The sequence below is a fragment of the Cinclus cinclus genome, chromosome 7 (genome assembly GCF_963662255.1).
Source record: "Cinclus cinclus chromosome 7, bCinCin1.1, whole genome shotgun sequence".
NCBI lineage: Eukaryota > Metazoa > Chordata > Aves > Passeriformes > Cinclidae > Cinclus > Cinclus cinclus.
The window spans coordinates 4099774-4239908 of NC_085052.1; the positions used below are offsets into that span (position 1 = coordinate 4099774).

The following is a 140135-nucleotide window of genomic DNA, read 5'->3' on the forward strand; positions in this document are numbered from 1 at the left end:
AAGAACCCTTCCCTAAAATCCAACTAAAGGAGACCTCAAAGTGCCTCTGCTGCCAGGAAAAGTGCTGGGCACAACATCACAACCATTCCATAGCAAGAACTGTCCTTAGCACGAAGTTACCCAACACCGCCCCCCACACACAAATTCACGGGCAGAAGGAGAAAATGACTTTCCCCCACCGCCCCCCACGTCTCGCAGAGCTGTCCTTGCACCCCGACAGCTCCCAGCCCCGGAGCCAGAGGCCCCCATCCAGCAGCAGCAGCAGCAGCAGCAGCACAGCCCAGCAGGACACGGTTGTAGCTTTCCCTTGTCCCCATTCCCCTCGCCCCTGTCCCGCCCTGAGGCGTCACCTTCGCACATCCCCTCAGCCAAGCGCCCGCCGCCGCCGCCGCCATTTTGGCGCCCGCCCCGTGACGTAGGACCACCGCCCCGTGACGTCAGAACCACGGCCCCGTGACGTCAGAGACAACACCCCCCTCTCCGCTCCCGCCGGCGCGCGCGGGTCTCGCGAGACTGCGGTGGGCGGGGCCGGGCCGGGCCGGGGGGAGGCACAACAAACATGGCGGCGGCGGCGGGAGGCGGGAGCGGCGCGGGGCGGCGGTGGTGAGTGCTGCCTGTCCTCCCCTTCCCTCTGTCTTTTTTTGCCCTTCCGTCTCTTTCCCTCTCCCTTTCCGTCCCTCCTTCTCCTTCCGGGGCCTCCGTGTGCCGTGACGGAGCCGGGCGGCGGCGGCGGGGGGCAGCGCTTGGGGAGGGCCGCGCTGCCCCGCAGGTTGCGTGGCCGGGTCAGCGGCGCAGCCCCGAGGCTGCTCCCTTGACGTGAGCCGGAGGACACAGAAGTCAGAGGAAGCACAGAAATCACAGAATTACTGAAATCGCAGGGTCACTGTAACCACAGAGTGAGTGAGGATGGAAGGCATCAATCCGGTCCCACCTCCCTGCTCAGGCAGGGCCATCCCAGAACACACGGCGCAGGTCCTGGGATATCTGCAGTGAGGGAGACTCCACACCCTCTCTGGGCACTCTGTTCCAGCGCTGTCACCCTCACAGTAACCAAGTTCAGGTGGAACTCTCCGGGCTCAGTCCCGCCCGTTGCTCTGATACCATTGCTGGGCCCCGGAGCAGAACCTGGGCCCTGCTCTGCCCCTCCCTATACACAGGGACAGACAGACAGGGACAGACAGACAGGGACAGACAGACAGGGACCCACAGGGCTGAGGGCCCCTCTCAGCTGGGGTTCCTCTCTAGGTGGAGCAGCCCCAGCTCCCTCAGCCTTTCCTGGGCACGGAGGTGCACCAGTCCCTTCAGCATCTTTGCTGCCCTTCGCTGCATCCTCCCCAGAACCTCCGTCTCTCTTGCCCCGGGGAGCCCAGAACGGGACCCGCGGGTTTCTGGGAGGTTTCCCGTGGCCGTGTCGCTTCCCACTCTCGCGTGGGGCGGAGGAGGAGGCGCGGGATCGACCGGGGGTGTTCGAGGTTGATGACAGGTCATGGGTGGCCACCAACGCTGTGCTTCACTCCCTCTTCCCACGTCAAAACTCCTTCAGGAGGACCGGGAAGGGCTTGCATGGAGTTTGGAATCCTTCCTGCTTTAATTTATTTGCTATGGAAAAGATGGAACAGAGGACACCCCCCTTTTTTTTCCCCTGGATTTCTTAGAAGAAGGTGGGATGCATACATATGCTCACAGTAATTTTATTCTCTTACTGCATACATGTCCTCATATGTATTTTCTTAACTTATAATTACTGCAGGGTTAGTACTGACTGTGTGTGTGAAACTGCTGGCTGTACTCTATGAACTACTTTCTTTAGCAGCGTTATTTAGGCAGAATATTTCATCCTGGCACGTTCTCTGACAGCAAACTTAGCTCACCTCGGTGCTGTGACCACTGTTCAGACAAGCAGTTGTGCCTGGGTAGAAAATGAGTAACCAGTGCTCTGCTCCTGGTTGTGTGAAGCTGGAGGAGGTGTGGTTGTGTCAGCAGAGCTCGGATAACACCCGGTGTGATCAGCCCATCCCTGGTGTGTGAAACGCGAGCTGGGCTGCTCAATTTCTGATAATTAGAATTGCATTTTCTGGTTTGCAGGAGTGACACAGCAGGGATCAGATGTGTGTCATTCTCCCCTGAGAAGGCGATCTGCTGGCTGTGTAGCTCTAAAAAATACCACATAAAATCACAGAAGTCTTTGAGCACACAAATGGGAGCTTCAGGTTGTGTTTAAATTGTGGTGACTTCCCTACACTGATGTGAAAAAAAAGGATGAGTGTTTTAATGATAAGTCAGTCAGGTAGAGAAAGGAAGTTTTATGCACTTGATCCCTAATCTGTTTTGAAATTTTATGTCATTTTCTTTCAAAATTAAATGCTTTTTAAAGGCAATCAGTGCAATCAAGTAAGGCTGAAAAAATTGGGATTGTTAAGCCTGGAGCAGAGAGGGCTTTGAGGTGACCTAATTGTAGCCTTTCAGTTCATGAAAGGACACGAAGGAAAGATGGAGAGAGACTATTTACAAGAGCCTGGGGTGGCAGGACAAGGAGAAATGGCTTTAAACTGCCAGAGAGCAGAATCAGATGGGATATTAAGAAGGAATTGTTCTCTGTGAGGGTGGGCAGGCCCTGGCACAGGGTGGAATTCCCAGATTTGCTGTGGCTGCCCCTGGATCCCTGGCAGTGCCCAAGGCCAGGTTGGACATTGGGCTTGGAGCACCTGGGACAGTGGGAGGTGTCCCTGCATTGGCAGGGGTGGGAATGGATGGGATTTGAGGTCCTTCCCAATCCAAACTATTCTGTGATTCTTAGAAGTAAGTTTTAGTGCCTTACCCAAAGGCACACAGAGGTTCTTCTCTGATAACACAAACCTTTGATGTTGTTTCAAATGGTTTAATTTTATATTGTTATTTCTTACTAAAATTCATGGGAGGTTGGCTTAGTCAGGACTCTGTGTTACATTGTCCTGTTTTTCTCTTCAAATCTTCAATGCTAGAGTTGTCTTTAATACTATAATTCATATCCTGATGTCTTTGTTTTATTGCAGGAGACACCACCAAATGGAACACAAATTCACTTAAGCCTGCAGGAAGCTGGTGACACCTGGAAGAGGGTAGGTAGATAGATACATAAAGATGTGTTCCAAACTAACTTGATGGTGATAATCAATGCTGGGAGTTGTGCACACTCAGGTAAGGTGTGAAAGAACATCCTCATCTGGATGCCAAAAATGAACAAACATCTGTAAGTAGCTTTGGATACACAGGAGAAGATATTTAAATGTGGTCTGGAGCTCAGAACTTGAGTTTCTATTGGTCACCTAAGTACCTGTTAAAAATAAAAATATTCTTATTGAAATGGTAGCACTGTAAATTATTTCTGATTATCATCTGCAGGAATAATGTGACAGACTTGTTTTTTTTCTTCCAATTGTATCCCAAGCTCTGTCTTCCCAAATTCATTGTGAATTGAGACTTTTATAGAAGTTTGTTATTTACACTCGCCAAAACTAGCCTGACCACTTATTTCTGGGGAATATTTTAATCATTCCAGTGCAAAATAATGGACTTTTATTAAGTCTTAAGGATTAAGACTTTTACTCAGGATGAGAAAGTCAGATTTTGGGAGAAGTGTGAAACAGTGCTTTGTCTAAGGCTTCTTTCCAGCTTTGCTAATCACCAACATTCAGTTGTTTCCCTACATTGCAGTTCCCATAACTGACTGACCCAAATCTGGGGATTTTTGGAGCCAGATGTTTATTGGGAAACAGTCAGTGAGTCAGAAGTGTCTTTCAGGTGACATCAGGAAGCAGAGGATGCAATCTTTGAAAAACTTTTACTGGAAGTGTGATTGTTGGAATAAAATTTAAAGCAGCAGAGACTTAGAGCCCTGTCTTTCAAACACAAATATTTTTCAGGTTTCTTTCTTATAACTCATGAGGGTTGGGAAGGGTAATGGACTAATTTCCTTTTTATTCCTTCTAGGGAAGGTGGAGAAGCTGTGCTTTTTGTCTGATGTGTTGGGGTACATTTTGGAGCATGTTTTCTACTTAGCAGGGAACTAAAATTCAGGTATTTTTTAAAAGTCAGGTTGCTTTTTATTATTATGTATTTTTTATTTTTAAATTTTATTTACTGTTTTATTATTATGTCATTTACCTGTTGCTCAGAGTGATTTCCCCACCGATTTTATTAGGGGATCTTTAATGAGTTACAAGTTAAAAATTCAAAAACCAATTTTCTTATGATGGTCAGTTTGTTCTTTGACTCACACTGTGTGATAAAAGCAATTCTTCACTTACAAAAATCCAACCCAAAACCTGAACTTGTTGCTATGAATGCAGCCAAATTCAATGACACTTGTTTTCTGAAAACTTTCCCTTCTAGGCACGAGAGGTTGTAAATGAAAGAGTCAATATGGGGGAAAAGAAGGCAGAACCATTGGATTTTGTGAAAGATTTTCAGGAATATCTGACCCAGCAGACTCACCATGTCAATATGATTTCTGGATCAGTTACTGGTGACAAGGAAGTAGAGACTCTCCAGGGAGGTGAGCTAATTCCAGTATCATAAATTTGATTTTTTTTTTTTTTTGAGAGTGGCTTCAGTGTTCACATTCCAGCTAATGCTGCAGCTGTATAGAAGCATTTCTGATAGTCATTTTCATGTCACAAAGGATGTGTATGCACCTTTGTTTCAGTCAGGGCATGTTTTTACAATTCTCTGTTTTCAAAGAGCAAGAACAGAGAGGAGCAAAAGCTATTTGGCAATTGCTCACAGTGTGACAGATGTTGTCCTGCAGCTTGTTCATTAAAATCTGTTGCATTGTTCACAGCTGGGACAGAAGGTGATCAGAATGGTCTGGATCATCCTTCTGTTGAAGTTTCACTGGATGAAAACTCAGGAATGTTGGTGGATGGGTTTGAAAGGACTTTTGATGGCAAGTTAAAGTGTCGATACTGCAACTACGCCAGCAAAGGAACAGCCCGGCTCATAGAGCACATCAGGATTCACACAGGTGTGGGATGTTCTGCTCTGCTGGGCTGGGAGGCATTGGGATCTGCATGTCAGGAATTTTGGCAAATTAAAGCATTGTGAGAGTTCTTAACAATAACTTGGGTATTGGTGGGTTTTTGTAGTCTCTTTTTGTAAAGGTGTGCTATGTACCTATTTAAACTGTGCAAATTCCTACTGACATTCATTATTACAAGTAACTATATGGGAGTAAAATTTAGCATGAAAGCTTCAATGTCAATTGAAGGGCCCTAGAAATGGCTTTTAGTTTTTCTGTGCTGTGGAGAAAAGTGACAAATGTACACGTTCCTATACACAGGGATTTATGGGGCCTTTTCTTCCTCTGTTGTTTAGCCATGAAAATATTCCCGTTCTGCACAACCTTCTAGATGTGGAAGTACAAAGCATAGTAATAAGAATAAAGTTATTGGTAGAATATTCAAATGTGAGGGCATACCATCAAGTAAGTGACTGATATCAGTAGTGAACTGGAAAGTTCTCAACTGTAGCTTGTTAAGGAGCATTTGCCACTGTTGGATGTATAAACCCAAAAAACAAAACTCTCATAAATGTTAGAGTACCCTAAACTGTTCTGAAAGCTCCAACTTCATGGCAAATGAGAGAAAACAAAAATACAGGTGCTTGTGAAGTCTGTCAAGTGTATCACACCATTACAGAAGACTTCAAGGTGTTAATCTGAGCAGAAAAAAAATATGTCCTGCAAAGAATGAAAGGTTTTCAGGTTTCCAGTCTGGTATGGACTCTCCCAAAACTTCTGATTCCCAAGTGTCTCCTTTCAGTGGTTTTGGGTAGGTGGCATTTTGGGACTCACCTGTTGGAACTGGGATGTAATTGTAGCTGTCCTCAGGTACAGTCAGTCAGATTTGCACTTTGCTGGAACCCATTCCTTCCACACAGTAGCTCCCTGGATGGATTTTGGGGCAGGTGGGGCTCCTTGCACCAGCCCTGCAGTGTTGTCTTGTTTCAACAGGGCACAATGGGGTAGGAAATGGCTACTAACCAGAAATCAGAGAGTTCTGAGGTTCAGATTCTGAAGACCTGGTAAATTCATCTCTTGTCTTCCAGAACAAGAAAAGAGTTATTTTGGTTTGGTTTTCCTGGTTTGGTTTGGTTTGTTTTTTCACTCATGGGAAGAAGATCCAAGGCCTGAGTGTCCTTTTGCTTGGAAGGCTGGCAGAGGGCCAGGAGATGGATTGCTTGTGCTATGAAGGCTCAGATGTGTCAGCATTAAAATAGAGAAGTAGCAGCTGACTCATAGCCTCAGAGCAGTGTAAATAAACAGGTACAGCATCCTGGACATCTGCCAAAGGAATTGTGACCCAGGCATGATCATGCTACCATTATTGTAATTATTATTAAGTGCAGCCTGCTGCAGGATTGGCTTCATGTTGAGTCTGACAGCAGATAATGAGTAGTTCACCAGCTGTGTTGTGCTGTGTGTGATGCAAAACTTTTATCTCTGTAACCAGTTTAGAATGAAATCAGATTGGTAAATTCTGTGTTAATGCAGGGAGTTTGTCAGTCTTCTCATACCATTTTACCAAGTCTCCAGACCTTTGCCCATCCTTGTGTATACATATATGAGTACAGAGAGATAGATGGTCATGGAGAAATCATGGTTTTACTTGGTGCAAAGAGGGTACTTAGAGGTAGCACAAAAACGGATTTCTTTCCTCTCAGAGAGCCAGTGATAAAGAGGAAATAAAAGGAATCTCTTTGGTATCCCAGACTAGGATTCCAAACCGTGGAATGTTCATCAGTCACATGACAGGGATTTAGAAATTGAGCTGGCACTCTAGATACAAAGAGTAATATGATGTTTCATTTCAGCACCTGAACACACATCAGATCCTTTAGGCAATTCTGACATTGCAGACCTAGATCTGTAACTCCTAGAAGATCAGTCTATCAAGGGAAAATTAAAAGTCCTAAGGTGCTGTGTTACAAATGTGCTGGCTTGTTATTATGTTACAGAGTTTTCTGAGTATTTTTTAAAAGTTTATGTGAGTATCTATAAATTTTGTTTAATAGAAGAGCACAGTTCTTCTGCGTGTGCAAAAGAGATGATGGTCTCCCTGATCATCATCCCATCTGCCATCTGGAAGAGCACACAGGTCTGCAGGGAATACCTGGCTTTTGTTTTCTGTTGTAACTCTTTAGCCGCAGGATGCTTTTTCAAAGCTCAGGCCTTGAGTGGCTGCCTGTGTGTGTGGGTTATTTAGGTGGTAGTTCTGGGATGTTTAGGAGTAGGGATGTTTGGAAGGTCCTAGGAGGATCCCCTCTCTGTGTTTAAACAGAGTTCCCATGAAGAACAGTAACATTTTGGTGGCAGGGACATTCCTGTGTTCCCCTGCACACTCCATGGATGAGGGAGAGGTCGGATCCAGTTAAGGGCACACACAAACATCACTGCATTCAGTCCTTGGCATTGTTGCTGCAATTCCCAGACAGGTTGTGTGTTACGCTAATTGCACTCAGGATTTTTCCGTGTGCTGGTGGTCCCTTGGGTGAGGCACAGCTGTCCCAGTGTTCCCCACTCCTCCAGGACACCCAGCTGAGCTCGAGGCTGGCGGTGACTGAAGTCTGAGGAGCAGCTCACAATGATCCACTCTGTGCTCCACACAAAACCTTTTCCAGGCGCTCCGAGGTGCTGTGGGCTAATCTGTTCTGATTTTCCAGGGGAGAAGCCACACAGGTGCCACCTGTGTCCCTTTGCCTCGGCCTACGAGCGTCACCTGGAGGCTCACATGAGGTCCCACACCGGGGAGAAGCCCTACAAGTGTGAGCTGTGCTCCTTCCGCTGCAGCGACCGCAGCAACCTGTCCCACCACCGCCGGCGCAAGCACAAGATGGTGCCCATCAAGGGGACGAGGACTTCCCTGAGCAGCAAGAAGATGTGGGGGGTTCTGCAGAAGAAGACCAGCAATTTGGGGTACAACAGAAGAGCGTTAATTAATTTGAGTCCGCCTTCCATGGTGGTGCAGAAACCAGATTACCTTAATGATTTCACCCACGAAATCCCCAATATCCAGACTGAGGCGTACGAGAGCATGACAAAAACGACTCAGAGCAGTAGCTTGCCGAGAGATCCACAGGACCTCATGGTGGATAATCCTTTAAACCAACTCTCCACGTTAGCAGGACAGTTGTCCAGCTTGCCACCTGAAAACCAAAATCCAGCCTCTCCTGATGTTGTTTCCTGTCAAGACGAAAAGCCTTTCATGATACAGCAGCCTGCTGCACCTGCAGTAGTTTCAGCTGTGTCAGCGAATATTCCTCAGAGTTCCTCTCCAACCAGCCCTGATTCCCGGCCCACACACAATCAAAGGAACTACAGTCCCGTGGCAGGGCCCAGCAGTGACCGCAGTGCCCACACCAGTACCCCCAGTATCAGCAACAGCCAGCCCAGTACTCCAGCTCCAACCCTGCCAGTGCAGGACCCTCAGCTCCTGCACCACTGCCCACACTGTGACATGTACTTTGCGGACAATATCCTTTACACCATCCACATGGGCTGCCATGGATTTGAAAATCCTTTCCAGTGTAACATTTGTGGGTGTAAGTGTAAAAACAAGTACGACTTTGCTTGCCACTTTGCAAGAGGCCAACATAATCAACATTGACTGAGAACATGCTTTTGTTTAGTTTTTTAACATATTACAGTCTATTTTTCATACTTGCTGATGGAAAGCTTGCACATTCCCTTAGGGAATCTTCACATTAATGAATTCGACAAAGGAGGCAAATTGATTTCTGTGTTCTTGTAAGACTTGCCAGGAAAATTTTGTATCTCTTTCAGTTGCTGTTTTATATGTAGCCTTTCAAAAAAAGCCAAGAGTGCTGTAAGGGTTGGAATGCATTTACATGCTGTGGTTGCTAAATTTACGTTGCTTGCACTGAATCCCAATAAACATTCTGCAAGGAGCAGAGCACGTGTCCTGAACCATAGGATGTAATTCCCAGATTGTTTAATAGGCAAGATAAGATATATTATCCATAAAATACGAAAGGTCAATGCAATGACACATGGTGTAGAGACTGGACAAGGAGGAATGACTTCATGGTGGCAGAGGGCAGGGTTAGATGGGATATTGAGATGGAATTGTTCCCTCCTTTAAGGTCCCTTCCAACCCCAACTATTCTATGATTTTGGAGAAGTCCTTAAAAACCTGGCTACTCAAACAGAAGCATTTTTCGCATACAAATTCAATTTGATGTAAAAGTTGCTTTCATCTGATGAAGGTTAATAATAAGTTTTTATTTAGTATAGTCTAAACTCTTCATGCTAGGACTTAAACACTAATTTAACTATTAGCACAAAACTAGAAAATAACAATTGTATTGTGAATGAAACTATGGTAGGGAAAAAAAAGCTAAAAGCCTGTCATTCATGAGTTACAGAAACAAAAAAGTAAGATACCTTATTTTACCTACAGTCTACAGAATTTTACATGCCATTGTTTTTCAGAGAAGGCAACTTCTAGAGACATAAGGAAGAGCCTGTAGAACTAGTATATATTCTGTAGGATTTCTGACTGCCTTAAACTGAGTTGTACAGATACTTAAGATTTGCACAATTAGACTTCTGTCCTGCTGATAGAAGTTCTGATAGAAACAAACAAGAAGTTTACAAATTAAAACTCCTGTGTTTAGTTTTATGTTGGGCCAGGCTTCAACTGAGAGGTTGCCTGTATTTTTGAGAGTTGTGTAACCCAGTTTTTTGTAAATTCCAGCTGGCTTGGAGGCCTGGTTTGTCCCCTCTCCCAGGTTTGATATCCTTTAGGTGTGCTGGGAATAAGGGGAAGGACCTCTGGCTTTTTCTGGGATCCATGTAGGATGCAAAGGAAAACTGGCTGACTACACTGAAGTTTTTTCTAGGAATTGTAGATGGTAAATGGTAACTGAAGTTGTTTATTTTGTTTCACAGTGTACACTCATCTTCAGAAGCCCTCAGGCTAAAGGACAGGCACTTTAACATAAACCTGAGTAAAACATCTAATTAAAATTAGTAATAACTTCATGTGCTAAATAAGAATTGGAGACATTAAAAATAAAGGAAGAACTGTTACTTTTCCAATATTTAGACATGCACTTTTACCTTGGTTTGTCCTACCCGAGACAAATTAAACCTTCCCTTATATATTCCCCTTTTCCTATCAGCAAACCATGTTTTGTTAAAAGCAAGATTTTATTAATGTTCCACAAGTCAGAAATTGGAATCTGAATAGCAAATGTTTGGCTTATTCAAACTTACATTGTTATGGGAGCTAAAACTTCCTGAAATCAATGGAAAAACTTACAGTGATCAGGATGAGATCAATGCAGGAAATCCATCTGTGAAAGAATTTTAGCTGTAGAAGTAATTTTGACTTTAATTCAATAGAAATTTGGATACCAGACATGTTTCTGTCTACCTGATTGACCTAATGTTGAATTTCTGTGCTTGAAGAACTGGGTTCTTGGCTGTTCAGTCTTGTAGTAACGAGGTCAGAAATCTGCCACTGAAGTGGTTCCAGTGTAGTGAAGATGAACAATAACACTGTCACTCCTAAAAATTGTTCTATTTTCAGGCCTGGTTCAGAATTCATTTTGCTGAGTTTGTAAGACAGAATGTAATTTCCATTTTTCATCAGCACACTCTGTAATTCCAAAATATTTCATTCTTGCTTTATAATTTTTATATGTATTTTATAAGTAAAACTGCAAGTTTGTGTGTGTAAACATCCTTTATTTTAAGAGCTGCATTCTTTATTTTATTCAAAAGCTGATTGAACTGGAATCCAGTTAGAAGTTACTGCTGCTGGACAGTTTTTGGAATCAAATTTTTTTTTCAGTCAAAGAGGGCAGAAAGGGTGGCTCTCTTTGGATCACACATTGAACAATTCTACAATTTCAGTTTGGCTCAAATACAGTGTTAGGATAAGAGACATTCCTCCAGAAGACTTCACAGTTAGTAATTTATGGAAGTGGCTTTCCTTGCCTTTTTGACAGATGGTGCAATCTCCTGTTCCTAAGCTCTGACATTTCCAAGGAAACTTGTGGAATGGTGCTGCTGCAGGGAGCACCTGACAGTACTGAGTGATCACAGCAGCCAAGTTCTGCTTGGTTTGTGGTTTTTCCCTTCCTGGTCTCTTAGGGAGAGTAATTTCCATGTGCACAGATGAGGTTTCTGACCCACTGGGGCTTCTACTGGGAGTGTTAACATTGTTAGAAGCTTTTCTTTGTCTCATGATTTGGTGATAGAGAGAAATGACTCCTGAACCACGATGCTTGAACAAAAGTGAGGATAGGTCACTAATGGAGGAGTTGGGAGCAAGAGGAAACGTGCAGGGTCTCATGGAAAAGGGGCCCTTATATAGGAGGGGATCCTAGTGTGGGGAATGTATGTTCTTAAAAACATAGCTCAGTATGGAAATATCTATCCCTAAGTCTTGCAAATCATTGGAAGGATTTTCTGCTGCTGCCTGGATACCATTGGTTCTGCTCTTGAGTAACTAAGGGAAAGATTAGTTGGGACATCCATGAATGGTTGAGGAATGAAAAAACATTTCCCTGTTTCCTTGGACAAACTCCTCGTTGCAGAGGAGTTCTTGGGCAGCAGCAGCTTTGGTGCTCATCCCAGATCCCTGGGGTGGATCCCCATGTCCTTCCCAGGACTAGGATTATCCATGTTCCATGATCACACTGTGTGTTCAGTTGTGCTAAACAATGCCCTGACATGATTGTCCCCTTCTGTCAGCTGAGGAGCTTTGGAAGGTGTATTTTCCTATTTTTCCTGATCTATACCTGCTATTGACTATAATTTAAAGACCAGAGTTGGTATTGGCAAATTCTTTCCAAGTGTGATCCCTTGCATAAGCAGGCCTTACCCAGAGTCAGTGAGGGAGACTTGTCCAGGATTTCTGGGATTGAATCCTTAGTGAAAAGAACTTTTCATATTGAGTCCTCCCTGTGCTACAGTGCACTTACTTTTTTTTTTTACTCCTAAACCCAAATCCTTCTATGACAGGGTAATGTGTGATTAGCATTTTAACAGTTATTAATGGAAGTGTGGGAAGGAGATGGAATTTTTCCATACCTCGGTTCTGTTAAGTTCAGTAGTTGTAAACATGAACTTTGTGGGGTTTTGTTTTTATTGTCATAGCTTGTTTTATAGCCTTGTGGACATTTCTAACATGCACTATTTATAGCACCCTTAATACACATTTACTGTTTTGAGACAATATTCCAATGAACATTTGAATATTTGAATATCTTAATTATCTCTGTTAATACTTCATCCGTGAAGGAGGCAATAGGAAAAATAGTTTTTTCACAGATACGTATTTAGAGGAAGAGGATTTAGACATAAAATGTTGATTAGCATTTTAATATAAAACTCAGTGCTGGGAGACACTTTCCAGCAGTGTTTTCCAGCCAAACAATCTGTTACTGTTTGGTTTGTTCCAGAACGTTTTGGGGGGCTTGCTTTTTGTTTCTTTTTGACAAAGGGAATGTAATTTAGAAGTCTTCACTGGCAAGTTTTCTACTAATTTTGAGCTTCTTTGAAAAGCTACAGCAAATGGATGTTGTGCTGCAGGAAATCTCGCTCCTGCTAAAGCATTTTTCATTGAGCAATCTTTGTGTATGTGCTTCTAAGTACCTTTGTTAATAATATGTACTTCAGTGTAAAAAGCAGATTTTATGCAAAAACGAAACCTGTTAGAGCTGTAAAATAAACTTTAATGTTAGTGAAGGTTTTTGAGATGACAAGGTTAATTCTGAAATAACTCTATCTCGTGTAGTTCATGTTGTGAAGCTTTGCTTTTGTAAGATATGAATAAAATAACACTTTCTAATTAGGTCTCATGTCAGTTCTTAATTGCATATCCTTCCATGGTGGAGCTGGTGATTTCCCAAGTGCTCCTCCTGTGTTAACTCTGTCTGATCCTGTGAAATTTAAATCTCAGGATGGTTTGCTGTTGGCTTGCTTTCCACAGCCAAGAACAGCTTGGTTAGACTTGATTGAACTGTTTCTCTTCCATAGCATGGGTAGAGGAGCCACAGGGACTCCAGAGAAGGGAGCTGCACCTCAAATCCCTCAGCAGAGTTCTCAGAGACTGCATTTAAAACTCCTGAACACCCAACATACTCTCTGTGTCATTATTTTAAAATATATTTATTTACTACATTGGTTGTCTCATGTTGGAATGAAGAAATAACACTTGTAGCAGGGTCAGAATATTGGGTTTTCAAAGTCTTTCCTTGCCTCAAGTCTTCCAAAAATTCTGCTTTCAGTTTGTTGAGTTCTTCTGCCAGGCTCTTCATGTCACTTGGAACAATGTTTTTACCTAAAAGAAAATTGAGACTGAACTTCATGCTTACAGGAAAAATCATGGAACCACAGAATATCCCGACTTGGAAGAGACCCCCAGGATGACCCAGTCCAGCTCCTGTCCCTGCACAGACACCCCAACAATCCCACCCTGGGCATCCCTGGGAATGTCCAGACTCCTGGAGCTCTGGGGCTGTGCCCATTCCCTGGGGAGCCTGGGCAGTGCCAGCACCCTCTGGGGGAAGAACCTTTCCCTAAAGTGCAACCTAAACCTTCCCGGGCACAGCTCCAGCCGTTCCTTGGGTCCTGTCCCTGGTTGCAGAGAGAAGCCTGAACACAGGCACAGAGCTGAGCTTTTCTGTTAAGGACACTGAGTTGCTCCTCATGTAAATCTTTGGAGCAAACCAGTGCAGACAACAAAACCCCTGTCCTTATTGACATGTGTCCCAAAACAGTAGTAAAATCCTCTAAAATGCTGCTCTGTAGTAAATGGGTTTATTAAAGCTGCATTTAATACACTTAATCAACATTATACTGGTTTTTAAATCTACAAACTTTGCACGTAACACTGACCAGAGTTGTGAAAGTGTTGCTCAGGCACAGCTACTGGGATAGGATTCCTGAAGACTTTACCCCAAGGGAAGATCAGGGAATGTTTTCCATTGCCAGTTAGTAGCTAAAGCAGGTAGAAGAGGTACCTTTGGCATCCTGCATTGCCTGAGAGATGATTTTCCTGCACGCCTGGTCAGCCTGATGGACAGCACTGGCTGCACAGATGGCTCGAGCTGCCTCCTGCCCAGGGCCACCAGGAAGGAAGGAAACAAGCAAACACTTTGAATTTACTTGGCCTTTGAAGTGCTATTTGAAAACAACACATTAGCAGCACCCAAACCTGTGCTCTGAAGCCCAGCACTGCTACCTTTTGCTCTGTGTCCTCCTCGTTTGGCCTCTCTGGATTTTCCAAAGCAGTGGTCAGCAAGTTCATGATCTGCTCACTAAGAAAACAAATAACAGAATAAACCATGGCAATCAAACAGATGTACATTTTTTTATTTTCTTATGATGCCAAAGAAAAAAAAAGAAAAAAAAAAGCAAGTTTTCAGTTAAATTTTTAAGGCAAACAGTGAAATAATCTGAAATGGGAAACAATTACAGCTCAAATTATTTCCAGCCTTAGTGTTTCAGACAATTTACACAGATTTTCAGTGATAGGGTATGCTGTGAGTTTTGAGATTAACTCTGCAGGGGATGGTGCTGTGGGCTCCAACAAGCCTGGATTCTGTGTAACTGCCTGGCTTCCAAAAGTCACCACTGGGAATATATTCACACATTGTGTAGATACAATAAGAAGCTTCTACCACTGAAAACAGCGCTTAGGAAAACTGTAGGATCAATCCAGCAACATACTCATCCTCTGAGATGCAATCAGAACTATTCAGAATGAGGCTGTGCTGCTCCCAAGCGTTTTTCCTGAGATCTGGCATTTCTATTTTCCTTGCCATTAACTGTATTGTCTGCTCGGGCACAGGATCACTTCTGAGGCGATTCCTCTGCAGGCAGCATTCCAGTGGACACTCTAAAAATAACTGGCAGAAGCCCAAGGAATCTAAAAATAATAGAACCAGAAAATTTTATCTTTAAACAGCTCAAGTAACAATTTCTCAGAGCAACATGCAGGAGAGAGGCTCTACATGAACGATGAGCTTCTGCACTGGTTCTAAGCCTGAAATGACCTTTGTTTGAAAACAAATCTAGACAGGGAACATAATTTTACCTTCAAGGCTACACAAGTAATATCTGAGATCAACACACAGAACTGTGGAGTGGTTTGTATTTGGAGGCACCTTCAAGCCCATCTCATTCCACCCCTGCCATGGCAGGGGCACCTTCCACTATCCCAGGGTGCTCCAAACCATGTCCAGCCTGCCCTTGGACAGTTCAGGGATGCAGGGGAAGCCACAGCTTCTCCGGGCACCCCTGTTCCAGGGTCTCCCCACCCCCCCAGGGAATAATTCTTTCCCAATATCCCGTCTAACTCTGCCCTCTGTCAGTGTGAAGCCATTCCCCCCCCATCCTATTTCTCCAAGGCCTTGTCCAAAGTCCCTCTCCATCTCTCTTGGAGTCTCCTAATGCACTGGAAGGTGCTTTAAGGCAGCTCTAGGAAGGGGTTTACACGATCTACCAATTTATAATAAGACAGTAACAAAGTTACATTGATTGCTACTCTATTACAGGTATCCAGCAATCAGAATAACCAACGCTCCAAGAGAGCACTTGAAGGAAAGCAGATGGAGCACACTGAATTTCCTACAAACATCCTCATGCCGAAGATCAAGGAATAATTACATTTGCGGGCCAGCTGGTACACCTCGTGGCGCATGCTCTGGTAATAGAAGTTGTCATCCAGCAGGAGGAGGAGCGGCCGGGAGGAGGCTCCGGCCTCCCCCTCCGCGGCGGGCAGCAGCCCCTCCCGGCGGCAGCAGCCCAGGAAGCGCTCGCAGCCCGGCTGCGCGGGGCCGGGCAGCGGCGCCCCGGTGAGCAGCGCCCGCAGGAATCCCTCCAGGCACTGCAGCAGCTCGCGGCGGCTCTGCTTCCAGCCGGGCAGCTGTGGAGGGAGAAAGGCGAGAGATCAGGGCCGCGCATCGCCGCTGCTGAGCGCTCCCGCCCTCCCGCGCCCCGCCGTGAGGGGACCCGACCCCGGCCCGGCCGCGTCCCGTTGCCCGGCAACCGCGTGACGTCACAAGCGCGCGCCCGAGCGGCCAATGAGCGCAGCCGCACTGACCAATGGGGACGGCTCTTGCGGGCCCGCCCCCGGCGCGCGCGGGCGGAAGGCCTCCGGCGGGATGAGCTCGTCGTAGGCGAGCAGGGCGCAGGCCCAGCCCGGGTGCTGCGGCAGCCGGCGGCTCAGGGCGCGGGCCAGGGTGGACTTGCCGGCCGCGGGCAGCCCGCACAGCAGGCACAGCCCCACCCGGGCGCCGCCGCCGCCGCCGCCCCGCCGCAGCTGCTCCGCCAGCGCTGCCGCTGCTGCCGCCGCTTCCGCCGGCGCTGTGCGCATGCGCCGGGCCCGAGCCGCGGCGCTCCCCCTGGCGGGCTCGGCGGAAACGACAGACCAGGGACGGCCGCTTTATCCGGTTCTGGATTTTCCCGTGTTTTACCCAGTTCTGGTATCGCAATGAGCTCGGGAATTCTTTTTAGTGACCCCCGGAGCGTCAGAGGCTGAGGCATCCCCGCGTACCCAGCGGCGCCTTTTGTGGTAATCACAAAACAAAGATACAACCAAGTGTTCTGCCACTGAGGATTTATTTTAAATTGTAATGTAATAAATAAAATTACTGTCGTATTATACCTGAGGTCTAAATGATAGGGATATTTAATAATAACAATCTGAGATTCTGAGGGATCAAGGAAGAGGACGCTTCTTTGGAAGACACAGACTTTTTGCCAGCAAACTCTTTTGGGTTCTTCTGTCCAACTCTCAGTGATGTGGCCATCTGAGGGGTTGGAAATATTCTCACGTTGAGGAAATCCTATAATTTATTCACTGTTTTTCCCAGTTTGTACTCCCAAATTTGCATGGACACGGCCAGGGTGTGCTTCAGCCCCCAAGTGCAGGTGGATCCATATCCACAGGTCTGTTCTTGGCAGTGAGCACTTGGGCTCTACACTGCAGCTGCTTCTCCCTTCTGGGGGATTTCCCTGGATTTCCTGGATCCATCTCCTACACCGAGACGTTTGATGGAGGTCTACTTGAATAAACTATGTCACTCCATATGTCCTCTTTTAAATCAGTGCTGGTTTCTAACTGTCCCATTTAGAATGATAAAAGTTAATCTGTTGCTTTTGTAGTGGATTCAATTTCTAGGGAAAATGCCAAGCTGAAAAACCACTGTGAAGCTGTAGAGATATTTCCCAGTATCCCATATTTTCTGTAACAACGGTGGTCAATGGGTTCTTTCAGACTGGGGATGTAACCTGCAGAGTTTTTGGTGTCCCCAAGTGAGATTACTTTATAAACTATCTGAAATGGAAGCTGACATGGCTGGTGGGGTGTGAGAGGTGGGCTCTGGTAGGGCTGATGGCAGGCAGGTGTCAGAGCAGGGCACAGGGACTGTCCCCAAACCTGGCTCCACAGGCCCCCAGAGTTCCTGGCAGCATCCTGAGGAGAGGACAGCCCAGGAGGTAAAGTGCAGATCTTCCATCTTTGAGTTATGTCTGTGAATAACTGAATTCATTTCTCTGTTGCCTGGGAGTGAGGCAGCAGTGTGGGTGAGTCCTGTTCTCTGACATTCTCACAGGTTCAATCCTGTGCAAGTTGAACTTCAGGTTCTGATTTATAAAACCAGGAGGTGAGGTAGAGGAGGCACAAACACAGCCAGCAGCAGGGAGCAAAACACTGGGGTATCACCAAATCTGTGTTCAGTGCCTCTTGGCACCCAGTCCTTCCAGGAGGGATGTGCTTTCCAAAGGCATTTTGGCTGCACAAGGGGACCACTGGAGCATTGAAATCCTTTAATTTGTTTTTCAGGCCAGTTAATTGTCAAAATTGGTTGAGGGTTCCCAAGAAACATTTCAGACAACTGGTCTAGATGGGACTGGGGGTCGCTGAGGTCCTGAGGAAGCTGCAGGATGCTGGGTTTGGACTGGCTGCCTGAAGTGGGGAAAACACATTGTCTTTAGTATTTCATGACTTGAGACACCCAACATTTCTAAACTGGTTCTTTAGCATTTTTAAACAGTTTCCAGCATTTACACCTAACTCTCTCTTCCCCCTCCTCTCCCTTGCAGCATTTACCTGTGTAAATGCCAACATTTTTCCTTCAAGCCTTTAATCTATTACAGCTCATGATGCTGCATGGAAAATCTCCCTAAGCAGGACACAGGACATCAATAACTTCACTTACAGCAACATAAACACAGGAAAGATGAAGTGAAGAAGGTTTTCAATACTACAAACCTTGCACCAGGAAAAGGCAATATGGTAAAAATATTGTGTCTTGATGCAGCAGGCTGCAAAAAACATGGCAGAAAATCAAGTGAGCAGAAAACACAAAGTATAGGTAAGTATTCAGTCTTAAGATAATGTCATTTTAGAACCAGTTCTCATTTGCTGGGGCATTCTTCACATTCTCTTGCAACATTTTGTTTTGATAATTTTTATTCAGTTTTATCAGAGCTAGACCCACAGCCTGGCTAAGCAGCATTTCCAGTGTTTGATCTAAGAAATAATACAGGTGGTTTCAATGTATCAAAAAGTCACAAAGTCATCATTAACTGTGTTGGAGAAAAGGCAATGTGCAGTTTGGGCTACCCAACATGAAATAATCCAAGTCTGCATCTATTTTACCTGATTATTTCCTGTTTCATGACTTGCTCTGTTGCCTTGCTTTGGCTCCTGCCCACTGTTATCCCTGAAAGAGAAACCACATCATCAGGGATGCAGCATTTTCCAAGGACAAAGCTACAGCTCAGAGGTCTGGATTCTGCTTTGAGTCCATCCTGTTTTGGACTTGACAAGCAATTTCAATATGCTCTGCCCCTGTGTCCATACAATATAATTATCAACAAAAATTAGGGAAATGCAATGGATTTGGGAAAAAAATACTTGAGAACAGACAACTGGAGTATCTGGATTGCACTTTCAAGGAGGAGGAAATGGACTGTTAAACTCCCTGCTACTGCTTTTAGCAAGGCAGTCTGTTTTTTCAGGAGATGTGGAATTTTTTGTGTAGATAAAGCATCCACCTGCCTTGCTGCACTGACCTGGAACACACCGTCATGTTGGAATAGCACCTGTAAGAAGGGAAATACCTGTGCTGTCCTCTGCTTTTCCTGCAAAGTTTTCTCCTTATTGCATCACGTTTAAATACAGCTACTGCAGTGAGGATGGCTACAGGCAGCACAAGGAAGAAGAAAATCAGCAGCCCATCCCGAAGTGATGTGTCTAGGGAAAAAGAATTGAAATAATGGAATTTAAAATATTAAAGCATTTTGTTGTTTGTTTTAAAAAATACAATCTTCAAATTGTACAATAAAAGTAATAGCTTCACTGAAATTTATAACATGTTACAATCAGAAAAATAGGATTTGGCCTTATGGTATTACAAGTTCTTTCTGCCTTACTCTATGTATATGCAATGTTTTTCCATAAAATTTTTTCAGTCATTCTGAAACAGACAAATTCATTTTGTATTTGCTTATCACAACTGCTCTGCATGTTTGCTTTTTCTTCCTAAACTTTTAACAAATACAAAACAACCTTTCCCTTTCCCAAAATACAAATTTAGTAACATTTAATAAAACATGAATTGTTTCTGCCCTCAGAAGGGTCACGGATTTTCCTCAGAAAACTACAGATTATCAACTTTGCTTTTAGACAAAGAGATGGAAAACATTTTGTGTGTAAAGGGCAGCAAAAGCTACTTCAATATCCAACACTAATGTTTGTTCTTCAAGTCAGTCCATGATTTGTGTCTCATGCAATACAGTTGAAAAGAAGCTGTTATTATAGATTATTTCCTCAGTCCCTGGGGCCAGTTTCAGTGTCCTACCTCTGTGAGCTGGACCACTGTCAACACTGCCACCATAGCCAGACTGGTTACAGAATGGAGGGGCCCATCCTGGATTGCAGTGGCAATTCCCATTGTTGTTACACACCTACAGCCCAAACAAGAGGGAGCCATGAGTCAGGCAGGGACAGTTCCCATTGCTGTCACACCCCTACAGCCCAAACACAGGGATTAGTCAAACAACACCTCCCTGAGAGTGGCCACTCAAACCTTTGGTATGGATTTGGAGTGCCATGCATGGAATTGCATGTGGAAACAAGAAATACTGCATAGTGTTGCATAGAAGTACATGAAATATTAACTGGGAATAAGCTCTGCCCCTCCATAATACCCCAAAGCTCTGAGGAATTCTGATACCCCATGGAAATTCTCTCTAAATTAACATTTGTGTAATTTGCCTTCAATAAATCACAATCCACAAACCTTAGTTTTACAACCTTTTACAACCTGACTCCATTTTGATTTTTCAGGAATTACCAGACTCTCATCCTCAAAGGAATATTTTCCTTTTACAATTCACCAGCTCAGTAATATTAAAAAAAATTCCCTTGGGAAATTCAGACTAAATGCCTCTCAGTGTTAGTGCTAAGGGGTTTGCAGTGTTCTGGAAACATGAATTACAGGTAAAATAAGTGGACTTAACCTTTAATACAGATCAGGAAAAAGCAAAGCCACCTGCTTGGTTATTGCTTAAATGCAAGAAATTTGCACAGTGTAGAACACAAAGCACCATTTACTCACCCCATTATTATAACACTTCTGCTTTACATCACAGCTGTAGCCCAGATATCTTGCATCAAGACATTCAAAACCTAAACAGGCCTGGAACAAGTAATTAGTGTCTTGCAAACACAAAACTTAAGAAAATCCCATCCTTGTATAAATATACTACATAAATGCATATGTTTACATGTCTGCAGCTTTCACTTACATGTTAAGAAAAAGGACTGATACAACATTCAGTATTTCAGAATTTTATAACTTTATTTGCCTCAGGTTTGCTTACTCTGTGGATACATTTTGATGGAGTAATTTGAATGACTGATAAGCTTTTGAAGAGCTAATTTATTGTTTATATATATATTGATCTCAAAAGATTTTTATTGTGTTATGGCATATGAACAAGAGAGCTAGGTAATGTTTTTGGAAGTTCAGAACTTTCCACCTGGAATATATTCTGTCATGCTTCTGTGATTCCACTTACCTTGTTCTCTCCACAGGCTGTCCCATCATGAACTTGAGCAGGATCAGGGATATCTGATCCTAAGTCAAAGTCAGAGGACCAGCATAAAACCCCAGATGCATTATTGACAACGCTCCAGGCTGGAAGGTTTTGAAGACTGACAGATGTGCACTGGAGCTTCCCACACAGACTGTGCCTGTATGGAATAAAGGACACTCAGAGACAAGGTGAACAGATAAAAATGAGTTTCAGTGCAAATCCGTGCCAACTTTCTAGCTTGCATTTTAAAAAAATATGTCCTTTTTAATCTCTTACTTTAAGGATTTGTAACAAATGTATTTTTTTTACACTGAAGATTTTTAGGGCTAGCTTTTATTTGGTGGTGACTTACTGGAGAGGGCATTTCTTGTACACTCCACCTTTCATTCCACAGTTTCCAAACCTATCTCCTTTAATATTTGCTTTTTCAAAGCATATATCAGGTGCTTTTCGTGCCCCTGTACAAAAAAATAATGATTGTCAGTAAGGTGTCTGAAAAATAGAAGGAAATAAAACTGGAAATGTCTATCAGGAGCCTACAAATGGGTTTACATTAATTAAATGCTAGCCATACCTTTCCCATAGATAGATTCACACTGTGAATCAAAGCTCTGGCACACTCCATAGTAGCAATAAGCCTTGCTGTTGCTGCATGGGTGACCATTCATGATGTAAACATCATCTGGGCAGTAGGCAGTGCTTCCATTGCAGTACTCAGGGAGATCACAGACATCTTGTTTTGCTCTGCACTCTGCTCCTGCCACCTTAAACTAGGACCAGAGAGGGAGAACACTTCTAGTATTGCAACAGAGGAAGTTCTAGAGTGAAGCAAAGACAACTGGGAACATTCAGTGATTTTAAGGAAGACAAATTCTCTTCTTACATGCTCTTACTGGTGAATGTCATTTGAAAATATGTCAGGAGGACTAGGGTAGCTCTTCTCAAACATTAAAAAAATCTCAGGAAACAGCAACAATTTAGTTTAATAAAGCACTGCCTACCTTGCAGTTTTTGCAGCACAGTCCTTGAGCACATTGTGAGCCAGGTGTGAGTTTGCAGGTTGCAGCATCACAGCAGGGGTTGGAGCATTCCTGAGAACATTGAAAGAGGATTTTGTTTTATTTATATAGCCAGGAAAGTATTCATCAGTCCACACGGATGGACAGGCCAAACTAAATAACTGTCTGTGTCAGATTCTCACATTCTCCTGCTTTAAAAAGAACCAGCAGACACTGTTGCTGTGTTTTATTTGTACAGCTCAGCAGAAAAACTCCTGTTTTGTTGTGGCACAGGGATGCCAATGGAGCCAGGCTTTGCTGGCAGCCTTTTGATTTATTGGTGCCTTTTTTGAGACACTTTTACCTTCTGAAGAGTGAGACAATACATCCCATTCTTGGGGGGACATTTTGACAATGCAAATGTGACTCTTAAAAGTAATTTGGTGTAGGCAAAGTTTAAGGGTTACAGTAAACAAACCTGTACATGTTCTGTAGATAAACAGTCTCTGTCATGGAACAGAAATATCCATTATGCTAAAACTAGGACAAAACCCAGTGGTGTTCCCACACACTCTGCTCTGAATTTCTCTTCTTTCTCAGCAGTGTCTCAATGTTCTGTGAAGCCAAATAGCCCTTAACTGAGTCCACATCAAAATCAGAGCATGATTTTAAACTTTTACTAAGATTTCTTTTGAAATTGCTTGCAAAAATGCAAAATTACAAGGAAAACTCCTCAGATAATAATGCAATTAGGTCAGTGTTATATAGAATAGAATAGAATAGAATAGAATAGAATAGAATAGAATAGAATAGAATAGAATAGAATAGAATAGAATAGAAGTATCCAGCTCAATTTCATGCATTACCTGTGGTTTGCCACAGTCACATTCTTCATTATTATCCACCACATTATTACCACAGACAGGTTCTTTGTACACATTACTTGTCTTGGGAGGATTTCTAAGGCAGTTTCCTCCTCCATTTAGAATAAAGGCCTCAAAATCATCAGCACTACAGGTGCTGAAATTCCTGGATCCACTGGAAAGGATAATGTTTTATTATTATAAATATTTTGCTTACAGGAGAACATACAACTCAAGCTCTTAAAATACTGTTGTTACATAATAAATATTGTATTTCATAATGCTAGGAGATCATTAATTTTTATTTTGCTTTGCACTAAAGTGCAGTACCAGAAGTTTAAAATACTATTACAATATGAATGCTTTTAGAAGCCAGAGACCCTCAGATTATCTATTCTGGGGTCCTGTATGAAACACGCCTTAAAAATTCTATACCGAGTCTAAAAATGTTTGATTAAAAAATATTCTCAGGAAAACATTCATCTTAACTTGGAGTCCCTATGAACTGAGGAATGCTCCTTCCTAGAGTAGTTTTGTCCAATGTTCAGTTACCCTGATTTATAAATACAACTGAGGATAAATAAAATATTATTATCTTTTTCTCTTAAGGAGAAGCCAAAGAACAAATAAACTGAAGGAAACATTAGCCAAGAAGATTTTTTTTTTAAATTAACTGTTAAATAATTTGTTGCATATTTGCACAAACCCAGTGAGTACATGTAAACCATTCTCAACTGGGTGAAAAAAACCCAGCAACACACTATTATTAGGAAAAAAATAAGTTCAAATATAGTTTTACAAATAAAGAATTATTGGGTCATAAAACGGGTAAAATTTCATATAAATTAAAATTATGTCAAGTGCTAAGTCAGTGAATCCACCTCTGTGATTAAATTTTTCAAACAACTCCCCATCCACTAAAGTTCTTCCAGATTCATAAGAGTTTCACAGCTTGTAAGGCATAGTCACTGCAAACAAAATTAATTATGAAAAGAAAATAACTGGAAATCTTACTTATCAGTGCTGTGCATGATATAGGATGCAGGACACCTCTTATCATCATGTTTCATTCCCAGATTGTGCCCCAGCTCGTGTGCAACTACTGTGGCGTGACGTAACATTTTGTTATGATTCAGCTAATAAAGAGAACCAAGTTAACAAAAGTGAAACTAAGGAAAATACTGTTTGTGTTTGTATGTACTGTTTGTACCCAGTGATATACTCTCACCAAAAGCTCTCAGGGACTAGGAAGGCAGAATACCAAACTGTATTGTAAGGTCAAAGCAGCAAGGACTGACAATTTGTCACTTTATTTTCAGGTAGGCAATAAATTGGCAGCTGGTCTGGATCACCATTGCAGGTTCTATTCTATTCTATTCTATTCTATTCTATTCTATTCTATTCTATTCTATTCTATTCTATTCTATTCTATTCTATTCTATTCTATTCTATTCTATTCTATTCTATTCTATTCCATTCCATTCCATTCCATTCCATTCCATTCCATTCCATTCCATTCCATTCCATTCCATCTCTGTTAGACTTCAAATGAGTTTTCAACAACAAATGTGCTGTTAAAGAACAGAATCTGCTTCTGAGATTGTCCACAGTGTTGTGGCATCCATACTTAAAGGAGAGGAACCTCTGGAATTACTAGTTCTGCCTCAAGGGTGGAGAAAAACAGTTATGTACTATTTTTAAAACACTGTTTGCCCGTTTACAGCCCTATTGTGAGGAATTCCAGACACTTGAGACTACAGTGCATTATGTGCACTTTCTATTTATTTAAAGAGTAAAAAACCCCACCATTACTTTGTAGCTGCATTCCCATCCCAAAACCTCTGTAGTTATGAACTTTAATGGTATAAGGATGAGATTATGCAATACTGAGTTTGATGAATCACAAAACATGACCAAAAGAATTCGTTGAAGATTAAATGAGCCAAGTGGGCTGGAATTTGACAAAGAAATTGGGAAGCACTTAAAAAAAAGGGTGTAAGATATGCACAAGACTTTACATAAGAAACCCCATGAAAGAAATCAGCTAACTCCAAGGCCAGGGTGATTTGACCAAGTAGGTCACGGACCAGCTTCTTCCAAACCCAAATTATGATTTAGTACTTACAGTGCTGATTGACCCTCCCTGGACATGTGAGCACACAGTACCCACAAAAGCCATTCCAATGGATCCACTGAAAGAGTTTCTGCCTCTGCAACAAAAGAAGTTTGGAGGTGGTGTTAAAGATGGGTTGAAAGTTCATGATTCCTGCCAAAAGACACTGATGAGTTAGAAAGAAATATTGCAAGGCAAAATTTGGTCTTCCTGAAGTCAAGAAGGAATTTATCACCACAGCAGGGCTTAATTCTAATTAATAATGAATATCTGAATAAGAGCTTGAAAACAAGGATCAATCACCTAAGTCTGCTGTGTCAGTGCACTCAATTACAGATGCCTAAGGTGGGAAGGGACCTCTGGAGGTCACCCTGTCCCTGGAGTTGATTAACTCTTAAGAATCCATTGTAGTTTTTTGTCATTTTGGAAGTGCAGAGGATTTAACTCCAGGTATATTTTAATTAATATACAAACCCCAGATCATATACATTAACACTGGCAGCATTGCTGGTTTTCCCACTGAATGCAAACTTACATTATGAGGTGACCAACATCATTTCTTGAGCGTTTCAGAAGATCTTTCTGTCTCCAAGAAACAAATCTACTCAGCACATCTCCAGCTGAACCATCCATTACAGATATGTGATTGGCATCTGTCCAAACTTCTAATCCAACCAAAACAATCTGAATGTTTAATGCTGTATACATCTGGGGAAAAAATGATAATTAATGTCCCTCAGCTGTTCTGATGAAATTCTGAAAAATTACTTCATTACTACTCAGTAAACAATAAGCTGAACATAGTGACCAAGACTTAACTTCAGTTTTTTTGAAACTCAATACATGATGTTTGTAATTATAAGAGAAATATAAAATATTTGTAAATTGTAAATGAAATAAAAGTATTTAGAATATAGAACAAAGTATAACTGAAAACAATCTACTTTATAAAAGTACCTAAACATATATTTCAGAAAGAAAGCTGCTCTTCTGAACACTATGATAAAATAGAAACTACTGAATCCAGGCAACTTATCTGACCTACCCCATCAACATAATTAATCAGCTCCACTGTTTCCTTTTGCACTGCAGCAGGATCAGAATTTTTCAGCAAAAACTGTAAAATACCATAACAGTGTCAGAGGCGAAAAATTAGCAAAATGATGAAATGTATTTAGTGTTGGATGATATAATTACCCTGTTGTGATCCACAACCACAAATAATTCTACATAGCTCTTCTGGGGCAGGACAGCTCGCTTCTCCTGCAAATGAGAAAGCACAGTAAGTTAACATAAGGAGTTTGCAATGTTACATTTTGTAACGTGGCCTCAGTTTGTGTTAGATTACCACAATAAACATCCCTGTGTCAGTAATTCACACCAGGTCAGACACTGGGATGCATGAGCTGAATGGCAACTTGTGCATTTCAGTCCTACCCACAGCTGTCCTGGCCAGACTCTGCTCTTCCACTACAGAGTTATGTGAGATCCCCATTGTGATAATCTTCTGTTTTCCAGGATTTCCTCAGCAGGGCTCCCACCAGTTTGGTGTGCATGAAAATGAAACTCACAAGGAAATGTCCAGCCAGGTCAATCCCACCTGCAGTGATGCTGTGCCAGAGCAAGAGCCCTGGAGATGCCTTGGACTGCAGCTCAAGGGAAAACAGAAATATATTTACCCTGAGGAGCCTGTCCCTGCTGGAGGTACTGTTTGATGAAAATGTGTGTTTCACAGACTGCTTCACAACCATCTTATGCTCCAGGCTACCATTCAGCACCCCACAGTGGAAGGGGATACCCTGCACATCTTCCAATTCATAAAGCACATGTTCAAATGTGCTGGATGTGTTGAGGGGCTCCATTCCGTACCACTTGCCTCCAATGTAGAGAATTCCCCTAACAATCATAATAGAATGAAACATTATTTCATCATTTTCCCCTTGTGGTTATGACTAGATGAATGAATAGCAGCTGGATACTTAGACACTATGTTGAAATAAATTATTATTTTAAATTATATTAATATGGGGGTAAGTTCAAATGCCCAGTAAATGACAAAACAGAACTTATTTAAAATACTCAACAAGTGTGGGCTTCTTGAATCAATTATAAAAGGAAGAAAAAAAAAGGAGAATGAAGCCAAATTGTTAGTAAACAAGTCTGGATTGTGGCTACAGAGCTGATGCAAAGGGTCCCTTTCAGACCCTATCTCTATTCATTTAAAGGACTGCCAGGATATGTCCTGATTTACTGTGAGTGACATCTCTCAGTGAAACTTCTCCTGAAAGATACATGGGTGAATTTTATCCTATTTGTGATTTTATTGTACTTGAAACACAAAAAATCAGTCCAAATTTGGACAAAATCTTTTCATGGAAATAGTTTATCATTTGAAATGTGCCCATTCATAAGACAAAGTTGTTTTAAGTCATCAAAAGCTTCATCAAGGTAAGTTGTTTTTTTTTTTTTTTTTTACAGAGGTGTCTCTGGTTATGACATTCACATCAAGTATTAGAAGTTACAGTTCATGCCCAGGTCCTGCCTGTATTCATTATGGTTTCTCTCATATTATCTTTTTTTTTTCTGTGAAGGAATTTTGCAAAAATGGGAAAAGAGTGGGAGTTGAGGGAAACTATAAAACCTGTAACGTGGTTCAGCTTCATCAAAAGGTGAAATATTAAAAAAAAAATAGGAAGAGGAAATACCTCAGGCCATCATCACATGTGCTAAGAGCAAGTGTGGAGTCAGCAATTCCTTCAACAGTGCCATGATAATAACAGTGTGACTGAAATGAACAAACCCACATAATTAGTGACACGACAAGGTGGTTGCCTTCAACTGCTAACTTATTTTCTAGCAAACCATATTATTTGCATGACATCAGGGCTAGCTGTTATAAATTTACAGAACACCCTACTTGGAAATAATCCTGACCTTCTTGGAGGAGAATATTCCTTGACATGAGCACCTAAAGTAGCCCTTGGTCCCTTGGTTCTAGAACACAGCCAGCTTGTTTGTTTAAGCCATCACCATCTTTTATAAAAATATTTTAAGCTACATTGCTCATCTTTTTCTTAGAGTCCTCTCAAAGGCCTCTCTGAGAAGATCTTTCATGCAAAACTACACAGTTAAGTCTCACTGAGCTCACATGCAGTTTGAAGTTGAAATTAAATTTAGAAGTATTTACAAGGTTTCTTTGATAGAGGACTTAAAAACTAAAAAGCTTTGATGCTGCCATTGTACCTTAAATTGCATATTATGTAAAGGTGGCTCAAATTCAGGCTTGGCATAATCTCCTGGCAAATCCTTTCACACCTTGGGGCATGGGGTGCTGCACCCCACAAAGAGCCCAGTCCCTCATGACCCCCGTGTTGAGATCACTGCTAACTGTTAAAGAGAAATGCTCCACTGTGAAAACTCACAGAAGTCTCATTCTTAGTAAACACATTTTTCTTGGCTTCCCTATTTTTCAGAGAAAATTCTGACACAAAGGGGAAGTTTCATCATGTACAATACCTCATTTTTGGATAGTGTTGCCTGCAGTTTCCCATTTTCCCCATACGTGTACAGCTTAAAGTCCTCACTAAGAAGTTTTCTGGAAACAAAAATAAACTACTAAAAACAAGAAACAAGTCAAGAGTCCTGGTAAGTGCTACATTCTCTTGGCAGCACGCTAAATTGTTATTAAAGCAAGCACATGAAACAAAACAAGCTGGAGTTTTTGGAAAATAAGTTATTTTGAAACTTATTATTCTTTATTTTAACTGAAATATCCATAGAGAGGAATCTAAGCAGACTCAGTTGCATAAAGACCTGGCTTATTACAGGCTCAGGAATGAGGAACAACAGAAACAGAAAAAATTATTCAAATACAACACAGCTAAAACCCCTCAGCCCTGCTGATAAAAAACTAATATTGAACTGAATTCTAATTTTCTCTAAAGATTTTCCGAAATGTTCTAATACTATTAGCAGAGCTAATAAGAAAATAATCAAATTAATTTTTTCACAACTAGAGAAGTTATTATTCCCCTCTATTTGCAAGGTATTACCATAACAGATACACTATATGAACACTGTTTAATAGAGTTGTTTTGTAGTTGCCTCATAGTGCCATTTAAATGGTTTCTTCTGATTTTTTTCAATATAAAACTGCTTGTATGCAGCTAACCCTGAAATAAGGTATTTCCTTAGAACAGTCTATCACATACTTATTTTTCTTCAGCTTTAGGAGGTATGTTCCATTTCTGGTTTTAACTGAGTAAGAAAGATTGTCATCTGAATGCTCCTGAAAACAGAACAAGAGATATCACTTAATTAGGTGATTTTTTTTTGTTGTTTTGTTAATTCCATGTTTTGCTTGACAAGAGAGGCCCAGCTGTGTATGTTTTAAGTAAAAAACCACAAATTGCTCACCCTCAGGCTTCCCTATTTCAAACTCTCTGCAGAAACTGAACATTCTTTCCTGTGTAAAGTTTAAATTCTATGAATCTATGTTTTCATTTAGACAGGAGGGCACAGTCCATGAATGCACTCTTTGCTAAGTACCTCATGCTTTGTGACACTCCTTATGTAAATCAGATAAAGGACTCCCAGTCTTTTATCCCCTAATTGGTTTGCACAAAGATGACTAATGCTGTTTCATTAACAGTTACTTCAGTAAATGAACTCGGTATCTGGCACAAAGGTAAATTACCTCAGAACTGAAGAACTAAGGCTCAGGTTTCTCTTTTAACTCATCTTTTAACCTGTGCCACTCTGTGGGACTATTTTTATCTTTGGGTGCTACATGGCTGAAATACTCTGGTTATTATCCAAAGACCAGAACACGGACAGTTTGGATGTTAGCTCAAGTTCAACACCTAATCTGACTCAGAAGAAATGAAAATATTCTTCATGACCCTTTTCACTTCTGTTTTACAAGGTCATTAACAGGATTAGAAGTTTGGAAGGCACTAAGAGTACAATCACAGGCCTTTGTGGGAACAAATTTACTTAAAACTAGTTGAAAACACTAAGAATCAGAAGAGACAGTGTGGGGCACATCCCATTACAAATTCTCCATATACCATCCATTGGGTGTGTGGAATGTAGGACAGTGTTTTGAAAAAACAGCAACAATCAGGAAAAAAAAATCAGATAGAATAACAAACCTCATGAGAAAATGGGGGATGTTTCTCTCTGCCTGTCAGACTTTGAGGAATGATTATTTCTAATGTAGGAAGTCTGGATGTGAGTTCAGAGGATACACCTGAAAATAAAGTATAAAACTGGTAAAGAATCAGAAAGGATAAGGCATTATGTTGGCACCTGCACAGTAGACAAAAGCCTACTCTGATCCAGCAGAAATGGAGAAACTGAAATAGTTCAGGAATGATCAAGCTGACTTTAAAAAATGTTACTTCAGATTAAAGATGGGGTCTTCTGGAGCACAGAAAGGAAAACTATCAAAGCATTTAAACAAAATCTTAATTCTCTCATATTCTGGATTATTAACTTTGTGACTTTGTTTTTTGTTTTTTTAAACCTGATGTACCACAGAAAATCGGTGCAGCTGGCCTTCTCCTTTCTCCATTGTCCTGAATAAGGAATACTTTTAGCTGTCCTCTGGAAACAATTTGTCCACCTCCTGTGTGGGAGAAAACGTGGCTCACCACGCTGCCTCCTGCCATTGCCTAATCTGGCATTTTGTTTGCTCTAGCAAGAGTCAGATCTTTGCAAAAGGTTTGTAGCCTTTTACATTGTATTAGAATTATCTCCACAACAACATGCTAATGCAGGAAGCTAAAGATAAGAAGCCTGCCAAGTATCTTGTTTCAGGTAAATGGTTTTATAAGGACAAAACCAATCTCCATTAACTTGTTAAAAAATTATGCGAAGCTGAACGAATCTTCCTTTTTCTTGTCTGCTCATCAATTGGTTTGATCAACAACCATTTCTTTTAAACAGAATCAACAATAACATGAGTTTTAACAACTGAAGTGGTTTCTTTATTAAATTGTTCTTTTATAAGGAAACAAAGAGATTTCTTCACACTTACAGTAGTACAAAGTCACCCTCAGCCTCCCACATTCCTGTGAAAGGAATTCATAATTGCAAAAAAGTCACACAACCAGCCATTCAAAGAGAGGAGGGCTCTCCAGTGTAATGATGATCTCTGCCTGTTAGATAGCATCAGGATTTTTAAAAGCTGGTTGCAGGTAGCATATGTTTAACAGTACAGGCTGCAATTGGAATCAAAATGTGGAAGCTGATATTAGCAAACCCGTCTGAAAAGAATATCAGCGCTTAATATTGTGATTTTGTTCCTAATCTTCAATAATTTTATTATCTAAATCACAGAATCCATTCTGTTTCATGAGTCAAGTGTATGTTGAGCTAACCATGGAGATGCTCTTTTAACAATTCAAATTTTGACACCTGAAAGCAGGAAACCATCTTTGATGCATGTCATAAAAATACCACTTTCTATGAAACACATCAGGTGTTACACTTAAATCTAAAATGTGAAGCCAAATCATAAATGGAGATGAGTTAAGGAAAAATTACAATTAAATTCTAGGAATTTCCCTCACATTAGCAAAGAAGAAATGTTTTTCTACACTCTCTACTATTGATGAGTGCGACAGCAACTACAGTTGTCACAATCAGTGTCCTGCACAGAAAATGATGTATTTACATACCTATGACTTCTAGGAGGTAAAAAACCCCACAAAGAGCTCAATTACAAAATTTTCAACCTGTAATATTTTCCAAAAAATTTCTCAATGAGCAGGGCTGCACAGGAGAGCCGTGGCTCAAAGTCAAAGGTGTGCATCATTCCAATCAGGGTCCAAGCAGACTTGGAGAAACTTCCTGAATATGTAAAAAAAAGAAATCTTACCTCTTATCCAAAAAGGGTTTCCAGTAGAAATTAGTCCAAAAGTGAACAAAAACAGGCTGTGCATGAACATGACTTCCTGGAGAAACTACTCCAGCATCCGAGCTGGCTCTGGCTGCTCTGCAGGGAACCAGAAGAACGAGAACCGTCTGCTCCAGAGGTAAACAACAGAAAAAGCTCTCTGATACTGCATCTCTGCTGAGGAAATGGGAAGTAAAATTTAATCCACTGGGCTTGTGAGGAAACTGGTCAGACAGCCTAATGCAAATAAAAAGCAGCACATTCTTAAATGCTGATTGGAGAAAGGGCATGTCCCGTGTCGGGATCAAACTGGTTTATTCTAAAGGACTTTTGTCCCACGGTGAGTTCATATGAGGCTAGAAATGCAAGCTATAGCTACTGACAAATACAGTGTTTAGGATGTTTATCCTGGCTACTGCCAGCTCAATAAAAAACTGCTGGTTTCAGAATCAATTTACTCTGAAATTTCAGCTTCTTGTCTTCTATTTTTTCATCTTTACTTTAAAATATAATGCATATGAACACATGAAAATTCCCAAAACAGAGGTTCTACCCAGTCCCTTCTGTGTTAGACACAATTCTCCTAACCAAAAGTCTGTAATTTTGTGCAGATCATTGCTTTTCCAGGATCAGAGTAATCTTCCATGCAACCACATTCTCACCAAAAGCAGAAAATAAACGCTTTTAAAACTGGATGAGTTTGCAATGCATTTCAGAAGTATCAAGTGCATTTAGAAATACAAAAATGAGACTGAGACAACACACTCAAACATTTACATTAATTAATTTTAATTAATTCATCAATTAAAGCAGAGAAAATCCAGTTTTCCATTGCTGGTAAATCCTAGACAACAACTCCTTAAATGACAAAAAGCAGAATGCTGCTGTATTTGCAGTGTTGGGTTGTCAAAGCCCCTTCAGTTCCATTTCGAGTGTCCCAGACTGAGAACACCCTGAACATTCATTCCTGCACTGGGCCCTGGAAGCAGAACTTGATACCCTCATTCTCTGGGTCTGTGTCTCAGCCCCAGGAGCAGCATTCCCCAACTCCAGAAGGTGAGATCCTACTGAAAATTAAATGAGCCCCATCTTTTATTTATGGCCTCTTTTATTCATAGCCTCTCTCCTGTGCGGTTGCACTATCAGGACACAACTCGGGAGAGTCCCACTGCTCCAAATTTTGACATATTAGCAAGTTTCACAGAATCCAAGAACCATTTCAGTCGGAAAAGACCTTTGAGAATTGAGTCCAACAGGGGATCACACTGAAGAACCTTTTCCTAATAGCCACCCTGGACCTCTCCTGGCGCAACTTCAGGGTCAGTCTCTTCTCCCAAGCGACCAGGACAAAAGGACGTTGTCTTAAGCTGCACCACAGGAGGTTCGGGGTGGACATTACGAGGAATTTCTTCTCAGAAGGAGCGATGAGCCATTGGAATGGCGGGAGGCGGGGGAGTCAGAGGTGTTAAAGGAAAGCCTGGACGCAGCACTCGATGCCAAGCTACGGTTGGCAGGACGCTGTTGGGTCCCGTACTGCACTCAGGACCCTCAGAGGCGACTCCCACACCAACTAACCCCGGCTCCGCCCGGCCTGAGGGCACCGCTCCCGCTCCCGCTCCCGCCGCCGCCTCGGGCGGTTCCCGCCCTGCCCAGCGCGCACGCGCGGAGCCCCCGCGCGGCGCAGGCGCGTCCGGGCCGCGCTGGGCGCTGAGGGTCGGTCGGTGCCGCTGCCCCGGCCGGCTGCTCCCGCCATGTCCAGCGGCTGCGCGGCGGCGGAGGAGGAAGAGGCGGAGGAGGGTGGCCGGGAGTCGCGCTGTGTTACGGCGCGGTGCTCCTGGTTCTGCGCGCCGCCCGGCGGCCTGGCCCGGGCGCTGTGCCTGCGGCGGGGTGCGGGGGACGGCGAGCCCGGGTGAGGGCGGCGGGCGGCGACAGGGGGAGGCGGGCCGGGCCGGGCCGGGCGGGGCGGCAGCGGGGCTGGTGGGACAACGCGTGTCGCTTCCCCCCCGCAGCAGCGAGGCCGTGCTGGCGGAGCGGCGGGCAGGTGGAGAGGAACCCTGCGAGCTGCGGCTGCAGTGCCGGCCCGGCGCCGAGATGGTGGCCGTGGGGATCGTGAGCCAGGCCCGCATCATGGAGGTGTACGCGGGTGAGGAGTACTGCGGCACCGGCCGGGGACAGAGCCGCGGCACCCGCCCGGCCCCGGGGTGAGTGGTGCGCACTGCTGGGCCTGGGTCCCGCATACGCTCCAGAGCCTTGTGCTCTGTGTGTGTCTGTGTGAGGTGCTCCTGCTCTTAGAGACTTGGTGTCTTCAGCGAGGCTGAGAGAATTGAGGTTGTTCAGCCTGGAGAAGAGGAGGTGCCCGGGGAGACCCTAGAGCCATTTCCACTGCCTGAAAGGGCCGCGAGAGAGCTGGAGAGGGACTTGGGACAGGGCTTGGAGAGATAGGTGGGGAATGGCTTCACACAGAGGGCAGGGTTAGGTGGGACATCGGCAAGAAAATCCTCCCTGTGTGGGTGGGCAGGCCCTGGCACAGGGTGCCCAGAGCAGCTGTGGCTGCCCCTGGATCCCTGGCAGTGCCCAAGGCCAGGTTGGAGCAGCCTGGGACAGGGGAAGGTGTCCCTGCCGTGGTAGGGGGTGGAACTGAGTGACTTTCGAGGTTCCTTCCAGCCCCTTCTTGGGTTCTGTGAAAGACTTCTTGTCTCTTTGATAAGTAGTCATCTCACATTTCAAAGGACAAAAGAGAAGAAAAAAAAAAGGTTTTGTTTTTTCCTTCAATACTTCCTTCCATGCTTTGCCGGGGGAAATAAAGCAATGTTTCTGCTTTGTTTTTAAGTCATTACATGGCACATCTGCTGCTTAATTGTCTAAATAGAAACCAGTCGACTCAGAGCCTCAGGGAGAATGTGTGAATAATTTGCTGAACCTCCGAAGCTTCTCTAGTGCACAGTGCATGCACATATACAAGTAGTTTTTTACATAAATGTTTGATAAGATTCATTACAAGTTGCATATAAGCATTACAGCTGCTATTAGAAAGTAAAAAATTGCTTAAAACTAAAGCTGCTGTTGGAAACCATAAATCTGCATTAGAAATGTGTTCCAGTCAGTCTTGTTTCTTGTCTAAGTATTTACCAATATAATGTATTTCTACATAAAAAGTACCTTGTATATTGATGTCACAGCTTGCTTATTTTATTTTTCTAGTGAAACTGAAGAGGTTACTTTATACCACAAATACCTTAAGTTTGAATGCCCTGCATCCTCCTGTAGAATTAAGGTAGGGAGTTGAACAGCTTTGTTTTATTTTATATTTTTAATCACTTAATCGACTAAATTGCATTGTTCTTAGTAAAATTATTGGTTTTGTACGCTTCATCTCTTCACATAATCACTTAAAAATCTGTTGGCTGATACTTTGTCTTGATGGCAGAGTGTTCCTTTTAAACTGGTATCTCAGTTTTCTTTTCATGAAGGCTTTATATGATACAGATAATTTAGTCTTGGAGAAAAAAATCATAAATTAGATAAACTGTAGATCTGTGATTAGAAATGTCAGCTTTGGGGTTAAGTAAGCTTGTGAAAATCATGTGGCCACTACTCTTAAATGCTTAGGAAAAAAAATCTTTATTTATCTTTGGGGCACTCAGGCACCTCTGTTCCAGTCAGAATTTTATGGGGATTAATAGCAAGGAGAAATTGGCTTAATTTCCCTGGAAAAGAGTTCAGCATAGTTTTTCCCAAGACTAAAGAACAATGCATTGTCCCCTATGTACAAAGAAAACATGAAACGTTTTTTTCCCTAACCAAAGTTGTTTTTTTTTTTTTTCCTTCTTGCACTAGCTGCTCTCCTTTGGTGAGAAACACAGAATACTCATCAGTAAAATAATTCTAGAAGTGAAAGCAGTGTCTGCAAAACTAGCAAGTGATTTTCCTTCACTAGGCTCAAGCATAGATCTAGACAGAGTGCAAACTATAGTGGAATCCATGGGGTCTAAGTTGTCTCCAGGTGCTCAGCAGCTCATGGACATGGTCAGGTGTCAGCAGAATGTAAGTCACTTCTCCACAAGCACAAACTGGCACTTTACCAGTTAGGAATGTTCTAAAAAGATTCAGTCTTTTTTAAATCTGCCCTTACTGCCATTTTCATCCTAATTTATCTGTTGCCACTCAAATGAGTGCAATGACTAAAGATAGGGTACTCCAGGGTTGTTATTACTATATGCATGGTTACAGTTTTAAGCTTTGCTGCCCCTCTGGTTTCCTTTTGCCTGTTTCTATTGTAACTGCTGGTCAAGGATGGGGGGCATTTTCCCTGGAGTGTTTGGGGTGTAGATAGATGGGCTGGTTTATCTCTAATGGTTATTTATAACCATGCCACCTTCAACTGGAAAGAACATTTACTTTAGATCCTAATCCTGCAAAGTGGGCTGTATCAACAGAATCCTAAATCCATCTGATGTTAATAATTCAGTTTTGGGGGCAGAGCATGGTAAAAATGAATCTTTTCTTAGTCACTGACAAGATAATTAGCACTTCGTATTTACAAGGAATGTAGTTCAAAATTAGTTTTAAAATCTTTACTAGTAGAATGCTGGGTTATAAAGTATCTCTTGTTGTTGCTGTATAATTTGCAGTATATTTGAATACTCAAATGGGCTTTTCTCCCCATCAGAACAGTTTTCCTCTTGGAGACAAACTCAGTTGGATCTTGGGGAAACATTCAGACTTTGGGGGTGACGGTGCAGTGGATGGATTGTGCAGTGCAGCTCTTCAGTCATCACTGATTCCATCAGCCAGTGAACCTTTGCCTGTTAAAAATCATTTAACAAGTGAAGCAGTGCACAGAGATTTAAAAATAGCTCATGATCTGAACTCAGATGTACCTGAAAGAGGGAATACTTTGGGTTCTGAAAGACTTCCTGCCCAGCAAAATGCAGTTGACCTCAGGAATGACTTGAAAGTCATGGGTTCTTTGCAAGTGCAGCAACAAGGAGGTGACACTCCAAACGTGGCCAAACCACAGGTGCTTCTTCCTTTTCTTCAAAACTTGTGCACTCAGGTGAATCACCTTCGGCTCAAGGATGGAGAGAGGCACCTCAGGAAGAGTGCAGTGGCTAAAGAGGAAGGTGTTCAGAGTGCTGGGTGAGTTAAGTTTGGTGAATCTCTCATAGTAGTGTTGACTATTTCTTGACAAGTTTAAGCAAAATGCGTAATGTAAGCATTTTCTTCTGATTAGCAGCAATAGTGAATCTTAGAACATGTAGTTTTGAAGGCTGTGTGGTGATGAGCATTACAGTTTTTCAGATGAGCTGCTTGAATGTAGGATTTTCCAGAAGAAATTACATAATTTGTTATTACTAAAGTGTTTAGTCTTCTACCTCTGTTTAATCTAATTTTAAAAGGCTGTTTCTTCATACACATTCAGCTTGTCTTTCTCATCTACTATATTTTCATTTTAAATATTTTTACCTGTGAATTCTTACATCTTCCCTTGTTCACACAATGTGCCACAATCTTTCTGCTGTACTTGGTGTGTATCATCCCACTGGTCTTCCTCTTCCTGCTCACTTGTTGGCATTTACAGTACAGGTGTCAGTTACCCAGTTTGATACCTCAGGAGCAATAGTGGAACCTGTGAGATGTGGGAATGTTGTGTAGGAATCAGGATTTAATGAAGACTGAATATCTCAGCTCCAGTATTTTTAAAGAATGCAGATGCCAAACCAGAGAGTTGCATAATTTAGATAACTCTTGAAGCACTTCTGCTGACAAGGACAGCCTGCTATGCTGACAGAATATAAACTCTGTGTATATTATTGACTTGTGTGGATTTTGTTTCATGTCATTAAGCTCTCTAATGCATAATTGAGCTTTTGGAAAAAGAAGGTTGAAAGTGGATGACTATACACAATAGCATGTTTATGAAAAAAAGAAGAGATTTAGTGTTGCAGGCAGGGTATTTTATTTGTGCTAAAAACCTAATGCCTTCCAAAGTTCATTGCCTAGTAAATTAAATTTTACATTTAAAAGATGTTCAGGTGCCCAGATCTCTATATTGCCCTTTGTCATTAAGAAATATGTTATACTTATTCTTATATTTCCTCTTCTTACAGAGTGGAACAACAGCCTATTTGCTCCTATTTGGAAAAGATGATTTCAAAAAACCTGGATCTGATGGAGAAGAAACTGATGGACTATATTGACGGCCAAATCCAGGCTCTTCAGACACACATAGACAATAAAATGTTTCTCTTGATGGATTTGGTTCAGAACTCAAAACCAAACAAAATTTCCCAAGCACACTATGATTCTAACGAGGGGTTTTCTAATGGAGAGAGATAGAGAGATTCAGAGGTAGGGTTTCAGTGTGAATACTTTGGGTAATTTCAATTTACAAAGCTTACTATTTATGCAGTTAAAACTGTAAAGAACCTCAGTGTTAACTTACATTTTGTGACTGTAGTTCTATCCACTGTTGTACACACTTGTTAGTTTTATGAAAGATCTTAAGAATATGTGTTCTTTTTCCTGAATTTGAGAGTTTTGTATGCCCTTTGTAGCTTATTTATTTAAAGACAATTGCTAGAAGCTGTATGAACAGTCCCCCAGTTCCAGTTTGAACAATGGAGTACTCTAAATTAACTGAGTTACTGCTTATCTTTTTACCTGCATGTAATCAGTTCACTTTCATTGGTTGTATTAATTTTTGATGTGAAATGTGTTATCAGTAGAACAGAATGTAGTTTTTTTTATACTTTTCCTTTTTTGGCACTCCTGTTGAAGCCGTTTATTGTTCCATCTCTAAAAGAAAGGTTGCATTTCATTGCCTGATTTGGGCAGTTTATGGAGCTGTCTTTAGAGAGCTGAGGAAATGTGAAACCAGCCTGGGTTCTTTGGAAGCATTGTTGCCTGTGCAGACACCCAGATTAGGAGTCCAGGCTCCTTACGAGATACCTACAACAAGACTGTGATACTTTTTCCCCTTCTAAGCTACCTGAGTGTGCAGGAACAAGTGAAATGAATGTGCTCTCAGCAGACTTTATCCAGGTTCCATTATCCTAAGAAGTGCAAGTACTTCATTCATGGTTCCTCTCCAGTGGATGTTGTTCCCAGACAGGATGTGCTGGAGAAGGAGTTTTTCTCACTGCATCACACTTCCTTTAACCTGTGGGGATTGGTTTTGCTGTCATTTGGGGAGGTAGGAATGTGACTCCAAATCCCTCTTCTGTGGAAGGCTGAGGTTTCAAACTTCATTTTGTTTGTTGCTCTTGGATTTTGGGGGTGCACCAATTTAAATTGGAGGTGTGGGGACTTGATGGTAAACCCCTCAGTTGGGTGCACAAACATTTTTTGGCAAAAACTATTGATGGGTAAGCAAGTGTTGGCACAAAAGCAGCATAAGAATGTACAAACCAGTATCTTTATTTACTCTGCCTGATACTTCCTTCTCCAGGAAAACTGATGTCTTTTGAAGACTGTCAGATCCTGATGGTATAAACTCAGAGAAGCAGATTTGGAAGAGAGGATAATCTGCTTTGAAAAGACATCTTGCAGTTGTCCCTGATCATAACTCCAGCCAGGTGCAGTTGCAAAGTGATTAAAAAATACACGATGTTTTTTTAAGACTAAGAGATCTTAGTTATCTTGTACTTCATGCCTGTAAAGGTATAAAGTCTGTCCTGAGGTAGACACACTCTTTTTCAGCTCAGTGACTTGAGATAGAGTACTAAGTTGAGAGGTTTTTGGGTTTGGATTTTTTATTTGATAACGAAGCTGAAATGGTTTTCTGAGTGTTGAGTTCCAATGCTGTTATTGTAATGATTTTTAATTTTTTCCCTCTTCCTTCTCTGGGTGACAAATCTGAATAGCAGTTGACACTAAACAGAAATCTCCAGAAGCAGTTAAAATGGGCTCTGGACATTCTGATAACTGCATCCTGCGTGGTACTTGTGATGTTTTAGTGTCACAACTATCACAATGAGAATGTTTGAAATTAAAACCACAAATGCCAGAGTGTAGAAGTTGTATTGTTGGAGGTTTGGTGTCTTTTCAGCTTCCACTTCAGTGGGGGATTCTGTGTAGAGAGAAAAATAAAGTGTTTAAAGTTTAAAATACTATATGATTTAACTGGGAATTAAATAAGCATTTTTTCAGGTATTTTCATTTGACACGACCCACACAGAGTGCAAATCCTGAATATGTAGTAGTGAAGAGTTGTAAAAATTGGTAATAAAACAATCCTGCAGACCATCATGATGTTCAATTCTTTGGTATTGCTGCAGCCACGTTTCTGCCAAGCAGTGCTGTCACCATGAGAGAGATTTGAGACATTTGCTGAAGCAGGGCTGTGCAAAAAAAGCAACTTGTGGTTCCAGTGGTTTCCTGTCTGCTCCTCAGTAAAACTCATTTTGCTTTGTAATACCTTGTGTGATCTATTTGCACTTGAATACTTTTCACATTACAGATGTGTCCACTTCCACACATATGGATGCAAAAATCTTTCACTAGTGGAATAAATGAGAATGTATCTAAAATGTTGCTAGAGTTCAGAAACGTTAATAATTTAAAAAAGTATTCTAACTACTATTAAGAGCAATATTAATTCTAAATATTTATTAGATCTGAGAGCTGAAGGCAAGTGGCCCAATGTGCTTTCCTCAGGTGGAGCTTTGGGCTCTTTTAAAGTGAGAACAATGAGCACAGTGGGGGTACCAATACAAGGTTTTAAAAATAGCTTTTCCATATTTTGTTGTTTGTATTTGCTCTCAGTACCTGACCACTGAGGTCAGAGTGCAAATGGCACCCAAGCTTAGTTGTCTGACAAACACCTCTGCAGCTCTAATTTAAAGGCATGGTGCTTTTGGTTTCTGCTCTCAAGACTGTCCTTTTTATTCCTGTTCTGGCCAGTGCATGGAGTGGAAGGATTTAACCTGGCCTGGAATCTTTATTATCTGGATTACCAACCATAAGCCTGAGTGAAGTGCACACTTACAAATATTTATTTTTTTCCCCTCTTAACTGAGTAAGAGATCTCAGCAGCCCTGCGATCTCTCTTCAGGCAGATGGGCCCTGCTGCAGTGTTAGTTTTCCATGTGTATGGAGAGATGGCTCTTTACTGCCTGGAGCTGCAGCCTCTGGCACAGCGAGAGTTGCTGTTGCTGCTGTCACAGATCACAATGTCACACTAAAGGTAAACTGATGGGAAGCTCTGCAGGAACCTGAAGGCCCTAAATTTGAATCTTCCATGGTTTTCAAATGCTGGGTAGGTTACCACAGTGTCATCTTTATTGCAGCTGCAAAAGAATGTACAGATGTGTTTAAAACAGTCCACTTAGAATAATCGTTCTTGCTAAGTCATGTGAACTGTAACTGCAGCATTTAAGCAGGGCACTGTTTTAACAAGTGGGCATAGAATGATTGCCTTTTTTCCTTTGTCCAGCATGATTGTGGTGCATGTTTTTCCTAGCTCTGTTAGTGGGACGTCAGTAAATCTTTCTGCAACTCACTTCCAATCACAGCCTACTAAAGGAGGCAAGTGGAAGAGACAAAAATAAAAGAAGTGCAGTTGGCGTTTAGATGCCATTTCCTCACAGCTTAGGAGACTGTAATAAAATAATCCTTACCCACTCCTGATCAAGTCGTATGTCAGCGAGCCAAAATCAGGCTGTGGAGATGCTGTGCAGGTATCAGTGAACCACCTGGAGGTTTGGGTCAGTGGAATGAAGAGTCACTTCAGCAAAGAGAGTTTGGTTCAAGTCTACGTAGTATGGGGAGTATTGTATGGGCTTGGAGAACAAATCTGACTCGTAGAAGGCCATGCTGACACTGTACCTCCCCCCAGCAGCCAGCTTCTGGATGGCATTGTTTGTTGTGGTGTAAATGACTTGTAGGGTTTCATTGTTCTTCATTCTGCATTGGGCAATGATCTCAGTGTTCCTCTGGCGGGTGATGGTGCTGCCAGCTGGAGCCATAGAGATGGTGTTGGTGTAAGTGATGCTGTGGCCTTCATCCTGGGAAAGGAACCACGAGGAGGGCTCAGCTGGGATTGCACAGCAGAGCACTTGAAAGGAATTGTAGCTAACGTTACAAACCTGCTTAGCTGTGCTTATCAGAGGCTCAGGACACCTTGGAAATGTGAAACAGGCTGCAACCAAAAAGTCTTACCAACCCTTTGCCTGTTTTTTTCAAAACACTGAACCAATCCAGGCAGCAAAAAGGTTAAGAAATAGTGCATGGAGTGTGGGAAGTACCAAAGATATGCTCCAGTCACCCTTATCAAAATAGTGCTATGAACTAGATCTTGGGAATTTTGGGGGGTAAATCTGTGTGGATTCTCCCGTACTTCTTTTGAAAGGTTCGTTGATCATCAGATTCTTAAAGAGGAAAAAATGTTCTTTGTACATCAAGACAGGAAACATGGAATGGGATGAGCTCAGTGAAAAAAAATCAATTTACTCACATGCTATTCATACACTGCTTTTACCAGCTCTTATCTTTCCTAAGCTCTTGTTAGCTTATTCATATTTTTATCCCCTGTACCTTTTTAATTGTTCCACAGCTAGCCAATGGAAAGGAGAAGATCACTGAATCTGTTACAACTGGTCTGCAGGATGGATCATTCAGCTGGAGGTGAGTTTCCCTAAAGCCAAGGGAGGCCAGGTAAGATTTGCTCAGAACAACTCTCATGCTGTCTGAAGAGCATGTAAGTGTTGCTGCCATTGAAAAATAAACAAAACCAAAAATGCATTAGGACAAGCTGCAGTGGTAATTTCTCACTTTGTCTAAATCCTTGAGCCTGTCACATGATTCTGGATTTGTCAGTGAAAAAGCTCATGCCCACTTATGTCATGCAGAAGTTGCACCAAAATTTCATGCTCAATTTCAGAAACCCATAGAATTTACGCTGAAAATTTAATTTATAACCCAGTAACACAGAATGGGTCTCTGCCTTTTTAAAAGGGAAAAGGAATCAAAGTACTGGCGTGGAATGGTGGGTAAGGAAATTGATTTTTCTCAGACACTGAGGCTTTAGAAACTCCTTTGCACCTCAGTTAATGGGAAGATGGGCATGCAAGGATATAGGAGCAATAAGGAAAATTAGGCCCAGCTCAGGGGGGAAGGAAGTTACAGCACACCTAAATTCTGACTAACCAGTGCAGAGCAGGAAAATTCCTGAGTCCCTAAGGCAGCACAACCATTTAACCAGACAATAAGAGTTTATCTTTGCATCTTAGCATGGTAACAATGCCTTTTTTGTACAAAAGAAGGAAAACCTCAGATTTTAAGTGCTGCCAGCCAGAAAAAAAAGGACCCAAAAGTGAAAGAACTGTTTTTCTTTTGCAGATTGGTCAGGAAGTAACTTATGCTCTATAAGTGAGATAATGTGGGATTTTTGAAAGACTACCAATTAAAAGGCTTAACTCCTCAGTATCAACCATCAGTTCTTTTGGAGGTTTGTAAGAGAAGAATCACATTATAGAAAGAATCAGCATCCTCTCCATGCAGCAAGGGCACTCACTGTTGGGCTCCGTGGGACCTGGCAGGGGAACACTGGAATACTGAGCTGAAAATCCTCTGTGGGAGTTGGTGTCATCTGTGGACAGCACAACTGTCATTGTGTTTGAAGAAGACTCAAATGTGGGCTGGCCAAGGCCACACACTTTCCCCAATAAATCCAGAGTCTGTGGTGGGGCCATCATAGACTGCTGTGAAGTCAAGTTGGCAGTTTCTGTCCAATTCCAGGCTGCAGACAGAGGAAAAATCATTACAGAGAAATGAGAAATCTGAGTGCAGACAGATTTGGTTGTACTGGTAGAGAATCCAGTGCAGATAAAGTGTCTGAGAGTTCAACTGAAGTAAAGGAATGGAGAACAGAACACCACAAATAGACATTATTAAAACCATTATTTAAAAAGTCATTATTAAAAAAACTATAAAAATAATTTTTCAAGTATAGGGTTGGCTTCTGTGGGGCCTCTGGAACCTCTTGTGTGTATCACAGAGGAAAATTCTTGCAATTTTTCAACAGTGGAGGGTGGATTCTCCCAGAAGACCATTAGCAGATGGACCCTGGCCAGAAATGCTCAGAGAATATTCCAGCCTGTGCAGGGTTTATCATCTCAGAGGGCAGTGGTTAAGGTAATGACTTCCTGTGAAATCCTGTACCTTTCATACTGAATTCATGCAGGGCATTCTGCAGTCTCAAGAAATATTCTTTCATATCTCAAGGAATGGACCTACACCTCATGGCTGTTCACCTGAGATGTTTTTTGCATTTCCCTGACTGGCACTGCAGCAGCTTTAGGGTAATGTACAGGGATGTCAAACACTTTCCAGTCATTTTATCGTAACAGTGAACAAAACCCTTTATTTTAAAAGTGTGCAGATGTTCTAAAAGTTAAAAAGCACTTCTTCCTGTGTTTAACAAAGTAATGCCTTTAAACAGAATGAATAAAGAGCATTAGGGAATTTACTCACAAAAAATCCTGGAACTGTAAGTTTATCTTCGAGTTTTTTGGTGCTTGTATCTGCCAGACACAGTACCTGAATTGAGGGTAAGGTGCTGGGTAGTTGGGGCTGCTGAATGTCCCATTGGGACCAGTTAATTGTCCCCCACAATTTTCAGTTTCTGAAAAGGAGATATATTAGTAACAGAATAAGTCATATAATGAGTCATATTAAAAACAAAACAAAACAAAAACTAAAACAAAACCAAACCAAACCAAAACGACCTCAAAAAAAACCCCAAAAACCAAACACAAAAAAAAAAAAACAAACAAAACAAAAACAACAACCACAAACCCTTATGTAACTACCAGGATTGATTCTTTAGGACTCCAGTCCTTTTGAAATTATTAAAGGTACTAAAGATGGAAATTCAGTAGGGAATTTGAGGTCAGGTGGCATTACAAAATGGAGCCAGTGGTCACTGTTTCTGTGAGGCTCAGTGTGATGACACCTGAGGTGGCTGTAGATGAGTTAACTTTGGTACTGAGAACAACTTAGTGAGAGCTACATTTTGGATAAATGTTGTGCCCTCTTGAAAAACTGATAATGAAGATGCTACACCAACCTTACATGGTCTGTATGGAAGTGCAAAATCTACATGTATGAGAGAGATTTGCTTGATAGACAAAGGCAAAAAAACAAACCCAAACAAACCAGTGGAATCTCAGACAAATGTAGACTAGAAATAGGACAGAATTTTTCAGCAGCAAAATTAGACTGGAGCAGCATGAACTACTGGTACATGGTAACTACTGGTAACTACTCTGTAAAGCTGAACTTTTTAAGAGTTTAATACCATGCCACCAGGTCAGCAGCAGCAAAGGGACAGGGCACAAGCTAAGATTGATTTTGTCTGGGCCGTTCTTGTCTTTTAAAAGAAAAAAAGTAAGGAGTTTCTTGAATTACAATCCTTACTGACTTCTGTGATCTGTACTTGGCAGGAGTTCTGACTAGCTGGTCAAACTCTCTTGGGTAAATGCTGTAATATTTGCAAGCTGACCACATTTCATAGAAGCCTAGAAGTAAAAGTAAAGTCCCAGAATGTCATCTTTGCCATCACTTTTCTAAGTAAAATTTAACTTTTTAGGATTTCTGCCAATGCATTTTTTGTGCCCCTTTCACTGATTTTTGCCCCACTCCATTCTCTGAAGCCTGAAGACCTGAGTGAGAGTAATTAAAGTTTCTTTTATTATATTTCATTACTGCAGTTCAAATGTTATTTAATGACTTACTTGACCCTGGTGAAAAGAAGTAGTAGTAGACAAAGAAGTTCCGTGTGAAAGCCTCAGGGTTGGTTGTTATGAGAAAAGTTAAACTGTCTGAGGATGATTCAAGCACTGGGACTGCATCTGTGTCATCACACACTTGTCCAAGAAGAGGTGAATCAGTGGAGGGACCATCAAACACTCTAATGCTTTCTGATTCACAGCTTGAAGAAGGAGCAAATCTATTGGAAAAACACAGTGAGAATCACCTGAGCTCATTGACAGGCTCGTAGATAAATGTGCACATGGGTTGGGGCAGTCCCACAAATGCAGGCTGGGTTGGGAGCAGCTCTGAAGAGATGGATTTGGGGATGTTGGTGGTTGAGATACTCAACATGACCCAAAAGTGTGTATGTGCAACCCTGAAAATGAATGGGTTTACCCTCAAAAGAAGGGGGTTTGAGGGAGATGATTCTTCCCCTCTGCTCTCATGGGACCCCACCTGGAATGCTGCAGCTCTGGGACCCCAACACAGGAAGGATGTGCTGGAGTGGGTCCAGAGGAGGCCAAGGAGATGCTTCCAGGGCTGGAGCTCCTCTGCTCTGGGACAGGCTGGGAAGGTGTTCACCTGGAGGAGGCTCCAGGGAGAGCTCAGAGCCCCTTCCATAGCCTGAAGGGGCTCGAGGAGAGCTGGAGAGGGACTGGGGACAAGGGATGGAGGACAGGACACAGGGAATGGTTTCCACTGCCAGAGGGCAGGGATGGATGAGATTTGGGGAAGGAATTCTCTGTGAGGGTGGTGAGACCCTGGCACAGGGTGCCCAGAGCAGCTGTGGATCCCCTGGATCCCTGGCAGTGCCCAAGGCCAGGTTGGACACTGGGGATGGAGCACCTGGGACAGTGGGAGGTGTCCCTGCCATGGCAGGGCTGGGAATGGATGGGATTTAAGTTACATCCAATCCAAACCATTCTGGGATTCACTGGAGTGCACCACACAGATTCAATAGAGAGAAATATTTAGAGGCAATGCATTTCCGTGCTATATTCTAGTGAAATGAAGCAGTACAAAAGGAACTGTTACAAAAGGAACAGTACAAAAGGAATTACTTACTTAAAATAGGAGAAAACGAGCCTAATTGTTTGATTTGCATTCCTCTGGATTTACCAGATGCAGCTTGCATTTCCATTTAGTTCAATCCTTAATGCTTTGTTGGGCTCTTGAAGTGAAGCCCCACAGCGAGGCACCCCTGTTGAGCAACAGCAACCTCAAAAATAGCTTTCAAGGATTTCTCTCAAGTTTTCTCTTGCAGTAAATGTTTCATCCTCCATTATGTAATGACTGGGAGAGTCCATCAAACAGCTATGAAAAATGTGCTAATTTTTAAAAAATTGTTTATATTACTTCATTTTATGAAATCTGATGAATCAGATGGTAAAATAACATGAAAAAACATGTTTTATCATGGTTTTCATAGTAGCAGACAAAAGGATCAACCCAATAGCAAAACTGGAAATGCCCAGTGGTGAAGGACACCTCAGCAACCCTCTTCAGCAAGGTTTGTTACCACAAGCAATTCAAGCCTTGGGACTTGTAAGTTCTCTTATGAAAAAAACCCACAACTCAACTCTCTCTGACGTCACTGATGCTACTTAATAAGTTGTGAAGTAGTTGCAGTCGTGGCCATTGCATAGGAAACTTTAGAGCAAGTTTGTAATCTGCTCTGAGCATAAGATCTCGTTTCTTTATTAATGTAAAAATAATGGTTTAAAGCAGTCAGAAGAGTTTTCTGTGGAATGCATGCAGTTCCAGAAAATAAGTTCAGGCTTTCTGATGGACTTCAGAGGGAATAGAAGGGTTTAGAAGGGTTTACCATCCCAAATGGTAAAAAAAATCTCATCAGTGTAAGAGCATTACAGGTCATTCCTACCCTCCTGCACTCTTGGGGGTTCTGTGGTCAGACACCACTGGAGCAGCTCTGCTGCAACACTTCATTATCCTACCATACCTACCCTCCTTTAATCAGCTGCATGGTTAATCTGAGCACAGAATGGTGATCCCAGACTGAGCAACAAATAGCTCTTTATTACTTCTGGTTAAGCAAAAAGCAAGCATTTCCCAATTAGTCTCCTGATTGCTGTTATTCCAATATAGTATTAATTTATAAAAACGAATTTACATTCCAGAGTAAAACTGCTTTAAAATCAAGTTCTTAAATTAAAGTAACTGCTGTGTGGTGGAATGTGTAGAATTATTTTTTATTATTTACAATTTGAAGTGCTTGCAGTCACATTTAAGTGTCACTATCATGACATCATCCCATTAAAATGAGATCCACTTTTAGAGGTGTTTAACATTTTGCCCTTCGGTTGCCTGTATAAGACTGGTTGTGCAAAAATCAATAAACTATCACAGATAAACAGATTTCCATACCTGTGAATTCTATTGAGCTGCCTTCAGCAAGAGCCAGAGCAGTAAAGAGAGGCAGAAGGAGGAACTGCCTGAGCAGCTGCATTGTGAGGGTAGCTGGGGAGGCAGGCTTTGGCTTTTCTGTCTTTTATACCTCCTGCTATTTCACAATCATCCTGTAGTACAAGGTATCCTGGAGGGAGGGCTTAATCTGTCACTCACTCTTTCTTTTTAACAGATACAAATGAGAAAGTAACAGGTGGGCCCATTTCTTAAGCAAGCACTGTGTGGAATAAGCTTAAAGTGCTTTTGTCAGCTCTCATGTTTCAGAGCACATTTTTCAGTAGATTTCATTGAGAGTCTGTTTGGGGGTGTTGACATGAGCAGGAATGTTGTGGAAGGGATTGACAGACTCCCTTGGGAGACACATCTGCAGTTTTCTCATGGCACTGCCCAGCAGGAGCTTGGTTTCTCCCACCTTCATTTTGACGTCTCTCTCTCTAGGTTACACTGGGCAAATCATTCCCTATCCTTGCTAAAGATTCCTCAAGTTGTTAAGTGCAACTGTTGTAAGAGAGTTCTCGTGAATATATTGCTGAAACACCCGGGGATGAGCAAGGGCAGGTTCATGTTTGTCACAGACCAGAAGAAGAAGATTGCACTGCCACCGCTTTGCAGGCAGAACTTTCTTAGCCCCACACCGGGAGCTACAGAAGAAAAAAGGAATCAGTCTTTCCTTCCTGAGGCAAGGAAATAAAGCCTGAATTCCTTTTAGCACAACTTTAACAAAGTGCCTGTTTCAGTATATTCACCCTATTTTGTCTCGTAAGGACCAAAGCTCTGACCTCCAGAGTGTTTCTCAGTGCAGCAGTGACTTCCCAATCTTTAAAGCTCCTGAGGCTGTGCCTGTGCCAGTGCTCCAGGTGTGCTGTTACCTGGCCTTGGGGCAGGGTTTCACCTGCAGGGTGTGGGAGCAGCCAGGGCTCCCTCAGGAGCTGCCTGTGCTTCGTTCCAACACAGGCAGCACAAACCCCACAGCTGTGCAAACAGGGCTTCTTCCAACTTCACTAGAAAAGACCTTCTTGAAACACAGCCAGGTGCTTATCTTTCACACTATTTTTTTTTTGACAAAACCATTTTCTTTTATAAGCTGATATATAATGCATTTGTAATGATGCTGCATCTCTAATTTCAGACCTATGCCTTCTTTAAAACAACTATTTTTGATTTTTAACTCACTGTAAGAATTTTGAATGCAACAGTCTCTTCACCCTGAAATGTACTTACACTGCCTTTGAGTGTGGAGACATTGAATACATGTTTAAAGAGGTTACAGAGCATTTGAATTCCCTTTGGCTTCTGGAAATACTAAATTTGCATTTACTCTGTGTAGTATTTTCTACACATGTACTTGCAAGGAATTTTGAAATGTTAACATGCCCTTTGTGACTGGATATGAATCTGCAGTGATTGTGTGAGTTGGCATGTGGATCCCTGTCCATTAGTGATGTGTCCATCAGAACCAAATGCCCTTTAAATCATTACCAGTGAGAAGCAAAGCACAGGGTTATGAGTGTGGTGAAGAGAGTTTTGTATGTATTGAACACAAGGAGAACTGAAGGAACACTGAGAGGGAAACAAAGTCTTGATGAGAAAAAACAAGCACTTGATCAAATTATTTTTTGTCACTGAGAGTATTTACTCAAGTTCAGGCTTTTACAGATCTGCTGTATAGATCTGAAAGATCTGAAATTAAGGAACCCAAGTTCAGTTAAGATTAAATACTTTAAGATTTACACCCACTACAGTATATTTTTAGAAATCAGCAGCAGATCTTGGAACACAATGAACAAGTTTAGAGGTGGTCAACATAATGCCATGGTCAGAAGGTTCATTGCTGGGGGACAATGACAACAAGGACGTCGTCATTTGTGCTTCTCTTGGCTCTTCTAGAGCCTGGGAAGGGTTGGAGAGGAGGAAAAGGGAGCCTGTTCCCTGGGAAGGGTCGGAGAGGGGGAAAAGGGAGCCTGTTCCCTGGGAAGGGTCGGAGAGGAGGAAAAGGGAGCCTGTTCCCTGGGAAGGGTCGGAGAGGAGGAAAAGGGAGCCTGTTCCCTGGGAAGGGCCGGGGAAGAGGAGGTGGAACATTGCACCCTGACACTTTGCACCGTAGGCAAACTCCAGGCTGTATGGGAGCTCTGTAATGGAACTGGACAAGCCTCTGGCCTGATGAAGGGTGATTCCCACAGGTTGGGTCCTTTACACACCTGAAAAAGAAAAAAAAACAACAACCCCCACGTATAAATTATCATGTAATGACTGTGACATGCTCATTGAGTCTGTTTATTTCCTCAGTTGTAAGAAACTTTCTCCCAAAAATGTCCCTCTGTGATGTTAATCTCAGCTTCCAGCACTGAACTCCTGATCATGGATGCCAGTGCATGGAATTTGATTGTCTGTTGGGGTAATGTGTATGACAACATATACAAATATCACACACGTAAAGCACCTAGTGGAATTTTGGTAATATATAGTAAATTATATTATAAGCTGTACAGTGATGAGGAAATGGAATCTTAGTGCACATTCTGCTATGGTTCATGCTTAATTAAAACAAACTAAAGGAGAGCCCAGCCCTGGAAAGAAGGATTTTGCATTTTGTAAGCTTAGAGCTGTCCATGAAGGATTCCCCTGGACAGCCAAGACAACATCAGCTTCCCAGCCCCTCTGACATGTCTTTGAAACCCTGCCAGCATCATCTGGTGCCATAAACCAGTGATTTCAGCAAGAATGGCTCCAGGGACATCTGGATCAACAAACATGCACCAAGAATGCTGCAGAAATAGTGGTGTTCTTCAAAATTTTAGTGTGATTAGTATTGGCAGTATGGGTACGACTGAGTAGTCAAATTAAGTCGTACCTGAGCATTTGATGGGTGTAAGAAAATGGTGAGAAGTCGTGTTTGGGGTATCCCAGCTTGTCTGGGGCATCTCGCATGCATGAATAAATATTTACCCTTCCACTGTTACTTTTGGCATCCCAGGTCTCCTTGGCTGGCACAGCTTATTTAGGTATATCAGCAAGAGCTGCTTCATGTAGTTAGGCAGAGGATTAAGGTCTGCTGCAGAGGGAGGAATTGAATGTTGATAAACCAGAGGTAAACACAGAGCAAAATGCAGCACGTATAAAACACTGGCCTGCTTTGCAAATTTAAATGTGGGCCTGGAATAGCAGCTGAGTGGAGAGGAAATTAATTTCTCTCTCTTTGATGATATTTCATTAAAAGCTCATTTCTCCCTCCTACAACTAGCAACTGACCCCGAGGTTACTCCTTGGTGTTGTTCTCTCCTGAAAGAGGGTGAATTTGCCAGGATCATGAGATGTCTCTGCCTGTGAGCCCTCCGGAGCACAGGGCACTGGGTGGGCAGCAGCTGGCAGACTATGGGAGGACATTCCAAATGACTTTTAACCATAAATGATGCAGACCTAGGCCAGCTCATCCCCTTGGCACTCACCATTGAGGATGGTTCTGCTGCCAGCCCTGTAAAACCAGGGTGTGATCCCTGGCTGAGCCATGGCATTCCCAATCTCTCTGCCTGCATCCAGCCTCTCCCACTTCCCCTGCACTCAGATCCCCTCTGCCAACGAACTCCCAGCCCTCCCCAGCTCACATCTCTTACCCAGAGCATCCTGCCCTTAGGAAGAGAAGTCATTGACAAGAAGGAAGAATCAAATACCTTACCTGAGCCTGTAGTTGTTGCATTTGTCTTTGGATGGGCTATAAATGGAAAAAAAAAAAGTTAAAAAGTGAGCTGATTGAGGAAAACATGTGCTTTTATGCCATCAGTTAATAAACATTGTAATGAGCAGAACATGTTAGGACTAGGAAATATTATTGGCAACAGTTCTGAGGGATAGGATTGTCGTGGACAAAGGTTTCTTACTAAGGAAACTGTGGGGGCTTGAGTACTACAAGTGACATATTACTGGCATTAATGGGAACAAGATTTAATTCTGTTTATGCCTCTGTGTGGGGACATAATCCCATGCTCAGATGTCTGCTTTGAACCTGAAGTTCAGTTTCTTGTATGTTTTACCAAAGCAGCCAAGTGCCTTTTACCAAAGCGTAGCTGTTATGGCCATACTCTAAAAGAAACCCTTAGTCTGCTCTGTGAGAAACTGAGGCAGGACATTATCAATTAGTGAGCAGAATTTGCAGTTCATTTTCTTCAAAAATAAAGCCCACTGTGGAAAACTAACGTTCAAACCAAATACCACTGAACATGTCAAAAGGATTCCCAGTGACTTAGCTTCCATGGGGATGTGACTTTGAAAGTGCAGGGGGGGCTGACTTTGTGGGAGTGAGGTGATCTAGAGGAAATCTGAATTTATACTGGTGTAGCGTGTCTGCTTCATTGAATTCCAATTCCTTAGAACTTTCAGCAGAACACGTATTCCTCCCATATTGAGACCAACAGGTCCCTTGATTTATATGGAGGCCAAAAAACTATCCCCAAAGTTCAGTCTTAATTTCATGAGATGATGCATGCAGTGAAGATAGGGAGCCTTGCCAGCACATCATCAGATCCCAGCTTTGGTAGAGAATTAAGGGTTTAAACAAGGATAAATCTGCATCGCTTACTGGTGGCAATGGTTGTTGCTTCAGGAGTTGGAGGGGTTGATGGAGCAGGTGAGCTTGTCACTGTGAGAAGAGAAAATATGAAGCTAAACATTGCCCATGTTCTAAATACATGGATGACTCACACGTTCACCACAGCTGAAGAAATGACCAGAAATAAATACCTGGGCTTTCAGCTCTTGTGGGCTCGGTTGTGACTGTCAAAGAGAAAACAAAACCACACTTCAGGATCTGTTCCATTATTGTGTGGGCAAAGCCAGGGCTGCCAAGGCACAGTGGAGCAGGATTTTACTCAAACTGATGCTTAATCCCAAAATTCTGACCATTATACTGAAGTCATACACACCTGCTCCTCCAGATGTTGTGTCTTCTGCAGGGGCTGATCAGAGACATGAGAGAAAACAAAACTGCAGGTTAGAAACTGTTTTCCCAGGTACCCAAACCACACTGAACCTGTCCAGATACATCCCAGCATGTGCAGTGATTGGGATGCAGCTCTGGGAAGTGCAGGAAGGATTTCCTGGGAATGGGACAATCGGTTGCAAGTCTGAGTTTTACACTGATGTAGGGTGTCTGCCCCTTCCCAAATGCTTTCATCAGGGCCAGTATTTCTCCTTTCCCTTTTGCTCCTTAATCTGGAAGCCAATGAAAAGGCAGTTTGTCTTATTTCCAATTCTAATGCCTGAGATTTTATTATTATGGAGACAGGGAGGCAGTCAATACATGATCAGAGCATGGTAGACAATTAAACATGTAAGCCAGAACAACACTGTATTACTTATGAGTGGTAGTGTCTGCTGGTGCAGCAGTGGGCGCTGCTGCTGTGAGAAAGAAAAGATTAATTTAAATATTGTCTGCATGTTAAATGAATATTTTTTCCCCCGACATCCATATCATGTAGGCCATGGTTACTCTTCATTACTTACCAGGGGTAATGTCTGCTGCTGCAGGACTAGGAGCGACTGTCGCTGTGAGAAAGAAAAGGTGAAATTAAATATTAAGTACATGTTTTTTGCTCTGAAACTTGTAGCGTGTAAGCCACAGTAACACTGTATTACTTACAAGTGGTTACAACTGCAGGTTCAGCAGGAGGAGAAACTGTTGCTGTGAGAGGGGAAAGATTAAATTAAATATTGTGTGCATGTCAAATGTATACTTTTTTTCCACCAAGACCCATAGCATATAAACCAGAGTTAACGCCGTATCTCTTAATACAGAATGAAACGGTGAAATTAAAGATTGTTCTGCATTTTAACTATATATTTTTCCTCTGAGACCTACAGCATTTCCTGTTTATAGGAAATCAGGACTGAGATATAACAGTGATAGAGCCTATTTTTTTCTGGGATATCTTGCTAATTTGAGGGGTACAGCTTGGGCTTGTTTTTCCCCATTCTTTAAATTCTTTAATGCCTGGTTCAGTCTCTCTCCCCAGCCTCGCTGCACTGCAGAGGGTTGGCACAACACCATCCCCCCAGAACAGTGACAGAGCTATTTCCTCAGCCCGGGCTCATTTCTGAGAGCTGGGTACCTACAGAACATCCCTCACATTTATCTGCCTTTCACAGGCAAAGCCTTTCAGAGATCTGAAGTCCCAAATTAGTTTTGTGGGCCTGAAGTGCATGTTTCTTTCAGAGAGAGAAGCCATAGACACCACCAACAACATCATTTGAGTCCCTCCTGGTTTGTGGCCATCACAAACTGCACCACATGCTCACACCTCTCTCACCCTCTGAGAGCTATGAGGTTTTTTTTGGGAACTTTTGCTGTCACCTGGCAGCTGTTTGTGACCAACTAACTCGCATCCATCCCTGATGAGGGCTGTGTTTCCTGGGGCTCTTTGTCCTTAATTCCTTTTTGCTGGCCACGGTCAAAGTTCCTTCCACCCCAGCACCATGCCAAGCATTTCCTTCTGCAGGAGCTGGGTGTGCAGAGCTCTCAGCAACAACGTGCTCGGCTCCTTCCCCAAGATCTAGCTCTAAACAAGACTGCCAAATATGAGATAGTTGAAAGAAATGCTAATTAACCTGTTGATCCAGGTGCTGAGTAGTCATCAGAGATGGTGAAAGGTGTTAAATAGAAAGTTTATGATTATTTTAAGTCTGCGTTAGCTGTCTAAATCCAGGTGGGGCTAGTGAGAAAGAGGCAGATTCAAAATTCTCTATTTGGATCCAGGCCTTGAATTGCATGCAGAGATGAATTTCTTATTATTCAGCTGATATTAAAAATGGCTTTATGGGAGGGAGGCACCTCTCCCATAAAAGTTTCTAAATAAATTCATGATTTCATTATTTAATGATCAGCAATCTGAAATTTTAGGGGGACTTTCTCAGCAAATAAAGGACTGATTAGGTAACAGTCTCAAGAATCTTTAATGTCTTCTTGTGGGGTGCCTACAGACAGCTGAAGAGTCACTTTTCACTTTCAGCAAATCAATAAAAGAAAATAACCAATATCTGTATCTCTTCTCAAATAAAATTCTTTGTTAAGTGTGGGATATAATCAAAGGAATCCGTGAGCACTGAATTTTCCTGAGACTTTTACAGTTTACCTCCATTAGGTACAAATTTAGGTACTAAAGTTGGTAGAGCTGGAAAGGAGAATTTTTTTTCCCTTTAACCATTGAACAGCATCCCAGATACACACAGTTTCTGTAAGTCAGATGAAATTGTCTGAACAAGGAAGGCAAAGAGTAAAATCTGATGAAAGCTCTGTTAAAGAATCTTCTAAGAAGAAAATTATTTTCTATCCTTTTGAAAGTGAAATGACTGTCAGAAAAAAAGGCAGAAAAAGAGCAACTGATATTTCTTCACTGTCTGGTGAAATTCTGACTTGGATGTTTTTTTAATACCTAAAAATTATTTCATAAATCCCTTAAATCATTAGTTAAATTACATCAATTAAATCATCAATTAAAAGGTTGCCAAGTGTGTTGCAAAAGAGATGCCAGAGGGAGAGCTTCCCCAGAAAAGAGGGTGGGAAAAGGTGGGATGTGGGCACACACATTGCAGCACCATCAGCTGTACCTGGCTCTTTCTCACCTTCCCTCACTGTAGACAGTGGTGCTGGACTTGTGGCTGGGGCAGATGTGCTCAAATTATCTTCTTCTGTGACAGAATAGTCTGTTGAAGCTTTGAGGGGAAAAAAGCAGGAGGGACAATGAACAATATTGCCCAACATGAACAGGAACAAGAATTAAATTTTGATTAAACTGTTTGGATTTGTCATGTTGCTAGAAAAACGTGAAGTCTTTATCACCACACAGCACCAGGATAAATAAATATTTATTAGTTGGATTTTTAAGCTACTTATCTACTGGAGAATGAAGCAGTATGTTCATAGCCCTCCTTATTAAATTTCTTTGCATAGTTGTGGGCATGCAGTCTGGCTGTCTCTTAGCTCACTTAGGTCCCAAATTGAATTTGCAGCTCAAACTTTGCTTATGTAAGCTGTGCTTAGAATTCCTGATGTATTTATTGCCTCGGGCTCTTCATTCACTGAAATGGATGCAAAGGAGGAATATCAGGTTTTGAAGGGACTGGGAAAGTGTTGAGAAAATACATTACTGGAGAAAAACTTCAATCAGAGATAGAAAATGGAGCTGGTGATTGCTGATATGCTTTTGATTATGATTTTGATTTGTCCTTGAAGGAAAAGAGACTTGGATTGTAGCCTCTAAAACCTGGTCATTTGAGTCAAAACACTCACGTGAGGCTGTATTTTGTTAATATTGAATATAAGCTGAACTTTTCTTCACTGAAACAATGAGCTAGCTAGGTTTATTCATTTACTTTAATCCTATCAATGTAACCGGTTTTGAACAAACTCAAGCACTATTAGTAGATTTTAAGGCATTGTGTTTGTGCCTTACCTTCAGCCAGTGTGGAAAGGATTTCTGCAGCTGAGGTTGTCACGTCTACAAACTCTGCAGGTGCCAAGTTTGATTCTGATGTATTTTCAGGGGCTGTGAGAAAAGGGAAGACACGTGGAAAAGAGAGGGAAAGAGCACTCAGGTAAGGCTGAAATCAGCTCTTGGTGAATTTAAAAGCCTTCAGATCCCATGGTGTGCATTCAAAATGTGCCGCATCCAGCTCCCCTCCCAGCAGGCTCTGCCCACAGCACTCACAGCTCCCACCTGGCTGCAGGCTGCCAGCGTGGCCAAATTCATAGACAAACATGAGCTGTACTGAGAGATGCTGATTGTGCAGCACATTTAACTTCTCCACTGAAGTCCCCTCCCAACCACGTTTTTCTGACATGCTGCAAGTTGTGCAAATGCCCTTTACCTGTCTGTGGTGTGACAGGGAGTCCTGATGTCCTGCTTTCCTCTCTGGTGGAAGGGAGGGAGGCAGTTGTGCCAGGGGGGGCTGAAAGGTGAGAAATTAAATGGCTGCAGGCAGCAATTATAAGCTTGAGAGTTATTTCAAGAGCTTGTGACTTGATTTAGGTCTCAGGTTTAATAAAAGAATGTGATCTAGTGGGTGGTGTCCCTGCCCATGGGAGAGGGTTGGATCCAGTTGATCTTTAGGGTTCCTTCCAACCCAAACCATTTAATCAGTCTGCTGAATAACTAAGAGACTCATCCCCCAGCTGAGGGAAATGTCTGTGATCTTTAATGTTTTCAGAGCTTTTATGTGTTTTGGACACACAGAATTACAATGATATGGACCGTTATTCTTTGCAAAATTTTAAGTGTATTCTTTATAGCTACAACTCAGAGGCATTAATCAGTAAGTGGATGTGTCCCTGTCATGTCCTGACAAGCTGATATTTTTCAAGTGAAAATATTGTAAGGGCATTGTTCCTTCACAAAAGGGGAACTAAAGACAACTATATTGTCTGCTATGAATATTTACAAATTTACACGGTCACATCTTAATTTAGCTGAAAACCCCAAATTAACAGAGTGTTTGTTTTAAAAAGCACATGTAAAATGGCTGTTCTTACCTCCATCAGCTGTGGTTGGGATTTCAGGAGCTGATGTGCTAATTTTTTCTGTGACACTAGCGGGTGCAGAAGGCACATCTGGGGCCAGTTGAGGAAATGCAAAGCAGAGAGAGAGAGATTGGCAGCAGTTAGGAGTGAACATGTGAGTGGAAGTTTTGATGGAAGTAAATAAATTCGGGCTTTGTGGGCCAACAAGTCATTGCATAGCCTTTTATTTTTGGCTACAAAAAAATCACCTCATTTAATATTTATTAGCAAAGGCAGTTGGTCTTTGTGTTGTTCCTGACTGCTTTGTTCCACTCCTAGAGGTGCAATGCTCATTTGGAAAGGTGCAAAGGAGCAGTTGTAAGGGAGAATAAAACATGACATTTGTCTTGTGGTTTTGGGAATGATTTCCAGCCCCCAAGTGTGCCTCACCTTCCTTGAGGGTTGCCACGGTCTCTGGAGCAGGAGATGTCTCAGTCTGTGCTGGCGTTGTGCTGGGAGCAGGGGAGGAACCTGCAGAGACATTGCAGGGATCCGTGACATCATTCACACTTTGGGTTTCATGGAAAAGAAATTCAGATCCCTGTACTTTAAATTTTGGTCGTGTGGCTCAGAACAACATCTTCCAGCAGTCACTGTGAGTGAACTTGGGAGATTTGTGTTCCTCCTGTCTGCTTTAAACAAATCGCATCTGTTGCTCAAAATTTCCACAGTTGACATTTGCAGCTTGTTTTTTAACCTTGCCTTTGCCAGCAGAAATCAGGGGTTCTGTGGTAGTGGTCACAGTTCTTACTATGTTAAAACCTTAAGAATAAATGGTTTTGGGAAGCAGCTTTTCATTTCTGTGTTACATATAACTAAAACATATACTCATGATTCTGTATGGTAGAAAACTGCATTTTGACACCTGCTCTTCTGTGACTGTGTGCTATGAAGAGCATAATTAACACCTAGAAATCCCAAGAAATATTAGTAGAGTCTGCACTGTAATGTTTCCAGGGAGTTATGATTATTTCAGCAAAAAAATGGAATCAGAAACTTAGAGCTGGGCTGTAAAGAATTGTCTAATATTTTCATTAATTATTAGTAGTATGGGGCAAATACAGTTCGTATTTGGAACAATAACTTGCAATTCAGAGCATGTGCCTTTGTAGAAAACTGTCTGCCAAGGAGCTGTAATCACATGATTTTTTTGAGTTAAAAAATTAGACTCTGTGCATTGGGAAGATTGTAAAGAACTAATTTTGGGATTCTTGTCTCAAAAGCTCAACCTTACCTTTTGGTGCAACTGTGGAGTGCATTGCATCTGTAAACAAAAAAAAAAAACAAGCAAAAGTTTACTTTATTGGGTAGCTATTTATATTATGCATTTTTGACAATAATTATTCTTGTTTCCACTCACACACGCCTGGTTCACAAATGGATGGGCCTCTACTTCTTCCTTACTCTTTGCCTTTCTTATCTCGGGCGTTGGCTATAATCAGATGTTGACTAAAGTGGTCCTGAACTACTTGCTTTTCACTGTTTTCATACCCAGGGCTTGCTGCCCAATCTTGTTATTTTGTGCAAGACATCCTTTTGCTCCTCAATCACTCAGACTTAAACATAAGAAGCTCCCCCCACCTCCAATTTTCAGCCCTGGTCTGATTTCCAAGATCTACCCTGATGCTTCTTGCATTTATGGTGAGCAGGATAGCACAAATTTTCTTACTACTTTTATTTTTACCTGAGCAGATGACACCAACATCCTCATTGAGTCCACAGTTGTGCTTGCCCCAGCCGGCGTGCCGGCAGTCCCAAAGGTGGGATTCAGTTCCTCTACACTGCACATCATCCAACTGGATAATTTTTCCACTGGGGCCAAAGTAAGACAGTCCCAGGACAGAGACAGCTTGGCCACAGTTAAGTTGTCTGCACACAACGTTGGCACTGTTCATATTGAAATAGTCATCACAGACTGTGCCCCATTTTTCATCATGAAAAACTTCAACCCTCCCGGCACATCGGTCCTCTCCAGATTCCAGTCTCAGCTGTGGTTGTGGTGGAACTAAAGCAAAAATTGACATGTAAATCCCAATTTGTTTATTCATAGCTAAACTTCCAGTGTCTAAATTTGAATCCTCATGGCTCTGCTGTGTGCAGGGCTTGATCTACCCTAGGGTATAGCTGGCTGTGCTGTGCTGCTGAGGCACAGCTCACCCAGAGCTGGCTCAGGGAACTCTGCACATCTGCCAGGTACGTTCACACTCAGGAGCATGTCTCTTACCTTTGTGCTGAAATGTGTCCTTAATCCAATTGGTAAATTTGTTCCATAGTGAGTTGAGGTCTTTTTCTGGCTTGTTCCACCAGGCTCCACTTGCTGTGGCAAAGGGAACATATTAGCCTTGAAGTAATACATCATGCTCTTGCTTTGTAAATAATTCAGTACAGCCAGCCCATAATCTACACTCTGTGAAATCACCTCTTTTTGTAAGGGATTGGCAAGATTTTTCTCATGGTGCTTATGGTGATAAATGAAGCTCCAGTTATCTCATTCAAACTAACAAGATTCTAAGTTTGAAGGAACATGTTATGCAGGGCATATTTACACCTGGGTCTGGCAGACTGCTCTGTGTTTCTTTCCCCCTGTTTATCTACATTTTAAAATATACAGTATAGGATAATTTTACTTAAAACTAGAATATTATAAGAAGAACATTTAGAAAACAACTTCCATAAGCTATTTCCATCTCAGAAAAGAAACAAAGGAATATTCTTCAGTCTTCTTCAGCCTGTAACCTTCATAGGTTATATTTTGAAATATAGTATCTTAATACTACATTATGTATGTTATATATATTGTATTATGCATTTTGAAATATTTTGACATACAGCCAGTGGATTTGGACTGAATATTTGAAGTAGAAGACAAATAGTCGATTCTATGGTACAAAATTCATCAGCAATATTCAAGAACAATCTTTGCCACCACTTCCCAGCAAGCCAGCCTGTATTAGTAAATAATTATACACTCTAACACTTCCCTGCAAGCATCAAAAAATTTCCAAGGCAGTACCTGGTTCAGACAGGAGAGTGGTGCTCAGCAGAAGCAGCCAGGTGAGACGCACGTGAAGGTCCATGGTTGTTTGGGGTGGTCTGTTCTAACCCAGCTGCAGAATTTATACCAAATGGGTTCTGGTCTGCGTCAAAGACAGGTGCTTTGCAATCTGATCCCTCTCCCTACACTTCCAGATCGATGCCAAGGAAGTGATTTAGTGAGGATTTTCCTTTCACAGGGTACATCCAGACATCCGGATGAGGAGATCCAGCTCAGGGAGCTGTTCCAGACTGGCTGCCGAGTTCTTCCCAAACACTCCCTGGGCACCTTTGTGGCCCTGTGTTCATGGTGTAGCTGTTCCAGGAAGCAGTGATTTATTTTTTGGAGATTAGGCTGTTTGGTAAGGCTTCTCATGGCACCCATGAAGACAGTTTCCAATTTACAACCAGATTAAATTGGTGCCAAAAGATTAGCATCCTAGAAGTGTTGGGCAAGCCTCAAACAAATTCTCTTTGTTTGCCAAAATTACTCCTGTTAGAAGCAGTTTTCCTTATTTTCCTGGCTTCTCTTTAACCTGGGAGAAGATCCCTCCAGCATGTTTCAGATCTGCAGTTCTCTCTGTCTGACTTGCAGCCCCCAGAGCAGTAAAAGAGCTTCCAGACTTCTCCTTGGAATGAGATGATGGTGTCAACACCACCACGGCCTCTGATATCCTAAAGGATGCCTCCATCTCTGCCTCATTTTGTCCTGTCAGGAAGAAGGGACTCAGCTACAGAGAATAAAAAAACAAAACAGAATTTTCATAGCTGAATTAAAAATGAACATAAAATCTTTATTTTCGTGAATGCTTTTCATATTTTCATGGCACAGTACAGCTCTATTTGGAGCCTTGATATAGGGATAGAAGGTGACATGGAAGGAACATGGCTGAATGCAAAAAATCTGTAGCTATTAAGAAGCATCAAGATTTGCTTTTTCAGCATCCCTGTCTCCTTTAGGAAACAGGTCCCAAGGAAGTCATGCAGACGGTAAATCCTGTGTGCCAGGAGCCAGCAGGAATGACAGCAGGGCTGAACTTTGTGGTCTTGGAAGAGCAAAGCTGTTCCCCAGAACATCTTCTTAAAGAAATCTATCAAAATCTGCTCCTGGGAAGCAAGCAGGGTTTGCAGTGAAATAGCCTTGGGCTGGAGGTTTGGTGCTAATCTTTCTTCACACTGTGAAGTTTTGCTGCACCGGCAGGTCTCCCCTTCCCTGGAAATAACTTTATTTAGTGTTATAATATTTCTATAAGTATCTGGACCTAAAGGGGCTAAAAGCAGAGGGGAAATGTGGAGCTCTTCTGGCGGCTGCTGCCACTGGAGGGCAGCGGGGCCCCATCCTTGGGAATTGAGCACGGGGCTGGGAAAAGATGCTCCAACACCACACAGCTGTTGCCGTGCCCATAAAGACACTCAACCTCAGCAGATCCCTTTAAATATGCATATTTGTGAAGAATTTCACTGAAGTGTTTTTGAAGTGATAAACTAGGGATGGTTGCCTTTCTCCTGTACATGCATTGATTTGTACTTCTCGTTCCCTGGAGGAAAGGAAAAGTCACTGGTGTGTGTGAATTCACAGCTTTTCCCCGTGCTATAGCAAAGTATTTGTTATTTCTTTCAACATCATACTGCACTCCTGAAAAATTTTCTTATGCAGTAAATCCTGTTTTTTTGCTGAACCCAGTGCAATCCCAACAATCTGGGGTGATGCATGTCCAGTGTCTTGCCACTGGAGGTGCTCCCAATGCCAAACTCAATTCTGTACCAGCCCCTTCCCAGTTCTGTTCCCCTCCCTGGACACACTCCGGTCCCTCAATGTCTTTGTTGTTTGTCCTGAGGGGCCCAAAGCTGATCCCAATATCTGAGATGCCTCAGCAGTGCTGGCCCAGGGGAGGGGATGGTCACTGCCCTGGTCCTGCTGGCCACACTACTGCTGGAACCAGCCATGTGTTCTCTCTGACAGCCTTTCCACTAAAGACCAGTAAGTTCTGAAGTGAAAGGTGTTTTTGAGGAATAAATAGAGAAAAGGCAAATCCCAGCTGAAGTAAATCACATCCTCAATAGCATAAATTGCAAAGTGGTTGCCTGTGTTTACGGTGAATTTTTCGTAAAGTGAAAACTTTATGTATGAAGCCACTGTCTTTGGACAAAACTGAGTACTGAGCTCTGGGCCTAGCTTCCCAGTCCCAGAGAAGAATTCCCTTGGGATAAGGAAGTCACATCCAGCCTCTGGAAGCCCCAGTGAGGGAAAATCTTTGTCAGAGGTGAAGGCTGTGCCAAAGTCGAGGGGTGTCGGTGCCCTTGGCCCCACACATGGCAGGAGAGGTCACTCCATCCTGTTACCCAGCTAAGGCTTCCTGTCAACACACCTTGCTTGTCTTGGCATCTGCTGCGTCCCTGCAGCTTTTCCTGCTCTCCACTTTCATGTGGACAATGGTCTTAATGGAGAGCTTTTCTCAGCTTCCAGCAAATCCCTTTGACCTCTGCAGTACCATGGGCAGGGTCACACAGAGTGCCACCAGCCTGGTGACATTCTCCAGCACCCTTGGAACCTTTGGCGTCACAAACATGGGAGTGGCCTTGGGGTGCTGGCACTACTGTTGCCTTTAAATTTAATTTAAATTTTGGAGGTAAGATCAGAGCAGTGAGACACATGAAGTGTGCAGGGTAACTCACTTCCAGTGCAGAGAAGCAGATAAGATTCTGTGGACTGCCAAAGTTTAAGTGATTTATTCCCAGCTGAAGAGTGGTTATGGAATTAGTCATAATGAAATAAATTATCTGTGTTAGAAAAATGATAGTGGGTATTTACTGATATATGTACAATGAAGTGTTTAAATTAACAGAGCAAAATTAAGGTTCAACTCATTGAGACAAGGATGACAAAGACGACAAAGACATGAGGCTCATCAAGCTGAAGAAACACAATGTCACCGTGATTTCCTTATAACTGCATTATCTTTTCTCCTTGCATTGTAATACCACTTAAGGGCCTTTGAGTATCATTAGAGAGCGCAAAAATTCTCTTAGGGCTTTTTTTTCTTAATGTGAGGTAAATCCAGATAACAGATAATATGAAAAATGCTGTTTTATGCAACACCTTTCCTTTTTTAAGACTTGAAACTTTTAACAATCTGAAGACTTTTTTCACACAGAAGAGATCACACCCTTCCAGTCCTGTGGCAAATCAGATTTAAGTTTCATATATTAAATCTCTTTCAATATTAAAAATCTATGGCTAGCCTCATGAAAACTTGTGTCAATCAGAATTACTGCTTTCATTGTGGTCAAAATACACTGTATTTTAAGTTTTTCTTCATGCATAAGCTACTGAAGAAACTAAATAAGGTGAAAACGAGTAATAATTTAAAGAGAAAGTTTTTTATGGTAGGGAATATTTTTTTCAAGAAAAAAATGGTTGAATAAACATGAAATTGAAAATGCCAGGTATTTCAGTTCCCATATAACCTGTCAGAGGAGGAAATAGACAAAATACGCATTTTAACAATTGCAGCTTCTTTAAAATTACCTGTACTTTTAGAAGAAATTTTTCACCCAGAGGGTGATTGGACACTGGAACAGCTGCTCTGGTTGCAGCACCAAACTTACCAGAGGTCAAGAAGTGCCTGGACAACATTATAAATTAGCTGGTTTAATTGTAGGTAGTTCTGTGAGGAGCAGGGAGCTAGACTCAAACATCAGGGATTGTTTCCAAATCAAGATATTCTATGATTCTGTGATAACACTTCACCTTTTTTGTAAAACATAATTTGTTTCACAAAGGATCCAAAACTAGATAATTACTTATGAGCTGACTGTCCTTGCTAACAACTTGTAAAATCAGTGGAGAACAAGATTTTGAACTTGTTTTATCATCAGGCAGACATTAAAAAAAGTTGTTAAGGTTAAATTTGGGTAAGGACCTAGAAGGGCCAGAAGGTCATGGCACATCCTTCAGAGGGATCTGACACAGCTCTGGCTCCTTTCTCTTGTTTTCTGTCCCTAAGCTGCAAAGGAGTCATGACTCTCAATCTTTACATTTGGTTTATACTGGTTATCTCACTCAAATAAATGATCCTCAGCTGTTCAATAAAAGCTTTGTCAAGGCAAGATATGTGGGATTAAGACCATAAGTTCAGGAAAAATCTCCTGTGTGAAAGTTTGTTGGTACTGTGAGGGCAGAATGTACCTGGGGGTTGATTTTGCTGCTCCTCCCAAGCCTTGGTAGTGAGCAAATAGAGTTGGTTAAAAGAGGTTACAGGTGCCTAAAAAAGTGTGATAGTAATAGAACAGGATGGACTCTGAGTGACACTGCTTAAAATGCTCTGAAAGATTTTAAATCTTACTTGGATGGAAGTTTGCCATGTCAAATATGGATTAAAAATAAAGAAAAAGGAGGGAAACACTGCATAGGACAGAGATTTGGTTACAATGTGGATATTAAGAGAGGCATAATGCTGTTGAGAAATATATTTTATAGTTCAGGGGAGCACTTTCCAATTGATAAGATTAAAAATTCACCGTGGCTCCTCTTGAGCAAGCGAAGGTGTTGCCCTTTACACAAGCAAATGGCACTGGCATCACAGTGACTGTCACACTTCTCTCCATACCAGCCCTTGTGAGAACACTCCCACAGGTATTTCTCATTCCCTGCACTGCACAACATCCATGATAGTTTTTCTCGGGCTGTGAGCAAAAAGTCACATCTCCCGATGGTGATGCATCATGTCCACAAACCTGCTGGTTGCAGACAGATGCTGTATCACTTCTGTCCCAGAAATCATCACAAATGATCCCCCCAGGCTCTTTTCCAAAGTATTTCGGCTTGCCCTTATCACTGATCCCACCCATTCACCACCCTCACTGACATTTATTTGAAAGACAAAAGAGAATTTCCCTGAACCTGGGCATTTCATGGAAAGACAGAATCAGAGATTTATTCAAGTTTCTTTGTGCTGCTTGAAGCAGGTTGTTCTGAGTTGTGTCTGTAAGAACACTGAATACCTCCAATGTTTTGCTCTGTACAAATTCAGTTCTGAAACAACAGAGCACGATATTAAATGCAATTACACAAATATAAGAAGTTTGCCTCTTCCTTCAGATCCTGTGCCAGCTGTGAATGAAAAATCAGTCACTTCAAGGCGGAGTTGGAGTCACTGCAGCAGCAACTACGTCTAGCAAGGAAATGGGGTATTGCACATGGTGCTGAAGATATTATTGAAACAATAAGAAGCAGATTAATGCACCTTGTTTCAGGACTATTACACAGGTCTACAACAGAAATCAGACCAATCTTGAAATGCATTTATTTATGGCTATAGGGGAAAAATATGATTTTTTAAGTGTTAGTAATAAAAAGGTTGTATAAATGAAACAATGTGGTCACTAAAATGAAAATCCAAGGCAAATCAAAGTAAAGCCAAATGATTTGATTTAATTTGATTTGATTTGATTCGATTTGATTTGCTACTACAGAGGGAATGTTGCTGGAAGGCAAGAAACTGAACGAGCAGCAAATAGCCAATGAAATTCCATGGAGGGGAGATACTTTTAACTTCTAAAATGCTCTAGTAAATTTTTCTACGGGAATTTCTAATAGCTTAATTTTTTAAGTACCTTAATAATTGTTTGAAGCCCTTCTTTTCCGTGGGATGGATGGTTAACCTCTCCCCTTGGGTCTCCCATGGTGGCCACTGGCACCAGAGGAACCAGGGAGAAAACATTACCAGGGCAATGGACTGCCCTCCCTGCAGTAAACAAAATGCGATTTTTCTCCAAAATGCAATGCCCAGGAACCCCTCAAGACTGCCCACATTCTAGCCTGTGTTTCAAACAGTTAATTTCCAGCTCGACTTTTGTCACCCCTGCTGTCACACTGCTGCCTTTGGGCAGCACCTCATGTGACGTCCGTATGAATCCTTGCGGTGCTGGCAGGGAGCAGCCCTCTTGTATTCCCCAACAATGCATTCCTTAGCAAAATCCAGTGAACTTCTGAAACAAAGAGGGCTTGTCTCAGGCTGGCAAGGCTCAGATAAAGTGTTTGCTCTACGTGCTTTGAGTGCTGCTCCCAAACCAACCAATGTCCAGGACCTCGAAGGGAAATTGAAGCAGCAGGTTCTGGCCATCCTTCTGCAGCTGGGGCTGCCCTTTGGATTTCTGAGCCTGAACTGGGGATATCAGGATCCAGCATTGGGGACAGAAGGCCTGGATTTGCCATACAGAATCATGGAATTGGTGAGGTTGGAAAGGGCACACCTTTGCATGGAGGCACAGAGCCCTCACTTGAGCACAACTCAGTTTTCATCATGTCTCATGGAACAAAGCCCTGCTTGAATCCAGGCTTAGCAGTAGAAGATGGTAACTAATGCCAAATGCTTCTGAAGCAGCTCAACATCTCTAGACAGTCACTAGGAGGAAACAGAGAACCCACCTCTCTGAAATGATGGTTCCTGAAAACAGAAAAATACAGGAAAAAAAAAAGAGACAGTCATTCAGACTTGGCAGGCTCTTTGGAACAGTAGCAGCACAATTAATGTGTACATTACACCTGGTGACTAATCCACTTATTTCAGGAAAAAAAGCGAATATTTGGTTGGATGAGCACCAGATGATGAGGTGATTCAGGGCAAGAGGTGCTCCAAGTGTTATTCTAGGAAATGGAAACAACTCTCACTCCTCTGGGAGCAGCTGGGTCACTGGCAAGCTTCCTCAGCCAGGAGAGATTTCATTAAAATAGACTTCTTGTGTCGTGAGTCTGAGAGAGAACAACTCCTGATATTCACAAGCTGCTGTGTGAATTTTAGTGTCTCCTTAGTTTTCGCCATCTAAATAAAAACAGCTAAAAACATTAAAAGCGCAATAGGGAGATTCTAGTGCAATCCTGTTAAAAAAGCTTGGTTGTGACTTGGTGAGTCTGGTGGAGTTAACTGAGAAAATAGGATTATCAGTTGAGTGTAATGATCTCCAGAGTATATTCCTTTAGTTATATAATTGGAATTTGGTTCAAGCAGTGATTGGCCATTAAAGGACCCCTAAGGCAGAACTGGGAGCAGAAGGTTGTGCTCAGCTGCTGGATTCACATTGATGTCAATGAGTATCTGTGGCATTCCATGGGAAAGCATGGGGAGAAAGCACGGAAAATAAGAAAAATGGTGTTTCTTACCCCATACCCTGCAAACTCTAATTAGCTTTTTGAAATCCCAATCTACATGAGGATTTGTTATTAACAACTGGAAAATGAATCTACTTGCTGGCTATGAGATGCAGAAACTAAACAATGTTTATTTATACCCAGTTATAAATATTTTTGTGGCAGGTTCCTGGGAAGGAGGACTACAGAGTTGAACTATCTGCTTCATATTCCAAAATTAGAATAGAAGGATAAACAGGACAGAAAATTCGGCATACAAACAACCAAACATGAACTTTGTTTCTGAGCTTTGCTTCAACACCAGCTCTGGCCAAAGAGGTGGCTTGTTAGCACTGGGAACAGCATGAAGTCAGGAACCCATAGACCCCATGCAATTATTTACTAAAATATATACATGTAATTAAAATCAAATTGATTTTGATCCCTTCTTTTCCCATTAAAGAATCCTTCAGGAGAGTTTCTCAGGAATGTGGAATTTTGACAGAGTTCTAAGTACTTTCAGCTGTTTGTTTGTGGGATGGGGGAGAGAATTGGGGGAAAATAAAATAAAATAAAATAAAATAAAATAAAATAAAATAAAAAAAAATAAAATGTCTTGAGCCCCCCCTGCCTCCTCACTGGCACAGAAGCACAAGGAGCTGACAAATCCTTGACTGAGTGTGAGAGTTGCTGAAAACCATCATTGTGTTCTCAACATCATTCTCATCCTAAATCCAAACAAGAATCCTACCAGTGCTAGGAAGAAAATTACTTACCCCAGCCAGCACCAGTGCAGGGTGTAATTCAGTCACTGGATTGTCATTTCTAAGGGATTTTCTCATGGTGCTGCAAACAAAGTATTTATTATTGGTGCTGAGATGATCAACTGAGTGAACAAGAACATCTACGTGGTTGAGCTGTGACAGACACACCAGGAGGAAATGAAATAATCTGATAGCAAAGGCAGACAGTTATTCAAAGGAAAAAGCTGCCAAGTGAGGGTTGCTGTGTCTTGTCTGAGGGCAGAGGAGGTGACAAAAAGAAGCAGCCCCCATAAATCTCATTTAAGAAGAGCAAAGGAGTGTCCTTCACGTGCTCCTGGTTCTTGAGACCCTTGTGTTTGCAGGCACCAGCCTTCACTGTGAGATAGGCATAGCACTGATCCCCTACAAAACAAACAAAAAAACCAAAACAAAAGGCCAAATAAACAATTTTAGCTTACATTTTGGCTTTAATTCTTTGTATTTTTTAAACTAAGACATGAAAGGCAAAAAAACACAGGTCTTGCTTTTCATGTTTTCATGCACCAGTGATAAATGTTTATGTGGCATTTGGCTGTTTGCATTTCCAGCATATTTCAGTCTGGTTTATGAATGTGCACAAGACATTCTGAAAGTCTGGGTAAGTCCTGAGAAGCCAAACTCCTCACAATCACAAACCATGGAGGGAAAAAAAAATAAATAGTTTTGTGAACAGCATGCAAAAGTAATAAAAATTGAACAAAACTCTTCCTTCTGGAAAGCAGATATGAAATGACTTCCACCTCCTGACTGACATTTGAGTGAGAGCCAAAAAGTCTCCTGGTTGAGGTTTAATCTCTTGGATGATATTTGTGTTTTTGCCTGGTTTAGGATGTATGATAATGGGAAAGCTACAAGCTGATATAACAAGCCTTTAGAATGGATTGTGTTTTACAGACTTAAAGATTGCAAACAAAACATCTTTAACAGCTCAGCGTATTTTGAATTTGGATTTATTCAATCTAGAGAAGTTAAAACTTAATGGAAAAGATATTAATCAATGCTCAAAATGATTAGAATATGGTTGTGGTAAGATCAATTTTCACACTTCCTTTCCAGAGATGATCCATTCTCATAAAATTAAATGTTCCTTCTTTTCAATAAACCTTGAAATATTTCTTGATTCCTCATTCACATTTTCACTCCAGCTCACAAAATTTTGAGGCATCAGATAAATGGTTTTAGAATGATGAGAGAGGAGAATTAAAGAGGAGAAAAACAATAAAATAATTGTGCCAGACAACTTGTGGCATGAAAGTTGAAATTATTTCTTAATCTTTTAAGAGGTGTTAGGATTACAAAACTGTTTTAAGGCATTGTAGCAGAATTTTTTGTAGATAAAGATACCACAGCTTCCCACAAATGGCACATGTGAGACTGTCATCAGTGAAGCATTTTGGTGGCTCATAATATGTAAGGTTTGCCCTGCATTCATCCTGTGAGCGATGCTGACCTTTGCTCTGACATTACCTCATGTGAAAGCAGCTTCTTCAGTGCCAGTTTTGCAGGAAAACCATCAAGAACAGAAACAACAACTGCCAGGAGGGTGACAGCACCAGCCACTGGTGTAAGGGAATTTTCAGCAGCGGGGGGGAAAATATTTAAATATTTATATTAAGATAAATTCTGTATTAACATATTTAGAAGTTCCCTGTGTAGTGTTTCAGAAGCAGAGGCTCAGACCATCACTAGTAATTTTTAACCAAACAGACCACACTCTTCAACACAGTAAAATATTTGTATTTTAAGCACAGAGACATAAATTTGAAAGACAAAATAGATTTACTGGTTTGTAAACATTCCTTCCTTCGATTGTAAATTGCACTGCTCACAGAACAGATTAATTTTAGTCTTGGAAATCTCTGCATTTTATAAATAAGCACAGACCCATCATTGTTTCAGTGAGAAATATAGCATTAAAAACAATACTCAAAATTATTAGAATATTTTACAGCCACAATTCTGGTTGCTAGAAGAGCCATGAGTGAAAGTTATTGGGGTTTGATCTCAGCATTTTAAAGACCAAGGCACAAAGAGCTCCAGTGTTAAAGGGATGGCTCCCAGATCAAAGTCAGAAATAAGCAAACTCGCAGATTCATTGCTTTCAACTATTTGGACAGCTTCATATTAGCAGGGATGACAACTCAACAAAGTAAACTTCACAAGCAGAAGACAACTGAGGGAATGAAATATTTCTCAAGAAAGCTGGGGATTTGCTCCCAGCTGGCTATCATGGAATCATGGGATCATTTAGGTTAGAAAAGACCTTTAAGGTTATCGAGTCCCACTATTAAACTAGCACAGATAAGTCCACCAATAAACCACATCCCTGGGTGCCACCAAATTCACAATCAGACTGGAGCTAATTAGCACAATTCAAGGAGTTAAAGCATTAAAATGGATCCCAGGCAAGTCTCCTTTGGCACAGCCAGAGCAGTTACACTTTTTAAAAATGAGGGTTGAAAGCAGAAGCTTGCAAGCTGTTGATCCCTTCCTTTTTATGGCAAAGTTGGCAAAAGCAGATTTCAGTGACAGGCCACAGAACTGTGGCTTTTCTTGAAGCCCGTTGGTCATCCTAGAGCAAATGTGAGAGAAATTTATTGTGCTTTCCCAGTGTTTACACTCGGAGCATGCCCTTCTCGGAGCTGAAGGGGCCCAACCACCACATCCACTTCTTCCTCAGCAGAGCTGGTGTCTCTCTTGGCCCTGGAGCTGCAGCCCCGGTAGCAGTGGGAGGAGTAGTCCCTGAGCCTGCAGACCAGCATCTGGCACTTCAGGTACACGGACGGGTGCCGGCTCATGAACTCAAAGGCATTAAATTTGAACCGAGCAAAGTGGCCGGAAGGGGAGTAGTAGGTGGCATAGGAAGAATCTCTAGGACACCTAGAAAGGAGCAAAAAAGGGAATTAGTCTTCATGGATGCACACATCCTGCAAAATTATAATTCAAATTATTCCATTTGTTATTATATATTCCTGCAAAATTTAGATTAAAGCTGAATTATATCATAGTTGGGTACTAGGAAAGCAGTGGGATAAAAATGTAACTTTCATAGCATAGTATGGACTATACTATGCTATGTATATGTAATCTATAAATTACAGATTTTTTAAAGTACTATGAAGCAGCTGGAGTATTGGCAACTCTTCTGCTCCAAGAGAAGGACACTTTAAGTGGTGAAGAGGGAGCAACAAACTGTTAATAATGTCAGTGTTATACAAGGCATAAAAAAATTAGTCAAATGCTTGACCTGGTTTTACTAAAATATTTAACTGCTAGGATAGCAATTCCTACTGCCAGTTTCCACTGTCTCATCTACTTTTCTCCTGCTACTTTGAGTTTTGTTCACAGGACAATGATGGAGTAAGTGAAATGAAATGATAGTAAGGTCTAAATATAATTCCTTATTTCCGGGCTCGTACTGTAAAAATTAAAAAAAACGAAGACCATTTTTCACAGTCTGTTGATAGTGAGTTCTAACCCCATCCAGATTGACTGTATTATTTAAAATAAACGGGGATGACAGGCGCACTTCTGACAACTTGAAGAAAGCTCTTACCCGTTCCTGACTAAGTAATAGGCCAGCGTGTTAAAATCATGACGGTCAGGTGATGCCACACACGTGTCCACAACCACCTTCAGGTTTGGGTCTGAGCTGTGAAGACAAGCTTGGAGGTACAGGTTTTGGTTGAGGTCGATGTAGTAGGGAGAGCTGCGCACTTGCCGCCGGAACGCTGGGGAATCGTAGAAGGTGATGTTCATGTCATATCTGCCAAACTGGTACTCGTTCACGTCCACGGTGTCCTCAGCAGCATACATCACCTGCTGCCAGCTCTTCCTCAGCATTTTGCAGCTGACGTGCAAATTGATGTTCTTCTTCCTCTTGATTACATACCCGGAAGATGCAACCCTGATCGTGTTGGAGTAGTTGATTGTATCGTTGTTCTCCTGTTTAAAAATGCAATTTAAAATTGGGAATTGTGCTTTTTGGCACATCCCGTCTCTGTTCTAAGTTTTGTTAAGCTAAGGTATGCAATTGAGTGCCCAAAACAGGGAGTGTACCTCCTGTATTGTCCCACAGCTGTTGTAGGGGATGTTGAACACAACCTCCTGTGACGTGACAGTCGGTCTGCAGCGATTGTCGGTCAGGGTGACCCTCTGTGCTGAGTAGCCCTGAGACTGCAGGTAGTGTCTGCTGACCACTACGTGCATGTAGTCTGGCAGGCACTGGATGGCTGGCAGAAGAGGAAGGTACAATATATTTCTGAATTTAGGAATTTGTTAATGATTACAGGCATTTTTTTCTTTAATTTAGAAGTCAGGAAGTTCCCACCCCAACCCACTGTATTTCACACACATAACTCAATTTCCACAAATATCTTTAAATTTACACACATTTATCTTGCAAACAAAAGCAATACATAGGCTTGTCTGTTGAGAAACACTGGCCAGGAACTTACTAGTGTTGTGACCAGCTGGAATGGAGGAGTAGTGAGCCTGAAACCCTCTGAAGGAGTTTCTGGAATCACTGTGGAAGCGAACACTCATCATGTTTGAAGAGGACACATATGTGGGAAAGGAACCAGAACAGAATCTCCCAAGAAGAGGGGAAGAGTGGAGAGGTCCATCATAGACTTCAACATAGTCATGCTGACATGTCCCGCTTTGCATCCTTGGTAGAAAAATATCAGCACCTTGTCAAATCCATTTCATAAATTCTGATTTCACTGCCTTACATCTGATAAAATCTTTCAGCATTTAAACTTTTCTCAGCACAAATTTAATCTGGCTTTTATGCAGCTTTAGCATAAAATGGTGAGTAAAAAATGCAACAGGAATACAGACAGATTTTGATCTGGTCTTCCAAGTGTGGATGTTATTGGAAGTATCTTTAAAATTGGGATGGTTGCCTGTTTCAGATAAGATTTCAATCTTCTCAAGAAGTTTGACTTTGATATTTGCTCACGGAATAAATGTTTTACTTACTCAATATCTCTAAATGTGAGTGTTACACGGAAATTGTTCTCTACTTGTATTTCCCACACGCAGTCAGCATTGTTTGGATAACTTCCAGGATAGTTGGGACTCTGGAGCATCCCAGAGGAATCTGAGGCTGAGCCACCACAAAAATAAAGTGCTGCAGAAAGAAATGGGAAAGAATTTACTTACAGTAACCTCTGCAAAAGTGCACTTGAGCTGTATGTGCCTCATTCACAGCAATCGAAAAGCAGGTTCCCTGCTGACTGCAGGTGATAGTCTTTAGCAGCTGAATCAAAACTAATATTTGTTTTAACTTTAGGATTGCTTTCTTGTTGGATTTGGAATTCCCTCAGCAGTGAAGTTCCATCCGTGGTGTCAGACTACCCTCTTCAGGCTGGGCAGGTAACACCTGGATGCTTTCTGCCTCTTTTTAGAGTTGAGGTCAGTTCTGGTAGGTGTCATAACTGTTGAAATGGAAGTACCTTCCTGAACAGACAGTTTCTCATCAGTTACTCTGATGCTTCTCTTTATTCCCATAAGGTCTTTGGAGGGCAAGTAAGTTGCAGGTTTCGAGAAAACTTTAATTTTCTGGTCTCAGACTGAAATAAGTAATGCAGGCTGTTGGGAAAAGTATTAAGAATAAACATAGCTGCAAAAAGCTTTAGTGTTTCTACCAGCATGAATGACATAATTCCTGCTAAACACACAGGTAATCCTAAAAGTGTCTTTGTAGGAAGGTGAGCACAAGCTCTGAACATAAATCCTACAAGATGTGACAGTTAAAGATGAAAATCCATTTTATGTTCTGCTTGAAAAAGATCACTTACACTTGCAGAGATATTGTCGTAGAGACAAAAGACAAATTTACAGAGATGTGCAACAGGGAGAGAGCCAGATCACAAATGAACAAGGTAAGAAGTAGCACAGAAGAGCATTACCTGGTGGAGGTGTTGAGGTGGCCACTGGAGCTGTGGGTGTGGAGGAAGAAGAGACACAGGTGAGAAGGGCAGGTCATGAGAAAGGTACTGGAGCCTAGACACGGACTTGCCTTGAGTCACAGAGTGTTAAAATGGGGATCACAGGGAGGCAGGGAAGTGGAAACAGGAGGCCAGGCACTGAGGGCCAAGAGCTCCATAGTAGACACAGTTGCCTCCACTGCAAATGATCATATTCTCATTTCTTCTGATCATACTCCAAAACCCAGCATTTGTCTGGAAACAGCTCAGGTACTACCCATGCAGGAATTGAAAAGGTGAAGGCAGATTGAAACTTGGGCCTATTTCTCCTGGCTGCAGTGAGAGGCAATGCCTCTGCAAAGAGTTTCATTACCCTGGGTATAGAGATAGCATTATGTGCCCTGTCCAGGGACCTGCTGGGGGCTGCTGGATCTCCCTGGGGACAGAAGTGCTCAAGACGCTGGGTCATATGCAGAAAAACCCTTTGTCACCCATGCATAGGGCCCATTCACTGAGGGGGACACCCATGCACCCTGAACATGTCAGGGACAGAGGGAACAGCAGCTTTGCACCAGCCAGGATTAGCCCTATTGGACTCCCCTCTATTCTTATCGTGCCAGACTCAGGATGGCTTTAAAAGCAAGCCTAAAATGGGTGAGTTGGACTTACCTGTTTGGACCGGCCATTGAGCAGGAAGTGTTGGCTGGGTGGCTGCAACAAAGAACATGGAATCAACAAATGGCCAGCAAATCCAGCAGGATTGGAACAACAGATTGACATGGATGTGGACATGGACATGGACATGAAAATCCAGGCTGTAGGACTAAAAGGGGAAGAGAGCATGGATTTCTGTCCAGCCTTTCCCCCATCCAGATTCCAGTCTGATGTGCTCCCAGGCTTGCTCCATCTTTCACACTCTACAATCTCTCAATCTGCTCTTTGTCACCTCGTTGCTCAGCCCCTGTTCTGCTAAGAGAAGTCAGTATGCCTGATTTCACTGGAGGAACCCAAACCCTTTCAGATGGACTCTGCTGGCCACCCACCTGCACAGATGACACTGGCATCCTCCCTGTGCCTGCAGTTGTGCATGCCCCAGCCATTGTGCCGGCACATCTGCAGGGAGGGCTCATCCCCGCGGCACTGCACGTCGTCCAGGAAGATGCGGCCGGAGCCCATGCCAAAGCGAGCATTTTGTGGGGCGTCCACGGGCTGGCCACAGCCCAGCTGCTGGCACACCACCTGGGCATCCCGCAGGTCCCACTGGTCGTCACACACCGTCCCCCACGTGCTGCCATCGTACAGCTCCACGCGGCCCTCGCAGTCGTTCCTGCCGCCCCGCAGCCGCACGCTGGCCCCTGGCACACGGCACAAGGCACAAGGCACAAGCTCACACCAGCCCAGCATTCTGCTCTGCCCATGTGGGCCACTGCAACAGGGAGACTGCAAGGCTGCTGCGAGGCTGAGCATGAGGCTGGGGAGCTGGAATTACCTGTGGAATATGGCCTGGATCCAGTGGGTGCTGGAGCTGTGGATGCAAGGAAGAATTTGGTGTCAGTGACGACAGTTCCAAACAAAGTCAGTACAATGCCATGTAGATGAGAGTAGCCCATTCTCTAGGAGCCCCTGTCCTATGATTCTTACAGCATCCTGCAGAGCTCTTTCACTCATCTGAAATGACCATCATGAGTTCACACAGGACCCCTGAGCATACAGTAATCTCTCCAAAATTTCAAAATATTTAAGGCAGCAGCTTTCTTTTCCTCCAGCCACATTCCCAGTGTCAGAACATGGGAAATAAACATGGAAAGTAATGTCTGATTCCGCCCATGCAGGACTTGAGGCAGTTCCTTAACTGCAGAATGAACTTTTTTCTCCTGGTTGCAATGAGACGCAATGCCTCTGCAAAGAGTTTCATTAAACCAGCAATGGCTGCAGAGTTCCTTGACTCAAAGCACAGCTGCCCCACTTGCCAGCTCTTCCCCATGCTGTGTTTGCATCCTCACTTTAGTTTGTGGTGGCCGAACTGGAGAGGCCCAGTAGGGCTGGGAGACTCCCTGCAGTGCAGTAAGCTCTGGCAAGGGAGGTCAGGGAGAACAGTGAGTGAGAGTGGACAGGGTTACCTGGTGTGCTGCTCTCTGCTGTGGTAGCCGCTGTTGTTGTGGTGGTAAGCAGTGCTGAGGTGGACACCATGGTTGTGGCAGGGGCTGGTGTTGTAGTGTTCATCTCTGGTGGGCTGGATGTCTCTGTTAGGGAGGTGATGAGTTCAATGGCCATGGCCATGAAAACCAGAGCTGGAGGCCAAATGCCAGGAGAGAGGGTGGATGGAGCTCTTTCCTTCCTTTCCCCCATGCCGGCACCAGCCTGACCTCTCCCTACTGCTGCCCCATCCTCCATAAAGAACAATGCCTCAATCCAGAACTTTGTCCCTCTTTCAATGCCAAGAGCAGGAATTGTGGAGAGCCTGCTGTTCCCTCTCTGTGCAAGAATGAGGATTGTGCATGACATTGGCTTCATTCTCAAGCAGCAGCAGAAGAACCCCAGCCTCACCTCTATCTTGGCCAGACCCAGAACCCTCTTAGAATGATATGTAAAGGGCTGGTGTTCTCTGCTGGCCACCCACCTGCACAGATGACACTGGCATCCTCCACATGCCCACAGTTGTGCATGCCCCAGCCATTGTGCCGGCACATCTGCAGGGAGGGCTCATCCCCACGGCACTGCACGTCGTCCAGGAAGATGCGGCCGGAGCCCATGCCAAAGCGAGCATTTTGTGGGGCGTCCACGGGCTGGCCACAGCCCAGCTGCTGGCACACCACCTGGGCATCCCGCAGGTCCCACTGGTCGTCACACACCGTCCCCCACGTGCTGCCATCGTACAGCTCCACGCGGCCCTCGCAGCCGTTCCTGCTGCCCCGCAGCCGCACGCTGGCCCCTGGCACACGGCACAAGGCACAACATCAGGTTTCCACCAACTCTGCAGCCATAGCCTCGAGCTTCCCCATTGCTTTGAAGATTTTGCTCCAGTGACCATGAGCTGCAGCAGTGCAGACCCAAAAGCAATTTGGGGAGGATTGTTTTTAACAATAGGCTCCAGGAATGCAGACAGCAGTCTAGCCCTGTCCAGGGATCTGTTGGTGTCCTTTTGGTGTCCTGTTGGAGCTGCCTGGGTGCAGGAATCATTGATTCACTGAGGCATTTCCAGAAAAACCCTTTGCAACCCTTGGGAGCAAACCAACCCAAATGGGGACCCTTCTGCCACCCTGGACTTGTCATGGGCCAAGGGGATCAGCAGCTTTGCACTGATCAGGATCAGCAGTATTGGACTCCTCTCTTCTCCTATTGTGCCAGACTGAAGCTGGCTTTAAAATTTAGCATTAGTTGGGTGAGCAGGACCTACCGGTTGTGCGTGGCCATTGAGTAGGAGTAGTTGGATGGGCGGCTGCAAAGGAAAAGAGGGCGTGAACAAAAGCATAGTGAGGTTTGTGACTGTATATGGAATTGGATATGAACATCTTCATGACCATGGACATGAAAATTCAGGCTGTTGGACTAAAGGGGCAAGAGAACTTGGGTCCTGCCTTTCCCACCAATCTGGTACTAACTGGACCTGTCCCAAGTCCTGCCTCATCCTCCCCAAAGAACAATCCCATCCTCCTGCTCTTTGCCCCCTCATTTAGCCTCTAAAGCAGGTAGTGTAGAAAACCCAGTGTGCCCTCTCTGTGTAAAAATGTGTCTTATGCAGCCCATAGACTTCAGCCCCAGGTGGCGGAAGACCCCAGCCTTGCTTCTGCCCTGGCCCCAGTTGGAGAGCTGAGCTTGTCTGTTCCCAAAGGACAGACCTGGAATGCTCTCAGAGTGATATGTAAAGGGCTGGTGTTCTCTGCTGGCCACCCACCTGCACAGATGACACTGGCATCCTCCACATGCCCACAGTTGTGCACGCCCCAGCCATTGTGCCGGCACATCTGCAGGGAGGGCTCATCCCCACGGCACTGCACGTCGTCCAGGAAGATGCGGCCGGAGCCCATGCCAAAGCGAGCATTTTGTGGGGCGTCCACGGGCTGGCCACAGCCCAGCTGCTGGCACACCACCTGGGCATCCCGCAGGTCCCACTGGTCGTCACACACCGTCCCCCACGTGCTGCCATCGTACAGCTCCACGCGGCCCTCGCAGCCGTTCCTGCCGCCCCGCAGCCGCACGCTGGCCCCTGGCACACGGCACAAGGCACAACATCGGGTTTCCCACACCTCAGCATCCACATCCCCCACCTCCCTAAATGTTTTGCAGATTTTGCCCCAGTGACTTTGATTTGAAGTGGTGTAAACCTAAGGAAAACAAGGAAAGGGAGTGAGAGAGCAAAGACTCCAGGTGCATGGAAGACTGATGCTCTCCACCATGAGAACAGCCTGGGGGTCTGGGGAGCTGCTAAGGGCATGGGAAGCATTTGCCAAAAAGCCAGTTTTGCACACTATATTCTTGGGACACCTCCTGAGGGGTACCGTGCATATCCCTTGCAGATGTTTGAGGCTATGGGCCCTGACAGGGTATCCACAAGGGACTGGCCACCTTTGCCTGATGGTTGCAAAGCTACAACCATGACCAGGCATCAGGACAGATAGCTGTGTCTTGAGCAGGCCTGGCAAGCACACGGGCTTGAGGGAAGAGATTGGCCTCATCCACTTGGTACTTGCTGCCTCACAGCCAGGAGCCATGAAGTGTCTGGCAGACCAGGACTTGGACTCAACACCACTGCAGCTGCCATTGTACTGAGTCTCAGATCCTCCCTGGCAGAAGCCCTCGAATGACAAGACCCCTTGCCAAGGGCAGAAGGCACCAGCGACATTGCAGTGCACAGGCTCATCCCAGCAGGCCCCGTCTCTTCTCTTGGGCTAGGGTGGGGTTCACTATAGAACTAGAAATAGTATGGGTGGGAAGGAATTACCTGTTGTGTACGGCCATTGAGCAGGAGTTGGATTGGCAGCTGCAAGGAAAAGAGATAGTGACTAAAAGGATAATAAAGGCAGCACACTTGTTGCAGTAGATGGTCACAGACATGGACGTGGATGTGCACATGGATGTAGACATGGGCATGAAAATGCTAGGCTCAAGGAATAAAGGGAGCAAAGGGCATGGAAGTCCTGCCATTGACCTATCCAGTCTGATATATCTTCAGTACAGCCCATGCCGTGATCCCACAAACCTACTCTTTGCAAATACATGGAGCACCAACACCTATGGGACTGGAGAACCTGTTATGCCCTCTTGGTGTAAAAATGGGGATTTTGCATAACATGTTTTTCAGCATCGGCAGCAGAACACCCCAGGGTCTCCTCTCTGCCCTGGCTCTGCATGGCTGCTTCCCATGTAGGACACCTGAACCTGTCTGGTTTGAGCTGCTGGACTATGCTGGCCACCCACCTGCACAGATGACACTGGCATCCTCCACGTGCCCACAGTTGTGCATGCCCCAGCCATTGTGCCGGCACATCTGCAGGGAGGGCTCATCCCCGCGGCACTGCACGTCGTCCAGGAAGATGCGGCCGGAGCCCATGCCAAAGTGGGAAGTGTCCAGTGCAGCCAGAGGCTGGCCACAGCCCAGCTGCTGGCACACCACCTGGGCATCCCGCAGGTCCCACTGGTCGTCACACACCGTCCCCCACGTGCTGCCATCGTACAGCTCCACGCGGCCCTCGCAGTCGTTCCTGCCGCCCCGCAGCCGCACGCTGGCCCCTGGCACACGGCACAAGGCACAAGGCACAAGCTCACACCAGCCCAGCATTCTGCTCTGCCCATGTGGGCCACTGCAACAGGGAGACTGCAAGGCTGCTGCGAGGCTGAGCATGAGGCTGGGGAGCTGGAATTACCTGTGGAATATGGCCTGGATCCAGTGGGTGCTGGAGCTGTGGATGCAAGGAAGAATTTGGTGTCAGTGACGACAGTTCCAAACAAAGTCAGCACAATACCATGTAGATGAGAGTAGCCCATTCTCTAGGAGCCCCTGTCCTATGATTCTTACAGCATCCTGCAGAGCTCTTTCACTCATCTGAAATGACCATCATGACTTTGCTGTTTCACACACTGAACAGTGCGTGAGAGAATACAGGGTTACCTGGTGTGCTTCTCTCTGCTCTCATAGCTGTTTCCTTTGAGGTGGTCAGCAATGGTGATGTTACCATTTTTGTGGATGTGGTCATCTCTGCTGAGGTGGACATCTCTGCTGAGGTGGACACCTCTGTTGTGGCACTGGATAGTGCTGCGGTGGTCATCTCTGCTGAGGTAGACACCTCTGACATTCTAGTGGGTAGCACTGTGCTGGTCGGATGAGGCAGGCTGGATGTTCCTGATAAGGAAATCATTAGTGCCATGGCAATGGACATGGGAATGGACATGAAAAACAGAACTGGACAATTAATGGGGGAAGACCACATGTCCTGTCATTCTGGGAGTCTCCCTGCACTGCAATCAGGTCTGGGAAGGAAGTCCAGAGGCATTAAATAGAACAGTGAGTGGTATTGGACAGGGTTACCTGCTTTGATCTCCTCTGTTGTGGTGATCATATCAGACAGTCTCTCTGTGGTGATTGTATCAGACAAAGCGTACAACAGTGGTAGGGCAGCAGATGACACTTCCATCTCTGGTGAAGTGGACATGTCTCCTGGGAAGGTCATTAGTGATGTGCTGTCTGGGGTTGTCATTGGCACTGTGGTGGTCATCTCCACTAGGAAGGATGTCTCTGTTGTGGGGGATGATGGCACCATGGTGTCTGTCTGCAATGAGAATGTTGTCTCCTCTGTGAGGCCTGTTGGTGTCTCTCTTAGAGACATCGTTGATGTCTGGGATTCTGGGAGTGTTGTCTGTTCTATGGGGGTCGTCTCCATTGTTGAAGCTGTTGTATCTGTTGATGCTGGCATTGATGTCTCTCTTAGAGACATTGTTGATCCTGGGAGTGTTGTCTGTTCTATGGAGGTCGTCTCCAGTGCTGTTGTATCTGTTGATATTGGCTCTGTTGGTATTGGGTCAGGCTCTTCTGTGAAAAAAAGAAGAAAAACACCCTTCACATGAGCACTGTGCAGTGGATACATCTGTGTAGTAGCTACAAACCAGTTCCTCTGGGATGAAGTGAAATCAAGAACAATTATTCTGATGGCATAGTCCATCTTGTCAGGGGTCAGTGGAGAGAGTGGAGGTGGGTAACATCCCATTTAAAATTTTTCTTGGAAGTGGTATTTCCAAATGGTAAGAGGGTGAGATTTTGTTGTGGCATCTACTCCCAGCCCCAGGACAGCCTAGGCACAGCCTGGTATTCTACAGGCTCCTGACGTGAAGGGGGGGAGCTGTGGGGCTGCTGGCAGCAGCAGGGCTTGGAGCTGTCCCCATTGTGAATGACCTTCTGCAGAGGATCAGGACATCCCCAGGAACAGGTTGGGCAGTGGTCTTGGGATGGGGCTTTGGTGCAAAGGCAGGAGTGGACTAGGCTGAACCATCTGTTGGATACATCCAGCCTGTAGAAGGCACTGGAGTTATGAATGCAAGCAAGAAATAAATGACTTTTTAAAAGGCTCTGAACACATCACCCATAGATTAATAGAGGTATTGTAGCAATTTTTATTCTTTTCTTCTAAGTGAAAAACACTGGTGTAGTTAACACTTCCTTCTAGCATGGATTCAGCTCTCCAGGCTCTTGCTCTCTAAGGAAACGTGGAAAACTGCAACATAGGTATAAAATATCTGAACAATCTGTTGTCATCAGCCATGTCTCAGTTCATGGTGATCTGTTGTTATTGCATGAGAAAATAAGATACAAATAGCCCACATTCTCCTAAAAATAATGAGAAAGTGAAAGGAACACAGCAAGGTGTAAGAGTACTCAAAATGGATGGATATTTGCAAAGGAAAAAGGCATTAATGGACTTAAACTGAGGAAGACTTGAAAAACATGGAAACAATCCAAAGCAAATTGTGAGTTATGACAATCTGAGTTGTGATTGTGAAATTATTGTTGCCCATAACAAATCCATTAAGAGTTGACCTAACCCCATTCCTCCCTGATAAACTGCGTATGAGACATAGCTTTACCTCTATTTTTGAATTGTTTCCTTATTGCCACTGCCAGGTGATTAGCTGGAATAATTGTTGCACGTATCTGCAATGTATAGCTGATCCTTGGGGTTTTTAGTTGCTTTCCATGGATGAGCAAGAGCAATTTTTACATGACCATAGTAAGAAAAACATGATCCCATGCTGGTTCTGCAGGGTCAGTGGAATGAAAGGACAGGATTGGGTGTGGGGGGGAAATGTGGGAGTACCTGAACAGACAACAGAAGCATCTTCATAGTGGGCACAGTTGTGGATCCTCCATCCGGCGTGATTGCAGCGCAACAAGGACACCTCGTTCCCTCTGCACTCCACGTTGTCCAGCACAATGTCACCTGAGCCTTGCCCAAAGTAGGCACTTCCCAGAGCTGCAATGGCCTTGCCACATCCCAGCTGCCTGCATACAACCTGGGCATCTGCGAGGTCCCAGAAGTCATCACAAACTGTCCCCGACCGCCCTCTGTAATAGATCTCAACACGACCTTCACATCGGTGCCTTCCGTTCACCAGCTGGATGTATGGAGCTTTGGGAGAGAGGGCATGAGCACAAAACAGTCAGGCAAATAAGCTGGAAGGGACTGGAAGGAGTATCTATTCTGCCTTCTTCCCCTATTTTCCCTAGAATGTGTTGCCCAGACCAGTATTAGGTGCCTGTGAGGACAGAGGTGATTTGTACCTATTTTATTCCTCTCTTCTCAAAATGACCCACCTATATTTTATATAAGATGTGTACAGTAATGTTAGGCATCAGACTAGGCGCAAAGGATTTAAGCGAGAAAAGAAATTTTTAGGACAAGTTTAAGGACCTAGAGACCACACATCACCAAATCCTATAGCTTATAAGAGTAACTATAGTGGAAGAATTCCACCAGATGTTGTACAGGATGGATGATGGTCTCAACAGGATTATAAAAATTTGAGTAGGAGTTCAGTGGCTTTATTTCTTATACATCAGTAAAATGTTATTACATTTTGAAAAAAAGAAATTGATTATCATATATACAGCTGACTACTGCATTCATTTAGGTAAAGCCCATCTGCTTTTCAGTTTTATATGTCTTGTTTAGACATTCTGGTGTGACCAGCATGAGAATCTTGATTTTAGAGCTCCATTTTTGGTGAAGAAATTTAATTAAAGTCTTTACTACCAAGTGTAAGCAAGCAAATAAATGTTGTAACTTCAGATTTGCAGTATTTACACTCTGGAAATCAAAACATGCAGCTGCACTTGCTATATTTTGCTTAGCTGCCAAGTACATATTTACCTTGTTATTAAACACTAAGTCATCCAAAGCAAAACAAATCTCAAAAGTTAACAGCTCCGAGATTTCCTCACTGTACCTAATTCTTTGCTGTTTAGCTAGAAGTACAGTCAAGATGGTGGCCAAATTAATTTATCCTGATTTGTATGCCTTTCAAAGGGCAAAGCTATAAAAGTGCCCCTTGACTTATATCTGACTTGTTCCTTCAAATATCTACTTGAACACGCACATTTTTGAGCCCTACTCACAGGGCTTTTGAGAGGTGAAACAGCAAACCTGGCAGAAAGTCAGAGTGGGATTAGGAAATTAAAGCCGACCTAAACCAGTTTTATTTGCTTTCATTCAAGGCCTGTCATCACTGTGAGAGCATAACCATCAGCTGGGGATGAAATTGGATATGCTGAATCCTGCCTCACACTTCAAAGGTATTAAAAAGACAAAAACCTGTGATTGTACAAATACAGCAAATACTCTGCTCTGGGACACAGAGAGCAGAGAGAAGAACTAGAGCAGCCAGAGTGAGATGATTTATCACCAGAAAAGCATGAGACAGATGAAGAGAATTGATGAGGTGAATGGTGGCAATATAAATTATCATCATGAAGCTTAAATAACTAATTAGAAAAGTAATCAGCAATTATTCTAAGATATCTACAGAACTATTAACTCAAAGTTAATAAAACCACTCAGGGTGGCTATCACTCAGGAGACAGAAAGAAATCATGGGAGGAAAAATTCGATAGCCATAAAAAAGTTGAATTAAAGTATTTAATCTCTCATCATTTTTGCATGTCCATCATTTAACCACAGTGCTAGAGTGTGAAAACTTACCTTCATGTTATATTATGTTAAATTGTTCATAGTACCAAAAAGAACCAAATAATACAAGCAATATTAAATATATAGCATATGTGTGCACACATATACTCTGGAATAAAATACACATTGAAAATAAGTAAAGAAATAAATCTTTCCATAATTTTTGGATCAGATTTCTGGAACTGGAAGAATACCTCATTCACAACATACTTAGAAACACAATTCTTGCAATGATACAAGACACTAAGATGAATAGTACTCTGTGGCAGCAAAATGAACTCCACAAAATGGTTCAAATCATTCTTATCATCCACTCTGATGATTAGTTCATAATTTTAGTAGTACAAAACTCTGCTCTTTCATCCAATTCTTCTTGTATTCTTTTGCCCAAACCAATACCGGCCTGAATCTAATTTCTGCTCTTGGAATCAACAGAGAGGACTACAAGCACTTTATCATATTTTTATGTGTTGTGGAAGAAGTCTAAGTGTTTTACCTGTTTTGGCCTCCAGGACTGCTGGACCCAACAAGAGCAGCCATGTCAAAATCACAATGGTACCCATTTCACCAGGTGTTGCTGGTAAAAAAGACCTCACAATATATAGTCTCTATTTCTGAAGGGGAGTGGCTCTACAGGTCTCTTTTTCTACAGCAGAACAATAAAACAACCACAGTCCTCTGATCTGAAACAAACATATGTTTGATTTGCTATTTAATATTTTGTAACTTCCTGGGTTTTGCAAAAAGACAATATCTCAAGAGTAACATTTTCCATTACCTGGAAGGAACTATTTATGCTACCATAGGTTTCACAATCATCTCATTGTACCAAAAAAAAAAAAAAAAAAAAAAAAAAACAAAACAAGAGAGCCCCTGTCCAAAGATACCTTTCAATTCTGGCTGATGTATCTCAGCATTTTTCTTTCATGAGTTGGTTCCTGGTCAGGCATTGGGCTGGTAGTGGAATCTTGAAACTTAAATGGATTTCTTCCAACAAAATACCAAGACACCCTTGTCAACTGATGTGGCAGGTCTCCTTGGGGAGTCATGAATGTCCTAAAGCTTCAGCAGACTTTAAATAAAATAAGATCAGACCTGGTGGCCCCACTTAGGTATGGCTGGGGCGTCTCTGAAGAACCTTGCAACTGAAGTCAACAGCTCCAGCTCCAGCCCCAGTATAAACCTATATTTTTGGGTCACATTTAAATTCAAGCCAAAATTCCAGTCAAAATTCACTGATAGACAGATTGCAAGGAAGTGTCAACTGATAACTTTTTTTGCAAAACATTCTGGGAAAAAAAGCAATAAATTTTATGCATAGTGAAGGAAATTACATAGGTTGAAGCTAATTTTGTTCTAAAATTTCACTTGGTCTAGTGAACCAACAAATCGGGGGGGAAATGTCCCGATTTCTCCAGATCAAGAATATATTCCTTGTTTAATTTTTCATAGTGACAGTTACAGCTGCATTATTCTTTGAAGAATGAATCCAAGGTTTTTCCACAACATTAAATAATGCTTAATTCTCATCCATTGCTCTTTTTCCAGAGTGGTTACTTTCCTCTGTCTCTGTGTTTCCAACAATTTAATAAGGAAATCTGATGATCATCCTAACACTGAAGAGTCAGAATATTGTTCTCCATCTCAACCTTACCTCCACAGCCATCATGTCTTGGATGGAATTATCACCAATTAAAATTGTTGCCATATACGAATTCATTGCCTCCAGGGAGAGTCACCAAGCAGGAAGACCAAAGCCCAGGGGGAAAGGAGAATGATCTAAAACATCTTTCCACAAAGGCCAATATCATTGGAATGGAAGAAGGAAGTGAAAATATGAGGCCAAAGATAACTTTGGAAGCCTTGAAAGTGAACATTCAGAATGGTAAATATGTTTCTTCTTTATCCAAACAACCACATTTGCTCATGAATGAGGATATGTACACAACACTTGGTATTCACTATTCATATTCTGGTTTTGACACCTTGACAAGAATGAAAAATCCAGTGTATTTGACTGGCCAATCAAACACTGCAATCAGTGAAGCAAGAGTGAGTGATGGATCACAGTTCTTCTCCAAACTCTTGTAATAACTGAAGAAGGGTGAGGAGGAAGGGGAGCACAAAGGGGATTCCCAGATGGTTCAAGTTAAAAAAAAGTCTAAAAGTGCCCAGGTAAAAGATTGTTTGATTGATTGATTGATTGATAGTTCTTTGCTACCTTCTTTATTAATAAATTATTAATTTCAGAAGTCTAGATATTTCTAGAGATCTTTATTATCAGACAATCTATTCACAATGGAAATAGACAAATAATTTGTTTTGATTAACTGAAGTTAATTATTGCAAATACCATGCAGTATTTCAACCTTCCCACTGGCTAGGTAAATCTCTTGCAGCAACCCATTTCTGTTCTCAAGGTCTTCTGGCAGCTTAAGGTATTTCCCAGCTCATCACTCTGAATGAAGCTACACTGATCTTTGAAAACACTTTTTCTTCTGCTGACAATTGTGAGAGCACTTTGCAAACATACTGGGTTTTTAAAGGTAAACATGGAAACCACTGAAAGGATGAACAAGATTAATCAGGTTTCATCCATGACTATAGGGTAGTATCTACACTGGAATAAGGATATCCACAGACTTTTCCACAAAGGAATGATAGTCTGAATCCAGGCACGACTGTTTATAACAAAGAGATCATTCACAAGGCACATGACCCTTTCCTCATCATCAAACTCAGTTTTCTTGAATCCTGTATTGCTATAATGCTTGTGGATCAAGGGAGATAGCAAGAAGTGAGGAGGAGTCTGATACATCTTCCGCCTAAACAGTTTGACAATGCTTTCTGTAGCAATATTTAGTATGGAAATCAGTGAACTTGGTAACTCTACCTTGCATTTTTTATCCAGCCTTGTTATTTCTCCATCTGGGAGCCCTGGCACAGACAAGCTATGGGAAAACAACTCTGAACAGCACAGGGATGGTGAGGATTGGAGACACCAGGATCTAATCCTGGGATCTTTCTGCTTGTCTGGTGAAAATAATATTGAGAGAATAGGAGAAGTGGGAAAAAGTACCATCAAGTTTTACCCTGCAAGATGGTGTGGTAGCAACCCCACAGCAGCAGGGCCACAGCAGGAAGAAGGGAAGGCGAATACAGAAAGTCTGGGAAGAGCAGAGGGGAAGTCCTGTTGTCCAGAGTTAGGAAAGCCCACGTTCAGGAGAGTCCTTGCTGTGCTGAACAGATGGCTGGATTCCTCTGAGACTGGACAATCTCTGTTCCAGAGAACAGAGAAGGAAGGTCAGCCTGCTCAGGTGCTCTGCCCTCCAAAGGTAGGCAGAGGGGGGAGGAGGACCCTAAAGGACCCTAAATCCTTGTTCCTCCAGTGTGGAAAAAACCTCTCACTTTCTGTGTGCAGTGCCCGTCCCTACTGGTGTGATCCCTTCTTCACATCACAGAGGGGTGATGAGAGGCCTGCCTGGAATCCTGAGGAGAAGGTAGGAAGGAACAAATGGCACAGGCTGTGGGGCTGGGGCTGGTTCCTGTCAGAGCTGCCCTTATCCTCCTTGTCAGGTCAGGATGTCACTCATGAGTACAGCTCACCTTCCTCACTTGTCACCATGTTGGCTCACCTTGTACATCTGACATTGCTCTGCTTCAAATGAACTTACCTCTTTCACAGCTGGTTGGAAAACAGGAAAGTCTCAAGAAGGGAATTTCTCAATCAATACCAGTGACCTTTCTACCTGTATTAAGTAGCTTCATCCAAACACATTATTCCTTTTTTATTGTTTTTTATTTTGTTTTTGCATGGGGATAGGAAACAGGTGACACTTCCTTATGGGAACTTATGTACATTCTCTCCCTCCCACCCATTCCAGGTGTAGAAATGTGTGAGAGAAAGAGCAGGAATCATTGCTTGGCAAAGTCACTTTGTCAGAAGCCATGTTCTCCAACCTGACAGTGTGTTAGCCATGAGTTCACACACAGAGTGGGGTGTTTGCAAGTGCACAAAAAAAATGGATTGCTTAAAAAAACATTTTCTTTCCTGCTTTTTTAAATTACAAATTTATGTAATGGGATTATATTCATCATCCATACAAAATTTTATAAATGGCCTACATTTACTCAGAGAAATATGAATTTGGGTAGAAACACACTGCCCAAAGACAGGAATGCTGTACAGCAGTAATTCCTCACGTGCAGCCCCTGAGCCTACTTGCCTATGGCTCATTATTGAGATTTTTTACTGCAAAGAAACATTTTTTCTTTTACTACTTCCCAGTGCATCTTATGGTGCCACACAGGTGTTTCATGTGCATATCAGCAAGGGCCAAATAAATCTGTTATTGTTTCTCAACACTTCAGTCTTCTGAGGCAGATACTCAGTGAGGAGTTCAACCAAAAATTTTTGAAATGTCCAGTACTGAAGATGCTTATTAGGATGCTGGGATGAAAGAATCAACCCTTCTTTACACATTAGATTTTAAAATCAGATTGCTTTATAAATTCAGTTCACAGTAACATCAGGTGTAATCTTGATTATTCAACCATGGTCTGGATGGTGGAATAGTCAAGTAAGAGCTGCCCTTCACACTGATGGCAAACCCAAACAATGAAGTAAATGGCTGGTGAAAGTATCCTTCCACCTCCATGCCTGGAGCTGCCTCTCACAGTTTCTGGTATGGGATGGTCTTCTGCAATTTCTGCTTCCAAAGAAATCCTCCCACTGTGACAAGAGCAGCTAACAACACCACGATGGTCACAGCCAGAGGAACATGGGAGCTGGCAGCAGGCACTGAGTTCAGAGTCTTCTCTTTTGCCTGGATGTCAGAGGCCAGCTCTTTGCATAAAAAGAGACAGAGAGAAACTTACTTCTTTTTTTTTCGCCCCTGAACTAGTTAATTGCAAAGAAAATTAGGCAAAGAGAATTTGAGTTAAAAAGCTGTAATCTGGATCTGATCAGAAAACTGCACATTATTTCACAAATTATTCTGTAGCCATGCAAAACAAGTAAAGATCGTGGCAAGAAATTGAAGAGAAACTGTGAGTCTGTAATGATTAGACAAAAAGACCTTAAGATGTTGCTTTCTGGTAGTGGAAACAGCAGCTCCAGGACACTGAGAAGCAGCATTTCCAAGAGGACCTAGAGATTGATTGTGGATAAATAACAGACATGCAAATCAGGCACAGACAGCTTTGGGAAACTAATATAAATCCAACAGGGAGATAAGTTACATCTCATCCCACTTCCCATAGAACTGAATCGTCATTTGATATGTGCAGAACAAAGAATGGAACCAAACTATGATAGAAAGGAAAGAGCAATAATCCCCCATAAGAATTATGACAGAACTGTAAATAAACCATCAAAGGCACATTTCAGAGCTGGATTTCATGTCTGAACTGAAATGCAAACACGAAGTAACACACAGAGTCTTACGTTATTAAAGATATTTAAACTTACCAGTGTTCCTGTTCTCAGTGCGAGCTTCCCGAAGCTGCACGGGTCCAATAACAACATTCACTTGTTCATGGGAAGAATCTACATTCCTCTTGAACCTACTGACACAGCCTTGATAGCAGCGGGAGGAGTAGTCGTGGTACCTGCACACCACCAGCTCACACCGCAGGAAAACTGACGGGAATCGGTTCACGAAGGAGAAAGCGTTAAACCCAAACCGCGCCACATCGCTGCGTGGCGAGGGGAAAAGAGCATAGGTGGAATCACTAGCACACCTGGAAAGACATCAAATCAACAGGTTAGCTATTAACTCACAGCTCCACTTCAGTAGAAGCATTATTACACCCTCTCTTTGCAATAAGTTTTAGGGTTACATATAAAAGCAGGAAGTAAAAGAGAAATCAAAAGGCTTCAGAAAAAAAATAAGTGCATTTAGCAAGAAGAGAAATTATTAAGTGTACACAGCACAGAAATTTCACAGTTTAACAAGTTCTGTGTGAATATAAGTAGCTGAAAAGGGCTAGTGGTTCTGCTGCTTTCTGTGTTTCAGGTGAGAGCCTGTTATGCATTTGTAAACAGGATTAACTGTTTGAAAAGAGGCCCCTGAAAGTTCTTGCAGAAAGAGAAAGTTCCTCTTTCTGCTCTGGAAGCATAAAACTAATTTTAATACACTTTTTTTTTTTAAAATAAACATTCTCTTTAGTGCTTCAAGGTACTTTGGTATAAAACTAGGCAAAGTGGTTTAGGTTTTTAGAATACTAAGAAAAAGTTAAAGGATTTCTCTTCTTTTTGAGCAGACAGTTTTGTATTCTAGTTAAGATGTTGTAAAATGTACAGAAATGTAGAGCTGTGGACATCTCTCCCTTTCATACATCTATTTCAGAAACAAAGTCAGACTTTATTTCCTTACTGGCTCCTTCACTCACTGAGTGAAATCTCAGTGCTTGACTGCAACTTCTGAACAACATTTGGTTGTCATTCTGAATTTTATTCAGGCTTTCCCAAGAAGTTGTTCTTAGAACATTTGCCCTGAGGATTACAACCAATGCACACTGGTCCTAAATCACCTCATTTCACAAATTATGCTCTTTTTAGAGCTACACATAGAGACACTTTAAAAGTAATTCTAAACAAAGTTCTTACCCACTTTTGGTCAGCTCATAGACCAGTGTTCTAAAATCACTAGAATTAGGCGATGCCACACATGTGTCCACAAACACCGTCAGATTTTGGTCAGAGCTGAGAAGAGAAGCTTGGAGGAACAAATTCTGATCCATGTCAACAAAGTATGGGAAGTCATGCACTGGCCACTGGAAAGATGAGGAGTTGTAGAACATCAGGCTCACGTCGTATCTGCCATACTGGGTTTTGTTGACATCGATGATATCATCAGCAATGTACATGACTTGAACCCAGGTGTTCTGCAGCATTTTGCAGCTGATGTGCAAGTGAAGGTCCTTCTGCCTCTTGATGACTGTACCAGGAGCAGGCACTTTTATCACGTTGGAGTAGGTGATCGTTTCGTTGTTGCCCTTTTTTGACACATTAAATGAGTGTTAAATTGCTATACATGGTCATGTTCACTGTAAATACTGTATTACCAATTTCTGTATGTGCCAGGTCCTAGCAGTCAGAAAGGACGTGTCACACTGAAAAACCCCAATCATCCAGGATGGGATTGCTCACTTAAATCTCCCCTCTATTTTTGTTCTCTAGAATATAATTCTGAAATAGGTATGGGGAAGGATATAGGTACCCTGGGAAGGATATGTAAAAACATTGAACCTCCTTCAGCCACCAGAAACACATGCTCCTTTGCTGCGTTTTGCATTCCTGTGGTCTACAACACCCTTTGCAATCCAAGACAATTTTCCAAATGTCTATTAAATTCTCATGCCCAGAGCTCTCTGAAATGTCTTGACACCAACCTGTCTACGTGTACCACAGTCGTTGTAAGAAATGTTGAATATAACCTCAGTTGATGTAATTTTTGGTCTACATTTAGGGTCTGCCAGGCTGATGCTCCCCACTGTGTAGCCCTGGGACTGGAGATAGTGTCTGTCTACCACTGCATGCATGTAGGTTGGCAAGCACATAAGGGCTAAGGAAAAAAAAAAAAATTATTAGTGATTTCAGGTGCTTGATAATACTTCCATATTGCAAGTCCAACAAATGCAATCACTGCTACCATTTAGAGAAGAGAATTCATAAGCCAAATCACTTATTTTTACACTTGAGACTTAGATGCAAGTAAGGAATAGGACAGTCCTGGAACAGGTCACCCAAAATATAAATTTTTATAAAATTTAATATTTCAAATATTAAAATTTCATCCTTTGAATATTTCATCCTTTGAATATTTCTAGACACACAGCTAGACCAGTTCTTAATGGATCTGACTTGGTGTTGACAGTAGCTCTGTTGTGATTAGTTGGCCTAGGAAGCCTCCAAAAGTCCCTTCTAACCAACATTTTTATGACTCTATGAAAGTTTGTCCAGAAAAGTAAAAAAATATATATTAATTATGATGTGATACAAAGAAATACGAGTTTAAAAAATAACATAGAAAACATCTAAGGGCAAATAAATTGAATATTTTTTAAGAAGAAAAAGTAGTTATTTTCTGAAAGTGAGCAGTCAATAATGACTCACAAAATTTAAATAGGAATATAATCTATGTGGGGTTCCTTCAACAACACTAACAAATATTTAAGAAAAAAAAAACAAACAAACAAAAAAACCCCAAAAAACCCCAGTGTGTAAAAGCTTCTGAGCAAAGAAAACATCAAGAGATCAGTATTAAAAATAGAATGGAAATTTACTGGTGTTCTGGTCTGCTGGAAAGGACTGATACTGAGCCCGAAAGCTTCCACTGGAGTATCTGGAGTCACTGTAAAACCTGACAGACATGAAGTTTGAAGATGAAGTGTAGGTGAGAGGAGAACTAGAACAAATCCTTCTGAGTAGAGGAGAAGATTTGGGAGGCCCATCATAGATCTCAATATACTCATTCTGGCATCCACCTTGCAACCTGAGAAAGAAATGAAAATATGTAAAAAAATGCATTTGCAAAACTTTGGGGTTTAAATGCAGAACAAAAAATATGATAGGATTCAGGACTCAGACATTTCCCATGTATATTTATCATTCACTTATAGGATGGGAAATATGCCCAAGAACTGTGGATGTAGTTGAGATTTGGAATTTTCTTATAGACTAAGTGGAAAGTGATTTACTTACTGAATATTATCAAATGCGAGTGCAATGCGAAAATTGTTTGTTACATGTATTTGCCACAAACAATCTGCTTTATCTGAAGAATTCAAAGAAGGACTCCAAAATGCTCCGGAGGACTGTAACAGTATATCACCACAAATAATTTTTTTACCTGAAAAAGGAAAGGAAGAAAAAGAAAGAAAATAAGGGATAGGAGTGGTTAATTAAGATTTACTTCTGCTAAAAAAAAATATATTCTATACACAGAAACTGTGGCAACACAAGGTTAAATCTTAAAAGAAACATAATGATTGTACTCTCAGTTAGGATACAAGAGTGATGAACTCCTCAGAGTGTTATGACACATGCTTGCAGTTATTAGTTTTGTGGGCTTCAAGCACATAGGTAGGAAATAAAGGAAAAGGTGGTGGCCTAAATACCATAAAATCAGAGAATGAACAAAAGAAGGTCTCCCATGTAATCAGCATACTCTGAAATACATCCCCAGCAACAGAATCACTCAAACACAGAAGACCAGTGTGTAGCATATAAAGAGCTAAACATAGTAAGGATTTTTCCCAATATAATATTACTCTATGCAAACAAAATTGATGACACCTGAAAAACAGTAATCATTATATGCCCAGAGTAATGGATCACACAAATGGGAAAAAACACATAAATATTTAAACTTGGAGGATTTTTAACAAGGCCTGTGTTGTGGCTGCTGTATGTGACAAAAGAAATGAAACAAGTGAGGAGCTGGAGGATGAGAGACCAAGGCAAGGTTTTCTAAAACGCCTCTGGATGTTGGTACTACCATGCCATTTGAGCAAAAAAGAACCAGGTGGTCTAAGCAGAAAGATCCCCAGGATGGGATAAACCAATGGCATAACACAAAACCCATCATAAACATACATGTAAAGTCCAGCCTACACAGACCACAAACCAAAGGATTGCCTCGCCAGGGCCTTGGCAGGACACGAACACTTACGGAGTGCAAAAACACTCAAATTAATTTGTATTCTCCTACGAAATTCTCAAGCTCAATTTGGCCTTAGAGAAGACAAAGTAGTAAAATTAAAACCAATAAATGTTTCTGCAGAAAACAGCAAACAAAAAACACAGGAGAAATTGAGACTCACCTGGAGGAACGCTGAGAATGGGACTGGGTGTAGTTGTGCCTGTGATTGCGGCAGCTGTAGGGGAGGAAAGGAAAGAGGCAGGTGAGGCCTGTTGGACGAAGGTCCGCGACTGGCTTTCTGCCTGTGCCGGGACGGTTGCTGCCACCTTGGCACATGGGCAACGGAAAACCTGGGGCCGTCAGCAGAACGGGCTCTCTTGGTGGCATCAACCAAAATTATCAACCTACACTCATCCCAAACACAGAAGGAATTCCTGCCAACAGGGGACTCTTTGGGAAAGAGTGCCAGCATAGAGGCAGTCAAATGAGTAGTACCTGAGCACACAACACCAGCATCTTCACTGTGCCGGCAGTTGTGGACGCCCCAGCCATTGTGGCCGCACTGGAAGAGGGACGACTCCCAGCCTGCACAGCTGACATCGTCCAGGTAGATGCTGCCACTGCCTTGTCCAAAGGAGGCGCTTGATGTTGCAGCAACAGCGGAGCCACATCCCAGCTGCCTGCACAGCACCTGGGCATCGCTCAGGTCCCAGCCGTCGTCACAGACGGTGCCGCGGCCCCCAGAGTGGGAAATCTCCACGCGACCCTCGCAGCGGTTGCTGCCGTTCACCAGGCTGATGGTGGCATCTGCCAAACAAGGAGGTATGGAAACCTTGGCAAGAGGCTGCAGCACAAAGGCAATTTCTCTTCCCATGGCCTTGCCATTGCTCTACGACTTTCAGGCCAACAGGACTCCCAGCCATGGCTGGGTTAAACTGCTTCTGCGGCTCCCGCTCTGCCATGGAGGAAACCAACCCCCAAATCCTGAAGCACTAAAGCTTCCCGCAGAAAGCGGCAGGCAGAACACCCAGGAGAAACTGAGACTCACCTGGAGGAACGCTGAGAATGGGACTGGGTGTAGTTGTGCCTGTGATTGCGGCAGCTGTAGGGGAGGAAAGGAAAGAGGCAGGTGAGGCCTGTTGGACGAAGGTCCGCGACTGGCTTTCTGCCTGTGCCGGGACGGTTGCTGCCACCTTGGCACATGGGCAACGGAAAACCTGGGGCCGTCAGCAGAACGGGCTCTCTTGGTGGCATCAACCAAAATTATCAACCTACACTCATCCCAAACACAGAAGGAATTCCTGCCAACAGGGGACTCTTTGGGAAAGAGTGCCAGCATAGAGGCAGTCAAATGAGTAGTACCTGAGCACACAACACCAGCATCTTCACTGTGCCGGCAGTTGTGGACGCCCCAGCCATTGTGGCCGCACTGGAAGAGGGACGACTCCCAGCCTGCACAACTGACATCGTCCAGGTAGATGCTGCCACTGCCTTGTCCAAAGGAGGCGCTTGATGTTGCAGCAACAGCGGAGCCACATCCCAGCTGCCTGCACAGCACCTGGGCATCGCTCAGGTCCCAGCTGTCGTCACAGACGGTGCCGCGGCCCCCAGAGTGGGAAATCTCCACGCGACCCTCGCAGCGGTTGCTGCCGTTCACCAGGCTGATGGTGGCATCTGCCAAACAAGGAGGTATGGAAACCTTGGCAAGAGGCTGCAGCACAAAGGCAATTTCTCTTCCCATGGCCTTGCCATTGCTCTACGACTTTCAGGCCAACAGGACTCCCAGCCATGGCTGGGTTAAACTGCTTCTGCGGCTCCCGCTCTGCCATGGAGGAAACCAACCCCCAAATCCTGAAGCACTAAAGCTTCCCGCAGAAAGCGGCAGGCAGAACACCCAGGAGAAACTGAGACTCACCTGGAGGAACGCTGAGAATGGGACTGGGTGTAGTTGTGCCTGTGATTGCGGCAGCTGTAGGGGAGGAAAGGAAAGAGGCAGGTGAGGCCTGTTGGACGAAGGTCCGCGACTGGCTTTCTGCCTGTGCCGGGACGGTTGCTGCCACCTTGGCACATGGGCAACGGAAAACCTGGGGCCGTCAGCAGAACGGGCTCTCTTGGTGGCATCAACCAAAATTATCAACCTACACTCATCCCAAACACAGAAGGAATTCCTGCCAACAGGGGACTCTTTGGGAAAGAGTGCCAGCATAGAGGCAGTCAAATGAGCAGTACCTGAGCACACAACACCAGCATCTTCACTGTGCCGGCAGTTGTGGACGCCCCAGCCATTGTGGCCGCACTGGAAGAGGGACGACTCCCAGCCTGCACAGCTGACATCGTCCAGGTAGATGCTGCCACTGCCTTGTCCAAAGGAGGCGCTTGATGTTGCAGCAACAGCGGAGCCACATCCCAGCTGCCTGCACAGCACCTGGGCATCGCTCAGGTCCCAGCCGTCGTCACAGACGGTGCCGCGGCCCCCAGAGTGGGAAATCTCCACGCGACCCTCGCAGCGGTTGCTGCCGTTCACCAGGCTGATGGTGGCATCTGCCAAACAAGGAGGTATGGAAACCTTGGCAAGAGGCTGCAGCACAAAGGCAATTTCTCTTCCCATGGCCTTGCCATTGCTCTACGACTTTCAGGCCAACAGGACTCCCAGCCATGGCTGGGTTAAACTGCTTCTGCGGCTCCCGCTCTGCCATGGAGGAAACCAACCCCCAAATCCTGAAGCACTAAAGCTTCCCGCAGAAAGCGGCAGGCAGAACACCCAGGAGAAACTGAGACTCACCTGGAGGAACGCTGAGAATGGGACTGGGTGTAGTTGTGCCTGTGATTGCGGCAGCTGTAGGGGAGGAAAGGAAAGAGGCAGGTGAGGCCTGTTGGACGAAGGTCCGCGACTGGCTTTCTGCCTGTGCCGGGACGGTTGCTGCCACCTTGGCACATGGGCAACGGAAAACCTGGGGCCGTCAGCAGAACGGGCTCTCTTGGTGGCATCAACCAAAATTATCAACCTACACTCATCCCAAACACAGAAGGAATTCCTGCCAACAGGGGACTCTTTGGGAAAGAGTGCCAGCATAGAGGCAGTCAAATGAGTAGTACCTGAGCACACAACACCAGCATCTTCACTGTGCCGGCAGTTGTGGACGCCCCAGCCATTGTGGCCGCACTGGAAGAGGGACGACTCCCAGCCTGCACAGCTGACATCGTCCAGGTAGATGCTGCCACTGCCTTGTCCAAAGGAGGCGCTTGATGTTGCAGCAACAGCGGAGCCACATCCCAGCTGCCTGCACAGCACCTGGGCATCGCTCAGGTCCCAGCCGTCGTCACAGACGGTGCCGCGGCCCCCAGAGTGGGAAATCTCCACGCGACCCTCGCAGCGGTTGCTGCCGTTCACCAGGCTGATGGTGGCATCTGCCAAACAAGGAGGTATGGAAACCTTGGCAAGAGGCTGCAGCACAAAGGCAATTTCTCTTCCCATGGCCTTGCCATTGCTCTACGACTTTCAGGCCAACAGGACTCCCAGCCATGGCTGGGTTAAACTGCTTCTGCGGCTCCCGCTCTGCCATGGAGGAAACCAACCCCCAAATCCTGAAGCACTAAAGCTTCCCGCAGAAAGCGGCAGGCAGAACACCCAGGAGAAACTGAGACTCACCTGGAGGAACGCTGAGAATGGGACTGGGTGTAGTTGTGCCTGTGATTGCGGCAGCTGTAGGGGAGGAAAGGAAAGAGGCAGGTGAGGCCTGTTGGACGAAGGTCCGCGACTGGCTTTCTGCCTGTGCCGGGACGGTTGCTGCCACCTTGGCACATGGGCAACGGAAAACCTGGGGCCGTCAGCAGAACGGGCTCTCTTGGTGGCATCAACCAAAATTATCAACCTACACTCATCCCAAACACAGAAGGAATTCCTGCCAACAGGGGACTCTTTGGGAAAGAGTGCCAGCATAGAGGCAGTCAAATGAGTAGTACCTGAGCACACAACACCAGCATCTTCACTGTGCCGGCAGTTGTGGACGCCCCAGCCATTGTGGCCGCACTGGAAGAGGGACGACTCCCAGCCTGCACAGCTGACATCGTCCAGGTAGATGCTGCCACTGCCTTGTCCAAAGGAGGCGCTTGATGTTGCAGCAACAGCGGAGCCACATCCCAGCTGCCTGCACAGCACCTGGGCATCGCTCAGGTCCCAGCCGTCGTCACAGACGGTGCCGCGGCCCCCAGAGTGGGAAATCTCCACGCGACCCTCGCAGCGGTTGCTGCCGTTCACCAGGCTGATGGTGGCATCTGCCAAACAAGGAGGTATGGAAACCTTGGCAAGAGGCTGCAGCACAAAGGCAATTTCTCTTCCCATGGCCTTGCCATTGCTCTACGACTTTCAGGCCAACAGGACTCCCAGCCATGGCTGGGTTAAACTGCTTCTGCGGCTCCCGCTCTGCCATGGAGGAAACCAACCCCCAAATCCTGAAGCACTAAAGCTTCCCGCAGAAAGCGGCAGGCAGAACACCCAGGAGAAACTGAGACTCACCTGGAGGAACGCTGAGAATGGGACTGGGTGTAGTTGTGCCTGTGATTGCGGCAGCTGTAGGGGAGGAAAGGAAAGAGGCAGGTGAGGCCTGTTGGACGAAGGTCCGCGACTGGCTTTCTGCCTGTGCCGGGACGGTTGCTGCCACCTTGGCACATGGGCAACGGAAAACCTGGGGCCGTCAGCAGAACGGGCTCTCTTGGTGGCATCAACCAAAATTATCAACCTACACTCATCCCAAACACAGAAGGAATTCCTGCCAACAGGGGACTCTTTGGGAAAGAGTGCCAGCATAGAGGCAGTCAAATGAGTAGTACCTGAGCACACAACACCAGCATCTTCACTGTGCCGGCAGTTGTGGACGCCCCAGCCATTGTGGCCGCACTGGAAGAGGGACGACTCCCAGCCTGCACAGCTGACATCGTCCAGGTAGATGCTGCCACTGCCTTGTCCAAAGGAGGCGCTTGATGTTGCAGCAACAGCGGAGCCACATCCCAGCTGCCTGCACAGCACCTGGGCATCGCTCAGGTCCCAGCCGTCGTCACAGACGGTGCCGCGGCCCCCAGAGTGGGAAATCTCCACGCGACCCTCGCAGCGGTTGCTGCCGTTCACCAGGCTGATGGTGGCATCTGCCAAACAAGGAGGTATGGAAACCTTGGCAAGAGGCTGCAGCACAAAGGCAATTTCTCTTCCCATGGCCTTGCCATTGCTCTACGACTTTCAGGCCAACAGGACTCCCAGCCATGGCTGGGTTAAACTGCTTCTGCGGCTCCCGCTCTGCCATGGAGGAAACCAACCCCCAAATCCTGAAGCACTAAAGCTTCCCGCAGAAAGCGGCAGGCAGAACACCCAGGAGAAACTGAGACTCACCTGGAGGAACGCTGAGAATGGGACTGGGTGTAGTTGTGCCTGTGATTGCGGCAGCTGTAGGGGAGGAAAGGAAAGAGGCAGGTGAGGCCTGTTGGACGAAGGTCCGCGACTGGCTTTCTGCCTGTGCCGGGACGGTTGCTGCCACCTTGGCACATGGGCAACGGAAAACCTGGGGCCGTCAGCAGAACGGGCTCTCTTGGTGGCATCAACCAAAATTATCAACCTACACTCATCCCAAACACAGAAGGAATTCCTGCCAACAGGGGACTCTTTGGGAAAGAGTGCCAGCATAGAGGCAGTCAAATGAGTAGTACCTGAGCACACAACACCAGCATCTTCACTGTGCCGGCAGTTGTGGACGCCCCAGCCATTGTGGCCGCACTGGAAGAGGGACGACTCCCAGCCTGCACAGCTGACATCGTCCAGGTAGATGCTGCCACTGCCTTGTCCAAAGGAGGCGCTTGATGTTGCAGCAACAGCGGAGCCACATCCCAGCTGCCTGCACAGCACCCGGGCATCGCTCAGGTCCCAGCCGTCGTCACAGACGGTGCCGCGGCCCCCAGAGTAGGAAATCTCCACGCGACCCTCGCAGCGGTTGCTGCCGTTCACCAGGCTGATGGTGGCATCTGCCAAACAAGGAGGTATGGAAACCTTGGCAAGAGGCTGCAGCACAAAGGCAATTTCTCTTCCCATGGCCTTGCCATTGCTCTACGACTTTCAGGCCAACAGGACTCCCAGCCATGGCTGGGTTAAACTGCTTCTGCGGCTCCCGCTCTGCCATGGAGGAAACCAACCCCCAAATCCTGAAGCACTAAAGCTTCCCGCAGAAAGCGGCAGGCAGAACACCCAGGAGAAACTGAGACTCACCTGGAGGAACGCTGAGAATGGGACTGGGTGTAGTTGTGCCTGTGATTGCGGCAGCTGTAGGGGAGGAAAGGAAAGAGGCAGGTGAGGCCTGTTGGACGAAGGTCCGCGACTGGCTTTCTGCCTGTGCCGGGACGGTTGCTGCCACCTTGGCACATGGGCAACGGAAAACCTGGGGCCGTCAGCAGAACGGGCTCTCTTGGTGGCATCAACCAAAATTATCAACCTACACTCATCCCAAACACAGAAGGAATTCCTGCCAACAGGGGACTCTTTGGGAAAGAGTGCCAGCATAGAGGCAGTCAAATGAGTAGTACCTGAGCACACAACACCAGCATCTTCACTGTGCCGGCAGTTGTGGACGCCCCAGCCATTGTGGCCGCACTGGAAGAGGGACGACTCCCAGCCTGCACAGCTGACATCGTCCAGGTAGATGCTGCCACTGCCTTGTCCAAAGGAGGCGCTTGATGTTGCAGCAACAGCGGAGCCACATCCCAGCTGCCTGCACAGCACCTGGGCATCGCTCAGGTCCCAGCCGTCGTCACAGACGGTGCCGCGGCCCCCAGAGTGGGAAATCTCCACGCGACCCTCGCAGCGGTTGCTGCCGTTCACCAGGCTGATGGTGGCATCTGCCAAACAAGGAGGTATGGAAACCTTGGCAAGAGGCTGCAGCACAAAGGCAATTTCTCTTCCCATGGCCTTGCCATTGCTCTACGACTTTCAGGCCAACAGGACTCCCAGCCATGGCTGGGTTAAACTGCTTCTGCGGCTCCCGCTCTGCCATGGAGGAAACCAACCCCCAAATCCTGAAGCACTAAAGCTTCCCGCAGAAAGCGGCAGGCAGAACACCCAGGAGAAACTGAGACTCACCTGGAGGAACGCTGAGAATGGGACTGGGTGTAGTTGTGCCTGTGATTGCGGCAGCTGTAGGGGAGGAAAGGAAAGAGGCAGGTGAGGCCTGTTGGACGAAGGTCCGCGACTGGCTTTCTGCCTGTGCCGGGACGGTTGCTGCCACCTTGGCACATGGGCAACGGAAAACCTGGGGCCGTCAGCAGAACGGGCTCTCTTGGTGGCATCAACCAAAATTATCAACCTACACTCATCCCAAACACAGAAGGAATTCCTGCCAACAGGGGACTCTTTGGGAAAGAGTGCCAGCATAGAGGCAGTCAAATGAGTAGTACCTGAGCACACAACACCAGCATCTTCACTGTGCCGGCAGTTGTGGACGCCCCAGCCATTGTGGCCGCACTGGAAGAGGGACGACTCCCAGCCTGCACAGCTGACATCGTCCAGGTAGATGCTGCCACTGCCTTGTCCAAAGGAGGCGCTTGATGTTGCAGCAACAGCGGAGCCACATCCCAGCTGCCTGCACAGCACCTGGGCATCGCTCAGGTCCCAGCCGTCGTCACAGACGGTGCCGCGGCCCCCAGAGTAGGAAATCTCCACGCGACCCTCGCAGCGGTTGCTGCCGTTCACCAGGCTGATGGTGGCATCTGCCAAACAAGGAGGTATGGAAACCTTGGCAAGAGGCTGCAGCACAAAGGCAATTTCTCTTCCCATGGCCTTGCCATTGCTCTACGACTTTCAGGCCAACAGGACTCCCAGCCATGGCTGGGTTAAACTGCTTCTGCGGCTCCCGCTCTGCCATGGAGGAAACCAACCCCCAAATCCTGAAGCACTAAAGCTTCCCGCAGAAAGCGGCAGGCAGAACACCCAGGAGAAACTGAGACTCACCTGGAGGAACGCTGAGAATGGGACTGGGTGTAGTTGTGCCTGTGATTGCGGCAGCTGTAGGGGAGGAAAGGAAAGAGGCAGGTGAGGCCTGTTGGACGAAGGTCCGCGACTGGCTTTCTGCCTGTGCCGGGACGGTTGCTGCCACCTTGGCACATGGGCAATGGAAAACCTGGGGCCGTCAGCAGAACGGGCTCTCTTGGTGGCATCAACCAAAATTATCAACCTACACTCATCCCAAACACAGAAGGAATTCCTGCCAACAGGGGACTCTTTGGGAAAGAGTGCCAGCATAGAGGCAGTCAAATGAGTAGTACCTGAGCACACAACACCAGCATCTTCACTGTGCCGGCAGTTGTGGACGCCCCAGCCATTGTGGCCGCACTGGAAGAGGGACGACTCCCAGCCTGCACAGCTGACATCGTCCAGGTAGATGCTGCCACTGCCTTGTCCAAAGGAGGCGCTTGATGTTGCAGCAACAGCGGAGCCACATCCCAGCTGCCTGCACAGCACCTGGGCATCGCTCAGGTCCCAGCCATCGTCACAGACGGTGCCGCGGCCCCCAGAGTGGGAAATCTCCACGCGACCCTCGCAGCGGTTGCTGCCGTTCACCAGGCTGATGGTGGCATCTGCCAAACAAGGAGGTATGGAAACCTTGGCAAGAGGCTGCAGCACAAAGGCAATTTCTCTTCCCATGGCCTTGCCATTGCTCTACGACTTTCAGGCCAACAGGACTCCCAGCCATGGCTGGGTTAAACTGCTTCTGTGGCTCCCGCTCTGCCATGGAGGAAACCAACCCCCAAATCCTGAAGCACTAAAGCTTCCCGCAGAAAGCGGCAGGCAGAACACCCAGGAGAAACTGAGACTCACCTGGAGGAACGCTGAGAATGGGACTGGGTGTAGTTGTGCCTGTGATTGCGGCAGCTGTAGGGGAGGAAAGGAAAGAGGCAGGTGAGGCCTGTTGGACGAAGGTCCGCGACTGGCTTTCTGCCTGTGCCGGGACGGTTGCTGCCACCTTGGCACATGGGCAACGGAAAACCTGGGGCCGTCAGCAGAACGGGCTCTCTTGGTGGCATCAACCAAAATTATCAACCTACACTCATCCCAAACACAGAAGGAATTCCTGCCAACAGGGGACTCTTTGGGAAAGAGTGCCAGCATAGAGGCAGTCAAATGAGTAGTACCTGAGCACACAACACCAGCATCTTCACTGTGCCGGCAGTTGTGGACGCCCCAGCCATTGTGGCCGCACTGGAAGAGGGACGACTCCCAGCCTGCACAGCTGACATCGTCCAGGTAGATGCTGCCACTGCCTTGTCCAAAGGAGGCGCTTGATGTTGCAGCAACAGCGGAGCCACATCCCAGCTGCCTGCACAGCACCTGGGCATCGCTCAGGTCCCAGCCGTCGTCACAGACGGTGCCGCGGCCCCCAGAGTGGGAAATCTCCACGCGACCCTCGCAGCGGTTGCTGCCGTTCACCAGGCTGATGGTGGCATCTGCCAAACAAGGAGGTATGGAAACCTTGGCAAGAGGCTGCAGCACAAAGGCAATTTCTCTTCCCATGGCCTTGCCATTGCTCTACGACTTTCAGGCCAACAGGACTCCCAGCCATGGCTGGGTTAAACTGCTTCTGCGGCTCCCGCTCTGCCATGGAGGAAACCAACCCCCAAATCCTGAAGCACTAAAGCTTCCCGCAGAAAGCGGCAGGCAGAACACCCAGGAGAAACTGAGACTCACCTGGAGGAACGCTGAGAATGGGACTGGGTGTAGTTGTGCCTGTGATTGCGGCAGCTGTAGGGGAGGAAAGGAAAGAGGCAGGTGAGGCCTGTTGGACGAAGGTCCGCGACTGGCTTTCTGCCTGTGCCGGGACGGTTGCTGCCACCTTGGCACATGGGCAACGGAAAACCTGGGGCCGTCAGCAGAACGGGCTCTCTTGGTGGCATCAACCAAAATTATCAACCTACACTCATCCCAAACACAGAAGGAATTCCTGCCAACAGGGGACTCTTTGGGAAAGAGTGCCAGCATAGAGGCAGTCAAATGAGTAGTACCTAAGCACATAACACCAACATCTTCACCGCGGCCACAGGTATGGACACCCCAGCCATTGTGGCCGCACTGGAAGAGGGACGACTCCCAGCCTGCACAGCTGACATCGTCCAGGTAGATGCTGCCACTGCCTTGTCCAAAGGAGGCGCTTGATGTTGCAGCAACAGCGGAGCCACATCCCAGCTGCCTGCACAGCACCTGGGCATCGCTCAGGCCCCAGCCGTCGTCACAGACGGTGCCGCGGCCCCCAGAGTGGGAAATCTCCACGCGACCCTCGCAGCGGTTGCTGCCGTTCACCAGGCTGATGGTGGCATCTGCCAAACAAGGAGGTATGGAAACCTTGGCAAGAGGCTGCAGCACAAAGGCAATTTCTCTTCCCATGGCCTTGCCATTGCTCTACGACTTTCAGGCCAACAGGACTCCCAGCCATGGCTGGGTTAAACTGCTTCTGTGGCTCCCGCTCTGCCATGGAGGAAACCAACCCCCAAATCCTGAAGCACTAAAGCTTCCCGCAGAAAGCGGCAGGCAGAACACCCAGGAGAAACTGAGACTCACCTGGAGGAACGCTGAGAATGGGACTGGGTGTAGTTGTGCCTGTGATTGCGGCAGCTGTAGGGGAGGAAAGGAAAGAGGCAGGTGAGGCCTGTTGGACGAAGGTCCGCGACTGGCTTTCTGCCTGTGCCGGGACGGTTGCTGCCACCTTGGCACATGGGCAACGGAAAACCTGGGGCCGTCAGCAGAACGGGCTCTCATGGTGGCATTAACCAAAATTATGATCATGAACTTTTCCCCTAGAAACCCCTGATTTCTGAAAATAAATATGTTTACCGATGCCCTGCCTTTCCTGGTTACTGTCAATTCTCTTTTTATTTTGCTGTACTATGGTCCCCTGTCTCACGTGCTGTCTGCTGTTCTTGTCTATGTTTTTGCTTTCCTTCGAAGAGTATTACATCTGAATCTCTGAACTACTAATTATTTCTGCAGAAGTCAGTGGCCTGAAAACCCTAGTGTATTTCCTACCCACCTGAAGAAGTAGAGGTCATTGAGCTGATCGTATCAGTTGTTTTTTCATCTGTAGTGACAAAAGGGAAAGGAGCACATGAGGTCTTTGTGGATGAAGGTGCATGGCCAGGCTACTTGCTGTGACATAAGATATGGTGACCTTGGACCTCTCAGTATGGTGGTATTGCATTTTGGGGTGTACCAAAAACATAATCCCGCTCACACCCCAACACAAACCAAATTCCAAAAAACAGAGACTTCCTTTGCCAGGCCCCTGGAATTCTCTGTGATTTTCAGCCTACTACAACTCCCAGTCTGAGCTGCATTCTGCTGTGCTTTTCCAAGTGTCTGCTGTCCTTCAGAGAAGACTAAACCTCTAACTCCGAGGCACCAATTGTTTCTGCAGAAAGCAGCCGTCAGAAAACCCAGGAGCAATTCAGACTCACCTGGAGGAGCAGATTCAGTGAGGCTGGGTATGCTTGTGGCATCCGTGTCATCTGCTGGGAAGGAAGATAAAGAAGCAAATGAGGCCCTGTTGGATGAAGTAGGATGGCCAGATTTCTCCCAGTGTTGGGCATGTTGCTGCCACCCTGTCACATGGGAGGTGGTGAGCCTGGGGTGGTCAGCAGGATGGTTTTTCATGGTGGGATCCACCAAAAACCTAACCCAGCACTCATCCCCAACACACACTCAATTCCAGCCAACAAGAACCACAAACAGGCCCTTTCCTTTGTTGGTACCTTGGCATAGTTTTACAAGTTTCATGCCACCAGGACTGCCACCCTTGGCTTCAGTATGATGTGGTTTTCCTGGATCCTGCTGTCCCATGGAGAAAACGGAACCCCAGACTCTGCAGAAATTTCTGGTTCCTCAAAAGCACTGGCCAGAAATTTCAGAGAGATTTGGACTCACTTGGAGGAATGGAGGCCATTAATGTGGGTGCATCAGTGGTGGTGGCATGTATAGAGATGGAATAGAAAGAAGCAGGTGAGGCCCTGGCTTGTGAAGGAGCATCATGAGGTTCCTCCCAGTGGTGGGGATTTTGGTGAGATTCTGTCAAATTTGAGGTGGAGAGCAATGTATCAGTCTCAAGGCTGATCTCTTGTGGTAGGAGTAAGGAAACAAAGAATTTTTGAACGAGTAATCAAAACATTTTTTTTTCTCTGAGTCCTAATTTTTTGGTTGCTTTGAGATGTTGTGTAAAGGGATTTCCCTTTACTGGCAACTTTCCATGTCAGATATGGCTCTGAGTATCTTTTTTAAACTGTCCCTGCTTCTTTTTGGAGGTTTAAGACAGAAGATTATTAAAGCCACATTGTAACCCAAATCATTCTGTGATTCTGTGATTCCAGAGGTCTATTACTTTATGATTCTTGTTGTATATGGCTGGTTTCAGTGACTGAATTTACAATACATATGATCAACAAATTCAGATGAGGTATATTTTTCCTAGAGAGCTGCATCTTCTGGGATGCAGGGCAAAGATCTGGTCTCTGTGAAATAATAGATAATTAGTAATGTCATATTTCACGAGGGCATGGTAGCCTCACAAAATTATCTTTTCAATTAATAAAAAGATGTAAACAGTGACAACTGAGGGCAAATCTGCCAATTAGCAAACCTAGTGTTTGGATTAATGTTTGGGCAGGCTAAAGAAAAAAAGATTTTTGACTAATATCTGAATTTTTAGTAGTAATTCTTAATGAGTGCTTGCTAGGAATGGATAGAATTTGCTGGGAGGTCAATAAACTAAGTATTGAAGTCTTACTGTTAACCTAATAAAGTGAATTACTCAAAGTTTACAGGAAAAGGCAACTGGGCATGAGTAATACAGAATATTTGTGGAAGTCCCTTAAATCTGTGCTTCTAATTTGTAAATGCCACATTACTTTCAGTTGTTTATATACACAGGTTTATCTGTAAAATTAAATACATAGTAAAAACATCACAAAACAAAACCAAAGAAAACTTGCATGAATTCTTGATTTTGGTGCAAAAAATAAATCAGTGACGAGCTGTCAGGGTCAGGGTCAATGATCTGATACAGCATTCCACAAGTACTGTGTCTTTCGCAAGTTTTTTTTATCTGAGTAGCACACAGAAAATACTTGGTAATTCCCACACATACAGAAAGTGACTTTATACAGTGAGACAGATATCAGACCCTTTTGGTTTCTTTGTTCTATGATTTAATTGTTTTAAATGTCTCTTATTCTGATTTCCTTGGATTAGTTTTCATTTCTCTGTTTTCTGTTTGTATAATTCAAGCATTTTGAACTGTCTTTTTGAAAGCAGTGGGCAAAATTAGCAATGCACACTCTATGACCACTATTCACAAAAAAATACTGATAGTGTTTAGAAAATTCTTAGCAATACTAAATACTGGTTTCTGAGGAAACCCAATACTGTTTGATATTTGCACATGTGCAGGCTGGGTTGTTGGAGCCTCTAAGTTTTTATTCCACATGCCTGGATGTCCCAAGTTAGTAAAATGCACTCAGCTGGGGCTTCCTGATGCCCTACAACACAGCAGCTGTGTCTTTCTGTTGCACACCCATTAAATTATATAAATCTAAATAAGTATTGGGTGGTTCCATGTGCATTTGCAAGGTGGAATTTGAAGTATTATAACACAAATATGCATTACAGCCAAAGAAACTATAATCCCTTATAATTCCATACTGAAAACCATAGATTTATAGGAACAAAGTCTCTCAGTGTTTCATGTCAGAATTCTTTTTAAATTTGGTTCAAACTTAGCTACAAGACCTTACTGCAAAACAATGATAATTTCATCACACTAAATTAGCTTCAACAAAAATAATACTTCATTGTGATATTGATTGGTCCATATAGATAGGTCCATAAGACAATCTGATGTTATCTAATTTCAATTTATCTTCTAATCTTTGCAAAGGGTTGATTAGACTGGCCTGTGAGTGCCGTGTATTGATCCAGAACAGTGAAGAACCCTTTTTCCTACCTCTTTGTGAAGAATATGTTGTGTGTAGGTTAGGTGAGATGGCATCCAGGAGTGCTGCATTTAGGAGGAATAACCACAGCAGGTCCCTGGTGGCACCCATCTGGTCAAGAGATCCCAGTAAAACTGAGCATTAGATTTTATACTCTGTACTGGTAAAAGAGTGGGGCCCCAAGGTCAGCCTGGTCCATGCTATGTCTGATATATTGTGCAATATTCTTTATGATTACCTGATCTTTACATAAGGATTACATAGGAGTGGTAAAATTTTCATTTCCTTGATAATTCGTGTTACTAGGGGAAAAAAGTAACTCTATGCCAGTCAATACCAGGATATGCCTTTATTATAAATTATCTTGACTGTATGTGCAGCCCCATAGTTACCTTTGGAACCAGACTGGTGAATATATGTTTTCTTTGCCTCAGACATCCCAATTTTATTTATTTATTGCTAATAGGTAATTGCTTGATTATGCAGGCTGTAACGTATTGCAAGATGAGGCAACAATTTCATACCAGGTTTTCTGATAAATTCTTCAGCAGAGAGATCTGGTCTAATAAATGTTTATATTTTAGTTCTCCATTTGAAACTGTAGGTTTGTTTCCCTGCTGTTTGTACAAAAAAACACCACATCATAAATGGGTTAAGGAATCAAAAGTAATTTATTATCAAAAGTAAATTAACGCAAATTTTTTGCCATATATCTTAAGTGGACCTCACCTGCAGGCCTCTGTTGAGCTTGCTCTGCTTTACCAGTGTCTCCCCTCAGATGCATCTGCCAGCAGGACTCCCTTTAATCCCTTGAATCACACAGTTTATAAAACAGAAAAGAAGGATGAATTGAAATCAAAAGTCCTTTTGAGCTGGTTTCCTTGGTTGGTCTGTGTGAAGTCTTAATGGAGTTACAGATGACTTGGGGACATGATAGCCCACAGTCCTGTCTGCTGGGGTCATTATATTGCATTTCTACTATTTCTGCTCACCTGACGAGGAGAAATAGAGATCAGCTAGAAGCAGGCCTATTGTTGATCTAATATTCTGTTCATTACACCCCATCCAGGCTGTATCTCTCTGTTTATTTTGGCTACGAGACCAGCTGCAACAAAACTGCAATAGTTGGACATAACTCAATATTTCTGCTGGTGTATTCCAACCTTCCTTCTGTAGAAAAGCACAGCTTGGGTCTAGAACAAGGGGAATAAAGAGTGCTCTTCCTGCAAAGGTTCACAGTGCCGAACAGAAGAAAGAAAGAAAAAAAGACAAAAGGCCAGAGTCCAGAAACAGAATCAGAAGCTGTTAAAGCCATTACTGAGAAGAGCAAACAAACTGGAGGACAATGGTAAATACAACTGATTGTACTCACATGTTAATAAAGAAATGGAAGCCTGAACATTGCTATTCACAGTTCTACTGCTCTTGACTGCCTGACAAGAGTATAAACAATACTGTGTGCTCAGTGGAGGGATCACACATTGTCATTGGGAAGGGGACATGAGGTCAATCCAGCTTCAAGATCCTTGAAAAATGAGCCAGACTCATCTCAGTGGTGCCTGGTGGCAGGTTGAGAAGCAATGGGCATGAGCAGAAGTAAAATAAACTCAACCTAAGGAAAGAGAATTCCGCTGTGAGACTGGACAAGCAGTGGAATAGGTTGCCCAGCAATTTTACAGATGCCTCAATTCTTCAAGGTATTCACAGCAACTGGACACAGTCCGGAACAGCTTGCTTTCTTTGACCCTGTTTTTAGCAAGGGGATGTACTTGAGGATCTCCAGAACATCCAGCCATAGCTGCTTTGAGACACTGAACAGAAAATTAATGGATTATATCAAGGAGTTTCAACAATAAAGGAGGACTAAATGCACAGTGTTTAAATTTATCCACAATAAATAAGTCTGCTAGCAAGGTTCACGAACACATGAACATGTCAGGCTATTTCCTGGGTCTCAACAGTTTTACTGGTGCATTTCTGGCACTTCCAGTAAGTGTTTTTTAATTTATATGAGGACCTATGCCTTAATAACAGACACCTTTGATTTATAGAGGCTAAAATTCCAATGTAATCTACAAAATGTGCTTCAGATTATCTGCCTTATCTATTGCACACACTGAGACCAGAGCAGCAGGAAGTTTTATGCAAAACAAAGTGCCATAAAAGTCTTCAAAAATTGTGAATTATGAGACTATTCCTGGTTGCAGATCAGCAATTCATTGCTGTTCTCACATCAGGAATAAATGAAATTTTTGCCTTGGCTCTTGACAACTTATCAGTGAGATAAAATACATGGGATCAAATTTGTCTTACTGTAATCTTCCTGTGCACGGGAAGGCTGCTCCTTCCTGAGACACAAGAAACCTTAAGACATTTTTCTAAGAATATCAGCCTCAAATAGTGCATAATTTGGTTTTTCAGAGGTCAGCTGCTTGCTGGAACAAGTGTTCAATAAATTATACTGTTATAGTTAAAAAACAAAAGTTTCTATGCAACTTCCATAAAAAATAAAGTTTCAAACTGTTTAATTTTTCAATCACAGTTGATTTTTAGTGGCTTTTATAGCTGTAAAATACCGTAGAATGCTCTGCTGTGTTCATTGATCAATCACTTTCTTTCAGTTTAACAAAGGAATAAGACTTATAATAACACTCTGTGCTGTAGATCCATGGACTGTTTTTCTGTCAAATGTTTCTTGCAGGAGGGAGCTTGAACAAAATTAATCTCTCTGTATCTGCCCAGGAACACTCTGCAGGACTTCAATTCCTGTATCTGTCCCTATTCATTTTGTGTTGTACCAGATGGGTCATACCCTGCCAGGGTAGCACCCAGCACTCAAACTTTTAGTGTCCTGTGCTTCGTCCTCACAAAGGAAAAATGTTCAGTTTTAAGTCTAAGAAAGTAGAAAAAATAAATATAAAATATCTTATGAAAAGCCATATGCAGGTGAAATCAATCTGTACACCACCTGTGCCTGTGTCTGACATATGAGTGGTGTCTTGGTTCTCATGTCCTCAAAACCCCTTGTATGAACAGACCTGCACTTCTCTTGTGACATGACCCACGTGCATTTTTGTCACATAATGAATGAATCAGTCAGAAGTGCCTGTATTTGAAGGGATTCTGGGAGAGAGTGGTGAAGTTTCTTATTGGGCCATATCTGCTCCTGCCTTAAGTGACCCTGCAGCTGAATTCTTTCCCACTGAATTATAATACATTCTCAAACCTGGCTTTTGACTTCCAGTCCCTTTTTATACTCCGCTATTAAAATCCCCCTTAGTTCTTTGAAGTGTTTTAGCTTTAGTTTCATTTAATGCCAGTTTCCTTTCTGAGTTTTACTGAGAGAAAAACCACCTGACCTGGCGGAGTCTGAGGCAAATGGCTGCTGGAAGAGAAGGTGTGAACACAGAAAGGAACTGGGCTCCAAGACTTCCAACTCTCTTCAGCGTTACCATCGGTTCACCTTCTTGTCCTGACCTTGCCTTTAAGCCAGAAGGACTAGCAGGAAGGAAATTATGCTGCCAGCTGCCAAAGGGAATGGCTCAAGGAAAGTCAGCTCTTCATGTGCAAATATACCTAAATGCAGGAAAAGTCACTGGTGCTCGAAAGAGAAAGTCCATCAGAGATGTTGTGCTGCTGCTTTGTCATGCACATCTAAACCTAAGGGAAGTATAGAGGAAAGTAATATACATTTCTATCTGTGTGAAAGATCTTATCAAAGCAAGAAACAGAAAATAAATCAGTCATTCAGCAGTTTCACAGTAATTACTTCTCAACACCAATCCCTTTATAACGTCTTGCTCAACTTTTATGATACTTTAAAACTAATACAAACTGATAAACCTCAAAGTCCTTCTCCAGAAAGCTAAAACTGGCTTTATATACACCATTCTGTCTAAAAGCTTTTACCCATTTTGTCTCTTTCCAAGAATTTGTTTCTATGTCTGCCCTTAGCCAGCCTCATTATTTCTTTCTTTGTTCTCACAACTTGACAAGAATTATGCATTTCTGAAGCCTTTTAATGATCCATGAGCTTTGAAAATGTATTTGAAACTAATTTGCCACAATATTACATTTTTGTCAAGGATTTGTGTTCATCCTATATACCTCCCAGAAATTATCTAAATTAAAAAGAAATTATCTTAAAGCAATTCTCCTTCTGGTTGAAAGAGAAATGCAAGGAAAAAGCTGCATTAAACTACTTTTAAAACAATAAATTGTATTTACTTGGAATGTTAGTGTATTAAAAGAAAAATTGTTACTAAATTTCTGTATGTATAGTGTTTAAGGGCATTCAAAGTCTAATACAGTAAGAATTCATTTCTGTGATATGACTGTGGCACCACATCTCATAGTACTTGTGTTTCGAGTCTATTTATGTGCAGAGAAACACCTGTGGTCCTAAGGGAAAGAAAAACCACATTAAATTTATGTAATGTTCTTCATCCTAAAGAAGCCAACTGCACTAAACGTCTTGTTTCCCAAACATGCAAGGCTATACTTCTAACCAAGAGTAGTTTTAATAATTTCCCCACTCAGCCCAACTTGTGCACAGTCTTCCCAGAAATTCCCTGGACAGCAGATGTCTGCATGTGCTGCTCCATGCTTTGTCTCTTCTAGGATTTTTTTTCTTTCAGAGCTTAGAAACCACAAAAAAAACCACAAAAAACCCAAAGAGCTATAATGAAAAAGCCAGGCTTACTGGTTTTGTATTTTCTCTGATCAATGCCCCAGTAATTTATACCTTTTGTATAAAAAATTGGTGCCTTGATCTGTCATTTACGGTAGAATTAGATTTTTGTTCCTATCTATCACAAATCTTTAAACTTATTAATAATTTTTGCATTCTTCCTTGCACTAATCAAAGGTGTAAAAGCATCAAGCAGTTTATCTTAGGAATGTGCAGCTTTAATAATTAAAATCGGCACCAAAGAAAGAATTACCAATGAACAAAAGAAATTTATTCCTATCTGCAGTCCATACTCAGTGCAACACAATCTAGTTTTCTGAGCTGCGTGTTTTATTTCCTCTGAATCACACAGGTAGCAAGATAGGAAACAAAGTGTAGTATGTGCCATTTCCTTTCACATTTTACTTTTTCCCCCCCACCTAACTGGGCAGATAATTTCTGCCAGTGTGCTTTTTATGGTGTGAGGGATGCTCTACATCTGATCATCTGAGGCAGTGCTATTAACTGAATGAGTGGGCAATGACAACTGCAGATACATCTCCCACATTATAAGGCACTCTATAACAATTAGTAGACAGGGAAGAGAAGTTAGTTAAATTTGCCACAGTAAATGAAGCCAGTTTTACACATATATTGCTGTATTAGATATTGCATGATGGCAAATAGGCATTGACATTTAACCGTGAGCCAAGAGAAACCATTAAAATTAAATATTTGGATTAGCAAATGTTTAAACAAGCAATGTGTATAACTTCTCTACTATGACTAGTCTCCCAAATTCTTTATAAACCACTGGGACAGTGAAGTGTTTGCCTTAACCTCTGCATGATCAGACCTCCAATACACTTCTTGAAATCCATCCTGAAGTTATTTGCTGAAATACTCACTGCTCAAGTGAAGCTCTCAGTTTATAAATTTCACAATGACAATGCACGTTGAGGGCAAACATACCTCAGCCTCCACACTGGAAAACTCCCCGAAACCAAGCAAGACTGTGCCACACCGTCCTGCACAGTGCAGAGCCTGGCACGACTGGGGCATGGCCATGCCATGCCAAGCAGTAGGTTTTGTTCTTTACCATTCAAAGACAGAGATGAGGTCTGCCTGGTGGGTTCCACACTGTGCTTGCTGTTATATAAATAACCAGGAATTCATGTGAAGAACAGAACCTAGAAGGTGGCTGCACCATAATTCATGGGCTGGCACTGGCTGCAGTAAAGGCTGCCCAAGTGCTCACAGCCTGCTGGAATGAGCTGGCAAGGCTTGCTTGCCTGAGCCAGGCACTTCAGCAAACACCTCTTTGTTAGAAAAGATGAATTTTGTATTGGTCTGTTTATCTAAATATAATGGAAAGAATAAAATGGGAAAAGGTGGTGGAGACATCTTAAAAACGAGAGGATATAAGATGTATTTTTCTGGCTTTCACTGATATTCAGACGTATTAGGCTGACTTCAAGATCAACAAATATGGTCCCAGAACAGATCAGATCCATAGAAATGTTCAAAGTACTCTGAAATGATTCTGCATTGTATTTGCAAGTCAGAATTTCATACATCTTATATCTTGCTGTATCCTATCTTCACCCCTGACCTATATGCTTTTCTTGAGGATTTCACTGTTTTGCAGCTCTGGTTTTGGTGTGCCCTGGGCCATGTGAATACAGCAAGACAATGACTCTACTCTGTCCTGTCATAAGGATGAGTGAGTCATCCCTTCAAAAAGAAAAAGACAATGGCCATTGACTTATTCTATTGTTCTATTTGTAGCTGCCATCCTACAGTGTAGCAAGATTGGTGTAGTTTTGAACCAAGCACTTGAGCTAAGAATAATAATAACATGGGCTTTTACTGAAGTGACCAGCAGCTTTGAAAGAGAAATAAATGCTAGCACAAACCTTTTCAAATATGATATGGTGGAACACTTCAAGGAAGTGTGGTTAAAAAAAGAAAATGTGAGAGCAGATGTCATTTATTAATAACTATCATTTGCATTTACTAAGAGCACTATAATGACTACACCATTTGCCCTAAACTTAAGATTTTATGTAAAACTGGAAAAGACTTATTGTATGTAGCCAAGGAATGGTGAGGAGAACTTCAGACCTTAATGCAAATATGACAGTGTAAATAGCTCTTCGGGGACATTGTTATATTTTCTATTCATTCACCAGTATTTAATAGTGGGAGAAATTATAGGGACATGTGGGGTTTTGCTGCAAGTTTGTAGGTTGTGTTTACATGACAACATAAAGTCATCAGAAGCCATTAACTACTCCACTAATTTAAGTCACAAATATTAAACCTTTGTGTGTCGTTAAAATTCCATCCAGTTCAATCCTCAGTCCATGTTATCTCCCAGCCCTTTTTCCCTTTTGGAAAAGTTTTCAGTTCCCACTGAAAAGTTTTCTCTGGCTGTGGTGCAATTACTTTATCACAGAGGCTCACAATAAGTGAAAGCCATTGAAGTCTGATCTAAGGTTTGTTTCCCTTGGGAAGTTTTGAACACATTTCCAGCTCCCACTCCTTATGAAAGACCCTTCTCCAGCTCCTTTGCCCTTCTCTGGACATGATCCAGCACTTCAGTGACATTTTGCAGTGGGGGGCCCAAAGGAGAATCTGGGATTTGAGGCACCTCGGCAGTGCTGATTCCCTGTACATGCCACATGATGGCATTCAGGATGACAGACATGAGGTGTTACAGACGAAATATGTTATGCTGTGCTGATCTCACAGCAGATCTGGCTGTATTTTTCACTGGCAGAATCGAGATAACCATCTTGAGAAGAGGGAATTCATGGTTCACGTACTATAATTAAATAAGAGAGCCTAATATTACAGGGTGGCAACCAATTTGAAGGTTGTTAAATTTCCTGTGGCCTTTTGGCTTCCTTTAACGTTGAGTTGTTAAGTCAAGCCCACCTCTTTTCATGAAGAGAGCCTCCACCAAGGAAAACCTGCCAGGCTTGGATTTTAATCTTGAATCATCAGTGAAATTACTCAGTGGAAGGAAATTGCTCAATCCACCAAATTACTCAGACAATGTGACCAGGTGTTTAGCAAGGTTTGCATAATCTGGTGTGGAATTACTTTCTTCCTTTTCTGCTTCAAGAGAAACCCATCCAGAGTGAAAACAGTGATTAAAGGAGAGACCTCATTATGGTCTCCAGCTTCCTCATGAGGGGAAGTGAAGGACAGCACCAATCTCTGTTGGCCAGTGATAAGACTCAAGGGTATGTCCTGAAGTTGTGTCAGGGAAGGTTTAGGTTGGATCTCACTGAAGGATTCCTCCCCCAGAGGGTGCTGGGCACTGCCCAGGTTCCCCAGGGAATGGGCACAGCACCAAAACTGCCAGAGCTCCAGGAGTTTGGACAAAACTCCCAAGGATGCACAGGATGGGATTGTTGGGGTGTCTGTGCAGGGACAGGATCTGGACTTCATGATCCCTGTGGGTCCCTTCCAACTTAAGATGTTCTGTGATTCTATGAACAGCCAGGGGCTAACAGTAAAAAATTAAACTATGCACAGGAAACTTCAGATGGAACAGCGGCTGAATCCATATTTTCCTGGATGACAAAAGAATTCAGCTCTGGGAGAGCTGAAAAGTCCTGGTCATGCTTTATCCCTCATGGTGTTATGTCCAAAACATAAAAAGTGCTGGAAGATTAACAGATTTCTTTCACACTAATACATCCAGATTCAGGTGTATATTAATAGAACTTGTTTATAGAACCTAAACTGCAATTTCAACATTTCAGTTTTACCATCAAGAAAGCAAACAACAAAGAGAAAGCTTAAAGATCACAAATTTCACTCCCCATAGAACTGCTGAGGTAGCATCTTTGCTATATGGGGGTGACTGATGTGAAGTTGGATTAACAGGCATGAGTCAATAAGCACATTCCTAATATTTACTCTAGAGTTTCTGGCAATCTAGCAGCATGGTTTCTTCTAGAATTCAATTGGCATTTAAAGATGCTATCAGTCAAAGGAGACAGTTTTATTCAGACCCATATCCATATCCATATCCATTCCCAATCTCAGAGCCAGGTTCCCAAAGCTGTATTGGGCCAGCAACAACAATCACACTTTCGTGGTCAGAGCTTGCCTCTCTCTTGGACCTTTGAACACAGCCTTGGTGGCATCTGGAAGAATAGTCAAAGGCCCTGCACACCACCAGCTCACACTGCAGGTAAACCTCTGGATTGCTCCGAATGAACTGGAAGGCATTGAATTTAAACCGGAGGGTGTGTCTGTAGGGTGAGTAATATGAAGAATAGGTAGGATCTTTAACACACCTAAAAAGAAACAGAAAAACCTTCTCATGAATACACACTGCAGTCAGTCATTTATGTGCAATAAAACATATGGCACGAGGAGTGATTTTTAAACATAATGGAAACGGTTCAGAAAGCTGCAAGTGGGAAAATCAAAATGCCTTTCTTTGGCAGAATTGAACCATGTTGCCTTTCCTCAGCCTGTTGTGTGTTTGATACCTGGTGTTACTGTCATGATTCCATGAAGGTAAATTAACCTTACCTGAAGTATGTCACTACTACATTTTCAATAATAATAATAATAATAGTAATAACCATCATCACCATCATCACCATCCATTGTGAACTGGCTATAGCCACTTCATCTACTTGTTATTTTAAGCTGTGGTGTATGTGTGTTATATTTTAGGTCAATTCCTCCCCTTTTTCCCAGTAAACCCTGGATGCATTTATCTGTTAATTAATTAGAAGCTGTCATTAATGTGTGCTATATTCACACTATTCCACTAAATTTAAAAAAATTAATAAGAGATACAGGAGTTCAAAGACAGTTGAATCTGTAATTGTAATGTATAAGAACTCACCCATTCTTGATTATAGCATAGGACCCTGTTGTAAAATTCTGATGAGTGGGAGATGCCACACAAGTGTCCAGAAACAACTCCAGCGATGGATCAGAGCTGTGCAGGGAAGCTTCCAGGTACAAATTCTGGTTGATGCTGACATGGTAGGGTGAGTCATACACTGGCCGTGAGAAGCTTGAAGAGTCATAAAATGTGAGGTTTACATCGTATCTCTCATACTGAGTTTCATTGACTTCAAAATTGTCGTCAGCGATATACATTGTTTTTGCCCATGTGTTCTGGAGCATCTTGCAGTTGACGTGCAAGAGAAGATTTCTATTTCTTGTGATTAATGTACCAGAAGAGGACCCTCTAATAATGTTGGAATATCTGATTGTGTCATTGTTTCCCTGTTTGGCACATAAAATAAAATGCAAAATTAATTCATATAATCACATACCTTATTATACGTTCTAAACTTTGCTGTATCCTTACAGCAATGTGCACTGTAAAAACATCATTCCCCAGAAAGTCTGATGTGGAAAAGTCTGCATCTAGTAATTTCTGTTCTCAAGATAAGAATCTGTAATCTTCATGTGATATTCAGTGCCCACAATTTTGGCCTAGAAAACTACTCACAATAAAGGTAGACATAACAGAATTAAATACAACCTGTACAACATGAAGTACGTGAAGGTTCAGGTCCAGCACATTATTTAAGTTGAAATCTAGGGATAACATTATTAGTTTTATTTAGTGAAAGCTTTGAAACCTTTTAAACTCTCACACTCAGCCTGGGACCTTGAAAATGCCAAGTGTTTGCATCCTTCCACATCTTAGTCATTTGGAGATTGATAATGGGCTGTAAGGGAATGCTCTGTTAGCAGAGGCAGGAAATGCAAGTGCAAATAAGCCTTATCCTTCAGGAGACAGGGAGACAACCCATAATTACCAGGACACTTCCAGTCCCTACAGATCCCAAATAGATTTCAATTTGTGATGGTTTTCAAAGCAACTTCTGTTGGAATTTTTATATCCTCCTATTATTTGCTCACTTTGTTGAAATGGTCAGTCCTACCTCTCTGACAGTGCCACAGCGGGTGTATGGAATGTCGAATACCACATAATTTGATGTAATGTTGGGTGTGCAAAAGGGGTCGTTCAGGGTGAGGTTCCAAGCAGAGTAGCCGTGGGACTGAAGGAAGTATCTGCTCACAACCACGTGCATATAGTCTGGCAAACACAGCAGTGCTAGTGGATGGCAAAGAAAATATGTTACAAACTCAGTGAAGTGACTAAAAAAGGTTGTAAGTAGTGGATTAAATAAACGCGATCTTTTGTAGAAGCAGCTGATGTGACAGAAGGAGTTCAGAATCCAAACCAGGGACTTGAATCTGCATGAAAACACTACAGATCTAACTTAAAACAACCTTAACAAGATTGACAATCAGTGAATTAGAAAATAATTGAAGAGCATGTTTCTGCTTTAAAGATGAACTTACTGGTGCTGTCATCAGCTGGAGTGGAATAATAGTTGGCCTGAAACCCTCTGTATGTGAGTCGGGAGTTACTGTGAAAGCGGACGGTCAGCAGGTTGGAGGATGATGTGTACGAGTGGTAATAACCAGAACAAATCTTCCCAAGGAGGGGAGAGCTGTGCAGGGGCCCATCATAGATTTCCACAAAGTCAGAGAGGCATCTGCCACCTTCCATCCTGGGAAGCAACATAGCTATTTAGTTTAATGGTTTAAATGATTTAGTTTTGGTTTTATGTTCTTTGTTTTTTGTTTGCTTGTTGGTTTGAATTTTTAGTCAGATCAACTTTTTATACCAGAAAAATACTTTTGATTGATATGACTGTCAAATCTTTGGAATAAAAACTACAGCCTCTGATTTCTGTCTCACTAGATGCCAGCCATGTATTTGACTAAATAAGCCAAAATGAACACATTTTTCCTCTCCAGATGTACTAAAAGCTTTGATAAAGATCCTTGAAATCAAGTAGGCTTTTGCTTAGTAAGTCCAAGTTGTCAGTCCCACACATTCATCTTCCCACGTAATAAATTCTTACTTACTGAATATCTGTAAATACAAGTGTGACAAGGAAGTTGCTCTTTACTTGTATTTCCCACACGCAATTGGCATTGTTTGGATAATTTCTGGGGTAAAATGGACTCTGTAAGGTACCAGATGAAAAGGAAAGCGAGCCACCACAAGAATAATATTCTGCAGAGAAAAAAAATACAAGGAAAAAAAGATATGTATGCACCTTTAGGGTTGAGTTTGGAGTATGTCTCTGTGAAGTTTATGTCTAAAAGTAGAAATAGTGACTTCTATCAGCTTCAGTGGCCTCTCCATTAGGTTCATATACATCTGAATGCAGGTTAGGAGATGCTAACCACATTGAATAGATTTGATCATGCTGATCTTCAGTGCCTGCACTAGCAGGACACAAATATTTGCCATAGAACTGCACAGTTTTTGAGGCTGGAATTTAGGAGGTAAGCAGTTCCTTGAAAAAGGAACTCCCAATTACAATTGCTGATGACCAAAGGGAAGAAGGAAAAAAACCCAAACAAATAATTTTGTTTCCAAAAATGATTGCTGATAGATATCCAATTCAAAAACTTCCCAAGACTTCCCAAAGTCTTCCAAAAACCCAAAACTTCCAAACCTACCTGAGGTTGATGAGAGAGTGGTTGTCCAGTTGAAAGTAGTGGGAGCTGTAGGGAGAGAGCAGCAGGTGAACACTCACCATATTGCCTAAGAGAAAGAGCCCTGTGGGGGTCACCCCTCCCCAGAAGGGCTCCTGAAGGGACACTGAAACACCAGACCCACTGTCCATACCTGGACACATGGCAGGTCCCTGTGTGGCGGCACCTCCAAGCATTCCCCCTCCACCCACCAGCCCAGGGTGCAGCTTGTGTTCTGCATGTTCTGCACCCATCAGCGGGGTCTTGATTGTTAATGGTCAGCAGGGTGGGACAGAGTGGACCCTCAGCGTGTTTGCTGGTCACACCAGTCTGGGAGGAGGGGATGGTCAAGCAGACGGTGCTGCTGTCACCCAGAGGGAGCCTGGCACTGCAGACACGGAGCAGCAGCCAGCCTTTCTCCTCCACAGCTCCTCAGCTGCCAAAAGGAGTTCACTGTGGCTGAGCACATCAGCTCTCTTTATTTTGGGAAAACAAGAAGTAGCCTTTGGTGTCTGCAGCAACAAGTGTGCCAGGGCTGAGCAACTCCTCTGCCTGCAGCATAGGCCAGGAAAATGATGATAGCTCAGTGGCAGCACTGGGGGAAGTGTAGAGAGTCCCATTCCTGCTCACCAGGCACAGAAGCAGTGTCTGGCAGCAGCTTCGTGGCCATCCTATCCTGAAAAATGCCCTTGAGCCAGGATGCCTTTATGTGAGGCCAGAAGGTCTGGATGCCCACGAAGTGCTGAGAGCCACCAGAAGTTCTTTGTGATTGCGTTTGAGCTTCTGCCCTGGCAAAGAGTGAGGAACAGCTCTAGTCTTACCCACGGTGCTATTGAAGGCAACAAATGAAGAGTAGAAGGCGTGGAAGCCTCTCCTGGTGACGCTGGCATCACTGCGGAACAGGACGGTGAGCTGGTTCCCGGATGAGTTGAAGACACGATGGTCGTTCCTGCAGACCAGGCCGAGGCGCCAGGCCTCGGGGGACCCTCCATCGTACACCTCGATGGCATCGAAGGAGCAGCTGCTGCCTTCCAGCCTGCAGGGACAGGAGGATCTGCCTGCACCACAGGCTGCAGGGCCCCGGCCCCATGGCCACCTCGGCCCAGTGCTCGGGCAGAGGCTGCCAAGGCCCCCGAGCCCACAGCCAGGGCCCGGCTGGACTCACTCCACGTCCGTAAACTGGAGCTGGATCCTGCGGGCCCGGTCCCGCAGCCGGATCCGCCACACGCAGTAGGAGTTGTCGGGGTAGGAGCCGGGGTATCCCGGGCTTTGGATGGTGCCGGACAATCCCTGAAGTAAGCCACCACAGGAGATGAACCCTGAGGAAAAGAGCAGAGCTTGGGCATGGGCAGAGAGCTCTTATCCCATCATAAGAATCCATCAGGGAAGGGCATCGCCCCACCAAGGAGGCTCTGCCACAGCCTCATAGGGACCTTTCCCTGCTGAGCATCCTAAAACATCACTCCTGCATCCCTCCAGCCCAGGGTACGGGCTCAGCTCATACAGGTACCCAAATCCATGGGGTTGACTGTCCAGTGGGACACCTTGGGAAGGAGATAATCAGAGCCTTTAACTACTCTGGACCTAAATGTGGTTGGTGACAGAGAGGAAGTTGAGCTGGAGGTACCTGGTGCTGCAGGGAGAAATCAGCAGGGTTGACTCCCAGCAGGTTGTATCTCTTAGGAAAAATGCTGGGAGTCAACCCTCTCCAAAAGCCAGGCTCTTTCCAGTGGTGCCCAGTGAGGGGACAAAAGACTGTGGACACAAACTGAAACACTGGAGGTTTCCTCTGAACATCAGGTGACACTTTTTCTCTGTGAGGGTAACTGAGCCCAGACACAGGTTGCCCGCAGAGGTGGCAAATAGCCAAGAGACCTCTGGATATTGTCTTGGGCAGCCAGTTCTGGCTGATCCTGCTTTTAGCCAGAGGGTAGGACCAGATGTACTCCAGAGATCCCTTCCAACCTCATTATCCTGTGATTCTGTGATGTGTAACTGAGGGCAGAAGCTAGTCCAACACCACAGCTCCTCTGGACATACCTGCTGTAGTCCATGACCTGGGGAGCATCGATCTGGAGACAGCTGGTTCTGCAGAGAGAGAGCAGCAGGTGAGCAAGCAGTGTTTTGCCTAAGAGGATCATCCTGCTCAGAGTCCCCCCTCTCCAATGGGAACCCTACTGGACCCCAGTGAAGGCCAAAGCACACAGTCAGCAGTGCAATGTGCCAGGACTGAGGTGGCTGCAGTGTCAGCTGCACCAGCACTTGCTCAAGGGCATCCCCACTGCAGCACCATGAAGACCAGTGCCAAACCTCTCCCACAGAAGTGGCTGCTCAATCCCAAAGAATCCCAAGCAATCCTGCATCTCCCTGAACACTAGGGACATTGGCCAGGGTCTCTTAGTGCAGCCTACACAGAGCACCCCAGAGAAAGAAAACCCCATGGAAATGCCATATATAAACAGAAATCTCTGGTTACCTATTGTTGGAGGCACTGTTATTCCTGAGTCTGGAAGGAGAAAACAGAGGATGTGAGGCACTAGGACTGCTTGGCTCCCCTTGGAGCATGTATTTAATTTCATGGAACATTATGGAGGGATCCATGGGGAGGATGGCCTGACTGACTAAAAACCATCCCACTCCTCACACCCTGCTCTGTGGAGGAGTGATGCCCAAACCCCAGATTTCCCAGGTACAGTCTGAAAACATGAGATTGATGCTCCCTCTGAAATGCTGCCCTCTGTGTCTGGGATGTGGACCCATGACCTGCTGCTGCCCTGCTGAGCACGGAGCAAGGGCTGGACAGCCTTCATCCCACCTCACTCCACACAGATATTCTTCAGGAAAATGCCACCGAAACACAGACACCCACCTGAGCATACGACAGAAGCAGCTCCATGGTGGCAGACACCGTACTGGTAGTTGTAGGGGCAATCCCACATGCTGTTCTCGTAGCCCATACAGTTCACCTCAGTAATCACATACCCGTACGAGTTGCTCGAGGGGAAGGATTGTGTGGCTGTGAGAGGGAAGCCACAGCCCAACTGCCTGCACACCACCTCAGCATCCTGCATGTCCCACAGGTAGCCACACACCTTCTCCCAGCCCCCAAAGTAGTACATCACATTGCCTGCACACTGGTTGGGCCCACCGCTCAGCCTCAGCTGCAGCCCTTTGAGAGACACAAACCCCTTGGTCAAGCCAGTGATGCTCTGGGTCCAGGCAATGGCATCCCACATCCTCTCTGGGCATGGCTGCATCCACCTGCAGCACAGCCCAGGGCTGGCAGCCCCTTCTCTGCTCCCACACTGTGGGTTGGAGAGGCTGGGGCAGCAGGGGCAGGCACGTCCCATCCCTGTGCCAAGGGATATGACAAGAACTCTGGCAGACAGACTCACCATCAGGTGTGAATGCAGCTGTGGAGGAGAACAAGCAGGGAAAAAAACACACAGAGAGCAAGAGAATTAGGACCAAGTCTTTGGGAGCTGTCAATGCTTTCTACCCATCCCCCAATGAGTCAGGGTCCCAGTGAAGGGCTCAAGTGACAGATCTTTTTCTTCCCAGCAAGGAAACTGCTGGAGGGCAAAGCCATCTCCAGATTCCTGCCTCCCAGATAATTTACTTCTCATGTACATCCCAGTCTCCACCCTAAAGAAAATCTGAGCTTTTTAATCATACTAACTTGATCCCAAGAATAAATACTATGATGAAAAGATAAATCTATCATTATTGTATATTATAGAAAGTAACAATCTGATAAATTCTACTTACTAGTTATGGGGTCATCAGTTGTTAGGGATCTTTTTCCTAAAGAAGAAAAAAGTAGGATAGCATATGTGAAGGTCAACAAGGCCAATTTAACATGAAACTCCCTCAAACTCTGTTTCAGTCTCTAGGAATTTGCAGCCAATAAATTTTAGATCCAGGAGATTTCTATTTTAGTAAATCTTAGCCATTTTTTCTTCCATTAACCATCAACATTCTTTGTGACCCCACCAAAACCTGCAACTGGCCCCTTGAAGTGGGACCGGTTTTCTCAGGTTACTCAGCCCCCTGAGCTGGAAGACAGGGATGGGGAGCAGAATGAAGCCCCCATAATCCAAGGGGAAACATTCAGTGACCTGCTACACCACTTGGTGTAGTAGTGAAATCTGTGGGGCAGGATGGAATCCCTCAAGGGAGCTGGGGGGGGCTCAGCCTGGAGGGAAGAAGGCTGGGGGGGAACCTTATTGCTTCCTACAGATAAGCTGAAAGGAGATTATAGCCAGGTGAGGGTCAGTCCCTTCTCCCATGTAAGGAGTGATAGGACATAGCCTCAAGTCAGAGTGGAGATAAGGGGAAATGCCTTCCCTGGAAAGAACAGGCTGCCCAGAGCACTGGTGAAGTCACCATCCCTGAAGGGATTTAAAGGACATGTAAATGTGGCACATATAGACACGTAAATGTGTAGGACTGCTGGGTTAATGGTTGAACTCTATGATCTTACAGGTATTTTTCAGCTGGAACAATTCTTCGATTTTATCTGATCAGGAGTTGATGGCTCTACTACTGATAAGAGAATAGGCTGTGAAAAACTGCTTCTTTCTCCCTTTCTCCAAATCAAGAACAACGGAAACCTCAACAGAAATGAAGATGACATAAAGTATGTTGGAGGTCATCAGAACAAGGCCAGTAACCAGGGAGGCTGACCATCTCATTATTTCCATCGTGCACAGCTGCAGGTAAAAAGGGGGTCTCCAAAAGATCTCTGCCCCAGCTTCTGCTCACATTCCCACCACATCTAAGCTACCTCTCGTTCCCTTCCATTTCCAACACCACTGATTCCATCAATACCACGCAGCTGGTGTCAATCGAAGGTTTTTCACTGCTAGGGCTGATAGAAAGCCTCCAGGTGGCACTAAGAGATCAGAGGCGTCCCGTAGGACAGGGCTCTGGCACGCGGAGAAAGGTGATCTCTTCCCGGTGTTTTTGGATCAGATGACAGCACAAAACTTTTAACTACAATTAATAACGGCATTTCATGTGAGTTCTGCTCTGTCCCTATGTAGGTCACTGAAAAGCAGTCTTCAAAACCAGTATTCAGACAAAATTTATCTGTTTAAACCATGCATAACTCCTTTGGGCTTTCAGAGATACTCATGAACTGCTGCATTTATACAGCCTCCACTTTTAACCTGGCTTTGTTACCCTAAGCTTTTAACCCAAGCAATGATTTAATTAAGCTGTTCATTGCAGTGATACCTCTCATTCTTTCTGTGAGAGGAGCACAAATATTCAATTATATGCTGTGTTTGAAGTGCACATATGTGCTGCCATGTGGATTCTATATGGGTGCATTCATCATCTGGGACCCCAACATGTAGGACACTGACTACCCTGATGTGTTGGCTACCACTGGACTAGAGGAGTTTTCACCAGCCTGGAGAGAGAATATTTAGCAAAGCCAACTCTATAAACAATGTACATTTTTATATTACTTTAAAACTATCTGTTGTTAGAGGCATATTTGTTGGAGAATCTGCTAGTGTTACACAAGAAACAAAAACAAGAAAAAAACGTTGCAGGAACATTACATGAATTAGGTAATGAGGATGAGAAGTTTGCATGCACAGGATCCCCTGGTGGCACTGGCAGAAGGATATCAGTGGATTTGCAAGGGAGTGTATTAGCTCCAGCTACTGTTGGGGATAAAAATCCTGCTCTGTGTGGACAGCCTGAGAGGTGGGAATATGCCCTCACTAATATCATGTTTGATAAGACCTGTGACAGTGGCTCTCAAACTCACAGTCCACATGTTTGAAGTGATTTCTGGACAGAGAAGATCCTAACAGGGACAAGTATCATTTATTCAGATATTAGGAAACTTTCCAACACATCCCACCATGCTTCTCCTCATGCATGCAAGGCTTTAAATCTAAATTAGCTGGATGGTAATAAAAAGTAACAACTCAGTATTTTCCATCTGAACATCAACATCCCAGCTCAGTTTTCAGTATCACTAATTGCACCTCAAATATTTATGGAGGGAACAAATAATGGGGGCATTAAAAACCTGAGCCTGGAAACAGCCTTGAATGTTATTTCTTTCTGCTGTATGAGTGCATGGAAAAGGAAAGCAGGTTTTTGCTTTTAATTCATTAGTTCAAGTCAAGTTCATTCCAGAACTTTACACCTGAAAGAGGAAGGAGTGGAAAGACAGCAGCTGTGGCAACACTTCTGATGTTTTTCCATCCCTGCATAGAGGATGTAACAGCAGCTGCTTGAGAAAGAAAGGTTTTGTCTCTCCCAGCACCAGGCTGGCACACTGCTCAGTCAGGAAAGTCTCACCTGGAAAGGGGAAAAGTGTTTTTTGAATACAAAAAGCCTATTTCACCCTGTTTGAAATACCACCCGACCCACCAGTATTTGTGTTTGGTTCCCAAAGGGATGAAAGTGGCTGCGCAGACCATTGACTCTGCAACCAAATTATATTACACTCCTAACAGGAATTAGACTATGGGAAATTAGACTAATTTAAAAAATACAGTAATTTCCATTATAATCTAATAATAATAATAATAATTGGGACAGGGATATGTGCCATACTTGCTTTATCTAGGGCACTGTTATTAAACACCAAAGGGTTAGATGTAACAATGTACTTAATCAAATACAAACCATATGGTTCATACACCTCACACTCTTTAAAATAAACATGTATTTAGTTCAGAAAATGCTTATTAGTCTTTAAATCCTTTATCCCAATATAAAGGATCAGAAAATGTTATCATTGGCTTTGTAGTTTATTCATTTTAATTTCCTTTACTAGGCTCTTTAGAAAAACGATGGGAAAAAATAAATTCATTAAGCAGCTTTGATAACATTGATTTGCTCAGCTCATAGGTTTGATTTGCTCATGGCTATGTTGGTGAATCCTCTTTTACCATTAAATCTCAACATTGGCCCAAGGCAAAATATAACAACAAAGGTGATTGGAAGTGAGGTTCTTTACCTGCATCCACCTGACTATGAAGGATTATCATCACCATCCAAGGCAAGATCCTGATGGCAGCCATCTCCTCGGAGTTCCTGATGCAGGAGGACACAAGAATTTATAGGCAGAGTCACCGAAGGGTGCAGCTCAGCAGCCCAATCTCTGCTTTCTGTAGCTCAATACCACATTCCTCACTGGTCTCACTTCCCTGACTTCCATCACCACATGTTTGATTTGTAAACCAATATTTACAGCTTCCTGGTTCTACAAGAAGATAACACCTGGCATCTGATCCAGGGAAAGCAGAGATCAAAAGTGGTTGCAGTCACTGCCATTTTTCCATCCCATCCCATCCCATCCCATCCCATCCCATCCCATCCCATCCCATCCCATCCCATCCCATCCCATCCCATCCCATCCCATCCCATCCCATCCCATCCCATCCCTCTTTGGCTGTGGAGTTCTCTGGCTGTCACTTATGTAACTTGTCCCTTTCTTGGGTTTGAGCCATATCTGAGCCAAAACTGCTTTTTAGGCTGCAAAATGTGCTTTTCATTTTATGATAACATGTGGAAGGGCAGAACTACAGTGGGAAACAAAGCAAGGGCTTATGGAAACCCTTTGTACTCTGTCCTAATAGATGTCACAAAAACATGCAGTAAAAGTGAGTACATTTTTCTTTTTCTGTTCTCCCACTGTTCATCCCTCAGTGTGCTCTATCCTCACCAGGGCAGCAAGACTCGGGTTGTTTAAGCTCAGCAAGTTCATCAAAAGTAACCTTTTTACTTTTGACACAAACTCAAGCCAAACTTTGGTAATCATGCACTGATCATTGTTAAACTGCACAAAACCTTCCCAGAGAACAAGGGCTCTAAGTCTGGACATGGGGGCACATATAGAAAATAAGTTAAAATTCATCCCAAATTCTCTGTTTCTGGAGCTCTTAAGAACTTGGCAGAACTCCTGACACAGTTGTCCCCTTGAGATTTGCAACAGATTTAAGGTAATAAATAATTAAGGGCATCCAATGGAACTTACAATGGATTTTTACGAAGGGAAATTATCTCAGGTCATGATGAAGTTTCAGTGGATCCAAGAGCTCATCAAAGAATCCACATTTGCACAGCAAATTTGGCAATGTTTCAACAGTATATAAAACCTCAGAATCACAGAACTACTTAGCCTGGAAGAGCCCCTGGTCCAAGCTGCAATTCAAAAAAAGGTTATCTTCAAAGTTCAATATTTAAAAAGTCTCAGGGTCTTATTAATTCATGCAACTCAGAGTTCTGCATATTCTTTTCTAGAGAGAACGTGCAAAAACTTCTAGTAGATAAAAATTTGACATCCTGGTTGTTCCTGCTGTTAGTTTTGGATTTATTAGTGATTGGCAAACAAATTACTTCTCAGAAACTCAGGAACAGGTTTCTTGCACCTCCTGAACCATGCAATGCAACACTCCTGGACAGTCAATGACCAAACTCAACCTCACACAGCACAGGAGAGCCAAAAGAAGATCAAAAGGAGACACAAATTCCATTGTGAGAATTGGGGGGGGAGGGAAGGAAAGGATGAGTTAGACATGCAAACAGTTTGTTGACTCTGTAAACATGGGCAGACTTTTATTCTCATGGTTTTGCAAGGCAGGTGAAAGAAATGGTCTTTTGGAGGGACTGGAGGAAACAAGGGTTGGTAAACACATTGGGGCAGCTGTTGCAGACCTGGAGAGATTGAAAAAAAAAAAGACCAGACTAAAACCATTCAAAATTCAACAAAAATTGGTATTATTTGAACACAAAAAGAGAACATGTGAGACAGCCCTGAGCTCAGGGTGACTGGTCCACACAGATCCCAATGGCAATCACCACTGCATGGCCATCCTACTCCAGGACTGACATTCCCTGTGTGGAGCACAGCTCAGTTCCTCAGATGAAAAGGAATTGTGATGGATTGCCTTTGGCTGGCTGCAAGACATCCACCCAACCCCTCTCTCATTCCTCCTCCTCAAGAGTGCAGAAGGACTAAAAAAAGTGAAGAAGTTCATGGGTTGAGATAAGGACAGGGAAATCACTTATTGCCACATGGAAAACAGATTCAGCTTATAGAAAAATACCTTGATTGCCAATTAAAATAGAATTCTGTAGCAAGAAACACAGTTAACTTAAACAACATCTTTCCCACTCCCTCTTTTGCCAGGCTCAAGGTCACTTCTTCATTCCACTCCTGTACCTTCCCCCTTGCTGAGTGGCACAAGGGGACTGTGGTCAGCCCATGGCAGTTTGTCACTGCTGCTCTGTCTTCCTCACCCTTTTCTCATGGTCCACTGTGGGTCCTTCCCCTGAGCTGCAGTCCTGCAGCATAAACCAACAGGTTATCCTTCGGGATAGTCCAGCATCATCTCTCTGGCCACAGCTCCTTCAGGAAAACAACCTCTTGCTCCAGCACAGGAGCCTCTGTGGACTGTGAGAACATCTCAGGTCTGGAACAAGGAGAACCTTCTCCTCCTTCTCCTCCTTCTCCTCTAACTTTGGTGTTCACAGGGCTGTTCCTCACACTTCAAATCCCCATTTCCTGCATGGCATTTTGTACTTTCTTAAATATAGTTTAATAATTAAATTCAGCTGAGCCTTGCCCTGAGGTGGGACTGTTGCAGAGCTGTCTGGAACACATCAAAGCACCAGAGCTGCTGGGTCAGCAGACAAGACACCAGCTGGCACCTGTTAAACCACCCCTTCCATTTAACTTCATTTGCTTCATTTGCAGAAGTCACTACCCTGACATTGCAGAAAAAAATTGAAAGAGTCAGCAGCAAATTGGTGTTTTGGCACTGACCAGTTGTTTTTTGTTTGTTTGGTTTTTTTTTTTTTTCACAAAAAGACCTTTCTTCCCACCAGGTGGGATAGCTGATGGAGTGGGGGATTTTCGTGACTCTTGGCTCATTTAACCAGAGCTAGAACTTGACGAGAAAGTGTGAAAACATTACTTTCAGTTTGGATCCACGCTTGCTTTTAAAGTCAACCATGCAACAAAATGCTTGTCCTTTGAATGGGAGAATGGATGCAAGTTGTTCACACTTTGTTACTAATTGTTATAAGCAGTCAGCTCCCACTAACCCCTTCAAATTCAATCGATACCATAACTTCTATTCCAAGCATCAGTGATGTCTCTCCCCAACAACAGGGCATGGAAAGGGCCAGAAAACAGACACCAATCATTCATCCCAAGCTGAAATAGCTTCTGTTCACTTCCCTTGCACCTCTGTCCAAAGCTTTGTTGGCACAAGTGACACCACAGCAAATTATAAGGCAAGAATGGTTTCATTGCACCAGGAAATCAAGATTTATGATTAAGTTGTGTTTGCTTGGGATGGGGAAGAATAAATGATTTAATCTGACACAGGACAAAGCCTTGCTACCTGGCCATGGGAACACCTGACAGGCCTCTGCTGCACTTGGTTCCATTTCTCACTGGCCACTGAGTTACAAATGTGTTCCTTAAGTACAGTGGTGCATGTGGCAAGGAGAGAAAACACCGTCAAGTTGACTTTCCCTGCAGAAGGCTTGCTGGCACTGCTCTGTCCCTGTCATCTCTGGCTGCTTGTCTCAGCCCTACAGCCCTTCCACTGATCCCCTAGAGATCCCCTCTGCACCCCCGAAGCTTTCCTGCAGTTCTCCTGCTGTTTTCCTTGTTATACAGCTCTGCCTGTGTTCACCATGGATGTCTGAGAGCCCATCAATGGCTGGAACAGAACCAATTAAAGGTCTTGATTGCAAGGTACCAACAGAGAAGGCACTGCTGCAGACAAGCAGACAATGAGTTCCCCCTGCATGGCTGTAGGGGTCTCCTCTCTTCATTCCTCTTGTACCCTCTCTGTCTTGGCTTGCTGTTCCTTCCCCAGCCCACTCATCTCTGCTCCCCTCCTGTCACCCTCATCCCCAAGAGCAGTGACATTCAGATCCACACCAGCAGCTCACAGGAGGGCACAGAGTGTTTGTCCAAACAACTTGTGCCTGGTGAGTTACGGGTGAGAGCATCCAGGTAAGCAGGTGGGGACTGATCTCCGTGACAGCCAAGAGCTGCACAAGGAAATAATTTTATTGTTCTTATGATACTTAGGATCTATGATATTCCAGAGCAGTAACCATACTCCAGCCAGGAGCAGAGTTGAAAAATAGTGAGAAAAAAGGCTCAGCACAAATTCAGGCTGAATTCAGCAAAGAATTTCATTTGATCAAAATAATAAAGTGTAAAAAATTTCTGTTCTGGACCTGTCATAAGAAGATGTTTCAAATAAAGTAATAGAAAATTGAGCCAATCTATTTTTTAAAGCTTGAAGAACCTGAGAGCCTGAGAAGCTGTTCCTTTGAGTCAGTGAAAGACTGCAGCTGAAATATTTATTAGGTAACTAGCTCTGCTACTTTTGAATTGCTCTCCCATGCCTGGAAGAGATGTTGAACTGTTGAGGAAGTGAGGGGATTTGGGATTATTTGGGAAAGGTACTAGGCAGATGAAAGGACACTTGCGTCTTGTCTCATTTTTTGTTCCTGTTGGTTGCACTTCATCTGCTTCCAACACTCCTCCCTCTCTCAGACGTCCACTAGCTCCAACCCACCCCAGCTAACAAACACCAACCTCTTTGAATGCAACAAGATTTGTTTACCAAATATAAGTATGAGAGAACAGAAATATTTCACCTTACAGTGAGGGGGCATCATGCAAAACAGGAACTCTTTGATCTCTGTTTGCTTTCTGGTAGCAAATACCCCAATATTTTACACACCATGTCAGAGTACAAGATATTCCTTTGTAGGAACGTAAAGTCACCACTCCTTAAATCAACACACTCAGGCCTGCAGCTGGGAAGATAGATAAAGGGTCAATGGCAATGGAAAAATAAATGAAAAATATAAATGAAAAATATAATTTTTGAGAATAGCCTTGTCATTAGGATGTCTTAGTACCCAAAATCTACATGAACAGCTACTGCAACAGAGACAATAAGAGACCTAGAGCAGGAACTAGGACTGAGGTTTCCACACTTTCAAACAATGTTTAAAATTGCAGAAAGCCCCTCCTTACCCTGGAACTCTCTGTGCCTGGCACCACAGAGGTAGAAGCAGAGAGACCTCTCCCACCCTGGCCTCCTGGGAATCAAGTGTTTAGGTTAGTTTTCTGGGATGAGATTGATGGATTTGACCTGGGCCATTTCTTTGCTGAACAGAATAAATCTTTAGCCATTTTAAGATGGGAACCACCCACGCTCAGAGAGAAAACAGCATCTGCTTTCCTGTCTTAAGTAGTCTCATCTGGCACTCACTGCTATCTGCCACCATTTGAGACCTTTTTCATAAAAGCTGTTAAATGTCTGATTCCCAATAACCAGACTAAAACACCTCCAAGGTTTGTGGCAACTGATGACCGCAAGAAATAAGGGAAGGGCAGCTCAGCTTCCCTCCATCCCCGATCTCCCTTGGATCTTGCTTTGTGTTTGTTGAACAAATTTGATCTCTTAGCCAACAAACAGCAGAAGCTGAAAAATTCACTGCTGTGACTTGCAGGAGGAGGGTGGGTCTGAAAGATTTTATTGTTTGCTGGACCAAGAAAGGAAAATAATTAGTGGAATGGTCCGTTAAACCACAATGCCATGAAATTTCCCTGAAGACTAAAAATGTTGCCATAAACTTAAGGATAACCAGAAGCACTTGACAGCTATCACAGCTTGAAAATTTGCATTTACTTGCAATTAAGAACTCCAGACCCAAAGCTGGTGTTAATGCTCATAACCTGCCATGAGTTCCTTCACCCCCCCAAAAGTCAAAACCATTTTGTTTTGTCATTAAATAAAGTTTAACACTGCTGTCAAACAAATATTGACAATCTTCCCACGTAGTTTCTCATTCAGTGCATAAAGAAACAGTACTATGTATTATTAACACATACTTTTGCCTGTACAGTTTGGCCAACCTCCTAAACAGTCCATCCCACCTGGTTTTGAATTTAGGACAATGGTTTCATTAATTCAGGTGGGCTGATCACTGCTGGTTATAAACTTTGCAGTTCTACCTCCTTTTCTCAGTATGACCTGTAATTGTATCAAACACTTCTGCCACCCTGACAAAATAAGTAAGACCACAGCCAGACTAAAAAAATGTCAAAGCCAAGGGCATTTGTATTAAAAAGGAGAAAGGCTTTATCCATAAAATCATTCAAAAGACCAAAAGGAAAGCACAGAAATGTCGTCCATGATGGAAACAGCTGTTTGACCAGCGCAGATACAAGACTGAGTTCTGCAACTGTATTTGAAGGCAAAGCTGACTTCCAACACCAAATGCCAGAAATTCAGACATTTGAGGCTGCATCCTGGGATCCTCCCACAAAGAGAAACCCAAGTTCTCACCGCAGCCATGACTGAGCAGCCACACCTGAGTGCAGGTCCCTGCTCTGAGGGACCAGCCTTGAGCCACAGCTGCAGCCTGGCACTGATGCTCCCAGGGGAGACAGCCCCAGCTCTCCACTCCTGCACTGGCCTGCCACAGGAGGTTTGGGATCACATCCAGGCTCTTTTCTCTGCCTTAGCTTCCTGTGCCATTTCCCATTCCTTGTTCTTCAGAGCCACTGCCCAGTGTCTGGAAATAATTTTCTGTGGCCATTGTATTAAATTAAACAATTCTATTTCTTTGCTGACTCTCCTGGAAGCACAATTTCCCTGCTATGGCTGAAGTTTGGCAAGGATCTGATACAGAAAGAGAAAATGTCCTAAAGGAGATTCCAAACAGATTGCAAGGCTGCAAGAATTGCAACCTCCACTTTATAAAATACATGCAGGCAGCTCATCACAATAGTGAAGTGTCAGGCAAAACTTGGAGGTAAAAATATTCTCAGAAAACCACATTTCTTGTCAACACCCAGCCCTGCCACCTTCCTCAGTGCACCAGCCTCTGTTCAGCATCCTGCTGAGCTACTTCATTTTAAATGACACCTGAAACAACAGGGCACCTTTTCTACATTCCCATCCAAGATCTCCCACAGAATGGCTCAAAAAACAGATAATGGAAAAATTCCTATCATAATAAACACAAAGTTGTCCTCACTCCTTTAAGCTCAGTGATGATTGTGCATCTTGTTGGTTTTCTGAGCAGTGCCCTCTTCCAACTTAGAAATCCAGTATTAACCTTTCTGAGTCCCTGTTTCCCAGGAGAAATGCAGACAAAGAAAACAGACTTAAGGAAATGAATTGCCATAGATCAGATTTTAATGTGGGCATCCTGAAATCCAGAAGTTAACCTTTTCTGAAAGACTGCATTTTTCTTCAAAATGTTAGTAATTTTGTTAAGTTCAAATGTTTGGCAGGTTGCTGTAATTTTTCTCCTGCAGTGAGTGCAAGTTTCAGGTTTTAGTAATGACAACATCCTTAATGTAATATAATTTGTGTATGTCATTTTGGATCAAGGGGTTTGCACAGGCAATTATCGTATTTGAATGTAATGAATAATGGTTGGTTCTAAATAGCAGAGTTTACAATTACATAAAATAAGTGGTTAATAAGATGTTACAGTCACATTAAACTTATATTGAATTTAGGTAAAGATTTCCCTGTGGTAGTACCTGGATATGATGACATCTAGATTGAAGTAGATTAAATAATCAACCCTTTCAATTTTAAGAATAAAGCTTCTACCACTTCTGTTTAAGCAAGTCTGAAGCACTTCAGTGATGAAGAGGAGAAAGTACGTGTCTTATTCAATCATCAGGCTGCAATTTCAAACCTTCCCAGACTGAAACCAGAGCAAAAAAAAAATGAATATAATTCTATATAACACCACTCCATGCTAGTTAGAGATAAATGAACTGCTGTATCTTCTGAGTCTCTAGAAGGTTAAGCTTTACTCTCTCCATATGGCTGCTAATGATGCCCTGTGGCCAGGCTGGGCATCTCAAAAAGAGTTTGGGCCAACAAAAAGATGTGTCCAGTAATGAGGACAAGGATAGAAAATTCGACCTGAGATAGAAAGAGAATAAAACAATCACTGAGGACAATTGTCCTCTGTCTTTAGAGGTGTCGTGCCAAGAGTGGAGCTGCAGTGTCCAGTATTTGGGTAACAAAGCAAGTGACACTATGAACATTTGTGAGCAGAGACCTTTGGCTTTTAATGGAAAAGAAAGAAAAATACTGGTCTGTGCTTCAGGCAATAAAGCAAGTTGAGTAGAGGAAGCCCTTTGCAGGAGTGTAAAGGTTTGCAGTGTCCCTCACTGCACAGGCTGGAACTGATTCTAGGGGAGCTTTTCCTTTTGCACAGCCCTACCTTCTCTGTGGAAGTGCTTTTTCATTAAACAAACATTAAAACCCTTTAGCCGAGGATAAATAAAAGCAAAACTATTAGACTGCAAAACAAAACCAAGATGTGTGTCATAGCTTCAGTATGTCATCATCCTTTACATAGCTGTTTATGCCAATGTAACATTTTCATGTAAACCCTCCTCTGTTACACCAATAAAATATTCATCTCCCACTAACCACACTGGTGAAATGAAGCACTCTTTTGCCAGCTGCTCTTCAAAAGAAAGGTTTCCTTTCAGGATCCCGACCTCCAGATTGAATGTTGACTGAGATGCGAGGAAATGTACATTTATTCTTCTGATAATACAGTCAGGTTTTATTATGGGTTTGTTTTTTTTACCAGAGAGTGGCACCTAGAGCTCCTTTTCTGTTATATTTGCCTGTTTCTGGTTGATTTGCAGGTTGGTGGATTGATTTCTTTTTCCTACAAGTGCAAAGGATTTCAAAACAGTCACAGCATGCTGAAACATTCTAGTTTTCCAAATCAGACAGTCGACTCTCCTTCCTTGCCAGACACAGGAACTTACCAGAGATGAGATGCAGACAAAAATCTACTTTTTCCTTACCAGAGCTGCCCAATTCCTTGGAAGATTGGAATCAAATTTTATGAGAGCAGCTTTCAGCACTTCTTTCTGAACAGACACCAAGTTCAGACCTCCATGGACATTTGTTTTTCCTTCTGCATCCCCCTCCTCCTCAGCACAGCCACACATAGTGCCCCAATTCACAGTGACCCGTCCAGACACAGCATCCATGGAGGGTGGGGATGAGTTTTTAGTTTCAATTCGCCCTCTCGTGGACATACCTGTCCACAGGTAAGCAGGAACAGCTTGTCCAGAGAAGCTGTGGCTGCCTCTGGATCCCTGGCAGTGTCCAAGGCCAGGCTGGACAGGGCTTGGAGCAACCTGGGATAGTGGAAAGTGTCCCTGCCCCTGCAGCTAGATGGTCTTTAAGGTGCCTTCCAACCCAAGTCACTCTGATTCTATGAAAAAAACCCTATTTCTCCTGCAGGACTGCAGCTGTAGGGTCAGCCCCAAGGGCGGCTGTTTCTCTCTCAGCTTCCAGAGACTTTGGGAAAGGGATTGTCCAGGCAGACACAGCAAATCCCAGTCACTGCATGGACACAGCCTGAATCACAGCTTTCTCAATCAATAACACCTCACGAATGTATTTTCCTCTCTGGAGGAGTGATCTGCACCATTAGCTCCATTTCAGAGGAGAAGGGCAGGTTACGCTGAACTACTGTTACCACAGCCCATCTGCCTCAAATATCCACATGGCAAACTTTCTGAAAATCACTGTGGTCTCTGCATAAACACTGAACAGAAAAGGAATGACCAGAAAAAATATTTAATTTTCTTTTCCAGCATGTTATGCAGTATTCCCAAGCTCCAAAAGTGAATTCTTTACCACATTAAGTAAATTTGACTCGTACGCTTTAGCTCTGACTCATTTTCCTTCTAATCAGTTTGTAATTATTACCCACTTCCTCAGAAAGTTTATGGGGACAGATGCTGCAGTACCATGACTACTAAACAAAACCCTGAAAATTTGAGGAAAACTTCCCAGCAGATGTAAATAGGCTAAATTAGTGAGCTGCTCTGGTAGTTTCTTTCTCTACTTTTTCTGCTCTACCAGTCAATTTACATATGCACTGGTTTTAGCAGTGATTTTATGCAATAAACAATCTTTAACTGATCAAGTTATTCCGTATTTACAGAGGAATGGCACAAAAAGGCTGAACTGGCTGAAATCCTGGGGCCAGAGTGTCCAGCTCTGACTTTCCTGCCAGCATCTTGCACAAGGGGTGGGGTTTGGGGATTGAGAGGACCTGAAAAGTGACCTTACCATCACACAGAGCTGAATTCTCACTGCACTCATCATTCACTGCTCTGGATTGGTCACTTCTACCTTCATCATTTCTCTTTCTCCTGGGTATTTGCAGCTGAAGCTTTAATCAGTTTAATATATAATCAGTTAATCCTGCAGTTTTTTCTGATATGCAATAAGAACCTGTGTATAATTTAATCATGCCTTACTAACATCTCTCACCATAGTTTGGAAAGATGTAGTTTTAAAAATATCCTCAGCTACCTTAACAAGAATACAAAATAGTTCTAGGTAAAGAGGGGGAAAAGAAAAAAAACAAAAAAACAAGCCCTTTGGCAATAAAATGACAGGATTTTACTTCTTGGCATCTAAGCCACAGAAGCCAGACAATTGCCAGTCATGACCATTTTTTATAGCTCAAGACCTTTCTCTTATGGAATAAGTGAACCTGCATTTTGAAACTACCTCCATGTATAGCACACGTAGACATCTACTCAGCATCACATACAGCAACTCCAGTTTCCATTTCAGATGTTCCAAAATACTGAAAATCAAGCCAGAATGTCCAATTTCCCTGATATAGCATCCAACACTTAATAAAATTTCCAGGAAACCGATATTTATCCAAACTGTGCCAAAGCTATTCTGTACAAAGTGTTTTTCAACTGCATTTTGGAAAGAACTGTCTGCTGAAGTAACAAGGAATAGAAACCATTTTGGATCTATAACCCCATAATATATCAAAAATACCTGGTAATTAATTGTATTAAAGAAAAGCTTTGCTTCCACATTTCTGCTTATCAGTAATCTCACTTCAAATACTTAAAAATCATTTAGAGAATACTTTGATTGTAAGAAACCATCTGGGTGGCTACATGGTTGGATACCAGAAAAGTAAATTCTAAACATTTTCCATATGATATTCATGTGGTTACCGATATCCACTGCAGAGAAATTAATTACAAATTAAGAAAAGGTAAATCAGAAAACCACTTTCAAAGTAAATAACTGCAATATGAGACCATTTCAAATCCCACTGGATGGAGTTCAGGGCTAGAATTCTGGTCAAATATTTCACTAACCCCAATGACCCAGGAAAACCATTTACAGAATTTCACTTGCTTCTTTCCTAATGCCCACACAAAGAAAATTACTGAGTTTGAATATTAAGAGACCACCACAACAAGCAATAGGAGCAAAGGGAGTCAATCAGCTCTGCAAATTGTGCAAGCACTTGTTTTGAATTAAAAAGGCAGATGAAAAATAACTTCTGTTTTGAACACAATTTCCTAGCTCTGGGGCTTTAGTTTCATTTTTTCTAGTTGGGTTAGGTTGAGTACTAGAGAAGGTAGGTGATTTTTAACTCATTTTTTGCTGAGACCTGTATGTATCACTGTGTGCTACACAAGGCACAAATGGACTGTAAAACATAACACCACTCCAGCAGGAAGCTGGAATATTAATCAACATCAGCAAGATGAACTTGCAGTGCAAAGATGCTACAAAACATTTTCTGCAAGATCATTCCTTGTATCTTTGAGGCCAGAAAGGATTGCAGAGTGTCAGTGTTTGGCACTGCAGTGTTTTGGCAGATTTTCACACGTGTGATTTAGCACAGCCATGGCACAAGTTGGTAATGAGGTGTTCCATCCTGTCAGGAGTCAATACTGGACTGAAAGGTACACTGCAATTAATTAATGCTACAGACTGTATAAATTGACAGTGACCCAGGTGAATACGGGCAGGCACAGGCAGTGGAGGGAACAGAGGCTCCTCAAATCAGAATAAACTGAAACAGAACTGAAATGCAGCTGGGAGGAGAAGGAGCACTCTCAGGAATCCAGCTCTAGAGGATTTATTGTTCCATTTGGGTGAAATACAGCCCTTCCTTTAAAAATCATAAACTGCCAGCTACCCAGCTGGAGAGGTTTACTAAAACATTCTTATTCTAAAAGAGCCTGTTTAGGAATGACAGTCACCAGAACTTGTCTACAGCCCTTGGATTTATTCTTTGAAATACAAGCTTCTACAGAGGAAAGAGAAGGCTGCTTAGCCTATTGTTTACCCAATGAGTAATTACCTTGTAATTAAGTGTAGTTGATTGTTCTCCTTCACAGCAAGACAAACCCACTCACCACCCTCAAACTTCAAGGGCATCAATAAACATATGTATAAAGATTAATGCCTGTTAGGGGAATGCCCAATATCCCAGAGTCAAAACCAGGTCCGTACACACACCAGCACTCCAGATTTGGATAAACCAGGCCCATTTCAAAGAGCTTAAAGCCAGGTCTAAATGGTTACAGACTTCCCAATATCTGAACTAGAATGGTG

At 43.6% G+C, this 140135-nt stretch overlaps 8 protein-coding genes across 9 annotated transcripts in view; 2 read left to right on the top strand and 6 right to left on the bottom strand.

The window, feature by feature from the left end:
* The window catches only part of ACADSB (acyl-CoA dehydrogenase short/branched chain), a 15404-nt gene extending 15009 nt beyond the window's left edge, over positions 1-395 (bottom strand). For both annotated transcript variants that reach the window (XM_062496579.1, XM_062496578.1), the window contains exon 1: positions 351-395. In XM_062496579.1, the coding sequence (XP_062352563.1) occupies positions 351-395 (45 nt within the window). The remainder of the gene's footprint in view (positions 1-350) is intronic.
* A 3976-nt stretch (positions 396-4371) lies between these two features.
* IKZF5 (IKAROS family zinc finger 5) lies at positions 4372-12839 on the top strand. Its single transcript, XM_062496384.1, has 3 exons — positions 4372-4534; positions 4820-5002; positions 7699-12839. Exons 1-3 carry the CDS (start codon positions 4402-4404, stop codon positions 8640-8642), a joined length of 1260 nt encoding a protein of 419 aa, XP_062352368.1. The 5' UTR covers positions 4372-4401; the 3' UTR covers positions 8643-12839.
* Positions 12840-13161: 322 nt separating this feature from the next.
* Positions 13162-16388, bottom strand: PSTK (phosphoseryl-tRNA kinase). Its single transcript, XM_062496536.1, has 6 exons — positions 16116-16388; positions 15680-15938; positions 14741-14939; positions 14253-14328; positions 14032-14125; positions 13162-13349 (listed from the first exon to the last, which is right to left on the bottom strand). The coding sequence occupies exons 1-6, from the start codon at positions 16386-16388 to the stop codon at positions 13162-13164; spliced, it is 1089 nt and encodes a 362-aa protein (XP_062352520.1).
* Positions 16389-17902: 1514 nt separating this feature from the next.
* LOC134046166 (disintegrin and metalloproteinase domain-containing protein 9-like) lies at positions 17903-32048 on the bottom strand. The gene is made up of 22 exons (XM_062496451.1): positions 31979-32048; positions 30249-30346; positions 29307-29383; positions 28612-28690; positions 27801-27880; positions 26775-26991; positions 26293-26358; positions 26141-26212; positions 25631-25803; positions 25108-25192; positions 23997-24118; positions 22986-23157; positions 22123-22212; positions 21696-21891; positions 21474-21579; positions 21104-21278; positions 20641-20721; positions 19882-19987; positions 19142-19274; positions 18678-18741; positions 18288-18340; positions 17903-17981 (listed from the first exon to the last, which is right to left on the bottom strand). Exons 1-22 carry the CDS (start codon positions 32046-32048, stop codon positions 17903-17905), a joined length of 2394 nt encoding a protein of 797 aa, XP_062352435.1.
* A 1699-nt stretch (positions 32049-33747) lies between these two features.
* C7H10orf88 (chromosome 7 C10orf88 homolog) lies at positions 33748-38346 on the top strand. The gene is made up of 6 exons (XM_062496822.1): positions 33748-33905; positions 34006-34197; positions 35198-35270; positions 35834-36040; positions 36666-37135; positions 38107-38346. Exons 1-6 carry the CDS (start codon positions 33748-33750, stop codon positions 38333-38335), a joined length of 1329 nt encoding a protein of 442 aa, XP_062352806.1. The 3' UTR covers positions 38336-38346.
* Positions 38347-39894: 1548 nt separating this feature from the next.
* Positions 39895-67062, bottom strand: CUZD1 (CUB and zona pellucida like domains 1). The gene is given in 21 exon segments (XM_062496606.1): positions 39895-40075; positions 41026-41286; positions 41617-41687; positions 41689-42003; positions 42533-42705; positions 43512-43665; positions 43667-43736; positions 44471-44621; positions 45733-45947; positions 46817-46970; positions 51852-51887; positions 52752-52811; positions 53675-53716; positions 53811-53852; positions 55790-55879; positions 56620-56712; positions 58113-58193; positions 59407-59727; positions 59947-60039; positions 66833-66922; positions 67038-67062. Coding segments are annotated over 21 exon segments (2718 nt in total).
* Positions 67063-67447: 385 nt separating this feature from the next.
* DMBT1 (deleted in malignant brain tumors 1) lies at positions 67448-106116 on the bottom strand. The gene is made up of 45 exons (XM_062496607.1): positions 105921-106116; positions 105497-105544; positions 105028-105081; positions 104469-104786; positions 103602-103919; positions 102741-103052; positions 101874-102185; positions 101007-101318; positions 100708-100731; positions 100140-100439; positions 99841-99864; positions 99248-99572; positions 98360-98704; positions 97952-97968; positions 97539-97850; positions 96672-96983; positions 95759-96116; positions 94938-95221; positions 94624-94768; positions 93085-93293; positions 92191-92363; positions 91406-91794; positions 90266-90537; positions 89473-89641; positions 88470-88480; positions 82927-83238; positions 81147-81647; positions 80730-80904; positions 80039-80421; positions 79563-79601; positions 78516-78827; positions 78018-78059; positions 77241-77552; positions 76741-76911; positions 75664-75975; positions 74603-74632; positions 73671-73821; positions 73145-73356; positions 72747-72919; positions 72244-72632; positions 71319-71567; positions 71126-71259; positions 68977-69050; positions 68661-68801; positions 67448-67579 (listed from the first exon to the last, which is right to left on the bottom strand). The coding sequence occupies exons 1-45, from the start codon at positions 106114-106116 to the stop codon at positions 67448-67450; spliced, it is 9783 nt and encodes a 3260-aa protein (XP_062352591.1).
* An 11017-nt stretch (positions 106117-117133) lies between these two features.
* On the bottom strand, positions 117134-123902 carry LOC134046276 (deleted in malignant brain tumors 1 protein-like). Its single transcript, XM_062496608.1, has 12 exons — positions 123580-123902; positions 123143-123172; positions 122707-122754; positions 122177-122250; positions 121832-121985; positions 121488-121702; positions 120652-120696; positions 120049-120199; positions 119476-119687; positions 119052-119224; positions 117995-118383; positions 117134-117431 (listed from the first exon to the last, which is right to left on the bottom strand). Exons 1-12 carry the CDS (start codon positions 123900-123902, stop codon positions 117134-117136), a joined length of 2112 nt encoding a protein of 703 aa, XP_062352592.1.
* Positions 123903-140135: the final 16233 nt, after the last annotated feature.

Bases quoted from the DNA above. Each gene is read 5' to 3' on its own strand.
- IKZF5 (XM_062496384.1), top strand. From the start codon at position 4,402: ATGGGGGAAAAGAAGGCAGAACCATTGGATTTTGTGAAAGATTTTCAG. The intron at 4,535-4,819 runs GTGAGCTAATTC...CATTGTTCACAG, and splicing joins AGTAGAGACTCTCCAGGGAG to CTGGGACAGAAGGTGATCAG. The intron at 5,003-7,698 runs GTGTGGGATGTT...CTGATTTTCCAG, and splicing joins GCACATCAGGATTCACACAG to GGGAGAAGCCACACAGGTGC.
- PSTK (XM_062496536.1), bottom strand. From the start codon at position 16,388: ATGCGCACAGCGCCGGCGGAAGCGGCGGCAGCAGCGGCAGCGCTGGCG. The intron at 14,329-14,740 runs GTATGTTGCTGG...TTGTTTTCTTAG, and splicing joins GATTGCATCTCAGAGGATGA to TGAGCAGATCATGAACTTGC. The intron at 13,350-14,031 runs GTACCTCTTCTA...ATTTTCTTTTAG, and splicing joins GGCAATGCAGGATGCCAAAG to GTAAAAACATTGTTCCAAGT.
- LOC134046166 (XM_062496451.1), bottom strand. From the start codon at position 32,048: ATGTTCATGCACAGCCTGTTTTTGTTCACTTTTGGACTAATTTCTACT. The intron at 27,881-28,611 runs GTATTGTACATG...TGTTCATTTCAG, and splicing joins CAACACTATCCAAAAATGAG to TCACACTGTTATTATCATGG. The intron at 24,119-25,107 runs GTAAGTACTAAA...TCTCTTTATTAG, and splicing joins AGGGAGGGTCAATCAGCACT to CTGAATCATAACAAAATGTT.
- C7H10orf88 (XM_062496822.1), top strand. From the start codon at position 33,748: ATGTCCAGCGGCTGCGCGGCGGCGGAGGAGGAAGAGGCGGAGGAGGGT. The intron at 34,198-35,197 runs GTGAGTGGTGCG...TTATTTTTCTAG, and splicing joins GGCACCCGCCCGGCCCCGGG to TGAAACTGAAGAGGTTACTT. The intron at 35,271-35,833 runs GTAGGGAGTTGA...TTCTTGCACTAG, and splicing joins CATCCTCCTGTAGAATTAAG to CTGCTCTCCTTTGGTGAGAA.
- DMBT1 (XM_062496607.1), bottom strand. From the start codon at position 106,116: ATGAAAAACCATCCTGCTGACCACCCCAGGCTCACCACCTCCCATGTG. The intron at 94,769-94,937 runs GTACTACTCATT...CCATGTGCCAAG, and splicing joins TGCTGGTGTTGTGTGCTCAG to GTGGCAGCAACCGTCCCGGC. The intron at 91,795-92,190 runs GTTGGTGTCAAG...GTGTCAAAAAAG, and splicing joins ACTGTGGTACACGTAGACAG to GGCAACAACGAAACGATCAC.
- LOC134046276 (XM_062496608.1), bottom strand. From the start codon at position 123,902: ATGTGGGATGCCATTGCCTGGACCCAGAGCATCACTGGCTTGACCAAG. The intron at 121,703-121,831 runs GTGAGTCCAGCC...CTGTCCCTGCAG, and splicing joins CTCCAGTTTACGGACGTGGA to GCTGGAAGGCAGCAGCTGCT. The intron at 120,697-121,487 runs GTAAGACTAGAG...CTCTCCCTACAG, and splicing joins TGCCTTCAATAGCACCGTGG to CTCCCACTACTTTCAACTGG.